This window comes from Neomonachus schauinslandi, chromosome 8, assembly GCF_002201575.2.
Source record: "Neomonachus schauinslandi chromosome 8, ASM220157v2, whole genome shotgun sequence".
NCBI classification, from domain to species: domain Eukaryota; kingdom Metazoa; phylum Chordata; class Mammalia; order Carnivora; family Phocidae; genus Neomonachus; species Neomonachus schauinslandi.
The window spans coordinates 97,747,385-97,891,563 of NC_058410.1; the positions used below are offsets into that span (position 1 = coordinate 97,747,385).

The following is a 144,179-nucleotide window of genomic DNA, read 5'->3' on the forward strand; positions in this document are numbered from 1 at the left end:
TTCCAGTTATCTAATGAATAATTTACAGGGTGAAAGTATAGGGAATGTAATCGATGGTATCGTAATAGCATTGTTTGGTGACTGATAGTAGTACACTTGTGTGAGCAGAGCATAATGGATAGAGTTATCGAATATTCTATTGTATACCTGAAACTAATATAACATTGTATGTCAGTTACACTTCCATTAAAAAATTTCTTTAAAACATAAAAAAAAATTAAAAGCTGCTGTTCATCAAAAGATGCCATTAAGGGGCACCTGGGTGGCACATTTGGTGAAGCATCCAACTCTTGGTTTCAACTCAGGGTGTGATCTCAGAGTCATGAGATCAAGCCCTGAATTGGGCTCGCACTCAGTGCAGAGTCTGCTTAAGACTCTCCCTCTGCCCTTCCCCACTGCTCTCTCTCTCAAATAAATAAATCTTTAAAAAAAAAAAAAGTGCCATTAAGAAAATGAATAGACATGCCAAAGACTAGGAGCAAGTATTCATAGTAAATAAATCTGACAAAGGACTTTTAACAAGGATATATAAAGTACCCCTATAATGCATTAATAAGAAGATGAACAACCCAATTTTTTAAAGATTTTAAAGAGAGAGAGTGTGAGCAGGAGGCAGGGGGATGCAGAGGGAGAGGAAGAAGCAGACTCCCCGCAGAGCAGGGAACCTCACACCCCCAGCTGGATCCCAGGACCCTGAGATCATGACCTGAGCTGAAGGCAAATGGTTAACCAGTTAACCAGCTGAGCCACCAGGCACCCCAACAACCCAATTTTTTAAATGGCTACAAGACATGAACAGACACTTCACAAAAGAAGGCATATGAATGTCTAATAAACACATACAGAGGTACTCAAGAGGATTAGTTGTTAGGGAAGTGTAAATTCACTTTAATAAGATATTGCAAATTCACTAGAATGATTAAAATTTTGAAGAATGGAGACATCACATATTAGCAGGAGTGTGGAGCAAACAATTTTTTTTTTTTCCTCAAACAGCACTTTTATCATTGCTTGTGGGAATGTAAAATGGTACAACCACTTTGGAAAACTGTTTGGAAGTTTCTTAAATAGTTAAACATACATCTAATCCCATGACCCAACAATGCTAATGCTAGTGTTTATCCAAAGAAAATAAGACGTATGTCCACAAAAAGCCTTATATGAGAATGTTCATAACAGCTTTATTCAGAATAACCAAAAACTGGAAATAGCCCAGCTGTCCATCAATAGAATAAGCAAGCTGTGGTATAGTCATACAATGGGATACCATTCAATAATAAAAATCAACAGACTACTAACTACATGAATGAATCTCAAAAATGCTGTACCAAGTTTAAGAAGTCAGACACAAAAGAGTACAAAATGTATAATTCCAGGTACATGAAGTTCTGTAGCTGATCAATTCATGTGTTAGAATGGTGGTTACCTCTGTAAGTGGTGGGTGTTGACTGGGCAAGGGTGTGAGGGACCTTTCTGGTTGATGGAAATATATCTACACCTTGATTATCTTGATAGAGGTATGAGTTCTATGGGTATAAGCATTTGTTAAAACTGGTTTAACTGTATGCTTAAGATTGTGCATTTCACGGTCCTCTAAATTCTATCTCAATCAAAAAACAAGTCATTGGGTGCCTGGGTGGCTCAGTCGTTAAGCGTCTGCCTTCAGCTCAGGTCATGATCCCAGGGTCCCGGGATTGAGTCCCACATCGGGCTCCCAGCTTGGCAGGAAGCCTGCTTTTCCCTCTCCCACTCCCCCGGCTTGTGTTCCTGCTCTGGCTATCTCTCTCTCTCTGTCAAATAAATAAACAAAATCTTTAAAAAAAAAAAAACAAAACACAACACAACTCATTTCCTGCAAACAACTGCATTGTGCATTCTCTAGCACTTTAATACTTTCACTTTCAATAAAGAGTACATAAAGATTTGAAGTTTATTCCTATACATGCCCACCTTTATCTTGTTGCCTTTTGGACCACAATGAAAAGAGTTATCAGGAGCATCATGTGGAAAAATAAGGGTCACTATGTCACTAGCTATAAACCACAGCAGACCAGAATATCAGGTAACATAAATTGAATTACCAATTTCAAATAGAAAGAGGCATAAAATAAAAAGGAACATTGTATATTTACAAAATATACATAATAAAGACTAATGAACTAATGTTCACTTTTTTAAAAGAGATTTTACTTACTTGAGAGAGAGACAGAGAGAGCACAAGCAGGGGGAGCAGCAGAGGGAGAGGGAGAAGCAGGCTTCTCACTGAGTGGGGAGCCCAACGTGGGGCTCCATCCCAGGACCCTGGGATCATGACCTGAGCCCAAGGCATCCCCTTAACCGACTGAGCCACCCAGGTGCCCCTTAGCTACTTTTAAATGACCAAGCTAGATATTTGAAAGCAAAGGTCACTTTCCTTTAATTTTAAGGGAGCAATGTCTTAAATAACAAGTCCATCTGCACCACTATTTCTGTGCTTCATCAGGAACTAATAATGTGCAAGATATTTAAACTAAAATACAGCTCACAATATTAATTTTTATTTATTTTAGGAGACCAGAGATAGATGAACTAAACATTTATTTGTATTTTAACAGCACACAGTATGGACAATAAACCTAGTTTTTTGGTGATTCAAATTTAGCAGTCTTGGGTGCCTGGGTGGCTCAGTTGGTTAAGCGACTGCCTTCAGCTCAGGTCATGATCCTGGAGTCCCAGGATCGAGTCCCGCATCGGGCTCCCTGCTCGGCAGGGAGTCTGCTTCTCTCTCTGAACCTCCCTCCTCTCATGCTCTGTATCTCTTTCTCTCTCTCAAATAAATAAATAAATAAATAAAAATCTAAAAAAAAAAAAAAAATTAGCAGTCTTTTTGTGAGGCAGTGTAATTAAAGTTATCCCTTGTTTCCTTACAATATTCGTCTCCTGGTCTCAAGACTTTCTATTGTGATCAGAGTAGATATTTTCCCACTCATTCTTTATTTTCTTGACCTATTGACAAAGATTCTCTCCTTGACCCAAACTCTAGCCAGGTTTCGCTGAGCCCTCTTCCTTACTAGGCCCCAACCTTGGCCTATAATGACTTGAACAAACATTAACATAGTTTCTAACAGCTCAAAGCCAAAATCCCTAGGATGACCTTAGCCCCTCCTAAAGCATCTGCCTGAGAAAACCCAAGGCTGCCAAAAGAATTTATTGTTTATTTCAGCCAACACCTGAAGATAGAACAGGCTGCTGTCTCCCAGTTTCTATGGGAAGGTAGGAGCTTGACTTTAGTAACTGCCAGTTAGCAAACCCAGATGGGTTTCACATGGACACCCACCCACAGCCTCTGGCTTTTTGTAAGTTTTCACTTCCCTAATTCTACAGAGCCCTCACTCATTCTCCTCCCTATTCCTTCTTTCTTTCTTTAAGATGCCCAACCACCTCTGTACAAATCAAAGTTCACACTGGGCTCTTTTCCCTGTTGCAATAATATATTACTGTTTAAAATCTGCCCTTACCACTTTAATGTCTCTCTTTGATACTATTTAGCTGTCACCAAAACCAAGTTGAGCAGGGTAGAGCCTACAGGAGGCTCACAGTCAAGTAACAGAAATAAGGCACACACAAAATAAATATAAACGCAGCTACTACAGTATAAGGACAAAAGAGTGGCCCAGAGATTTTGGAGTAGAATGACAGAATTGGATCAAGAAAGCTTTTTGGAAACAATGAATTTTGAGAAAGCAATGAGAGTGTATACATAGTTTAAAAAAGAGCAGGGGCACCTGGGTGGCACAGTCCGTTAAGCAACCGACTCTTGGTTTCCGCTCAAGTCCTGATCTCAGGGTCGTGAGATTGAGCCCCACATCAGGCTCCACACTCAGTGGAGACTCTCTCTCTCTCTTCACTGCTTAAGACTCTCTCTCCCACCCTCCCTCTGTCCCTCCCCCTTCAAATAAATAAATAAATCTTTAAGAAATAAATAAAAAAGAGCAAAAGGTTACATCCAACCCAGTCCTGCCAGACATGGAAACCAATGATTTGCATGGATATTGTTTGAGCAACAGACAAGTTTAGCAAGAGTGGAGGGGTAAGCGTCCTAAAGGAACAAAAGAGTATTGGGAGTTAATCCTGGCTGATAGAAAGTCTGTAACCCAGGAGAACACCTGCTTTGGGTTTAGTCACAGAGCATCCCACAACAGTCGCCATCCTGAGCTGCAATGGGCTCTTTCCCAACATAGCCAAGGACAGGATCTACACAATGTAAAGGGGAGACAGTGTGCAAACCAGGAAAGGCTTTCCAGCCTCAGGTAGAGACCCTTGGGAGAATATTCTGAGAAGCAGCCCGGGATGCAGGCAAGAGGAGAAGCTGAATCCGACCCCCCGCGCGTTTCAACGTGCGGCTTCTGTGCTGCAGCTCACAACACAAAGGACCAGAGTCACTTGAAGCCAGTTACTTGAGGTCAGGATGCAGGTAGAGATTCAGTTTGTTTCCTCTCACTTTTCAGGGTTTGTTGTTGTGGTTTTGTTGTGTTGTTTTGTTTTGCTACTCCCCTAGTTCAGTTGGCTAAGGCCACAATCTGAAAACCTAGACTCTCCTGACCCAATAGCACAGCCTATGTTTATGTCACCTATAAACACTGACGACAGCGTTCGGAAGTCCCCAAGCCCTTCCAATCAATTGGCTTCCGAAGCATCTCTAAAACCATCTCCAGCGATTCCCTGGCTCAGATCTCCACTACACTGTAACCATCAACTGCAAGTTTCTTCATTGTTCCACTGTTTCCAGCTCTCCTCTCCACTCAATCCCAGTGTGTCAGAGATCCTATCCATCATCTAAGACACAGATCTGATTTTGTCACATCTCTACTGAGAAACCCTCAGTGTCTCGCCACACTACTTCACTGATAAAGTCCAAGCCTGCGGCACAGAGGCATGTGGCCCAAGAGCATTTTCTTTCTCACAGTCCATCACTCCTTCCCTCTCAGGCCAGCCCGGATCACCTAGATCCCTCTCCTCCTCTCTTCTAAGCGTGAGAGCGTTGCCATTTTTCAGTTATGCCAAGCATTTTCATTTCTCTGTGCCTTTGCTTGCATTGGGCATGCTGCCTCTGATGCCTTGCTCCCCACACCCCACCTCTGACCAGCACTCTTTACACAGCCTTCAACACCAGCTCAAGTCCTCCTTCCTCCCTCCACGAACCCGTCCCGACTTCTCCAGGCAAAAGGAATCCTTCCTTCCAGGCTGCCCCCAAAATGTCTCTCTCTATTGCCCTTCTTATTGCTTCACCCTTTATTTAACCCTGTAAATATACCATTTGTTTAAATGGTCTCTTACCAGATTATAAAATCCTGGAACGTAGAAATGGAATTACACCCACAATTTGACCCATAATGATTCTATTGCCGCAAAATGTTTACCATTTGCTCATAGGTCTTCATCTTCTTTCCATATAGACTGTAAATTTCTTGGAGAGTTAAATCATTTTGTTCCTTCCCTCTTTCACTTCAACCCTTACTATTGTGATGAACCTAGGTTATCCTTTTATCTGTGAAAGGTAAATTAGGGCTAACATTTGGTAATTCTAAGAGCAAACAGTGGCAACCCAAGAAATACACTTACTGACTTCACAAGGGCTGCTTAGGCAATATTTATACTCAGGACCTGAACAGTAAGTACCCTTTGTAAGTAGAAAAAAGAGAAACCGGAGCAATGAAGAGCCTCCTTCTGTATGCTCGAGTTTATTGACAACCTACCATGTCCCACACTGATCTAGGCATAGGGGGGCAGAGCAAAGAACAAAACCACACAAAGGCCCTGCCATGTGTGGAGTCTCCAGGCCAGATGGGGAAACAGACAATAAACAAAGGCCTGTATGACATGGCCAAGTGGCAGCGATGCTAAGAAAGAAAAACACTACCCACTACACTATTAACAACAACAGTATAAAGCTGGGTAAGGAGCCAGAAAGTGATGAAGGGCAATGATCATTTGCAAATGGCAATCAGGCAGGTAGCTCTCTCTAGGGGATGCTAACATGTGCCAGAAATGCTGCCAGGAGGTCCCAAGGCCATCCTCACCCCAGTCTGAGGAGCAAGTCACTGCAGTGCGCTTCGAGCCCAGAGCTTTGCCAATAACAGGCACATGGGATTGTTTAAGTGATAAAGGAAAAGAGCTTAAGATGTTAGTGAGGAAAGAGATGAATGGATAAACAAATTATAGTAGAGCCACAAAACAGAACATTTAATCCTAAATTGTGTTTTAGAGATTTTTTTTTAAATCTGGGAAAACAGGCTCAATAAAATGTGGCATAATAAACTATACATATGTATGCTCTCATCCAAAATATGATTATGTATGTATGTCGAAGTACACTAGAAGGAATATCACAAAATATCAAGTGGTTGTCTCTAGTTGATAGACTTGTAGGTGAACTCCATTTTTCTTATACTTTTTGATATTTTTAAGTTTTTACCTTAAGCATGTCTCACACTTTATTTTGTTGTGATAGGAACACATGAGATCTACCCTTTTGAATTTTTAAGTGTATGATACGATATTGTTAACTATAGATACAATGTTTCATCTCCTTTTTCATTTTCATTTTAAAAATAGTATGTATTAAAAATAATTCAAGGGCGCCTGGGTGGCTCAGTTGGTTAAGCGACTGCCTTCAGCTCAGGTCATGATCCTGGAGTCCCGGGATCGAGTTCCACATCGGGCTCCCTGCTCAGTGGGGAGTCTGCTTCTCCCTCTGACCCTCCTCCCTCTCATGCTCTCGGTCTCTCATTCTCTCTCTCACAAATAAAATCTTAAAAAAAAATTAAAAAAATAATTCAAGTTGTACAGATGTGCATAAGGTAAAAAGTAAAAATCTCTGCGGCCCTTGCCTGCCCCCACTTCTCTCCTTAGAGCTTTCATACCTATTATCTGTCAACAGGTTTTCTGTGCCCTTAGAGGATTTGTATATGCAGGAAGAGGCATATATAGTATTACTCTTCACACACCCCTCCCGCCCCCGCATGGAATCATGATGTATATGCCTTTATGTAATCTAGTCTTTTTCATTTATTTAAAAAACACCTTAAATACATTCCTGTGGGGGTGCCTGGGTGGCTCAGTCATTAAGCGTCTGCCTTCAGCTCAGGTCATGGTCCCAGGGTCCTGGGATTGAGCCCCACATCGGGCTCCCTGCTCGGCGGGAAGCCTGCTTCTCCCTCTCCCCCTCCCTCTGCTTGTGTTCCCTCTCTCGCTGTGTCTCTGTCAAATGAATAAATAAAAAAATCTTTAAAAAAAAAATACATTCCTGTGTCAGAACATAAAGAGATGCCTCATTTTTTTCAGCAACTGGGTGGAATTCTCATTTGTTCTCTTGTTCTCTAATTTATCTCAGTGGACTGTTTCCAACTTTCTGCCATCGCAAAGGCTGCAAACCACAGCTGCCTGTAGTTCAAGGGTTTCTCGGGCCAGCAGTTGCGTGATTGATGTTCACGGCATCAGAGAAGACCAGCTCAGCACCTGCATGCTGCCCTGACTTCACGGAGGCTGCATACCCTTGGACTGATGGTGTCTTCACACACCTGGCTTCACCACTGATTTCTCGGGTAAGACGATTTCTCTGAGCCCTTCAGCTATAGAGCCATTTCTGCGGTTGGCCAGAGTGTCTGCTGTTGTCAGGGCAACATGTACACACCTGTGCTGTGTTCTCTTCTAGTTCGCACCGGGTACAATATTGGAGAATACTGGTATTTGTGATGCTCTGTTACAGCATCTTTCTCTGTCAGGACATGAAGCACTTTTGAGCCAATGCTACCCAGAAAAACAAAAGTGATTGAAACAAGAAATTTTGAAAACATAAGCTTTTTTGTCTCAATTAACCATAAAAGTACATAATGCTTACAACTGGCAATTGAGTGGACATGGGGCATGGATTTGGCAATGGCGGCAGCGGACATTATAGCCAGTTTCGTTCGGCTAAGCAGGATGCTCCTCAAGGGAGTAAGGCAAAAATGGATTTTTTTGAATTTTTGAACTTTTCTGAATTTTCAGATACTTGTCTTTATCGACCTGCCTTGCTTAGAAAATTCCAGGCATCAACAAAGCTCAGAAATGTTATTTCCCTCTTTCCAGCTGAACCTGATGAGAACCGATCACAGTGACCACTTCCCTATGGTTTCTAGAAACACAGTCTCACAACTGAAGTTCTAGGTCTGGGCTTTGCTGAAGTCACCACGAGCAAAGTTTCAAAAAAGAAAAAAATGTGGAGGAGATGGTAGGTGATTCCCTTAATTTCATACTCCCCGAATGCACTAGTCTCCACCCCTAGCCAATACCGTGGGTTTAAATAAATAGGACTACAGCAACTGGGGATTCAGAGCATCTGACCAAATGATGACAAATTCTCTGAGTCATTTTTAAAGCCTGCATTTTTAAAGCCCATGTTTAATAGGATAGCCTCTGGTCAGGTCAAAGTCTTATGAAATTCACAGCTCCTGGCATGACCTATCCTGCAGAAGAGTAATCAAATTATACATTAGGCTATTAAAGTGAAAGCTTATGCAGTGGGATACTTTAATCAGAACTGGAAAAGTGGTGTGATTCCCTCCTTCTGGGCATTTGCCTTATTAATGAAATGTGGCCAAAGGTCCCATGCTGACCAGACACAAACGTCCAGATGTTGAGTAAATGTGTAACAGGAGGGAAACAAAGACAACTCCAAAGGTGACTGGGGCACAAAGGATTGGTTGTTTAAATGTAAAACACACAAAATCTGCTAAGCAAAATTAGAATGAAAAGCTAGGAATATGTATATGTATTTCTAGCTAAGATATATATGCATAAATTGTGTTTTTATAAACAAAAATAACAGGAAGGAAATAAAGCATCACTAGTGAGTTATGATGGGTAGTTTTGGTCATTTTCTTCAAACTTTAGCATTCTATAATTCAACTTTTCTACAATGAATCTATATTAGTTTTATATACCGAAACACATGCAAAAAGGAAGTAGTTTTTTTTTTTTTTTAACTAAACAGACGCTCAACCCAAACAGCTGGAATCAGTGTATATTTAAAAGCAAAAATAAATAAATTTTAAAGATTAAAACATAAATAAAAGCAGAATTCAACACTCCCTGCTATAGAGACCCTATCATGATTCTTAGCCAAAGCTTATTGGGATGGGGCAGAGGCTTTGGCCGAGAGATTGTGGAAGACTGGTTTGGCTCATGTTTCCAATAACCCTCCCTGTTCTGAGACCAGTAAAGGCAGGCGAAGACAGGTGCTCCTGCTTGATGGTTAAATGATGATCAAATTGAAATCAGTGACTCAGCAGTTCTATTAGGAGGACACAGAATCACACCTCCTGATCTCAGTCTGCAAATGATGATCAATATGTCATTAGAAGCCCGCTTCACAATTATTAAATAAAGCAAAGATGCTGAAAATAAAACAGTTTTTCTTCTCCAACAAAGAAAAAGAGCCAAGAGAACCATGGACAAGACTCTTAATTCTTCTGATCCTAGAGATGTGAAAAAATATTGCCAAGCTGGAAGACAAGAAGCATCTGGTTATTTTGCAAAGAGAAAAGTCGACTACAAAAAAACAAGGAAAGGACATAAAGGTACATGGATTGAAGCATTCTTGGTCAGAAAGAGCAGGAGCTGATGTAGTGCTTGACACTTGCTGGAGTGTGTGTCTACTCTGAGGCAATGGTTGAATATTTTAAGGAAAAGTTAAAAATACACTATCTGTATCAGGCTCTACCAGGCATGAACTTATAGAGACATCTATGTAAGTGGAAGGAAATAACAGCCAGTTTACCACACAACCTGGCTATCACATACCACTTACTGAAGAACCTACCGCTGATAGGAAGAAAACACATCTTTGTTTTTATCAAATAAACTCAGGAAAATAGTACTAAAAAAACCTATGAGTTTCAAAAGAGGTTTGTCCCAGTGCTTACGATGTCCACTGCAATGGGTTTTTTTTTTTTTTTAATATTATTTATTTATTTGAGAGAGAGAGCACCTGAGCATGAGGGCTGGTGGGGGGAGGGAGGAGGGGGAGAAGGGTAGAGGGAGAGGGAGAAGCAGACTCCCCACTAGGCAGGGATCCTGACACGGAGCAGGATCCCAGGACCCTGAGATCATGACCTGAGCTGAAGGCAGACATCTAACCCACTAGGCCACCCAGGTGCCCCAACTGCAGTATTTAAAAAGGCTGCCCTCATCAGCCAAGTTGCCTTGGGACTGACCAGCCTAAAGAAAGCCTAACCTATGGTGTTTCCATCAGAGTGTTCAGGAGCAGAAGAGACTGCCTAAGTATGTACACCTCCAGTCTGCAAGTGTAGACTACAGTCAGTTGAAATCTGCCAAATCATCTTTGCCCATCTTTTTCTTAGCTGTTTATAGCCATGGATTTTCACTCATGCATCTGTTGGGGAATGTCATCAAAAAGATATGATTGCCTATTGACCTGTGAGCCAGACCCAGACACTCAGGGGTTTCCCCACTTACCCTGTCCTTGGGATGTGGGTTCTGCTTGCCTCTCCTGCTCCCAGAGGCAGTTCCAAGGACACAGCCTTGAGATGGTGATGTGGTTATTGAGAATATTGACACTGTATACATGACTGCCCAGTTAAGGCCACCTTATAAACTTTTAAGATTTGGCTGGTGGGTGTGAGCCACAACCGTGTGGTATGATGACTGTTGTATTATTAGATTACCAATTTTTCTTTTCTGAAAATACATTTGAGCATCACATCTGGAGAAACTACAACTTTAAGGGAGCCAATCTCATTTATTTTCCAAAGATGGAAGCAAAAACTGAATTACCCTCATTATGCCAAGTGGTCATTATTGGTTGGGTTTGTTGTTTAAATTTTGTCAAGAAAATAATCCCATTTCACTCATTGTGACTTTTGGGTCATTAGGGAAGTAGGGATGACTCCTGGTTCTGATAACCTGTGTGCCTCTCTAACTTAAAGCCATGTGAGAGGCTCCATTCCCAATTTCTGAGTCAAGCTGAATTAACCCAAAGCCAGGGCACAGGAAACTGTTATTTGCAAAGATTACTATTACCATTTAGAAATAGGTACACTACCTAAATTTCCTTTAGAGAAAAACTATCCACTTACAAAAAACTGCCTTGGCAAATCAGTCCTGGTTTGACTAATCATTTTGGCTTTTTAAATGATGAGTGTTATGCAAGGTGGACGCGCGATGAGCCAACACTGCACTGTGGATACATATATGTGTTTATAAGCTATTAGAACAGACCGTGCTGTGTACAGAAATGTTGCTTTGAAGCAATATTTGCAAAACATGCAAACTTCTGTAACTGTATTTGGAAAAAAATAAAACCGGTTTTTGTTACTCAAGAAAATTTTTTTTTTCCTCATCTTGCTGCAATCCAAGATAAGCCTTGTATGCAACTTCCCTTTGCGTATTAAACCTGCCACCTACAAACCTGCAGTGGCCCCCAGTTTCCTCCATCTCTCCCTGCCCTCTGAGTACAGAGGCTGGTTTCAGATTTCACCAGGGAAACTCCAGGATGGTGAACCAACAGCAACCCAAGCCATCCTCCCGGAAGGAATTCACCAAGATTTTCATAGTCTAGTCACTACACTTGAGTGCACAGAGTCAACATTTATTAGATACTTCTGAACTTGATCATTTCAATGAATATTTTTGACATTTAAGGGGGGAAAATGCCCAATTTCCTCCCCTGAGCTGTTCTAGCAGCTGCAGGTAGGTATTACACAGACCTGTGCTATCAAAGTCTCTTGGGGTTGCTCTCCAGTGCAGTTGAAGATCCCATGGCCATAGCCAAACAGCCCTTGGAAACATGCTGAAAAATGCTTTTTAATTAAAAAAAAAAAAAATGTATCGTAACCATCACAGCTTGCCCTTAAAGGACTATAATCTTTTTCTTCTTTAGGTCTTGATGGCTCCTATACCTCTCTTATGAAATATTGTATTTTACCTTTTATTGTTTTTGTATTTCCATCATCAAGCTGAAAGCTCTTTGAGGCAAGATTTGTCTTATTCGTCTTTTTTTTCTTGTCTTCCTCATCTTTGTATGATCTCTAACATTTAGCAAGTGGTAGAAACTCTGGAAATATGTGTTGAGATGAATTAAATATAATAATTTGGCATCAACCATATGAATGATACTGTCCTACGTAATTGGTACAAAATATCCAAAATTGCATTCATTATATCATTCACATCTAGCCATCAAAAGCCTGTTCTTTGCCCTGCATTTTTAATGGCTAATGTCACTAACATCCTCTCAGATACCTGTGTATCACCCTCACAGATTCTCTCCAGCAGCCACTTAGTTGTATTGTTTCTCCTTGTGCAGCTTCTCTTCCCTCTTCTCATTTCTTCTGTCCTGCTATAGGTCTAGTATTTCCTAACAGGCTCTGTGGAAGACCCTACTAATTTGTCTTGGTCCTCCCTGGTGAACCCTTCTCACCGCCACCAGGGAAACCTCACTCATACAGATAACTCCTTATTTTTCTTCTGCAAAAACTTCAAAACATTCTCAGTTACCCAAAACCTAAATGGCTTCTCCAAGGCCCTCTACTCCTATCTCAACCAGGCCTAATTTCCAGCTCATCAGTTCACCAGCCCCACCCTCAAGCAGGCCCTTTGCCATTCTAGGTCTTCGCCCAGACAGTTCCCTAAAATTTCTATTGAAATTCAGATTTATGTAGTGTCAAGTTTAACAGAAAGAGTGACAGGGAGGTACCTGGAACTTCTTCAGCTATCAGCAGTCATGCATTTCTTTAGCTGTAAGAGTACAGAAGAACTAAAGCTGGAGGTACTGAACATCTCTCCTATGCTATATACCATGTGGGGATCAAACTCCTCGAGAGTAAAACAATGAATGTACATTTTGACTCTGCAAGGGCAGGGATTTTTATCTGTTTTGTTCCCTGATTTCCCAAGTTCTTAGAACAGTGCCTATCACATGGCATAAACTAAATAAATACCCATTAAATGGGGGGAAAGCATCATCAGGCATATTGTATATGGGAGAAATTGGAGTCAAGATGCTTTTCATGTGTGCCCGCTCGGTACCTGACAGTGCATGAACCCTGGGGACACAATAGGCATCAGGAAACCATGTCCCACTCTTGAGGAGCTTAGAGCTCATGAAAGGAGACCAGCATCGAGGGGTTATTTGGAATAATTCAAGTGGGGAATCTTTGCTGTTAGGCCTCTGATTCCTCAACTGTCAAGGAAGAAATCAGCTAAATCTTCTATGGTCCCTGCCCCCTTCTTGTCTTAAACATACTGTGTATATTTTCCAGACGAAAGCCCCTAGAGGCCTGGGCTGTGCCCTCTCATCTTTGTACTCCCCATAGTACCTGGTACAGTACCTTGCAACTCATTGTTACTATTACTTACTTTTGTCATCAAACTGACTGGGCTTCGATTGTCTAATTTTTAAAACAGAAATAAAGGTAGAGGTAAAGAAGAAAAGTTCTCCAAACATTCTATTAAGAAAAGGATACCCCCAATAAATAAATCCTATGATGTGAGGCAACACAGAAAAGAACAGGCAGGAAGGCTTCCACACATTCAGACAATGACCATGCTTTGGGCAATTTCTTAACAACATTAAGCCTTGGCTTCCTTATATACATACTGTATGAATAATCATAACTACCTTACAAGATAAAGATAATTTAATCAGATAATGAATATGAAATTATGGGGCACTTTCGTGGCTCAACTGGTTAAGCGTCTGCCTTTGGCTCAGGTTGGGATCTCAGGGTCCTGGGACCAAGTCCCACACGGGGCTCCCAGCTCAGCGGGAGTCTGCTTCTCCCTCTGCCCCTCACCCCCGCTCATGCTCTCTCTCAAATAAACAAAATCTTAAAAAAAAAGTATGTGAAATTACTCCCTAAGTATGAAGAACATTCACTACCATTAGTTAAGACTATTCCCATATGTGTGGTTACAAACCCACTTTGCACCTCCACCGCCTTCTTTCCTAACCTAGTCCACCAAGTAAGAGTGTAGAAAGATTTTGCCTTTTGTCTCATAACTTCCCTAGATTTAAACTATTGCCTGTCTCACATGTAGAATTTAAAATGTAGGTAAAAATCGAGTCTATTATTGTTGGAAATATTTGTTGATTAACATGGGGAAAAAATATAAGAAAGTTAGAATAGATTAAACATTATATGTACTTTTAGTTCATCGCATTTAGGGGAAAAAATGACATACCAAAAAATAAGGAAATTATTCAAAGAAGGAAAACAAAAGTTCACAAAGACATTTACTGCAAAATTATTTACAACTATGGAGAATCATGGCTTTTACCCAGCTCTAGTAAAGCAGAATTTATGTAACAGATTCTTGAGTTCACCCCAAGTTTTTTGGATTCAGTAGATTTGGTCCAACACCTACAAATTTGCAGTGGTTTAAGCAATGGATTTAAGCAATGATTTAAACAATGGCTATGGTGCTATTATTAAATGGACATTTCAAAAAAGATAATGTAGGGGCAGCTGGGTGGCTCAGTTGGTTAAGTGACTGACTCTTGATTTGGGCTCAGATCATGATCTCAGGGTCCTGGGATGGAGCCCTGCATCAGGGCGGGCTCTGCACTCAGCCAGGAGTCTGCTTGTTCCTCTTGCTCTCCCTCTGCCCCATCCCCCCCATGGAGGATGTAGCAACATGGAAACAACATGTAGCAACATGGAAAAACATTGTAATTGCTTAAAGGATGTAAAAATCTATGTTCATTCAGAACCAAGCAATACGTGGGTTTGAGATTTTATGAATTCTTCAGAAAAAACAAACAGCTGATAGCAGTGGTTTCTGCCCTTCCCGTAAAGGCTTCTAATTAGCGGAGTAAAGTTACTGGATTTTAGCAAAATAGCTTAATTTGTCAGGAGACAAGAGGACAAGACACAATACAGAACCATGCCATTAATCTATCATAAAAACACAGAGACGACAGCAACTACTACCAGAAATCGAGAATGCAGAAATGTTGGCATCATGACAATTTAGTGTGCAGATATTATAGTCACACACATATAAGACCATGTGGCTCTCCCAGAACCATCAAAAAAATTAAAGAACTTTGACTTTACCGTTCATTGGTGTTGCTAGATTAAAAGGTTTAGGTATCCTTTTTAATCCCTAAGCACCTTTAGCTGAACTACATTCTCTGGCACTACAGATAAGATGAATCAAGAAGTTTGCTAATTTAAAAAAAAAAATCTCAGAGCAGGGAGGAGCAGAGGGAGAGAGAGAATCTCAAGCAGACTCCACGCCCAGCATGAGCCTGACATGGGGCTCGATCCCACAACCCTGAGATCGTGACCTGAGCTGAAACCAAGAGTCGGACGCCTAACTAACTGAGCCACCCAGGCACCCCAAGAAGTTTGCTAATTTATAAAATAGTGATTTTTTAGTAGTATCCTGTTTGGAGCCCAATCTTAATAGTTAATCTCGGATAATTCAAGCATTTAATAGATGAGTACCTTTTCCCCGTGCCTCGCCTTTTTCCTGGGAATCTGTGTAACACTCCTATGTCCCATTGAAGTGGGAAGCGGTGAATGCTAGAATCGTTACCAGGTTGAGTTAAACCAGCTGTGACTTAAAGATTCAAGCCAAAGTAGATCTTCTCTGTTTTCAGATAACTACCCCTAGTTCCTACTTTGTGGAGAGTAAACCTAGCCATGAAACCCGGAGCACAGAAATAGCTTTCTTTTCAGAACTGACAAAAAGAAATAATTTACTCTAGTAACTCAATGACTTGTGATATCTAGAAACATAATGCAAACTCTTAGCCATGATCTGGCCAACACAGTCAGGGCTAAGGGTAAACTCCCACCGAAAGCACTATTTACACCTGAGCTAGGCTGTAGGAATTTAGATGATATTAAAAACCTACTCCTTCATCCCATACCAGCACAATGCTATACACAGTTGGTCCAGGAACTGACTTTCGAGCAATATTGGACTGGTTAGACCAGGACATAACCCTAGGCCTTTTAGGGCTCTTTTAAAAGAACAAAGCCACACTAAACCTAAAAAGAGCAATAAATATAAATATACAGAGAGATAAAAAGCTTCTTTGGTGCAAATTTTATAGCAGCTCTACCATGCTTCTGGTTTCTTTTGGGCAGAGAATGCCCCTGCATTGTTTTGTAGAGTATTAAACTCATATTCTGAGTATACGGAATTTTCTTCCGGGAACAAGGCTTTCTCCCCCATATAGTTCCAGCGTCAGAGCCATTTTCAGCTCAACTCAGGTGAAATTTTAATTCTAGAGAGGCCCACATCCTTCTGACCTGGGTGGACCTGGTGGTGTGGCCCCAGCAATGGCCATTCTTAATCTGGGGCAAGCCCAAAGAACTGGACTGTTTCCTAAACGGGTGGAGGGCTGTAAGGATGTGCTGGAGTCAGGTCCAGGGGACCAGTGTAGCTCAAACTCCTGAGAACCCACAAGATCAGCGCTCAAGCAGTTCTGGATCTTCTATCTCCCCCTGGCTTCCCTGAGCCTCAGACCAAGTTGAACAAATTTGTCTCCCATTGTTGTCCTCTCACCTTCTCCTATACGACTAGTCCTTGAGCCCAGGACACATTCCTGAGTTGGGGTCAGCACTTACCTGGCTTCTGGGTGACTGAAAACTTCACGAGTAACAGGACAATGTCAAACGTGTGAAGATGATCATTCTCCAAGAGCAATATTCTGAAAATAGTGATGGTGCAATTTTGGAGGAGTGGGTTTCTATCACCGAGGGAGTCAAGATGGATGATCCTTCTCACAGTTATATACAAAAGATCCTGTAGCACTAGGAGAAAACCTCCCAAGCCAGCACTTCTTTACAGAAGCGGAGCAGATGAAAAGCATCACCATAAACACACTGAAGAAATCCCATTGTTGTGATTAACCTCACCTGCACTTCACCCCGTCTCTCACCTCACCTGTACCTCTCACCTCAGATTAAAAAGCTCTTTCACACATGGTATTCATTTGATCCCATGACAATTAAGAAACATCATGCTGGGATAAATGCCAGGTTATCCTGTTACTGCAGAGAAAACACTATCTCTAGAAGGTTCCCACTTTAGCCACAAAGAAAGCCCTTTCTGGATTAAGTCCTATTGTGCATCCCCTCTCCCTGCCCATCCAGGCTTTTCCATATGCATCTTTTTATACATAACCTATTCGGCCAAATCTTAAATTCTTGGATTAATCATAATGTGCTAGGCTCTTGCCCTCCTTGCAAGCAGCCTTCGTGGTGCCACAGACATTAGTGAACCCTTCACCACAGAAATTTATTCATCCTCTCCCAGGGTCCTCCATTGTCTAACCCAGTGCTATCCGATAGAACATAAATGAGGAAGCCTTGTTTGTAATTTAAAAGTTTCCAGTAGCCACATTTTTTACGAGTAAAAAGGAATAAGTGAAATTAATTTTTAAGGTGGTTAAAACGTACATAAAATTCACATTTTAACCATTTTTAAGTGTACAATTCAGAGGCATTTAGTGTCTTCACGATGCTGTGCAAACATCACCACTATCCATTTCCAGAACATTTTCATTATCCCAAACAGAAATTCTATAACCATTAAATAGTAACTCCCCAATTCCTCTGGCCCCAGGTAATCTTTATTCTTCTTTCTGTCTCTATGAATTCTAGGTGCCTCATATAAGTGGACTCAAACAATGTTTGTCCTTTTGCCACTGGCTTTTTTCATTTATTTCACTTTTGAGGTTCATCTATGTTGTAGCATGTGTCAAATTTTCATTCCTTTTTTTTTTTTTTAAGATTTTATTTATTTATTTGAGACAGAGAGAATGAGAGGGAGGAGGGTCAGAGGGAGAAGCAGACTCCCCGCTGAGCAGGGAGCCCGATGCGGGACTCGATCCCGGGACTCCAGGATCATGACCTGAGCCGAAGGCAGTTGCTTAACCGACTGAGCCACCCAGGCGCCCCATTTTCATTCCTTTTTAAGAGGCGGTCTTGCTGCGGCCATAGCTCTTCTAGCCGCCTGACAATGTCGTCTCATTTAGTAGAGCAGCCGCCGCCCCCGCACGACAACAACAACAACAACTGCGAGGAAGGTGAACAGCCTTTGCCCCCGCCAGCTGGCCTCAACAGTTCCTGGGTGGAGCTACCCATGAACAGCAGCAGTGGCAATGATAATGGCAATGGGAAAAATGGGGGGCTAGAACATGCACCTTCCTCATCCTCTATCCACAATGGAGACATGGAGAAGATTCTTTTGGATGCACAACATGAATCAGGACAGAGTAGTTCAAGAGCCAGCTCTCACTGTGACAGCCCTTCCCCACAAGAAGATGGGCAGATTATGTTTGATGTGGAGATGCACACCAGCAAGGACCATAGCTCTCAGTCAGAAGAAGAAGTTCCAGGGCGCCTGGGTGGTTCAGTTGGTTAAGCGACTGCCTTCGGCTCAGGTCATGATCCTGGAGTCCCGGGATCGAGTCCCGCATCGGGCTCCCTGCTCGGCAGGGAGTCTGCTTCTCCCTCTGACCCTCCCCTCTCTCCTGCTCTCTCTCTCTCTCATTCTCTGTCTCAAATAAATAAATAAAATCTTTAAAAAAAAAAAAAAAAGAAGAAGAAGAAGAAGTTCCAGAAGGAGAGAAAGAAGTCGATGCTTCAGAGAAAAGCGTCAACTGGGTGTCCGACTGGTCCAGTAGACCTGAAAACATTCCACCTAAGGAGTTCCACTTCAGACACCCCAAACGCTCCGTCTCTTTAAGCATGAGGAAAAGTGGGGCCATGAAGAAAGGGGGTATTTTCTCCGCAGAATTCCTTAAGGTGTTCATTCCGTCTCTCTTCCTCTCTCATGTTTTGGCTTTGGGCCTAGGCATCTACATTGGGAAGCGACTGAGCACACCTTCTGCCAGCACCTATTGAAGGGAAGAACAGCCCCGGAGAAGCGGAGAAGCGTGTGACCTGTGAAGTGGTGTATTGTCACAGTAGTTTATTTGAACTTGAGACCATTGTAAGCGTGACCCAGCCTACCACCCTATTTTTACATATCCAAGTTCCAGTAACTCTCAAACCCAGTATTTTATTCAAACTCTGTTGAGGCATTTTACTAACCTCATTCCCTTTTTGGCCTGTAAGACACTTTAGAATTTCCTGACAGAGTTTACTGTTATTTAGAAATTTGCAAGGGCTTCTTTTCCGCAAATGCCACCAGCAGATTATAATTTTGTCAACAATGCTCTCGTCTCCTTTTAGTGCCACCAGACTTAGACCTCCATCATTCATGGTATAAATTTTACTCTTGCAAGATAACTACCATCTCTCTTGTCAAATGAGATCGGGTTAGCAAATGATAAAACAGTTTTTTTGTTTTGTTTTTTATTTTGTTTTTTCAAGGCAAAGCAAACTCCCCTAAGCTTGAATTTATAGTTATTTAAAAAGAAAACAAGCAAAAAAAAAAAAAACAAGACACAAGAAAAAAAATATCCTGGGCAATAAAAAATTATTTTAAACAAAAAAACAAAAAATTTTCATTCCTTTTTAAGGCTGAATAATATTCAAATATATATCCCATTTTGCTTATGAACTCATCTGTTGGTGGACATTTGGGTGTGACCATCTTTCAGTTATTTGCTGCTATGAACATTGGTGTACAAGTAAGCTTCTGAGTCCCTGCTTTCAATTCTTTGGGTATATACCTAGAATTACTCTAAAAATATTTTTTACTTGACCCAATATATCCAAAATAGCACCACTTCAACATGTAATCCTTAGAGAAAAATGAGATCTTTTATAATCTTCTTTTGTATGCGGTCAAAATCCAGTTGAGATGATAAATTGTCACCAAAATTCATCTGTATTCGGATTTCACAAAATTTATAAAAAAGTAGAATCATATAGCCACGTTGTCCCACATGTACTTTAGGACATGTAAATTAATTAAAATTAAACAGAATTTAAAATTCAGTTCCTCAGTCATATTGCAAATGCTCAATCCCCCTATGTGGCCAGTGGCTTCCATACTGAACAGTGAGGATCTAACTGACAGGGTAGAAATGCTTCTCTCTGCCCCCTGCATCTGAGCTGCCTACCTTCTTAGCCCGCTTCCCACTATTCCCCAACATGGATTCTAGAGGGACAGATTCGGAGCATTAATTCAAGAAATATTTATTGAGCACTGACAATGGGCCAACCATTGCTAACTGCTGAATATGATAGGAAACAAAACCATGTTTGCACGGAGCCTAAAACAGATGGGGCCAGCAGACATAAAAACAAGTAATTTCAGAAATAACTATATCTTATAAATTGTTATAAGCCCTATGAGAAAAAAATGGTACAAGGCCGGCACAGGCAGATGTGAAAGAGATCATCACCCAAATAACAATATCTTAGAAAATTTTGAAAAGTGCACGGGGAAACAAAAGGATCTGATGAGAGTTATAACAGTTGGTTTTATTTAGAAGGGGAGCTGCTCAAAGGAAACAACTCAAAGCTGAGATAGAAGAACAGATGAGCTAGGAAAAGGGGTACAAAAAGGGGACAGGGTAGTGAAGTGACCAGGCAGAGGGGACGGCCTGGGATGAGAAAAATTTTCATCTCTGAGAAACAAAGAGATGAAGAGTACAGTGCAAGTAGAGACAGTGGTGCCCTGGGAGGATGGGCAGGTAAGCAGGACATGCTTCATGCAGGGCTTCACATCATAGGAAGGATTTGGGATTTAGGACCAAGTGCAATGGGATGTTAAAGGATGTTGAGGGATATTGGGTTGGATTTTTTTTTTTTTTTAAGGCCATTCTGGCTGCGTGGTGAAGAAAAGTCCTGAGTCTTCAGCTTGGGCCTAAAGGGGCCTTCCTTTCCTTCTTCTGCATTTGACCTACATTGCTTGGTGAGAGCTCATCCATAATTCTTACCTTGTATTTACCTATTGTCACTTTATGCGCTGTCTTCCTTTACTGTTATTCATACACTAACTCACTAATGCGCCTTAACCCAATTGTGATCTTTTCCAGCAGGCGGGAAAAGCTTCTCGCTCATCTTTGTATACCCACAGCATGGAGCATGGAGGAGATATACTCAGCCAATCTGTTAAATCGGATTGAGTTAAAAGTCTGATCATAGCTTGCTACTTTCTACCCGCAAAAAGCGTTCTGTGACCTAATTTACTCTGTCTTTAATCCAACTTTTCTGTACTCTGTTTGCCACAAAGACTAAAGTCCCTGAACAAGACCCGGGCAGCCTTCCAGCGTCCCTCCTGGCAACACTTAATTACGAAAAGGGGTTTTGTTTCAGGTCAAGTAAGGGTTGCAAAAGGCATCAGCCCGACACGTGACCCCGCATTTCAGAACTTCAAGGAACTCTCCTTCCAGAACCCTTCAAAGTTTTGGCATGAAAAGTATGCACTTAACAGAGTTCTCAAGAAACACAAACCCATCTCCAAGAGGTGCTTGCACTTCGCTATGTCTTTAGCTAAGGACTCCAAAAGCGTTAGATTTCTTTCCACCTTCCACATACCGTGGATTGAAATTTCATGATCTCAGGGAAAGAAATGTGGAAAGGGCCCAAACTTTATAACTTACAAACCTGTGACCTTGGCCAAATTAATCTGGAGCCTGTTTTGACATCTGAAAGAAGTGATAATACCTATTCCTACAGACTGGTTAGGAGAATTAAATGAGAAGTGAAAACATCTAGCAGCGGTTTGTAATCAAATTGCTTTCTGTGCCTTTAAGTGTTTTGGGGGCGGGGTGAGGGGGTGAGGGAGACTTTTGCCACCGCTAGAAAAGCCACTAGGTATCCTCTTATCTTTCCTGGTGAATAAGATATTATGAAAGATAAATCAGACGGGGGGGGGGGGGAGCCCATTTATGAAATATTCCAAAAGAAATATTTTCAATTTCACAATTTATGAGGATACAAGTAAATATAATTTTAACCTCAACAGGAGCAACCTTTTGTTATACCTCACTCTAGGCAGTGGACACACGTTAACAAAGTCTACACAACAAGCCGAATTCACGGATTATTAAAAAAAAAACGACTAAAATGTGAGTAACGATTTAAAGCTTCTCTCCAGAGGCTTTTCCCCAGCACCAGACTTGGGCTGAGGTGCTCACAGACTACATTTTCTTGCTGCCTCATCTCTGCCTCATCTCCCCCTTTTCTCCCACCCCACACAGTTGCACCCAGTCGCGCGTCTCGGGACGGGGAACGTAACACACGCCCATCTGGATGTGAGGGGCTGGATATGAGGGGCGTGGGGACCCCCGGCGTCAAGGCCATTTTCCGTTCTTCCCCCAAGGCCCCCGGTCATCCTCCGATCCCAAGACTCCGCAGTCCGGACGGCACAACCGTCCGCTCCCTGGTTCAGCGCTTCCCCCAACCCAAGTCCCCGGCCGGGTCTGCACCGGGAAGAGAACGGTCAATGCCCGGGAATGACCCGGCCTGGGGGCGAGCTCGGGGCGGGGAAGGAGCGAGCGCGCGCCTCGCGAGGCCCCGCCCCATCGCCAGATGCGGCGCTGTTGGTGCGCGGTGATTGGCGGGTGCGGCCGCAGGATGAATGGGGTGACCGGGGCGGGGGAGCTGGGCGGGGACGCCGAGGGCGCCTGGCGGGGGGAGAGCGGCAGAGGGACGCTGGGCGGCGGCGGCACCGCCCTGTGCGGCGGGCGGCCAACGGTCCCCACACCCAGAGGGTGGAGGAGGGGGGGCCGGTGGGCGGGCTCTGGTTCCACGGGAGGGGCGCGCGTGTGGGGGCCCGGAAGTGATAGGGGCCCCAGAGGGCTGCGATCCAGACGAGGGGGTGGGGGTGGGGAAGGGAGAAGCTGCGCCTGCCCCTCAGGCCACCGGCAAAGGGCGTCCCCACCTCCTGAGAATCCCTTCTAGGTGCTCTGAGCGTGTGGTGCAAACAGGGTCTTGCTCTTCCGAGTAAGAGCTGTTATTGGAATTCTTGTCTGGACATCCCTGTGTGGACACGCAGCTTTTTTCCATTCCTACACCAGTACCCTTTTTTAAACTTCGTATTTCACGTTCGGTCATTCAACAAATATCTATTGTGTGCCTACTTTATGCCTGACACACCCCAGTGGGCAAGGCAGATTTGTTTCTAACAAATTTTAAAGTTCAAAGGCTCATTAGGCAGGTAGGAATAAAAAAGGCTAATTAGGCATGTAGAAATAAGCAACCAAAACAATTACAGATTGTGCAAAGTGCTGTGAACTAAGTATTAACTAGTGACTGAGGAAGGGGAAATGCAAAGAGAGACTGATTTTACCCAGGATAATAGGAAGGACCTATCTGAAAGGGTGACTTCCTAGTTGAAACCTGGAAAAGGGGGAGGTGAGCAGTTTTAAGGAGAGAGTATAGCCTTTGCAAAGGCCCTGATGCTTCAATCCCCTTTTCTCATCCTCTGCAACATCTGAATTTTCATAGCACTTTTTTTGCATTTCTTAAGGCATGTCATTTTTTACCAAGTATTGTAGTTTTATTATCTCAATTCCTGGCACATACTAGGTGCCCAGGATAATTTAAAAAGTGAATTGAGCATTCATGAGTGTTTCCTGAATATGAATTTTGTATTTTTATGTTTGTCCTGTACATCCACTGTGGCACCATTTATCCCTGGTCTTTGGGAATTTTTCTTGACCACAAGGAAACTTTTCAGGCTTTCATGCTTTCAGAGCTTAATTGATCTAATAAACTAATTGGGCCTACCTATTAGTAAATGAAAGTACAGTGTGTTATTCTTCTTACATAATGTTTGTGTCTGTTTTTCTGCTTGTGTTTTATTAGTTACTAACCTGCAATGCCTTAATTCAAAGCAATAAATGAAATGAAAATTTGAAGGACTTGACTAGCCCTCTGAGTTGAAAAATATTTATTGATGTTGGGCTGAGAATGTTGGTCCCTTCTAAGTAAGCTCTCATTCATAGAGCAGTACCTTGCTTTGTTTACCAAGTGGCCTGCCTTGATCTCTACCTCCTCCTTTTGAAATTTGGCAACCTACTCCCACATATGTAAATGTTTTCCTGTGATATGAGAAAAGCACATTGGGAAAGGCAACTTCTTATAATTAAAATATTGACATAGTTATCAAAATACTAGCCATACATTGATTGTTCCGACAAGTAAATAAACTTTATTTCGATTATTCTCTGATTCTGTTTTAAAAAGTAAAACTATTGATTTATCTGTATTAGTTGTCTATTGCTTTGTAACAAATGATCCCCAAACAGTGGCTTCAAATGATATTTTTTTCTGTCAAAGTTTCTATAGGTGAAGAATTGGGGCATTGCACTTAACTGGGTTTTATGTTTCAGGGTTTTTCACAGTCTACAAGATATTGACTGGACCTGGAGTCATCTTAAGGCTTTGCTAAGGAAGGAGGCATTTCCAAGTTCACTCATGTGGTCATTGGCAAGATTCAGTTCCTTGTGGGCTATCATACTGAGGACCTCAGCTCCTAGATGTCAATTGGCCAGAGGCCATACTTAGTTTCTTGTTTTGTGAGCATGTCCAACATGGCACATTTGCTTCATCAAAGTATGCAATCCAAAAAGCTGGACAAAGAGTGCCAGTAAGATAGTAGTCAGTTTTTTCCTAAACTAATCTTTGAAAGGCATTCCATTATTTTTGCCATGTTCTTTCCATCTGTTAGGAGCAAGTTACTAGGTCCAGCCCTTGGGCATGAAGATCAGGTGCCAGAGATCACTGGAAGCACTTTCAGAAGTTGCCAATCACAGGACACCTGGGTGGCTCAGTAGGTTAAGCGTCTGCCTTTGACTCAGGTCATGATCCCAGGGTCCTGGGATCGAGTCCTGCATTGGGCCCCTTGCTCAGCTGGGAGCCTGCTTCTTTCTCTACCTGCAGCTCCCCCTGCTTGTGATCTCTCTCTCTCTGACAAATAAATAAAATCTTTAAAAAAAAAAAAAAGAAGAAGTTCCAGTCATATTATCAGAGCACATTAAGCTGATGAAATGAATTTGGGACTCTAAAAGTCTTCCTTGCATACCGTGAAACAGCTTCTTATGTCTTATTTGCTGTCTTTATCATGAAGAAAGTAAATGGTCTTTTGAGAGTCTAGTTCAGTAAACTTTTATGTCTACTAAATATCTGGCATAGCACAAAGCTAGAGGAACAAAGATGATACATGACACATTTTCTGGCCTTGAGTTGGGGCAGAGAGATACAAGCAAATAATTATAATATTAATATTATAAGTGATAATAAAAAAAAAAAGACCTGCACAGAGTGCTCCGATTATGGGGAGAATAGGAAAGAAACATTCTGTTCTAGGTCACATTTAAGGAAGCAAAAAGGGTAGGAGGGGTAGAGACAAAAAAATCAAGAAAAGACTACAGTTTAAGACTATGTAGAAGTTAATCTTATTGATCAGCAAAATGCAAAAGTAATGACATACTATTATACCTTTTATTTCTAGACCTTAAATAGCCTAAAATTGCCTCAGTTTTATGCATCTAGGGTATCTAACAGCTTTTTAAATTTTATACCTGAGTTCATTTTATTGAGATACATCTGACAGAGTGCAGTGTGTCATTTAATCATTCCGATTAGAAGACAATCTTGTAATGCTCTTTAGTTGAAAGAGAATTGACTTAGTGAAACTAACCTTAGGGAATACACTTAAATTTGAAAAAAAAAAATGTGCTTCACAGCCAGATGCCAAGAAATAGTTTGCAAAAATAATTGAACTGCCACACACACTTGTAGATTTTCAGGTGAGTCTCATGATTCATTCACTCCCGGCAAACAGTGAACTTGAGATTGTGAAAAGAAATTGTATGACCAGTTTTTGCCATATAAGGGCATGTCTGATATTGCAAGTGCACAAAAGCAAGGCCTTTTGTAATACATATAACTAAAATATCACATGATCTTTAGCATGACTAAATCATATATGATATGATAACCTTCTGATATGGAGAACCTGTTTTGTGAATGACAGAATAAGGGCAAAGCATATTCTGTAGTATATCACCAGTACCAAAATCATAAGGAGCACTTGCAGAACACACTGCTTAACCAGAACATATTCCTCAACAATAGACACCACATGGCTGCTCTTGGCCAGTTGCACATGATTTTTGGCTAGAAGTTTGGTTATTGTCTGCTTTTGTCTACTCCCTAGAAATCTTTAACTCTTTCATGTGTTAAAGAATTTTAAAAAATCAAGTTATGAACGTTATGAAATAACCAGCAAAGTAAAAGACACATTGAGAATCTGTACTGGTTTAAAATCTTATCTTTAACATAGCTAAGCATTTGAAGATGTTGAGAAATGAGATTTGAATTCCATCTTAATATTAAAAGTAAATATATAGTATGTCAGACAGTGATAAGTGCTAAGGAGAAAAATTAAGCAGTGTAAAAAGTTTCCAGAATTTGGGAGGCAGGGAGGGAGATGTTGCAAATTTAGAGAGTTTAAGGAGAACTCTCTAGGAAGATGATATTTAGAGAGATCAGAATGGAGCAAGAGTGTAAGTCTTGGAGATTTGGGGGTGAGATTATACTAGGCATGGTGGAAGAGTAAGGATAAAGGAGGTGATTGCGGGTAGAAGACAAAGTAGCTTTAGATGGTCAGAGAAATGGTACAGGTGCTAAGTCATGAAGCACCTTATAAGCTATTGTAAGAGTTTTGATTTTTACTCTTTTTTTTAGATTTTATTTATTTATTTGAGAAAGAGAATGAGATAGAGAGCATGAGAAGGGGGAGGGGCAGAGAGAGAAGCAGACTCCCTGCTGAGCAGGGAGCCCAACGTGGGACTCGATCCCGGGACTCCAGGATCATGACCTGAGCCGAAGGCAGTCGCTTAACTGACTGAGCCACCCAGGCGCCCTTGATTTTTACTCTTAAATGAGATGAGAGGTTGATCGATGGTTTAAGTACACAAGTGACACCATCTGGCTTTGGTTTTAAGAGGATCACTCAGGCTGCTGGGTTGAAAATAGACTGCAGGAGGCAAAAGCAGTAGAGGTCCAGGCTATTGGAAAATTCTGGGCAACAGTTTATGGTAACTTAAACCAGTGGTTGTGGTAAACTTGGTGAAAAGTAATAAGATTCTGGATAAATTTTGAAGATCGAGTAGACAGAATTTACCTGATGCATGCATGTAGGATGTCAGAGGAAGACAGAAGCTAAACATAACTCTAAGGTGTTTGGCTTGAGAAACTGAATGAATAGAGTGTCATTTACAAAGCTGGGGAAAACTATGGATTTGAGGGAGAATCAAGAGTTCATTTTTTATTATTTTCAGTTTGAGATGCCTTTTAGACATCTAAGAAAAGTCATTAATAGGCAGTTACGTATATAAGTCTAGACTTCAGGAGAATATACATTTGGGAGAAATACATTTGGGAGTCAGTAGAGATAGAACCCAAAGTCATGAAAGAGGATGATAATAATGCCTAGGAAGTAAATGTATATAGAGAGGATTGAGGACACAGACCCCTTTCATTGTCCAGTTGCTCCTGGATAGAGTACTAAAAAGTATATAAAAGGAAGTGGAGAAGAAAAACTAGAGAATCCAGAAATAGTTCAAATTGTTCATTCATTTAACAGATATTTATGAGCATCTGCTATTTGCCAGAGGTTCTACCAGCCATTGGGAAAACATGGTAGACCAGGCATGGGCAGTGCCTTCAAGTAGTTCACACCCATCAGGATGAACACTCAAGGACAAGAATAGAGATAAATCCCAGTACAATGAAGAGGAGTAGCAGCAGAGTAACAATGGAAGTGTAGAAAAGATTCCTTGTTCTGGGGAGGAAAGGAAACTGCCTTTAATCTATCTGCCTCTAACAAAGACAAGTCAGGCCAATGGGAACCCCTGGCAACAAGGTAACAGAAAATACAAATTAGCAGATAAGAAAAAAGTAAGATCATCGAGAAGGGGGGGGGGAGTAGGAGCCAACAGAGACTTCATAGTGACATCCTTAGCATAAACTAGCTTATGCTTGTCCTATATTTTAGTCAACTTTCAAATGTCCAGAGGCAAACATAGACTTATGCCTTGTCTTAAAAGACAGGTTTCATTATGTTACACAAATACCTCCTAAGCACATAAAGTATTTCATCCTGAAATGAAACAAGTCTCATTAATAAGAATTGTATTCTAATGAAACTTTCAATTGTATTTCTTTTTTTTTAAGATTATATTTTTAAGTAACCTCCACACCCAACGTGGGGTTCAAACTCACAACCCTGAGATCAAGAGTCGCATGCTCTACTGACTGAGCCAGCCAGGCACCCCTCAATTATATTTCTTAATTCAACTACAGATGCTATAAAAATGGAACATATTTCCCAGGATGTTAAATACTTTCTTTCTCAAGAGCAATATTGATATTGCAAGAGAGGGAACACAAGCAGGGGGAGTGGGAGTGGGAGAGGGAGAGGCAGGCTTCCTGCGGAGCAGGGAGCCCGATGTGGGGCTCGATGCGGGGCTCGATGCAGGGCTCGATCCAGGACCCTGGGATCATGACCTGAGCCAAAGGCAGATGCTTAACGACTGAGTCACCCAGGCGCCCCTGAAGTAACTTTCCAATATGCTTGGAAGTGTGTGGTTGGAGGAGATTTCAAACCATCAATGAAAACTAAGAGCAGAAGGAAAAATGCTACCAGAATTTAAAAATAAAGAAAAGTAGGAGGAGGAAGACAAAAAGGAATAAAATAGTTAACTATTTAATGAAAACAATTCAACAATCACTTCTTGGGGACTATCGTATGGTTGTTGTAAAGAAAAAGGCAAGAGTTACAGGGTTTTTTACTGCACCCTACCTGGGTTTACTCTTGATAGGTTATAAGGACTGGGATGGCTCCAGCACAGTGTCTAGAACCTGGTTGGCCAAGAATCTGATTCTGACACTAATTAAAATACTTTTCTTTTCTTTTTTTTTTTTTTAAAGATTTTATTTATTTATTTGAGAGAGAGAGAATGAGAGACAGAGAGCATGAGAGGGAGGAGAGTCAGAGGGAGAAGCAGACTCCCTGCCGAGCCGGGAGCCCGATGCGGGACTCGATCCCGGGACTCCAGGATCATGACCTGAGCGAAGGCAGTCGCTTAACCAACTGAGCCACCCAGGTGCCCCTAAAATACTTTTCTTGAACGCTGATATTGAATTTTAGGCATTCTTTTGATTTATTTTGGAAAAAAAAACCCACATTCAAGTCAGGGAGTCATTTCAGTTCTATTGCTTTCCTTAAAGCTTTATCCATGAATGTGATAGTGCTGCAATCTACAATAATTCATACTGTGGTCATGGTAGTTTACACTGTATGGTGTAAGATGAGCTGCAGGCTGGGGGGAGAGGGGGAATTCTCCCTAAATCATATATGTATTCAGAAACTTAATTCTCCAGCTGGAGGAAGAAAGAGAACATGACTTTACTACCTTGGGTTTAAGAAGAATCAATAGTCCTGGGACACTATCTGACAGAGGGTTGGAAATATAGAACAGAAAATGGAAGCACCAGAGGGATGATGGTGATAGTGAGTAAGAATTCACTCATTCACTCACTCAAAACATATTTACTAGGCTCTTATTATATATCAGGGACTGTACTGAGATCTGTGGATAAACAGTGAGCAAAATTCAACATGTTTCCCCTTCAAATGGAGTTTAAACCTGAAGCGGTGGTCTTTAAAGTGGGGGTACAAGCTTGAGCCAGATGGTACAGTCGGGAAACAACATGCATAAAATATTAGAACTTGGTAGTTACTTTTGCCTTAACATAAGAAAAAATATTAAATGTATGATTTGACGGTTATATAAGTCCATAATTAAAAATAAACACAAATATTTTGGCAGTACAGGCTTAAAACATTTTACTGATACGTGAGCACAATAAAAACAATTGAGTGTATTGTAAAACTTGAGATTTTTGGAATACCAAGTTAAATTTGAAACTTTTAAAACTAGGAAAGAACTTGGATAGGGTAACAGAGAGCTGAACCAACTCTGGCCTTGGGTTGCTAGCAGAAGAGTGAAGAATAAATAAAATATCTTTGCCGGGGCGCCTGGGTGGCTCAGTCGTTAAGCGTCTGCCTTCGGCTCAGGTCATGATCCCAGGGTCCTGGGATCGAGCCCCGCATCGGGCTCCCTGCTCAGCGGGAAGCCTGCTTCTCCCTCTCCCACTCCCCCTGCTTGTGTTCCCTCTCTCGCTGTATCTCTCACTGTCAAATAAATAAAATCTTTAAAAAAATAAATAAATAAAATATCTTTGCCAAACTCTTCTATGCTTCTAGCACATGCTTTTCACATGTCCCTTATCAGAAATCTTAGTTAATCTGTGTATCTCGGTTTCCCTTGTAGCATTTACCACTGCATGGTGGTTGTTTCCTGACTGTATCACTTTACAGGCAGAGCGGTTCCTTCAAGTTTTTTTATTCCTAACACCTAGCATCTTATTTGACAAACTGAAGCCACTCAGTGTTTGTGGAATTGAATGACAATTGACTATCAAAAGTCTCAATTATTTGTGTATGTTTAAATAACCTAATCTGTATACAGTTTGTACACCTATGTTCGCACTGCAATGGCCCAGTGCCGGGACCACAGCTGGTACCTGATAAACACTAAATTGTGATTATGTAGAAGAATTTGCTTACATTAAATGGTTGACCACGCTGCGTCAATGGACATGTCGTAAGAGGGCGCAAGGAGAAAGGCTTAATTTCTGGGGTTTGATATAGGGGAAGTGTGGAATACTAGGATGACAAAGGCCTGAAGTTACTCAACGCCAGTGAAAAACAGCGAGGATCCATTTGTGCCTTGAGCACAAAGCACTCTGCCTTAAGCGCTTACAAATGTCTAGCTGAAAAGGCGTCACTTACTTCACCACCTCTCCTCCTTCTAAAAGCCTCAGGAATAATTCCTAGAGTAGAAATGAAGTTGGTAGTGACCTCTGAGGAAAAATAAGAATCCCCAAGAAAAATCACAGTAAACCTACCACAAGGGAGCTAAGCTATAACATCAATTTTGAGCGCTTTTCGCTGTCGCCTGGTTCAACTGCAGACCTTCGCTCCGGTGGTCTCCGTAGGTATTTAACCCTTTCAGCTAAAACCAAGGAAAACTGGATCCCTTTCAGAATCAAAAAGGAGATGGCTCCGAAAGTGGGCTTCTTGTCGTCCACATGCGGCCACACAACCTTGCCCAGCCTGGCTTTCAGAGATTCAGAGTTCAGGGCATCAGGAACTTCACCGCTGCTATTGCGCAGGCTCTGCGCTCCACGCAGGCTTATTAGGAAGAAAGGGGGGGAAAAAATTGCCCGGAGACACGTGAACCCGAGGGCACCAACCCGGGCTTTGGCTCCCCACTGCTTCGGATTCTGGAATTTACAATCACGAAAGTTCTATTGTCTCGCTATTGGCTCCAGGGCCGCATGACATCATAGCGCTTGATTCAGCCTTCGGGCCCCGATTGGTTGGCCGCGCCATTGTGACGTCACGGTCAGCCCACGTTCTGATTGTAGATACCCGGCGCCTTCCTCTTCCCATCGCGGCGGTTCCTCGCTACCGGTGCCTCCCTCTAACATCCTCCTCGTCTCCGCTGGCCACGGGCGCTCCTGCAGCCGCCGCGCTGCTTCTCAAAGCTGCTGCTGCCCCTCGGACTACGAGGTAAGCCGTCAGCTCCTGGAAACTTCTGCCGGGGGCCGCCGCTCGGCCATGACACCCGTGCGAGCGCGCGGCCCGGACGCGAGGGCTGCGAACCGCGGTTAGGACCGGACCCAGGGCAGAGTTACGGCTGCCGGCGCGGCCCGGCGCTCGATCCGCGTGGAGGAGAAGCCCGGCCGCTCCGGCGGGCCCCAGCCCGGCTCCCCGGGCACCGACGGCGGGCGCGGGAGCGCGGTACCCGCCGCCAGGGTGAGGCTGGGCGCCTCGGGAGTTCCCACCGTGCTGCAGTCTCACCTGTTCGGCGAGGGGAAGCATCCGGCGGGCATGTTTGCACGCTGACAGGCGCCTCGGGGACCCACGCTGTGCCCAGACCGCAGGCGGGAGGGATGGCTCTCAGAGCTCGAGTCCGCCCTCCCTGTCGGGATGAACTCGCGGATGGGAAGTCCAGGGAAGCGCCCTCCGGAAGAGCGAGTGCGCTCTCGGGGCAGAACGAAACCTCACTGAGTTCGGAGAACCTCTGTCGGGTCGCGGGTCGGTTCGGCACCGAGAGCCAGGGCGCGCCCTCCCTCGCCCGGCGCGGAGCTCGAGGAGCCGGAGGTGAGGGGACTCTCGGCCTTTCCTTTTTCCCCTTCCTCTCCTCGCGTCTGCCTGCCGGAGGGAAGCCCGCCAGGTCAGGGCCACTCGGGTTTTATTAAAACCAGAGAACAGCAGCCCGGCGGTACTCGGAGAGGGATGAGGCCGGCAGGGAAGCGGGGGGGGGGAGGGGACCCGAGGGCGACCTGGGCGGCCCTTTGGGGAGTCCCAGCGCGGGAGCGGCGGGCCGGGAGGGAGGCGCGCGGCGCGGGAGCGGCTCTGGGGCGGCGAAGCCCTAGGGTTGTGGCTGTTAAGACTTGTAAGGAAAAGTGCCCTTTTACAGTTACACGCTTGTAAGATTCCCTCCTCTCTGCCGCGTCTGTCCCCGCGTCCGGGTGTGGGGGCGGGGGGAGTCGTGCCTGGAGGAAGAGTTGTTCTTTTAAAACCGTCTCTTGCAACCGTTCCGTGCTCTTGCACTTTAAGGGTGATGGTTTCCCCTTCTCACGACTATAGTTAAGCTCATCTCCCCGTTTCTTGATTGCAAATTTGTAGAATGCATTATGCCAACTTTGGTGCTCCGGGAATACGATTCTTCCATACCTGGGGATCCGGTATGGAAGAATCCGGTGCCTGACTTATTAGCTGGGCTGGGGAACCGAGAGGTGCCAGCGGTGGGCGGGGGGATTGTGGCCAGGAAGCAACCTTAATTATCAAATAACGGACCCGTGGCAGGAAGTGCTTTTTAGGGTTGTACGGAAGAGCTAATGTTGCTTGTTAGATTTGGTAACTTGTTCACCTAACTGCTTGGTAGATAACCTGTTGGTTTGCACTTGTTTTGCTTGCACATCTCAGCCAACAGCATTTGGTGCAGAATCTGCAGATACCGACGTAGCCGGTTTTGCATTCGATGGCTGTGGACGAACACTAACTTTACATCTTCGGTTAGGACACGAGTGAATCACTTTTGTAGTCAGCTCAGATGCTGCCTGGGATTCTCCCGGAAAGCTCCGCAATTGAAGGAGAAATGTCGCTCATGGCCCTTTTAGGTTCTTACCCCAGATTATAACTTCTCATTGCCGGGAGCTTTTCTTGTACCGTTTCTCTTTTTGCATTTTCATTTCTCTTCCATTTCTAACTGAAGACAAAAAGGAAAATGTTATTGATGGCTACAGATGGCTAATTTTACAGAATATGGAACTTCGCTGAAAAGTGAAAGTAGAAAGCATATTAAAATGTGACAGATTTTTCAAGAAAAGTGCCTTATGACTTCAAATACTGTCCTCATTCCCTTAACCCAATTTTCTTATGTATAAATGGGTGTTTCCTGTTGCAGAATTTTTACAGATTTCAGGAGCTACAAATGAAAGCTCGGCTTGGGGTCCACCAAAGAGTGGTTTAATAAATGCTTCCTTATTTTTCTTCCTGGGGAAGGGGCAGTGAGATTTAGAGGATGTAGCCAAGAATAAATCTCAAGAATCTCAAGTAACTGGGAAAATATTCAAAACTTTAGGTTTTCACAGGTACAAATTCCGGTATCCCTATGAAGTCACTAGGATTTGTTCAGTCGGCTGTGTGCCATCTATGTAACTCTTATACTTTAACTTAAAAATCTAACCTAGTCAACCTAACAGCTTGTCATCTTTCAGATCTACCTAAAATCTATTCCCTTCCCTTTTTTTCTAGATGCCTTTTTTATTCATTGACTTATCAGTTATGTGTACTTTGTGTATGTTAGGAGAGGTTATATACAAAGTTGAATGACACAGTTCTGACTCCAAACGTCTGCCTGAATTAGTTGATGTGTTAATTCTTTCATACCCATACTAAATCTATGCCTTGGACTAAAAAGGGGTCAAACACAGATTTCTGGAGGACTTTCGTGAGGATGTCTGGGAAAGCTTTATGTGGCAGAGCTATCTATGTTAGACATATCAGTGCTTACCACTATAAGATTGGTTAGGATGCTTTCAGTACAGGAAACAGAAAACCTGACTCAAATGGGCTTAAATGACTACCTGACTTGAAAAATCCTCAGGGCAAAACTTTCTATCCATAGTCCATAGGCTGGTTTTGCAAGATGACTGCCAGCAACGATCTGGACCCCCATTAACATACTCTCATGTAGGCACTTCACTTCCCACCACCTTTCAAAGAGGGTCCTTGGCTTTGAGGTGATTAACTTAAACCTGGTTACTTGAAGTAATAACTAAAACAGTGGAAATCTGATAACCTGGGAGACCCATCCCAGAACTGAGGAAGTGGATTTAAATCTCACCTCACCTATTGGGCTGCTACCATACCTTCAGTGAGGGCCAGTGTGAACATGGGGTAAGTCAGCCACATTGTGAACTGTAAGGGCCTCCAAGATGTCAGTACTAGAGAGATGATTGGATTAAAGTAAAGTAGGTAGAATTGAGTCTACATTTGAATGTAGCCTTAAATGTCATAGAGGAATCTTACTGATTTGAAGAGATAGGACAGGCATTCCAGGAGAGAAGGAGTTTGGAGAGCAAACATCTGTGGAATCACTGGGCAAAAAGCAAGTAGCCCAGTTGGCTGAAGCTGATAGTACAGAAGTGGAAGAAAAGGTTAGAAAGGCAAGTTCTTGATGATAATAGTGGCTGTTTATTACTGAGCTCTTATTATGTGTCAAACCCAATTGCTATTCCAATTGCTATTAATTGGTACCGTGAGCCTTCCCACTTTACAGATGAAGAATTGGAGGCTTAGCGAAGTTTAGACACTTGGCCAGGGTCACAGAACATTCGAGTCCAGGTCATCTTGAGCCCCTAGCCTGCCCTCTGTCCTGAGGTTACAGAGTAGCACTGAAGCTTTTGAACTAGGAGTACATTATGAATGCAGTGCTCCAGGAGTATGACTCTTACCAGAATGTGTAGGATGGATTGGCTTGGACAGATGGACTGTGGAGATGGTTTGGGAGGCTGTTAGAGGTGGCCAGGGCAGTGAGAATGCCCCAGGTGGCGCTACAGCCATGAGCACAGGCTGGAGAGAGCTAATTAATTGTATTAGATTATTTCTAGGATAAGATCTATGAGACCTGGAGACCAATGGATTTGAGGGCCAACAAGACGAAGAGCACTCATAAGACTGAGTGGTCAAAGAAACGTGGTGTTATAGAGGAAGAAAAAGGAAGCTTTGCAATCAGGTGGAATATGCAAACGGCCCAGATACATATCTGGACAAGCTGCTTCGCGTGCGCGCGCACACACACACATACACACACACACACACCTCTGTTGGCCACTTTCTTTTTGTTGCCCTTCTACAACTACGTGTTTCCCCATTTTATCCATTTTCAGAGTTGTTCATATTTTAACATATCTTGGTAGAGATGCAGGTTATAATCCGTGACCTCTTAAAATCACTGCAGGCACTTCACATATTAATATTACTGAAATCGGGATGCTTCTCAACTTTTAATGAAGTATCATTGGTGAGAGTAGGAAAATCCAGTATTGATAAAGCTCATGCAGCTGGAGCCAGAAGTAAGAACCAAGGCTTCTGGGCTCTATCCATCAGCTGACTTACCCAGCTTGCGTAACAGATAGGAAAATCAGTGATGCCTCATGATACAGGATTATAGTAAAGCACATACATAATTCTTTATTACAACTGAAGTAATTTGAGAAGATGGGAAGGCATAGTTGTTTAAGTAGGGGGGCCTCACCCTTGTATAGAACCTGGCTGCCATGGCTTCCTATCCTAACTTGCCACCAACCAAGAGAAAATCAACTCTGGGTATTGGTCTTTTTTTCTTTAAAAGATTAAGGCGACTTCCAAGAACTAAAATTTTTTATTTTCACTTTTGCCAAAAGCAAATCCCTTGTTTCTGTTTGACTAGGGGTAGAGAGTGGAAGTTGAAAGCATTTAGGTCTTAGAAAAGCAATGTCAAAATCAGTGATGGAAGTTACAATTTTCTCCTTAAGGGGTTAAGTTTAACTGCTGGACGTGTTCTGGCCTAGCAAAGTAAATTGTTTAGGAAGGTAACCTGACCTAATTTTGAGTATTTGTAATAGAATCTCCCCCCCACTCACCCACACATATCCCCGATGATCCCCCTTTGAACCCATAAATGTTATCATTAGCAAACTGTTTGGTTCCCACTGGGCTCCTGCTGGCATATTTCCTCAATGGGAATTTTTTTTTTTTTTTGACTCGTGTGTATTTCCTTTTAGATTTGTGTGGTTCAGAAAGACTAAATTCCCACCCTTCCTCCTCCCCAGGCCCCTGCCATTTGTGTTTGAAGTACAGTGATGTGTAACCATCTTTCTTAAATTAGACATTTGTACTTTTGTTTGATGTCTTTGCTGACAGGGATTTAGGAAATCATTTCTTTTTAAAAAATGTTTTTAGTGCTGGTACTGTCATGCTTTCTCTCGTTAGGAGAATAACCATTTTCTTGAAACACCTGCAATTTCTAAGTATAATCCTTCTACTACGTTAGCACCCTCCTGCTAGCACATGCTGGTTACAGTTTCCATCTCTATGAAGTTGCCCTTTCCTGTCCCCATTGTCAACAATTTCACCCTGTCAGGACAATCTTTATAAGCCCATACTAAAAAGACCTAATTAGGACGCCTGGGTGGCTCAGCCATTAAGCGTCAGCCTCCGGCTCGGGTCATGATCATCTCAGGGTCCTGGGATCGAACCCCGCACCGGGCTCCCTGCTTGGCGGGAAGCCTGCTTCTCCCTCTCCCACTCCCCCTGCTTGTGTTCCCTCTCTTGCTGTGTCTCTCTCTGTCAAGTAAATAAATAAAATCTTAAAAAAAAAAAAAGACCTAATTAAAGCCATGCTGGAGAATTGGCCATTCAGGTCTTTATTGTATCTGTTATGCTGAACCCCAGAGTACCTGTTCTCCTCTTGTCTTGGCATAGCAAATGCTACTACAGAGTAATTGTTATGAATTTCTCTTTCCCCAAAGAATAGTTCTCATGATACCAAATTCGATAATTATTCATTTACTTCTCTGGGAGTGTGGCAGGGTGGTGTATGTCCCCAGGCGGTAGTGTTCGGGGTACTTCTGCTTCAGTCTTTGGCAGAAGAAATAAATTACTTTTATATTTACAGAAGTTGTTACCTCCATCTGCCGTTTTTGTGAGCAGATATGAACCTCTGTGAAAATTTGAGTTTTCTTTCTTACAGAACTTCTAAATATTTACTGTGGATCTGAGGTACATTTATAAGAGCGTCTAGTATGTTTTGTTTTGTTTTAAGTAAGCAAAGTTGTGGGAAGTGAATTAAAGCAGCTGCCTTTCAGGTTAGCAGCCACACATCTGGATGGAGTTCCAACTCTGCCCCTTATGACTGGGTAGAACTTGGAGGTGGTAATACCTGTGCCTACTTTGGAAGGGTGTTCAAACCGTCAGTATTAAACATGAAAGTTAAGTAGGGGACTGCATTTGATGATCATGGTAAAAAGATCTCTCTGTTGTATAGGATGTCCATTGAAGCACTGTTTGTAATAACGAAAGATTGTAAGATACAATTGTAAGATACAATAACAAAAGATTGTAAGATACAATTGTAAGATACAAATGTCCTTCAGAAGAATAAATTACAGCTGGGCAATGGAGTACTTTGCAACTTATAAAAAGAATGAGCCTATTCTGTGGGTGCTGAATATAGCTGTTCAATAGCACATGCTAGGCACTTTTCTAAAGTGCTCTACCGATACTTATTTTGGCCTCACAAAACCCCAGAAGGTAGGTACCCCAATTTTACAGATGTGGAAACTAAGAAAGGTGAAGTGACCTGTGCAAGGCTGCACAGCCACTAGCTGGCAGAACCAGGTTTCGAATCCAGGCAGTCTGGCTATAGTCCGCTCTCAGCCATCCTGCCACAGGAAGCCTCTGAGACCAGGCAGGCATCTTTGCATTTGCAGCTCTAGACAGAGAGCTAGAGGAAACAAAGTTGAGTTTCTTTTTTTTTTTTTTTTTAAAGATTTTATTTATTTATTTGACAGAGAGAGAGAGAGAGGGAACACAAGCAGGGGGAACAGCAGAGGGAGAGGGAGAAGCAGGCTTCCCGTAGAGCAAGGAGCCCGATGCGGGGCTCGATCCCAGGACCCCAGGATCATGACCTGAGCCGAAGGCAGACGCTTAACCGACTGAGCCACCCAGGCGCCCCCAAAGTTGAGTTTCTTATTCATCATTACATTCTGAGAGGTTGACAGTATAACCAATATAGAACTTTTGACAATAACTAAACAAAGGTTTAGACAAAGAAAGCTAATTCTTAACATTTATCATCAGTCTTGAAAGGGTAACCTTTTGTTTCTTCTCCGAGTCCTTTTTTCAGAATTCTGCAATCAGGTAATCAGAAGCACAGGTACTGTGTAGCTCTGGAAGAGCTCTAGAATCATTGGTGTAAAAAATCCATGCTCAAAAGCTCAGGTGCCAGTAGGCTGGACTGGTGTGACTGGCCATGGGCATCCAGCATCAGTTTCCTTACCTGGCCTCAGCTGCAGCTGGTTTGATTTACAAGGTGTATAAGACCTGAGAGGTGTGGGCTGGGAGGGAAGGGCACCCAAATCCTCTAGGGAGCCTCTGTCTCCAGCTTGTCTGATTTCCCTTGGACTGAGGTGTAAGTCATGTGCAGTTTGAAAACATCTAGTAGGTCATTCTGACACAGGGCCCGTTAAGGGCCACCTGTTCAGGCTCAAGATAGACACGTTTATCACCACCCTTAGTTCTCTTGGGATTATTAGACTCTCTTAGAACTTTTCATTTTCTTTCTGGGTGTGGGTCAGTAGATCTAACAACATTATGATGGTTATGGGTACCACAATTCCTAAAACAAGAGAATCACAAAATTCAGAGTGGCCTACATATTAACATGGACTGTGACCAGGTGGTAACTCTTGGCTTTGGACACACTCTGTAGAAGAGATGAATAAATGATTACTACATTGTGTTTGCTTTTAAAAGTGCCACATTGTGACAAACTTTTCTTTTTTTAGATTTTTTTTTTTTTTTTTTTTTAATTAGAGTGAGCACAAGCAGGGGGAGGAGCAGAAGGAGAGGGACAAGCCGACTCTTCATTGAGCAGGGAGCTCACACGGGGCTCGGTCTCAGAATCCTGAGATCATGACCTGAGCCGAAGGCAGACGCTTAACCCACTGAGCCACCCAGGCGCCCCAAACTGTGTGTGTGTGTGTGTGTGTGTGTGTGTGTTTTAACACATTTGAACTCTGCCTCTCCCTCTCCTCATTCACCTCCATACCCAAGTAACATTTGTAAAATGTGGGTGTTTGGATTCAGTTTAAACAAAGAAATGTGTTTTCATGTCACGTGCCTTACTTATGTTACACAGGCTCGAATTTAAATCCTTCAAGACTTCTCCTGGGGGTTGCATAACCTATCTTTGTAAATTATATTTTTCCACCCTCTTTTAATTTCAACCAAGGCTATGATGCTGCTTTTGTGTATTCATATGAATTAGCTTGAAGAACATGATAATTTATTTTGAATATTCAAGTAATCACATCAGTTAAGAGACTGCAATCAGATAAGAATTATAAGTAGCTGCCTGTAGCAGAAAAGCTTAAAAGCCCCTTAAATGTTTATCTCCCAGCTATTTGCAATTGGCAGTCTGACTTAGATGTTTAGGAATATGAAGCATTTCGTAGACGCTTTAAGCTTAGTCTTTAAGACAGCCATTGGAGGCATGCAAAAGATCTGGATGTCCATGATGGACTTTGGCCATTGATTTTCTTGAAGCATGCTTGCAGAGGAGACAGTGGTTGCCCTGTGAAACAGGTCAGAGCTTCTCCAAAGAGCCCCTTAAACACAGTATCTCAGGACTTCCATGTCCCAAGGAGAATGCTATAAATACTATGCTTGCTTCCTCTTCAGGGCAGCTCCTTTTTGTTTACTTGGCAAGGAGTGGTAGGTTTGCAATAGGCTCAGTGACCCCAAAGGATAACGGCTATGAATGCAGTACACAGTGAGAGGGGTGCTTTTCACTGAGCCTTCGTACAGAGCTTCATGCTTGAGTTTATCATCATTTTGAGAAATGGGACTGGCATATTTTAAAGGGCTTCCCAAAATTCAAGATTTAGGTGAGTAATTGCAAAGTATTGTTGGAAGACCAATCTCAGTGGGTGATATACGTGGCCATAGGTTTGACTGTCCACCCAATTTCCATCTCATTTCTTTCTAATCCACCTCTTCTGAGCTTCAGACTCCACTTCTCATCAGCTAGGTTCACCTGGATGCCCTCCAAACCTCTCTGCCCTGTTAGCCAGCTTGGTCAGGAGCACCACCATCCACCAGTTTGCCCAAGCCTTCGAGCTGGCAGTGGTGTCTGGGTCCTTCTCTCTCATCAGCCATGTCCTTCCTTCCCCCACTCTAGCTGTCAGTCACCAAGTATTGTCCTTTCAGGCTCCTCTCTGTCCCTCTCTGCGGCCCCTTCCCCTCCCATCGTCCAAACCTTGCAGCACTTCGGTTCCTAACTGGACAACTGTAGTTTCTCCCTGTCTCCTTCCTGTCTCCCCTGTGGTCTGGTCCCTACTCTCTTGTCACAGTGTTATCCTGACATGTTAACAGGATCTTTCACTCCATCCTAAAAGCTTCATTTTCTCTCTCTCCGGGGCCGTTCTTGATCCAGCTTCATTTCCTGCCACTTTCCTGTGTGCACTCCTCACTCAACGCACCACAGACTTCCATTTCTCCAAATGTGCCCGTCTGTCCCCATCTCTACTCTGCACAGGCTGTATTTGAATGCCTCCTCACCAGGTGCTCCCCAGCAAAAACAATAAACACAAAAGTAAAGTGAATTTAGTAGCAGAAAAAGCCCTGTTCTTCGTGAGTCAAATCCTCACACCCTAGAGCCTGTGATCCTTTTGATTGAATCAGATGTTCCCACCCCTTCCTGCTTGTTTAACCTTAGTTCTAATACCTAACCTTTGTGTGCCTCAGTTTCCTCATTCTTAATGTAAGAATGGCTTTTCCTTTTCTCTTTGCTCAGTGCCTGGCACGTTTATCTCTGTGTCCTCGGTACGTATAGACCATCAGGCAGGTGGTAGCTGTCTAGCAATTATTTGCATGACTGTGTCTCTAAAGATGTAGCTTTCCAGTATCAGTTCAGTAATCTGTGCTAATGGCTGTGTGGAGATGAGTGTACCTTGATAGCCTGAGAATGCATAATATTTCAGGAATGAGGAGCCCACCTAGCAGGGGACTGTGGAGAGCTGGCTTCCCTGCCTGTAGGGTTACCATTTCCTACTCCTAGCTGAGGGAGAAGAGCAGCAGTAACCCTCAGACCGTACAAATTGCCGGACCTCCCACTTAGCCAGGAGCAAAGGTGACACGTGCGATTATTTGCAATTGGCAGTCTGTGTTTCATGTGTTCCAAGCGTTCATGTAGAATATGCCAGTGAGAGACCACACCTGTGGCACTGTGCCCAGGGAAGGAATAGAGTAAACTCTGGTATCTTGACATACAGCTATTTCATGATAAAATAGTGATGGAAGCTGACACACTTTTTTAACCTTATTTTGGTTGGCCACAACGTTGATTCCAGGTTGAAGTAGACTGTATAGGTTGGACAAAGCCTGTCTGTGTCAGTAGCCACACGATCATTAATTCATTGTCATTCACACTCCCTCACCATTGAGGAATTTTGTGTGCTACCCTCTGCTAAGGAGTATAGATCCTGCCGTGACACATGACCGTACACCCACTGGCAAAGAGATTATAATCCAGCGGAAGAGGTGAGGTGTGTACTTGAGTCAACATAATTTTTGGTACTGTGAAATGGCCATGTCTTTTACAGTAAGGTTTGGCTGTAAGTGATGGAGATTTTAAAACAATAGTGGCTTCCGCAGGGGGATCTCAAAATAAGGTAGAAGTTTATATCTCCCATAAAAGGTTGCAGAGGTGGTCCAGGACTGGTTTAACCATCCATAGGCTCACTGCTAGTTCACTGTGCAGCAGGCTTAGAGTGTGATAGCCCCATCTTCCAGCCAGCAGGCTGAAGGGACAAAGAAGGGGCAGAAGGGTCATCCATGCCTTCTCTTAGGGTAGGTTCCCAGAAACTGCCCCTAGATAATTTTGCTTGTCTCCTTGGCCAGAACTTAAACATGTGACTACATTAGCTGCAAGAGAAGCTGGAAAAGTCTCAGTTGATTCTGGCCATAAGCAGCTAGAAGTCCTGCTACTCTATACAGAAGTTAGGCAATAACCCCCAATCTATACCACAGGTGGTAGATGAGTTTGACAGTCCTGCCCACGTGGAATTTAGATTCAGGGGGAGGATACTGACAAGTGAATAGGTGTCAATACTACAGTGATGGGAATTATAAGTTGAGTGCAGGGTGCCATGAGAACAGGAAGGACACCTAATTCATATGGGGAGGATCAGGAAAGGTTGCCTGGAGAATAAGCAGGAATCTGTCTGGTGGAAAGAGGAAATAGGCAGAGTATTCTAGCAGAGGCTCTGAGAGAGGGGCTGGGGGATGGAGGAGCATGTGAGGAACTGAAAAAGTCAGTGAGGAAAACCAGATGAGGACGCAGAGGCCTGATCACGTGGGCCCTGGGGGGGCCACACTGAGGAGTTTGGACATTTTCCTGCAAGCTTTTAACTGGTTGTGAGGAGGTGAGTAACCAGAAAGATGCTTTTGGGGGGTGAGGAGCAGTACCAGACTGGAGGCAGAGATGATCCATCGGGAGGGAGTGCATTCATCCAGTCTAGATGACCAGAACAGTGGCTTTGGGGATGGGGAGAAGTGGGTACAAGTCCTGTCAATTTCATGGAGCTTAAGAACTGGGAAAGAGGGGCACCTGAGTGGCTCATTTGGATGAGCATCCGGCTCCCAGTTTCAGTTCAGGTCATGATCTCATGAGTCATGGGATCGAGCCCCGGGGCAGGCTCCAAGCATAGCCGGAGTCTGCTCAAAAGATTCTGCCCCTCCCCACACATTCTCTCTCTCTCTCTCCCCCTCTCTAAATAAATAAATCTTAAAAAAAAAAAAAAAAAAGGGAAAGAATTTAGAAATAACTTGGCCTGCCTTTTCACTTGACGAATGTTGAAAGTGAGGTTGAAAATTGAAATAGCTTGCCCAAAGTCACCCAGCTAGCTGTAGAACAGCACCCAAGACTACCTCTGCCTAAACTTGTTCTCCTTTGTCACTGATGGATCTGCCAATTTGGCAGAACAGGGCTTGTGGGCTTCTGAGAAGGCAGAGATAAAGAGAAGCTAAGAGGCTTTGGATCTGGGTCTTAAGAAATGAGAATAATTTGCACAGGAGAATGGAGAGGGCCTCTGGATAGAGCAAATTACATGAGACTGTGGAGAATCCCAGGTGTGTTTGGTGCTCCTGAGTTCTGTAGTTTGAGTCCAGTGTAGGGTACTACAAGGAAGTAGTAGAAGATAATGCTGCAGAAGTATTTTGAAATCATGGAAGCCTTTAATGTAAGACTAAGTGGATTAGACTTAATTCTTTAAACAACAGGGAGCCAATTAACACTTGGTATCAAAGGACTTAGTGTGATTTTCTTGACAGCAAATTCTGCATTTTTTTTTTTTAACTTTTGCCTCTTGGTGCATTGTATCAGGTGGTTGTGGTCAGCAGAATAGCAGCACCCCAAAGATGGCTGTGTCCTAATTCCCAGCACCTGTGAAGATGTTAGGTTACAGGGAAAGGGGAATTAAGGTTGCAGATGGAATTAAGGTTGTTGATCAGCTAACTGAAATAGGAGAGTATCCCAAATTATCCAGGTGAAATCAGTGTAATTACAGGTGTCCTAAATTGTGGAAGAGCGAGGAGAAGAGAACTAGAACAGTGGTGGTACAAGGAGACTTGGTCCAGTGTTGCTTGCTTTGAAGATGGTTGAAGGGACCTTGAAACAAATGAAAGCAGGAAGGATGATTCTCCTGTAGAGCCTCCGGAAAGTAGCGCAGTCCTGCTGCCATCTTTGATTTTAGTCTGAGACTCATCTGAGACTCCTGATCTCCTGAAATGTAAGAGAAGTTTGTTTTGTTTTAAGCTCTTTAGTTTGTGGCTGTTTGTTACAGTAGCCATGGAAAACTAAAACAATGGTATTTGTTTGCCTAGTGAAGGAGAGCTGTGCTTTAAGAGGGATCAGTGGGACAGATCCATTTGTTACAGGGATTGGCTAGGAGGAAGTTCTGCAGGTAGAGAAGTGATGGGGTGAGCCTGGAGGGGGAGGGGGTTGGGGGAGGGGAGGCTGAAATTGCAGAACTTATACAAGACCAGAGGCCTGGGTGGCCAGGTATCCAGGATGGGTGAGGGATGGAGTGTACTTTCTCGGGGCTGGACTCCAGGGAAGGTTATAGAGCTGGTAACAGAAATATGGGGATCAGAAGGAAGAGAAGATTGTAAGAGAAGTATGATGAATTCAGTTTCTGGCTTACTGAGTTTGAGGTTCAGGAGCTTCACATGTGTGGAGGTGGAGAGAGAGCAGATGCAAACTGGCCCTCGATGTCTAGGATTGGGATGCAGGATTGGGTGTCACTGGTCATGATTTTTATCTGTACTGTTTCTTTAAATTTCTCCAGCGTAGAGACTCAGCAACCCTTGTAAAAAATCCAGTTACGTTATATTCCTTAAAATTAAGTTTTTCCTAGTGCTTTACCAAAATTATTTCTGCTGCCATTCGGATTCTATATACCCTTAAACTTTTTAATAAATACAATTAATACTAAATAAATAACCAATACATTTAAGTAAAATAAAAATAACATACTTCTGTGACCCTGTCTTGCATATTTGATGTTCTGTGCTGCAGGTCACCTTCCCAGAAGCCTCTCTGGTTCAGGTTGGTCTGTCACCGTGCTGGTCACTTGGGGTCCTATTTCCAGGTCCTGAAACTGTGAGATCTCCCTTACTGAGTCAGGTAGGATGGAGCCCTAAGCAAAGCTTGGCTTGTGCTGGACAAAGAGACGTGGATGCTCCTTGCTGTATCACTTCCATAGCTGTTTTAGAAGTATCAATTTGCTGTTGAACTATGTATACACCTATTTTAGGCGTGGTTACATCCTGAAAGTTCTTGGTTTCCAAATTCCTTTGTTCTTCGTAATGAGCTTGGTTGTAGTGATTGAAATTACAGCCTGTTTCCTGAGAAATGAGAGAGAAACCATTTCAGGGCAACTGTGTAGAACGTATTGAGATGACAGATTTTTTTTCTGTGCACCACATTGCCTTCCCTTCCCATCAACTGCCTGTTGATGCTGTTTTATTTGTTTGATCACTGCCCTTTACTTGGTGGCATTTGCACCATGTAATTGGAGCTTAAAAGAAGAAAAGGAAGATGTTTCAGTAAAGACTGTACTAAATATAATTAAATTTTTTTAAAGCCTCTGAAGATAGGAGGTATGACTAATAATGACTTCCATAAACCACACATGAAATCACTTTGATTTCATTGAATTACTTATATTTAATTCTTCAGAAAAGGAAATACAGGGTGCCTCGGTTGCCAGTCGGTTAGGGGTCTGCCTTTGGCTCAGGTCATGATCCAGGGGTCCTGGGATGGGCCCTGTGTTGGGCTCCCTGCTCAGCAGGGAGTCCGCTTCTCCCTGCCTCAGTTGTTCGCCCTGCTTGTGCTCTCTCTCTCTGTGTGTCAAATAAATAGATAAAATCTAAAAAAGAAAAAAAAAGTTTCAAAAAAGGACATAAGAGTGAAACAAATCTCATTCATTCTGGCTAGACCAACTAAACTTTCTGTTCTCCCTTCCCTTTGCCCTTTGATTAAGATTTATGTGTCCTAAATTGTAGGTTGTCATTTACATTAATCGGTATCCCTATAAGACAAAGCCCCCCCAAACATCCAGAAAGCGGAAACCGAGTGCAAGATGGTTTGAAGCCCTGTTGAAAAGGAGAGGAAGGAGAAAGTGTTGGTCTCGTTCGGTGCCCATTAACAAGTCAACTTTTTCTTTGAATTGAATTCTTGTTTCCCTTAGTGAAACAAGTCTGCTTGGCTTATAGGCATCTCTGTAACATTGTCCAAACTAAGAAAGCAAATAGAGGAAACATTTTGTGGAGAGAAACTTACAAAAATACCTGCTCTGTGGCTATGACCTAAAGGTGAATGCTCTGAGCTCTGGATGAAAAGTATGGAGTTTCTTCCTAACAGATGGGAGTAGGTAATATACCTTTGAGCAAGTAAGTGTTAAGCTTCACACAAGATTTGTTCTCTCATTGACACTGCTCTGTTCCAAACAAATACGCTTCAAACAGTGAAAGAAGTCATGCTTGGAGAGGTGAAATGTCACTCTTAGATTCTTATTTTGGAGGAGAAGGGAGTGTCATGCAGTTTTCTCCCTCTTTTGTTTGTATCCATTCTTTATCTCTCTCTGCTGACCTGCTTTTTCTTCCTTAAGCTGGGACTCTGCTTTCCTTCTGGTAATTAGAATATTTCTGTACAATGTCAGGGCCATACCTGCACCTGACACCTCATTTAGAGGAAGAAAGGAGGTGAGCACACAGCCCAGCTGGTGATGCTGGGAGTAGATAGTGACCATGCTGCAGCCTGTCGGGGGGGAAGCTTTCTGTCTGAGGAGGCTGCATTTTGAAGTTTTGAAAAACCTGCATGATGCTAACTTGAACTGAATTGCAAAATGAGTCTAACGAGGACCTGGTGAAAATTGACAACTGAAGTGACAGCAGACAAATGGAAAGTGTGGTTTTTTACAAGGTGTTTTGTTGTGGCAAATTGAAGTCAGGAAAATGAATTTTTGACTTTCATTCTAAGCTAGCCTTTTCTCTTCCTATAAAAAGAATATATAAGTACTTCAGCTTTTGTGTCGTGGTTGATGAATGGACATATTCTCCTTGCAGAGCTGCCTAATGTGATTGAGCCACAGGAAACTTGCAGCTCTTGTTATTTGTGACTTTAAATTTTAATTTTTGGTGAGTTAGAGTGTCCACGAGGAGTAGCCTCATTTGGAGGGGGAGTCAGTATCATTCTTTGACTAAAGAAACTTTCAGAGTTTTTATGCCCACATAGTAATGTGAAAATCAGCTCATCCTGTCTGATTGGTGTTGAGTTTCTCATCATACCATACTATATATAACTTGATGAGCTGGTGAGGAATCAGTAAGAACTTAATTATCTCATGGGGTACTTTATTTTTTTTTTAATTTAAATTTAATTAATTAACATATAGCGTATTATTGGTTTCAGAGGTAGAGGTCAGTGATTCATCAGCCTTATATAACACCCAGTGCTCACTACATGATGTGCCCTCCTTAATGTCCATCTCCCAGTTACCCAACCCCCTCCAACCTCCCCTCCAGCAACCCTTAGTTTGTTTCCTATAGTTAAGAGCCTCTAATCTCATGGGGTACTTTAAAATATATTTATTATGTTTCATTCATTATCGTTAGCTTGCTTTCAGAATGACTACATTTAAACGAGCTTCAAGTATTTGAGGGTGCAGTTTTTAAACTCTGTACTCCAAGTGAAATTTAACTCCCACTAAAGTATAAAGACATTCTCTTTGAAGTATATTTGGGATATTCACTGTTAAATTGGGAAGCTAAATTTATAATATCTTTTTAGTAGTAAAACCTTGTAGAGAGGGAAAGATTCTATACACAATTGTTAATACATCAGTTCTCAAAACTTTTGGTCTTAGGACCTACAACTTTTAAAAATTAAGAACTTTCATTTATGTGGGTTATATCTTGGTATTTACTCTATTAGAAATTATTTTTAAATTATTTTTAAATAATTTAAATGGTAATACATCTAAAAATAATAATGAGTCCATTACATGATAACATAAATAACCTATATTTTCCAAAACAAAAAAATTAGTGCAAGTAGGCATTATTTTGACATTTTTACCAACATATTATGCATCTGGGTTCTTTAATCTGCTTCTGCATTCAATGTTTTGGTATATCACACATCATGCAGTCTCTAAGACACTTTACAATGATGAGAGAGATGAGATTAAACACATAATCTCTTAATAATATAGCACAAATAGTTTGGGTCCTGTGGAACCCCTGAAAAAGGGCCCAAGGACCCTCAGGGGTGTCTGGCCTATACTTTGAGAAACCTGTTCTAATCAGATCCTATTTATTTAATTTTAAAATAAGGACTGCCTTTCTACTTAGCTACGAAAACATCTTTTTTTTTTTTTTCTTTTCTTATTTCAGCAGCTATTACCTCCTGAATATCACCTTCATATTTGAACATCATTAGGTAGGCTTGTTTAGGTCATTTTATCAAATAAATGTGTGGGGTACCCTATTTAGGATAATATTTAAAAGTAAATCCATGCCCTCTAACAATACTGGTTGCTTGTGTGGATGCTCATGGAAGACTGTAGTGGTCAGTTTTTTTAAAATCCAAAGCAGAAAGGACTAAATTAAGAGACTAAGGTCTCAATAGCATAAATAGCTTTTTAGATGTTCATTTTATTTTTTTATTTGTCCCATTCTGTTTGCTATTTATACATTAATATTTGGGCCTTTAAATTGACTGTTTTTTGGAATAGTTTTTAAAATAGCCGATTTATTTTTTTGTTCATGCCTATTTGATATTATTTGCCTATTTGACTTTTTCTTTAACTGTTGATTTTGGACAATGCTTTTGCTTTAATAAAAATTTGTTGCATCCTGTCCCACTTCTCCATCTTGTTCTGTTTACTCCATTTAACCTTTGTAATTTCATGTGTTAAAGAAAGGTTCTTCTGACCTTTTTTTTTGTAATGTCTGATGACGTAGAACTCTAGTTGGGGTTTAGCAAGCACTGCATGCACCTCTCCTTGATTTTACTCTAGAGGATTCTTTCACAACGTTCATAGCCTCTGGTTCTGTGATCTCTACATCAGGTACATAGTGAACAGCACTATTTCTACATACCAAGATTTTTCCAGGAGGTATATTTTGCACTGTCCAATATAATAGTCAGTAGCAGCCACAGGCAGTTATTCAGCACTTGAAATATCACTAGTGCAACTGAGGAGCTGAGTTTTTAGTTTAATTAATTTACTTTTAAATAGCTACATGGGGCTCATGTCCCTCTTATTGGGCAGTGCAGCTCCAAGGGTGTCTGGCAGCATCTTTTTAATGACTCATGCCTGGCTCTTTCTTGACCTCCGTTTCTTGCAGTCTCTTCCATTCATTTTTAGAAGTTTTTGGGTGTATTTTGTCAGTTTTAGAAGTGTTGTAGCAGGTAGATTTCACTGTCTGTAGACTGCCTTATCACTGGGGAGGGAACTCTAGAGGGAATGCTGGAGCTGAAGAAATGGAGGCTGTTGATACTGGCTGCTTTTTATGAGATTTTGAGTTGCTTCTAGATGAGATTTAAGAGGAAAACAAGGTTAAGGGAAGGATTTTTAGGTTGGGGAGACTTGAACAGATTTGTCAGCAGAAAAAAGAATCTTATAGACAGAGGAAATTGAAGGTAAAAGGAAATCGGAGTTAAATAAATTCTTGAAAGAGGCAGGAAAGGATCCAGAGTGCAGGTGGGAAGATGGAAAGCCACTTTTTATGAATTTGAAGGGAAAAGAATGATTTTTTTTTTTTTTTTAAGCATTTGAATTTTTTTTTGAAGTGAAAACCACATAGTATTACCCATTTTAAAGTGGACAATTCGGTGGCGTTTAGTTCAACCACAATGTTGTGCTCCCATCACTTCTAATTCCAGAACATTGTTGTCGCCCCCTAAGGAGACCCTGGGCCCATTAGCGGTCACTCTTTTCTCCCTGCCCCCACAGCCTCTAGGCCACCACTAATCTTTCTATCTTGATGCATTTGCCTGTTCTGCATATTTCATATAAGTAGAATTATACAACATATGTAACCTTTTGTATCTGGCCTGTTTCATTTAGCATAATATTTTCGAGGTTCATCCAGGTAGTAGCATGTAAAAAGTGACATGACTTAAGGAGAGGGAGTTTTTAGGAATTCATCTTGACATTTCGAGTCTCAGCAAAATCAACGGTTCCTCCAGTTGGAGTTCCCTAGGATTAAGGTTCCACAGAGGTGGACACAGCATCAAGAGTATTTATGGAATGGCTGACTGTGACGTCCATTCTGAGCAGGGAAGTGCACTCCCAGGGGCCAGAGCTGGGGGCGGGGGGTGCGGATCAGAGGTCTGAATCTGGTGGTGGTCATCACCAGAAGCAAAATGACTGCCATGGGGGGAATGGGGAGGGGGAGTGGATGGGAAGGAACTTGCTTTTAAGAGGGGGAGGAATGTCCTCTTTCAAAGTGGGGTAAATTTGAGGTCCCAAGTTAGAGAATAGATGTGGAAACAGGAGCCCATCTAAAGTGGGGGTAATCTCTTATGGTCATAAGTCAGTGTCACCCAGAACTGCTCACTGCCTTGAGCAGGTGGGCAGACCCAAGTTTCTAAGGAGGCAGGTGAGGTGGAAGGCTCTGTAATTGTGGCCTGCTGGGTAATGATGCAGCACTGCTGCTCTGAGGACTGCTCACTCAGGTGGATGCAGGGGGAGGTGGGAAGCAGATGTGGAGTTTCTTTCTGCTTCTTTGAAGTTGAGTCAGCCATTCTGGTTGGTGCTGAGATTAGTGATGGAGTCCAGCGGTGTTGACAAGCAAGGCCACCGCAGGGCTCAGCTGTCTTCTCCTGATTGTCTCCAGAATAAAGTTCTAAGGATTTACTGGCTTCCAAAGTTTTCCCCATTTTGTCCCCAGTCTGCTGTCCAACCTCACAACCCAGCAGACCACCTGTTCCACACACACCTCCTGTGCGCACACTGAGCTGATGGTACCTGGTGTACCAGACTAGGCACAGCCCTCAAGCACTTACATACTAACTGTTAAATGGTATTTGGGGTGTGATTGGAAAGTAAACTGAAAGTCCTAACCTAGACTTGGGCTTTGAGGGGAGGAGTCAGGGGAGATTTCTCTGGAGTGACCAATCTGTTCTAGGAGGGTTGCGGCATAAATAAAGAGAAGCAGGAAGTGGGACAGGTGAACGAGGGTGCTTCCATGCATAGGATCTGCCAGAGTAAAGGTTGCAGTGGGGAAGGGGGAAGGAAGCGGGTGTGGTTGGGGGGTGGAGCACTGGAGGGGAAGGCAGAAGCTGAGCTAGAAGCTGGTGTGAGCTAGTGCATGAAGAGGGCACTAAGCAAAGTGAGGGACTGTAGATTGTATCCAAGATCAAAGGGCACAGTTGAGATGCTTCAGGCAGGAGTGGCCTGATCAAATTTGGTGGCTTACAAATACTCTGGTGCAGTGTGGGGATGGATGGGAGGGGACAGGAGTGGATGCCTGGAAGTCCTCGGTCTGGATTTGTCGTACAGATGGGAAGAGGATGTTGATAAGGAACGCGGGGGATGGTATCAACAGGTGAGGAGGTGACTGAAGTGCTCTGGTACCCTGAGCCTTCTTCCTAGTCTGTCCTTTCATGCCTCCGTGCCTCGTTCTGTGCTTTGCCTTCAGTGCGAAATACCCATCCACACTCCGCCTCCTGGACCTACCTACCGCCTTGAAAAATCCTTAATAACCTGGTCATATGCCACTTGTGTGAAGGCTTCCCCGGCATCCTGCTCAGAAGCAATCCACTTAACAAATATTTATGGGGCTCTCACATGTTTTAAAGTGCTTTAACTCATTGCTGACATGATTTTCTAGTGAAGGTGGTGTTATCACCTGCAGGTCAGCTATGGGGCTGCCTGATATAGTAGAGGTAAAATTAGAGATGTTCCTCAGGCTCACCCAGTATCGTAGTTCTTCCAGAGTATGGCACCCCACTTCTCTGTGCCTTCATATTTGGAATACCCTTCCCTCATTCCTTGGCCTATGCACACCTACTAATCTTATGTCAGGCCAAGGCAGTGCTCTGGGGAAGCCTCCCAGCCCCAGATCTCTGCTTCCTCACCGTAGCCCTCACCCCTTTAGCTCTCCTCCTACCTGGTGCTTTTGTGGTGTTAACTTTCCACGTGTATGTGATTCCAGTTACATTAGACAATTATAGACTCTTAAGGTCCACTCCATCCAAGAGAGTGCCTGGAAATAGATGGCATGCATAAGTATCTACACGTGGCTTATGATCTTTGTAAATTTCCACGAGTGATAGATAAGGTATGGGCACTTTAAAAGGGAAAAAAAACAGCATTTGGATATAAATATCATACATTTGGCTTATGACAGTGTAAGGGGTAGCAGCCTAGAATTTGTTTCAGATTGAAGAATAATGCGCAGATGATTCTACTTTGCTGTATCTTTCCATTAATTGTTTTGTGCTTGGGTAGGATATCTAAACATGTGAAAAGTTGGGCAGTAGTAAATTGAATGGGAAACAAAGGGCATTTTGGAAGAGAAGTTGTACACTGACCTTCCTGAAAGAACTTAACCATGGGATGAGATTTTCATGCTACAAAGTAGGCCTGTAGGGTGGGGAAAAGTCGGGAGACTTAGGTGATCTTTAGCACAGTGTTTTCCTACCTTTTCTCAGTCTGTGTGGAGTTGGGTTATCGGTGTCTGAAAAAAGTCCTTGGCCTCAGGTTAATTTGTACCCCCAGAGGGGTGGGGGTTATTTATGCAGGTTAATTTGTACCCCCAGGGAGGTGGGGGTTTATTCATGCAGGCCTTTTCTAATGTTTGCACATATCTGGAAGTTCTTCCATATGTCAAACCTCAAGCTAATACTTCTTTTTTTTTTTTTTTAAAGATTTTATTTATTTATTTGAGAGAGAGAGAGAATGAGAGAGCACGAGAGGGGGAGGGTCAGAGGGAGAAGCAGACTCCCCGCCGCCGAACAGGGAGCCCGATGTGGGACTCGATCCCAGGACTCCAGGATCATGACCTGAGCTGAAGGCAGTCGCTTAACCAACTGAGCCACCCAGGCACCCAAGCTAATACTTCTTTTTTATTTTCTTTGGAGATAAATTTTGATGTTTTGTTTGTTTTTATGATAGCTCATCCCTCAACTTTTTGTCTTGCCAAAACCTAGTTATTTCAAACTCACTGCCGTAGGCCTGGTTTTTCTTTTTTTTTTTAAATCTTTTAACTGTACATATCCATGTGTTTTTTTTTATATCCATGTTTTTTAATATGTATTTTAATAACAAATTTATGTAATTACTATCTAGAGATGAGATATATCTATAATCTTTTTATATGCCTGCACATCCATATTTTAAAGGGATATGGGAAAAGCTCATTATTCATCCTGGCTCTAGAAACTGACAAGTGCTAAACATGATGGACACATTCCTCATTCCCTATCATGTTATCCTCCAGAACACCCTTCCCAGGAGTTTTCACTTTATTCACTTCATTATTACTTGCTTTTATGTCATTTTTAAGCAGGCCTGCTACCTGAGGTTAATATGACATCATTTATGCTGTCTATAGGACACCAAAGTCTTTATGATGATTCATTTATATGGGAAAGAAAACCCAAATCAAATGTGTGTCACAGAAGCATTGCCATCAGTAATAACCATCTGCTCACTGACATTATTGTACACCATTGTCTTGGTGTTAGGTTGCCTTGGGTATAAATTGTTCCTCACAATACATTATTACTTAGGACCCAGCAGTGTGTTACAGGTATTTGTGGGTTGCTATTTTAATGCACTTGCTTAATTTCCTAGCAAAGTTAAACTTTGTCACTTACAAGAGGCAGTTAAGAGCTCAAGTTGTGGAAACAGAGGGCCACGGTTTGACGGCCCTAAAGCAGGCACAGGCTCAGGGATAGTGTGCAGAGCACGTCTGGTATGTGAGCCTCCATTTCCTTTCCTGTGACGTGAGAAAAATAACCCTTTACAAGGTTAATTAGAAGATTAAATGGTGCATGTGAAGTGCATGGTATCCTGCTTAGCGGTACTAAGTGTTCAGTGTTAGTTACAATTATGATTATCATTGTCCTGTTTTCTGTTTTTAATGTTACCATCCTGAAACCAGGGACTCTCTAAAGGAAGAATACTGTGGTTTCATAATGAAATCCTCTTAACTCATTACTGAGGCATTAAAATCTATAATGATGGGAGATTTGTTTGATGCTGGGAAAAATTAGGCCAGAGTTAATGCCATTTCATCCTGTTAGACCTTGGATAGCTTATCCTAGTGCCTGCCCAACATTTTGCTGATCAAGTTTTCCTTTCACTGTGACTTAATTCTTGGATAGTGTGCACTTGTCATCATGAGGATTTTTGTGACCCAAGTAGGAGCTGATTCCTTCTCAATTGAAGCTGTTGGGTCCTATGCCACTTATTTATTCTGGATGTGGTGATTGAGCTGAAAAGTGCAAGCAAGAAGACTCTTTGGGGTTTCTCACTTGTGTCCCATGAAATGCATATGAAATTTCTCTGTGAGCAAGTCCAAATATTTTTCTGAGTGCTCACTCAGTGCCTCCATATGGGATTAGAAAAATCAGGCTGTTTTATGATACTTTATTGACAAAACTAGTAATGACATAAACTGAATTTGGCTCACTCTGCTACTGATTAGCAAAAATGGCCTATCTTCTGCAAAATGTTGTGTACACAGGTAAAAAAAACCCAACTGAGAGTCTTCATACCTCAAGTTGTTAAATACATAAACATTTGGGGTGTTTTGGGGCTTTGGTTTTTTTAAACATTTAGTTATTTTAAAGCTAGTTTTATGAGCCTATCTTACTAGAATCAAATTTACTATTTTACAAGGGTTCCCTTGTGGTTGGGTTAGGAGATTGAGTTTCTTAAAAAAAAAAAACCGTCCAAAAATGACAAGATGGAAAAAATCAACCTCAAAAAAAAGAACAAGAGGGCGCCTGGGTGCCTCAGTCATTGAGCGTCTGCCTTCGGCTTGGGTCGTGATCCCAGGGTCCTGGGATATATCGCATCAGGCTCCCTGCTCGGCGGGAAGCCTGCTTCTCCCTCCCCCACTCCCACTGCTTGTGTTCCTGCTCTCACTATCTCTCTCTCTGTCAAATAAATAAATAAAATCTTAAAAAAAAAAAAAAAAGAACAAGAGGCAGTACCGACTGCCAGGGACCTAATCAATATGGACATTAGTAAGATGTCGAAACTAGAGTTCAGAATGACGATTTTAAAGATACTAGCTGGGCTTGAAAAAAGCATGGAAGATATTAGAGAAACCCTTTCTGGAGAAATAAAAGAACTAAAATCTAACCAAGTCGAAATCAAAAAAGGCTATTAGTGAGGTGCAATCAAAAATGGAGGCTCTAACTGCTAGGATAAATGAGGCAGAAGAGAGAATTAATGATATAGAAGACCAAATGATGGAAAATAAAGAAGCTGAGAAAAAGAGATAAACAACTACTGGATCACAAGGGCAGAATTCGAGAGATAAGTGATACCATAAGATGAAACAATATTAGAATAATTGGGATCCCAGAAGAAGAAAGAGAGAGAGGGGCAAAAGGTATATTGGAGCAAATTATAGCAGAGAACTTCCCTAATTTGGGGAAGGAAACAGGCATCAAAATCCAGGAGGCACAGAGAACCCCTCTCAAGATCAATAAAAATAGGTCAACACCCCAATATCTAATAGTAAAACTTACGAGTCTCAGAGACAAAGAGAAAATCCTGAAAGCAGCTTGGGACAAGAGATCTGTAACCTACAATGGTAGAAGCATTAGCTTGGCAGCAGACCTATCCACAGAGACCTGGCAGGCCAGAAAGGACTGGCAGGATATATTCAGAGCACTAAATGAGAAAAGTATGCAGCCAAGAATACTATATCCAGCTAGGCTGTCTTTGAAAATAGAAGGAGAGATAAAAAGCTCCCAGGACAAACAAAAACTAAAGGAATTTGCAAACACAAAACCAGCCCTACAAGGAATATTGACAGGGGTCCTCTAAGCAAAGAGAGAGCCTAAAAGTAACATGGACCAGAAAGGAACACAGACAATATACAGTAACAGTCACCTTACAGGCAATACAGTGGCACTAAATTCATATCTTTCAGTAGTTACCCTGAATGTAAATAGGCTAAATGCCCCAATCAAAAGACGCAGGGTATCAGATTGGATAAAAAAACAAGACCCATCAATATGCTGTCTGCAAGAGACTCATTTTAGACCCAAAGACACCCCCAGATCGAAAGTGAGGTGGTGGAAATCCATTTACCATGCTAATGGACACCAAAAGAAAGCTGGGGTGGCAATCCTTATATCAGACAAATTAGATTTTAAACCGAAGACTGTGATAAGAGATGAGGAAGGACACTATATCATACTTAAAGGATCTGTCCAACAAGAAGATCTAACAGTTGTAAATATCTATGCCCCTAACATGGGAGCAGCCAATTATATAAGCCAATTAATAACAAAAGCAAACACATCGACAACAATACAATAATAGTAGGGGACTTTAACACCTCCCTCACTGAAATGGACAGACCATCTAAGCAAAAGATCAACAAGGAAATAAAGACTTTAAATGACACACTGGACCGAATGGACTTCACAGATATATTTAGAACATTCCATCCCAAAGCAACAGAATACACCTTCTTCTCTAGTGCCCATGGAACATTCTCCAGAATAGATCACATCCTAGGTCACAAATCAGGTCTCAGCTGGTACCAAAAGATTGGGATCATTCCCTGCATATTTTCAGACCACAATGCTTTGAAACTAGAACTCAGTCACAAGAGGAAAGTCGGAAAGAACTCAAATACCTGGAGGCTAAAGAGCATCCTAGTAAAGAATGAATGGGTCAACCAGGAAGTTAAAGAAGAATTTAAAAAATTCATGGAAACAAATGAAAATGAAAATACAACTGTTCAAAATCTTTGGGATGCAGCAAAGGCAGTGCTAAGAGGAAAGTATATAGCAATACCAGCCTTTCTCAAGAAACAAGGTCTCAAATACACAACCTAACCCTACACCTAAAGGAGCTGGAGAAAGAACAGCAAATAAAGCCTAAACCCAGGAGAAGATCAGAGCAGAAATCAATGAAATAGAAACCAAAAGAACAATAAAACAGATCAACAAAACTAGGAGCTGGTTCTTTGAAAGAATTAATAAGATTGATAAACCCCTGGCCAGACTTATCAAAAGGAAAAGAGAAAGGACTCAAATAAATAAAATCATGAATGAAAAAGGAGAAATCACAACCAACACCAAAGAAATACAAACAATTATAAGAACAAATTATGAGCAACTCTGTGCCAGCAAATTAGATAACCTGGAAGAAATGGATGTATTCCTAGAGATGTATGAACTACCAAAACTGAACAGACCTATAACCACTAAGGAAAATTGAAGCAGTAATCAAAAATCTCCCAAGAAACAAAAGCCCAGGGCCAGATGGCTTCCCAGGGGAATTCTACCAAACATTTAAAGAGGAATTAATACCTATTCTTCTGAAACTGTTCCAAAAAATAGAAATGGAAGGAAAACTTCCAGGCTTGTTTTATGAGGCCACCATTACCTTGATCCCAAAACCAGACAAAGACCCCATCAAAAAGGAGAATTACAGACCAATATCCCTGATGAACATGGATGCAAAAATTCTCACCAAAATACTAGCCAATAGGATCCAACAGTACATTAAAAGGATTATTCACCACGACCAAGTGGGATTTATTCCTGGGCTGCAAGGTTAGTTCAACATCCACAAATCAATCAATGTGATACAGTACATTAATAAAAGAACAAGAATCATATGATCCTCTCAGTAGATGCAGGAAAAGCATTTGACAAAGTACAGCATCCTTTCTTGATCAAAACTCTTCAGAGTATAGGGATAGAGGGTACATGCCTCAATATCATAAAAGCCATGTATGAAAAACCCAGAGCGAATATCATTCTCAATGGGGAAAAACTGAGAGCTTCTCCCCTAAGGTCAGGAACACGGCAGGGATGTCCACTATCACCACTGCTATTCAACATAGTATTAGAAGTCCTAGCCACAGCAATCAGACAACAAAAAGAAATAAAAGGCATCTAGATCGGCAAAGAAGTCAAACTCTCACTCTTTGCAGGTGATATGATACTTTATGTGGAAAACCCAAAAGACTCCATCCCAAAACTGCTAGAACTCATAACAGGAATTCAGTAAAGTGGCAGGATATAAAATCAATGCACAGAAATCAGTGACATTCCTATACACCAACAAGAAGTCAGAAGAAAGAGAAATTAAGGAGTCGATCCCATTTACAATTGCACCCAAAACCATAAGATACCTAGGAATAAATCTAACCAAAGTAGTAAAGAATCTGTACTCAGAAAACTATAAAATACTCATAAAAGAAATTGAGAAAGACACAAAGAAATGGAAAAACGTTCCATGCTCATGGATTGGAAGAACAAATATTGTGAAGATGTCAATGCTACCTAGAGCAATCTACACATTCAATGCAATCCCTATCAAAATACCATCCACTTTTTTCAAAGAAATGGAACAAATAATCCTAAAATTTGTATGGAACCAGAAGAGACCCCAAATAGCCAGAGGAATGTTGAAAAAGAAAAGCAAACCTGGTGGCATCACAATTCAGGGCTTCAAGCTCTATTACAAAGCTGTCATCATCAAGACAGTCTGGTACTGGCACAAAAACAGACACAGATGAATGGAACAGAATAGAGAGCCCAGAAATGGACCCTCAACTCTATGGTCAACTAATCTTCAACAAAGCAGGAAAGAATGTCCAATGGAAAAGAGAGTCTCTTCAACAAATGGTGTTGGGAATATTGGACAGCCACATGCAGAAGAATGAAACTGGACCATTTCCTTACCACACACAAAAACAGACTCAAAATGGTTGAAAGACCTAACTGTGAGGCAGGAGTCCATCAAAATCCTAAAGGAGAACACAGGCAGCAACCTCTTCGACCTCAGGTGCAGTAACTTCTTCCTAGAAACATCGCCAAAGGCAAGGGAAGCAAGGGCAAAGATGAACTATTGGGACTTCATCAAGATAAAAAGCTTTTGCACAGCAAAAGAAACAGTCAATGAAACCAAAAGACACCTGACAGAATGGGAGAAGGTATTTGCAAATGACATACCAGATAAAGGGCTAGTATCCAAAATCTATAAAGAACTTATCAAACTCAACACCCAAAGAACAAATGATCCAATCAAGAAATGGGCAGAAGACATGAACAGACATTTTTTCAAAGAAGACATCCAAATGGCCAACAGACACATGAAAAGGTGCTCAACATCGCTCGGCATCAGGGAAATCCAAATCAAAATCTCAGTGAGATACCACCTCACACCAGTCAGAATGGCTAAAATTAACAAGTCAGGAAACAACAGATGTTGGCAGGGATGCGGAGAAAGGGGTACCCTCCTACACTGTTGGTGGGAATACAAGCTGGTGCAGCCACTCTGGAAAACCGTATGGAGGTTCCTCAAAAAGCTGAAAATAGAGCTACCCTATGACCCAGCAATTGCATTACTGGGTATTTACCCCAAAGATGCAAATGTAGTGATCCGAAGGGGCACCTGCACCCCAGTGTTTATAGCAGCGATGTCCACAATAGCCAAACTGTGTAAAGAGCCAAGATGTCCATCGACAGATGAATGGATAAAGGAGATGTGGTATATATATACAATGGAATATTATGCAGCCATCAAAAAATTGAAATCTTGCCATTTGCAACAACGTGATGGAACTAGAGGGTATTATGCTAAGCGAAATAAGTCAATCAGAGAAAGACGTGTATCATATGATCTCACTGATTTGAGGAATTCTTAATCTCAGGAAACAAACTGAGGGTTGCTGGAGTGGTGGGGGGTGGGAGGGATGGGGTGGCTGGGTGATAGACACTGGGGAGGGTATGTGCTATGGTGAGCGCTGTGAATTGTGTAAGACTGTTGATCACAGACCTGTACCTCTGAAACAAATAATACATTATATGTTAAAAAAAAAAAAAAAGAAGAAGAAGAAGAAGATAGTAGGAAGGGGAGAATAAAGGGGGGGGAATCGGAGGGGGAGACGAACCATGAGAGACTATGGACTCTGAGAAACAAACAGGGTTCTAGAGGGGAGGGGGCTTGGGGGATGGGTTAGTCTGGTGATGGGTATGAAAGAGGGCACATACTGAATGGAGCACTGGGTGTTATACACAAACAATGAATCATGGAACACTACATCAAAAACTAATTATGTAGTGTATAGTGATTAACATAACATAATAAAATAAAAAATAATAATAAAATAATAAAAAAATGGCCCATGTCCCTAGACAAAATAGACACTTAACAAATGCTTTAACTATGCTTTTTAAAATCCACGCTTGTTCTTGAGGATCACTGTTGTTTATGTAAGATATAATGCTTCTCCTAGAGGTTTTACAAATTGGTAATTAGACTTAGTTCCTTGGTAAAAATGTTTTGGAAAGAAATTTTGCAATATATTGACCAATTTCTGGGGATCTCACCCAAGGAAATAACATACAGCTAAAGTTTTATGTGCAAAGATGTTCATTGCAATATTATTTAAGAATAGTAAAAATTGGAAACATTAAATGACTGATAATAGGGGGAATAATTAAAGCATTTATATAAATATTGGAGAACTCAGATTTCTGATGGAAATTATTGCTAAAGTGTAAAAATGCAGGATTGCAAGATGTGCTTTTTTAAAGCATAGAAAAAGAAGTAGATTCATATTTTATTTTACTTTATTTTTTTAAAGATTTTATTTATTTGACAGAGACACAGCGAGAGAGGGAACACAAGCAGGGGGAGTGGGAGAGGGAGAAGCAGGCTTCCCTCCGAGCAGGGAGCCCTGTGCGGGGCTCGATCCCAGGACCCTGAGATCATGACCTGAGCCAAAGGCAGACGCTTAACAACTGAGCCACCCAGGCGCCCCATAGATTCATATTTTAAATATTTATATGTTTATTATAGAATTTTAGCATAGCTCCATGCTAAATGCTCTACATGAACCATCTCATCTGAAGGTATTATTTTTAGTCCCATTTGAAGGGAATATGCCAGGTGAGGAGACTGAGGCTGTCAGAGGTCAACTTGCCCACCATCACTCTGCTAATAAATGGTACAAGGGGAACATGGATTCTGCCACATTCTTGGTTGCTTTTTGTTTTTACTTTAAAATGATACAGAAAAACCTTACAGATTTCCTGCAGTAAACATCCTTTTTATTTTTCCTGTAACACTGGGGAGGGAGTAGGTGTGGTTCTTAAAAGAGCAGGCTCTGGAGTCCCTCTGTCTGCTATTGGTGTGAGCTTGGATAAATGACTCAACTGCCCTCTGCCTCAGTGTACTCTGTGCAGAGGGGATGTGTGAAAAATGATAGAATTGAGTTTATCCTTGTAAATTTATAGCAGAAAAACTACTGGCACATAGTAGGGACTGAGTGTTGCTATTGTTATAATCATTATGATCTTCAAAAAAGTGGCCTTGAAAATAAGAAAAAAATCATTTGAAATGGTGGGCTGGTTAGGTTCTCCATGGTTGTTAGCTTCTCTTGGATGTTGATGTGATGGGAAAGTGACTTGAGAAACTCCCTTGGAGCAGTCGTTAGCAAACCATTTAGTAAAGGGAACTAGCAGTTTGCTAAATAAATCAGCCTCAAGAAGTGTGTTGTAATTCATCTTAGAGCATAACTGGCTTTTTTTTTTTTTTAGGACACGAGTATGTAAATCCCTAAACAAATGTGTAGCATAGGTCTCAGTGTAAGCGTCAACCTTCTTATGCTTAACGTCTTGAACTCAATGCACAGCTCACCTTCCAAATGGTGCCCTTTTAAGAGAACATATCAGTTCAGTGAATTTTCACTAATTTGCACTCCAGGCATTCAGATTGTATGGTGAGCCTCCTAACTCAGCAGGCACATATGAAACTGTATAATCGATCTGTGATTAATGAGATTAGTGGACCAGTACATTTCTAGATGGTCAGAACTTTCCATGTTCCTTTCTCATGGCCTGCTTGCCCCTGTGCTCCCTGACTCCTTGAGTAGTCCAGGGTGCAGAGTGGGAAGCCAGAAGCTTGGACTCCTGCCTCTCCTCACCAGGCCCACCTCTGGACATCTCTTCTCTCTGGCCCCTGCAGTCCCTCCCCAACTTGGCCCGACGATGTCCTCCGCCTCTGATGTGGGCTACAGCAGTGGTCTTCTAAGGTGACGTGACCTTCACCGCACCACCTTTCCAGCCTCCTGCACACCCCCACTCTCACTCCACCTCCCCAGTTTAAAATAAACACTAGAGCCCTTCTCTGCTTCTCCAGCATCATCTTTCATTTTTCTCTCTCCTCCCCTCCCCTCGATCCCATCCTCCACTGGCAAGCCTTAACCCAGACATGACACTGAAGCCTCACCTGACCCACTTGTCCCTATGTAAAATTGACTGTTCTTTTCTTATCCTCCCATTTCCCCCATACATCCTTTGTCAGGCACCTCTATCACTATTACAGTTATTTATCACTTCTCTCTCCCTTTGCTAGACTCTGACATCTCTGGAGGCAGGTTTATTGTCTTGTGGATTTCTCTGTCACAATGCATTAAATGTATGTTTGATGGATGTTTGCTGCTGATCGTAAAAATAGCTGCCAGGAATGAAGGTGCTGATGCACTGTGCGGGTGTTTTAGATAACCTCACTTAATCCTCACAACAACCCCATGAGTATTGGGCATTACTTTGCACAATGTTTACAGATCGGGAAACTGAGGTCTGTACAGGCGAGCAGCTTTTCAAGCATAAGTTACAGTGTTGTGTCAGAGCACAGGATTGTAACTCAAATTATACATATTACAGATTTTATATTCTCCTAGAAATAGTGAGAATCTAGAGTCCTATAGGGGCCACTTCATTGTGAGTTAAGTGGCATAGTGCCCATATGGAGATCTATCAACCACTTACATGTAGCGTTCCTAATTTGGGGACTGGGATCTCGAGGATTTGGAAGACTCTAAATGTCTGTTTTATCATTTGTGGATAGAGAAAAGGTCTCTTTTGCTTTAATCAGATTTTTACAGTTGTTATGGGATCTACAAAAGGTTAATAACTACTAATATAACGTTATTTCTATAGAAAATAGATTTTCCGAAGACCAGAAGATGAGTTTATAAATTAACATCTGGAACACAGCCCTTTTGTCAAGTAGAGATTATGTGTTTTGATAACTTGAATGAATGAAAAAGATTCACCTTAGAGACTAGGTTTTTAAAAAGTAGCAGTTTTCTTTAGACACTGTAATAAAATCATTCCTGTTAGGTCTTAAATGGAAAATTGCCTCTTTGTTACAGACTGAGTGTTTGTGTATGCCCCCCACCAACAAATTGTTATAGACTGAGTGTTTGTGTATGCCCCCCACCAACAAATTCATATATTGAAGTTCTAACACACACACACACACACACACACACGCCCGCCCACCCACCTTTGGGAGGTAATTAGGTCTAGATGAGGTCATGAGTATGCCCATTATGGGATTAGTACCGTTGTGAGAAGAGAAGAGACCAAGGAGCACTGGACTATCTTGTGAGGATACAGTTCGAAGGAGGCTGTCGGCAAGCTAGAATGAGTGCCCTCACCAGGAACTTAATCTGCTGGCATCTCATTTTGGATGTCTCAGCCTCCAGAACTGTGAGAAATAAATGTCTGTTATTTAAACCACCTGCCTGTGGTATTTTGTTATAGCAGCCTGGCCTGGGACCCTCTCCCTTCCCTTCTCCTCCCTGGTGGCATATATTAAATTGTTCATGTCTGTGAAAAAAATCAGTGGAAAAAACCATAGTACATTTTAAACATGTCACTGCTTCTGTAATCACATTTTCTTTTAGTTGTTTTCATTTGGTTCCTTGTAGGAGAATGTGATAGCTTTTCCAGATCAAAGTGGGATATTTTATATCATTTTATATGTGTTCCCCTCCCCACCAATTAAATATTCTTGCCTTTCAGAGGTGGAGGGGGGAGGGTGTTGAGTTGTTGTTGATTTGTGCTAAATTTGTGTTTTGAAATAAACTAAAAGATGTGGATTCCAACTGGATGACAGCTAGATCTCTGAACTTCAGGGAAAGGACCATGTTCTCTCTACCAGCTACCACAAGGCCATAAACACATTTGGTGCTCTGTAAAGGCATGTTGTTAAACAATGATACAAGGCATTTTGCAACCTAAATTCTTTTCCTAAAATTTTCACCTGACAGGCTTCTCCAGGAAAGAATTTTTACAAGTTCTATACACAAGTAGGTGTTTGTTTTTTCCTCCTTAACTATGTTCTTAGTTTTCATTTTGGGACTTGTTAGCATTTGTCCCTTGGTGTTCTGGCTGTAGGTGGGCACCTAATTGACTTCATGTTAATTTGATCGCTGGCTTCCCTTTTTTCATTTTGTTACAGCAATATGGCTTTTATGACAGCTCAGAGTTGAATATTGGTACTTGGGGAGAATTGAAATGAAGGGGGAAATCTTGTTATTAGCCAGTCAGAATATTCAGTTACATTAATATGACTTGCTAAAATACTTGTAGTTCGACAAAAGTGTAATCACTGTAGGGCCTGATTCTCAGCATTTCACCTTTAATGGTTGTCGAGGGGGTTTTAAACACAGTGGTGCATTTGTTGAAAGTAGCACTTCGTAAAAAGAAGAAAAGCATTGCTAGGAAGTGATCTAATCTTGCCGGGGAATTTCCAGAGAGGGTTACAGGAGAAGTCATCTCAGCCTTTTCTGGAGTGTCCATGTCCTCTGGAGAGCTGTGGGAGTTGAACAACTCCCTCCTGTCAGCAGCAAGAAGGGCCACTGCTGAGCACACGTGTGACGGATGCACAGCGCTCACCCCAGTGAACCGCAAAAGCACAATGATGGGACTCGTCCACGTTATAAAAGTGCTTCTGAACCACCTTGTTTCTCAGTGGATTGACAAGAAAATGATCCAAAAAATAGAAGAAAGCACAGTTTTTATTTTTCATAGTGCAGTAAGCTTTTCTTAATATCTAACATCTAGAATCTGACATCTCTCAACGATTGCTATCTAAAGTTTTCTACATTCCATTTATGAGAATGGAAAGTGGCAAGGAAATGACTGATTGAAGGAACTTATTTAAACCATAGAGGCATAGTGTATTTACAGGTTTATCCAAATTATCTATGCCTTCTCATCTGCAGGCCTGAAAAATGGGATTTGGCATTCATAATTCTGACTCTGAAACACTCAAACAGCACAGAATGCCTCTGAATCATCATAAATTTTATTAAATAAAATCATAAAATCGTGTTATTTAGGAAGATTTTATTAGTGTTTGGGTTTTTTTGTTGTTGTTGTTTTTAAGTAAGCTCTATACCCAGTGTGGGGCTTGAACTCACAACCCTGAGATCAAGAGTCACATGCCCTACCGACTCAGCCAGCCAGGTGCCCCAAGGAAGATTTTATTTGATATATTTAGTGATTTTCTTATTCTATGAAAACTGGTCCATGTGAGCTCTGTGATCCCTTAAAGTGAGTCAGAACATGACACTAATCAAAACAGTATTCCCCATAGCCTGAGTAGTCTGGATATAAATAAGCATTTACCAAGAAGCTACATTAGACTGAAAATTAAACTTAGTTAAAATACCAGCACTTTGGTCAGGGGTTAAGCTTTCACGAATGGAGTCCTAGTTCAGAGAGTTCCTTTCCAGCACAAACCTTCCTTTACGGTTACACGTGCCAGAAAGTCACAGCCATGTGTCATTGGATTGGAGTGGGGGTGTAGGGGATGGTATTTGAATTTTTTAAAAGTCAAATGCTTAACAGCAAAGGAAACAGTCAACAAAACCAAAAGACAACCGACAGAATGGGAGAAGATAATTGCAAATGACATATCAGATAAAGGGCTAGTATCCAAAATCTGTAAAGAACTTTTCAAACTCAACATCCAAAGAACAAATAATCCAATCAAGAAATGGGCAGATAAAGGGCTAGTATCCAAAATCTGTAAAGAACTTTTCAACCTCAACATCCAAAGAACAAATAATCCAATCAAGAAATGGGCAGAAGACATGAACAGACATTTTTCCAAAGAAGACATCCAAATGGCCAACAAACACATGAAAAAGTGCTCAATATCCCTCGGCATCAGGGAAATCCAAATCAAAACCTCAATGAGAGTGCTCGCTTCGACAGCACATATACTAAAACCTCAATGAGATACCACCTCACACCAGTCAGAATGGCTAAAATTAACAAGTCAGGAAACGACAGATGTTGGTGAGGATGCGGAGAAAAGGGAACCCTCCTACACTGTTGGTGGGAATGCAAGCTGGTGCAGCCACTCTGGAAAACCGTATGGAGGTTCCTCAAAAAGTTGAAAATAGAGCTACCCTATGACCCAGCAATTGCACTACTGGGTATTTACTCCAAAGATGCAAATGTGGTGATCCAAAGGGGCACCTGCACCCCAATGTTTATAGCAGCAATGTCCACAATAGCCAAACTATGGAAAGAGCCAGATATCCATCAACAGATGAATGGATAAAGAAGATGTGGTATATATATATACACAATGGAATATTATGCAGCTATCAAAAAATTGAAATCTTGCCATTTGCAACGACGTGGATGGAACTAGAGGGTATTATACTAAGCGAAATAAGTCCATCAGAGAAAGACAAGTATCAAATGATCTCACTGGGGGCCCCTGGGTGGCTCAGATGGTTAAGCGTCTGCCTTCGGCTCGGGTCATGATCCCAGAGTCCTGGGATCAAGCCCCACGTCTGGCTCCTGGCTCAGTGGGGAGCCTGCTTCTCCCTCTGCCTCTCCCCCACTCGTGCTCTCTCTCTCTCTCTATCTCTGTGTCTCAAATGAATAAATAAAATATTTTTTAAAAAAATGATCTCACTGATAGAGGAATTTGAGAAACAAGACAGAGAATCATAGGGGAAGGGAGGAAAAATGAAACAAGACAAAACCAGAGAGGGAGACAAACCGTAAGAGACTCTTAATCTCAGGAAACAAACTGAGGGTTGCTGGAGTGGGGGGGGTGGGAGGGATGGGGTGGCTGGGTGATAGACACTGGGGAGGGTATGTGCTATGGTGAGCGCTGTGAACTGTGTAAGACTGATGAATCACAGACCGGTACCCCTGAAACAAATAATACATTATTTGTTAATATAAAAAAAATCAAATGCTTAATCTTTCTTATTGGTTTGTTTTCCTCACTTCTGTGGATTTTTTTAAAAAGATTTTATTTATTTGAGAGAGTGAGCATGAGTAGTGGGGTGGGGGAGGAGCAGAGGGAGAAGTAGACACCCCTCTGAACAGGGAACCCAACACGGGGCTCCATCCCAGGACCCTGGGATCATGACCTGAGCTGAAGGCAGAAGCTTAACCAACTGAGCTACCCAGGCGCCCCATATGGATCTTTTTTTTAATTAAACTCTTTATTTTGAGATTAATAAATAGAGATCCCAGTTTCCCCCTGCAGAACTGTAGTTCTGTGTCACAGCAGGATACTTACATTGTTACCGTCAAGCTACAGACCTTTCTAGCCACATCTCTTCCCTCCTGCCTTCGCACCATCTCTAACCGCAGGCAGCCACTCCTCTCTTCTTCTCCTCTGTAAGTTTGTCATTTCAAAATTGCTATATAAATGGATTGGGCTTTTTCACTCAGCATAATTCTCTGGAACTTCCAGGTTGTTAATGTCTATCAATAGAGTGCTCTTTTTTATTGCTGAGTAATGTTTCATGGTATGATTGTTTCCAGTTTTTGGCTATTACAGATAAAGCTGCTGTGAACCAGGTACAGGTTTTTGTGTAAACATAGGTTTTCATTTCTCTAAATAACCAATAATTTTGTTTTAATGGTAGCTTAATATTACATATTTGTACCACAGTTTATTTAGCTGGTACTTCTAGATGGATATTTAAACCACCCCCACCCCTCATTTTTCTTCTGTTACATATGTCACTAATGACAGTCCTATAGGTAAATTGTAATGCACTTCAACTTTTATTTCCTTCGTATAAGGATTTCTAGAAGTAGGCTTGAGTATGCAAAATTTTTAAGCTTTTTTTTAAAAGTAGTTCTACTTTTTTAAAGTTTTTATTTGAAGTACATCTAATTCCAAAGGATTTTTATTACCTCAAAAACACCACATTGGTCAGCACTTTACACTCCCCCCACCCGCATCCTTCCCCCAGCTCCAGGCAACCACTAACTAGTGTTCTTTGTATGGATTTGCCCATTGTGGACATTTCATGTAAGTGGAGTCATACAATATGTGACCTTTTGTGTCTGGATTCTTTTACTTAGCATAATGTTTTCAAGGTTCATTCAGGTTGTGGCATGTGTGTATCAATACTTCCTTCCTTTAATGGCTGAAGAACATTCCATTGTGTGGATGTGTTTTGTTCATCAGTGGATGGATTTTTGGATTGTTCCCATTTTTTAGCTGTTGTAAATGATGCCACTGTGAATATTTGTGTGCAGGTTTTTATGTGGACATATATTTTCATTTCTCTTGGGTATCTACCTAGAGGTAGAATTGCTGATGTTAAGGTAGCTCTGTGTTTCACTTTTTGAGGAATCAGGTCACAGTCCTACCAGCAATGTCTGCGTGTTCCAGTTTCTCCCTATTCTCACCAGCATTTGCAGTTGTCTATGTTTATAGCCATCCTAGTGAGTGTTACGTGGATCTTGTCAAGAGACAGGGCCAGAGCTATTTGAGCAATGCTGACTTGCTGCTAGGTGGTCCTCCTGACATATGAAAACCCTTTGCGAACTACTTCTCAGTGGTGCCAACTGGTTGTCTCTGGGCTTCTATACAAAAGGAGGAAGTTGTGAAATTGTGAAACTGCCTTCCCTTCCGGCCAGAGCACCTGACCTGGTGTGCAGCTCTGGGAGGAGCCCATCCCAGCTGGCTGGCAGCCCTTTGAGCTGTGCCAATGGGCTCGAGGGCGTGCAGAGAGGCCCAGGGGTCAGTACCTACCCATTCCTGGACTCGACTGCTATTTTGAAACAAAAGTTTGCAGAAATTCTTATGTAGAAAAATTTCCATGCTATATTGTATCATAAAAGCAGTTTTACTTTTTTTACAGGAAAAAAAACAGTCTTGGGTACTGTGAGATATAGAAAGGTTTGTGGTTTTCATTTTCATAGGTGGCATTTTGAAATACATAAACTGACAAAATGATAGCCTGAAGATGTACTTTAAAAAAAATCAGCTGCATGGTGAATTGCAAAGAGTCCAAGATGTGGACAGAGTAGAGTAAGCAGCTCTTCTCAGTGTGCCTGGGGTTTTCCTGGGGTTGCTTTGTTTTTGTTTCCCCCCCCCCCTACTTATTTTGTAACCTGGGAAACCCTTAAGTTCCAATAAACCAGGACAGTTGGCCACCCCAAGTCTGTAACCTGTGGAATAAGTAAATGGCCCTTTTTGTTGTTTGACCAAGTTATCTGAACTCTCCGAACTTTTGTTTCCTCATCTAAAAATGAGGATAATTCCTTACTGAGTCTTTGAAAAGCTGGATTTGCAGTAATCAATAAGTTTTAGCTTCCTTGTTCGTTAAGCCTCACTCTGGTAATAAAAGTGTCATATTTTTTTCATAACCAAATTTCATAACCAAAACAGACCTTTTCATTTCCTTCCCAGTTCCAATTTAATCGGGGTAGAGGGAGCATTTATGCTTTAGGGCCGAGCTCCACTTGGTGCCTTGGTCACGTGTCAGAACCAAATGGAAAGCCAGCACGAGAAGGGAGAGTTGACTTTGAAGAACCTCCCCTCTGAGTGTCACTGACCTGTGAGTTTCTAAGCCTTGCCTCTGTTGCTGAGGAACAAATTACTGCAAGATTTAACAGCTTCAGAGAGCAGTCGTGGTGGAGTTAGAGCAAACAGGGAATTGTAACAAAATTTGTTAGAAGGAAAAATAGTTTGTCCTTGAGACCATAGTCCTTGTCTAGACTCTGTCAGTGTAATGCAATATATGGATACCGTCTGGGCAACAGAACTTCAAGAACTGCAGGGGATTTATTAGCATCCAAAAGCCCAATTTATTAATCTATATGTACATACACACACACATATATACATATATACCACATATATACGTATATACACACATATATGTATATATATAGCAGTGGTTCCCAGAGAAGGCTGTTCATCTAAATTAACCAAGTAACGTTTCAAAAAGATGAATTTCTCAGCCTCTAGACTATTGAATCGGAATTTCTAGGGGTGGGATCACAGTGTCTGTTTTTTAAAGCTTCTAGGTGATTCTCGATGCAGACAAAATTGAGAACTCTTTGATAGGAAACTCTGAAAGGCATGGAGGCATGCATTCATTCCCTCATTCATTCGTAGTTTCAACCAGTAATCAGCCACCTGTCAGGCATCGATCCAGGCTCTCTGGAGCTGCAAATGGGAACATCAGAGGTTTGCCCTTGAAGAGCTTAGAGCTTAATTGGGATTGTGAACAAATGAACAGATAATTACAGTATAACTGATAATCACATCATTTAAACAATAAGCCTGTAATTTTAATCACTGATTGAGATACAGTGGAAGTGGTGACAGGCATATGAAAAGGCGGCAAGGAGGATTTTGCTGCCCCTTTTTCCATCATCTTCCCCTCTAGGGAAGGTTTCTTTGGCTTCTGTTACTGAGCAGCATAGGTGGATACAACTGGTTTTTGGTTTTTTAACTTGATAATGTTATTTTTTGATAATGTTATTTAACATAAAATTAATTATCTTACTCTCATGGATGTTGATACATACATATTGTCACCATCCTTTTAATAAGTATATGAAGATGCTTCTGTGAAAGTTTACATGGGCTGTTTTGTTTTTGTTTTAAAGATTTATTTATTTTAGAGAGAGAGCACTCACACGAGTAGGTGGAGGGACAGAAGGAGAGAATCTTCCAGCAGACTCCCCACTGAGCGTTGAGCCTGACGTGAGGCTCGGTCTCACGACCCATGAGATCATGACCTGAGCTGAAAGCAAGAGTTGGATGCTTAACTGTCTCGGGCGCCTGGGTGGCTCAGTTGGTTAAGCGACTGCCTTCGGCTCAGGTCATGATCCTGGAGTCCCGGGATCGAGTCCCGCATCGGGCTCCCTGCTCGGCAGGGAGTCTGCTTCTCCCTCTGACCCTCCTCCCTCTCATGCTCTCTGTCTCTCATTCTCTCTCTCTCAAATAAATAAATAAAATCTTTAAAAAAAAAAAAAAACTGTCTCAGCCACACAGGTGCCCCTACATGGGCTGTTTTAAGAGCAGTAGATCATAGGGTAGGAGACTTGGCCTCACATTTTGTCTCTACCCAAGTCCTGTGGCCTTTGTCAACTCAGCCACCTCCCCAGTTGTAGTAAATGAATAAATTTATTGGGCATCTTCTACGTGTTAGTTGCTAGGAGGACAAAAAAAGCATCTCAGGTACAGACCTCCTTCCACTGTGCTAAAGATGGTATGAACCATACTGATTTTCTCTTCCATCCACAGAGGAGTCAATGACAACATCCCCTTAACATTCCAGAGGAATTTATCTAGAGACTCAAAAATCTCCATATTCACAGGAATCATTATGGCATGTGATTCATCCAAAATAGAGAATATCAGAGCTGTGAGTGGTGGATGTGGGCACATTTCATTGCCCATGGCCTTTCCAGGGAACTCTGATTCGTGGCTTAGCAAAACTTTTTCGTAACTATTGAATGTGAATTTGGTAATGGCAAAGGTCTTTGTAAGATGATAATAATACAAACATGTTTGCAACCTATATTGTGTGCCAGGCATTCACCATCCTGAGTATTTGGTATGTATTTATTTAATAACATGAGGGAAGGTATTACTTTAAAAAAATTACTTTAAAATTACTTTAAAAAAAAAAATTTTTTTTAAGTAACCTCTACCCCCAACATGGGCTCGAACTCACAATCCCAAGATCAAAAGTCATATGCTCTACTGACTGAGCCAGCCAGATACCCCTGTAATTACATTTATTTTATTAAAAAACCAGGGCATTAAAGGGTGAGTCACTTGCCCAAGATCACATGGCTAGTAAGTGGTGGAGCAGGGATTGGAACACAAGCTGTACAGCTCCAGGGTGTGTGCTCCTAACCACTGCTACCCAGAAGTGACAGACTCAACAGGTGTCTTTGCACACTGTATACTGCTACACCTTTCAAGAAGGGGGGGGTCAGTAGTAGATCTGTAGTGTCTGTATCTGTATCTGTATCTGTTGATCTCCCAATCAAGGAGTATGCTGGTTGGCATTATGGTAGGCACTTGTTAAGTATTTGTTAATTCAGTGAGTCAGCCACCTTTCAGATGACTGGTAGAGAGAAGGGCAGTCATTCTCTGAGAATTATTGGGAGCACAGAAATAAAAGCAGTCCCAGGGATGACCCAGTCCCAGGGCTTCATCTTTTGCCTTGTTTCGCACTGCAGCCTTGTGGTGATTAACTAGTTCTTGTCATCAGAACTCTGTGAGAGCGGAGTTCCAAGTCCATCTGCAGCAATCTGGCCTTCATCCACTGGCAAGGGGAGTTCTGTGTGTAGATTAGCATTGTCTTTTTCCACATGACAGTGTGCTTTACCTAAGCAGAAGTCATTACCCCTTCTTGTTCTTCTGTAACCAAGTTGTCCTACAAGAGTAACTTCGTTCAGTGAACCCCTCTCCAAATGTTTGTTGGGTAAGTGGGATGGTGTGTGGGGCTCTTTTCTCCCCCTCCTGGAACTGCGGGAAGAGCTTTGAATTTGATGGCATGTGCTGTTCTTTAGCTGTGAATAAGGATTCCCCTAGAAAAAAGTTTGAAGGTTTTGTTACTCTCCCTCTTCCCACTGCTGAAAAAAATCATGTACACCTGAATTTCTCAGATTGAGTATATTTATGTATTGCCTTCCAAAATTAGAAAAATACATCTCTCCCGAGTGGGGAAGAAATTCCCTCGACTGTTTAAGAGGGGAGCGTGTGTGTTAATCATTTTTGGTGTTTTGTTATAGTTTCTTTCACACCTTATGAGGAGAACAACTCCTTTAGAGCTCTTCTCTGGGGAACACCTCTGTAAGTAGGACTTAGTCTGTGTTTTAGGAAGCTGCTGTTGGGGGCTCCTGTGTATCACTGCATGATGCTGTTTTCCCTCTTTTATTTCATAATAGGTTTATCTCCTCATTTATAGTATCACCAATAGGTAATTGTTGCGTGCATAGAACAAATTGGAGTACTTGCCCTTTGAGGGATTTGGGCTTACCTAAGGAGGTACAGAGTGTGTTCCCATAATACCTGAAAACATAAGTATCCAAGCCCTATCAAAGTTGAAGTTGATATATGCTAAATGAGTTGTCAAGACCTGCAAAGCTACAAGAGGCCAACGGGGAGTCTTTGTAACATCTAATCTGGGCCTGGGAGAAGGGGTTGGAAGTGAAGACTAAGGGAGAGCATGGAGGAAAGACCCACAGATAATTCACTTGAAAACAAAGCCACAGGGGGTGACTCCACTGGTTTAGAAGACTGTCCTTCTCCAGCAGTGGTTAAAATAGTACTTCTTGGGGCACCTGGGTGGCTCGGTTGGTTAAGCGACTGCCTTCGCTCGGGTCATGATCCTGGAGTCCCGGGATCGAGTCCCGCATCGGGCTCCCTGCTCAGCGGGGGGTCTGCTTCTCCCTCTGACCCTCTTCCCTCTCGTGCTCTCTGTCTCTCATTCTCTCTCTCTCAAATAAATAAATAAAATCTTAAAAAAAAAATAGTACTTCTTAATTAACTGGTGGCAACCAAGGAGTGAGAGATAGGCACTTCTCTTTTAACCTATCTAATCTTTGTAGTAAGGAAAATTGATTATTGCAAAATTTAGAATCCACCCCACCCCCACATTGGACACTATACCAGAGTGAGGCTGTTGAGCTTCCTTTAACCGTAGAGCTAACCTGAAGCTATCCTTTGTAGTGCGTATTAGTGCCCTAATTTTGCAGTTACTTATCCAAAGCCCTGAATAGGACTGCGTTCTCTCCCTACATGTGTGGTGTATGGTAAGCAACATGATTGTATCAGAGTATTAACAAGAGTTTGTTACGCCCTTAGAATGGAAGTTAGAAAGTATGGGAATTCTACAGGAAAAAAGAATAAGCATAGATTCGTGGGTTGGCACAGTGAGAGTACCGCTGTTGATGTGGCAGATAAGTTCTCTTGAGCCGAGATTTAATCTGGAGTTATCATTTATTTAAATTCGAGAATTCTAAAGGAATTCTCTTGTCAGTTTTTTTTTTTTTAAAGATTTTATTTATTTATTTGAGAGAGAGAATGAGAGAGAGAGCAGGAGAGGGGGGAGGGTCAGAGGGAGAAGCAGACTCCCTGCCGAGCAGGGAGCCTGATGCGGGACTCGATCCCGGGACTCCAGGATCATGACCTGAGCCGAAGGCAGTCGCTTAACCAACTGAGCCACCCAGGCGCCCTCTCTTGTCAGTTTACTTTCATATTTGGAAGCTTGCTACTACTTAGACGTACTTCCCCTTATGGTCTTTATGACAGTGTTTTTATATTTTATATTTTAACATTTCTGAGCAAGGTATGGTTTATGTTCCTTCTCTCATTGTGGGGCTGATTTTTTTTCCAACCTTAGAAAAACCTTTCTAAATGCAGGAAAGAGTGTTGTGACTACCAGATTAAAGCACTATTTAATTTTTCGTGTTATTGGCAGTCAGCTTGAAGAAAGTTCCCATGCCTGCCTAACACAAGTTGACTGTTAAAGAGATGAATGGGTAGAAGAGAAAGTGAAGGGAGATTTCATCCTGACCCCTTGTAGCTCGTCAGTTCAATTGGCTCGGTTTTAGGTGAACTGTGACAATTCAAAGAATAAATAAAACCGGGTATGATGAGGAAGTTATGCTGAACAGTAGTTAAATGTCTGCAGTAAACACATCTGTAAGCCAAAAGCCATGTCTGACTCGACTGATTTTGTAGGAAAGGGAGTTTTCACAGCAAACTGACTGCTGCCTACTACCATCACCTTAGCAGCAAGAAGAGCCAAGACTTGACCCTAGAGATCTTTACTACTTACCTGTGAGTTTAGGAAATTAACATTCTTTACTATAGTAAATTTAAAAAAAAATCTTGATGTCTTTTAAAACAGATTTGCCCTAAGATCTTAATACTTTTCAGTTGCTGAGCAGCCTTCCAGCTTTCTCCTGCTGCAGATATAAACAGCCAAGATGATGGTGTTTGCATTCTTAGTGAGACCGAAAACTCATCTTGAGAGCTATGATGGAAGAACTTTCAACGCCATCTCTCATTAACCCCAGCACCCTCTGTTGTCACCACCCCCACCCCGCCATTCTCTCACATTTTGTGGTCCCTCTTGGGAGCCAAATGGAAAGGAGGGGGGTGCAACTGATTTGCTTAAAGCTTAGTGTGGTATCTTTTTTCAGACAAGCCTCCAGTAAACTCTTTTTGTAATAGATCAAAGAGCACACTAATGCTTATTTAACCTCACGCAGATGATTCACCTGGGCATACTGCTCCTGGAGGGAGCTGACAGATGGGTTTTCCACATGAGCAGGGCTCTCTTTGGAGGATGCTGTTTTTGCCCTTTTGTGTTCTGCTTGCATCAGTATGTTCAGGTTTCTGCATTTCGTGCTGTGGTAGTGCCGATGTTTTCTTGCGTTCAGGCCTGAGGTGCACCTCACTCCTGTAACTGTTAGTATGTGTGGCAGGAACTTGCTCCAGGACACAGAATTAATACTTGATTCAGGGGCGCCTGGGTAGCTCAGTCGGTTAAGCGTGTGCCTTCAGCTCGGTCATGATCTCAGGGTCCTGGGATCGAGTCCCACATCATCGGGGCTCTCTGCTCAGTGGAGAGTCTGCTTCTCTCTCTCCATCTGCCCTTCCCTCCGCTTGTGTGTGTGCTCTCTCTCTCTCTCTCTTTCAAAGTGAGTAAATAAAATCTTTTAAAAAAATAATTGATAGGGGAGGCGGGGAGGGGGATGGGTTAGCCTGGTGATGGGTATTAAAGAGGGCACATATTGAATGGAGCACCGGGTGTTATACACAAACCATGAATCATGGAACACTACATCAAAAACTAATGATGTAATGTATGGTGATTAACACAACATAATAAAATAAAATTAAAATAATTGATTCAGGTACAGGTATGCTGAACTGTCTCACACCTTCTTATAATCTAGGGTAATTTATAGGAGTGACCAGCCCCCATTAATTAATTTTTTTAGTGAGATACTTACAATGAGGCACAATTATAATACAGTCGCATGGTTACCACACCCCAGAACTTGATAATGGGAAGTGGCTTGCAACTAAGAGGATCTTTTGGAAAATGTGCATAAAAGAGGAATTCTTTAAAATCTATTCTTTTTCTTTTTTGGGGGAGATGGAGGGGCAGAGGGAGAGAGAGAATCTTAAGCAGACTCCACGCTCAGCGTGGAGCCCAACACAGGGTTCGATGTCGCAACCCTGAGATCATGACCTGAGCAGAAATCAAGAGCGGGACACTGAACCGACTGAGCCATCCAGGTGCCCCTATAAAATCTATTCTAATTTACTTGCCTCTGATTTCTACCCTTATCCCATTTTTATTGTCATTATTTTTTCTGTGTGGCCTATGAATGAACTAATGAATACTTTGAATACTGTTACGGTTAGAATTTTTTTTTTAACAGACCCTGTTGCTTTCCATCATGACCTGTAATTCTGAGAAACCCTGTAGGTTGAGTGGGCATCAGAGATTTGGGGTTACAGAGGATGGGGAAGCGATGCTTGGCCTGATGTCAGTGTGGCCTGGCTCCTGGGAGGTGCTGACCACCCCTTTTCCTGTCTGTGTGGGGAACCAGCCAGATCAAAGAATGGCTTATTCTTTTGCTTCATTTCGGACCAAAGCTCCTCTACCATGGGCCCTGTGCCTGGGCTTGGTCCCTGCTAGTACAATTGTACGGAGCAGCTGTGTTCCCACTTGGCCCAGCTTGCCCAAGCTGCCCGTAGGGTGACTCGGATTACCGAGGAGGGATGTCTCTGGCCCCTGGGCAGCCTGGGAGAAGGGGGACTGCAACCGTCAGGCAGTGCGCAGACCTGGCAGCATAGTTGAGTGTCTTCTGCAGAGTGTCAGGGGTTTGTCCAGGGCCCTTTGTCTCTCCTATTCCTTGAGAAAAACACCAAAGAGTAGAGTTGGGCCCACCGTCCACTCGGCAAGTGCCCAATTCACCCAGCAGGGCGGCCTGCCCTGCCTGGCCGTGGAGAATTCATTTGCTGAGACCTTTTGTACTGTTCCTGTGGCTCAGCAAGGGAGATGAGGAGGAAAAGGGCATGGTGCTGGCAAGCAGCCTGCAGCCAGGAGGATGAGGGGACGGTGGTGGTGAGAGCAATTAAGGTTTGGCATCTTCTGCTCCCAGCCTTTTTGGCCACGTGCTCTCGCAAGCTGTGCCATGTGGTTGCTGTCTGTGGACCGCCACTGAGCGAGCTCCGGGTGCCAGGCAGGGAGTGGAGGACAGGAGGCCTCCTGCATTGCTGTCATCCACTAGCCTGTGGTCTTTGAACATGCCACACACACCCTGGCCTTGGGGCGCTTGCATTCACCTGTCCCTCTAACTGGAATGCCCTTTGCCTTGGTGCTCTGTCCATTCAGGTGTCTGCTGTCTTGTCCCCTCCTCGGGGCGGCCTTCTCTAAGTACATCTTCCGAAGTAGATCCTGCCCCATGATCCCACCCCCTTTCCCCTGCTGTATTACTTTCTTGCTAACAGTCCCTTTACATAACAGATTCTATACGTGTGTGTTTCTCTGCCAGCCTGGGATTTCGTCTTGTTCCCTGCGGCATCCGTCAGGGCCCGTGTGCCTGGCACGTAGTAGGCACTTGGTAAGCGTACGGCATGAATGACAAAGTGAATACATGGTATGGAGGGATGCCGGATAACGTGGCTGGTCAGACAGAAATGTGAGCTGATGCTGAGTAAACGATGAAAGTAAACCTTTGGCGACAGTCCCTTCGTAACCTGTGTAAAAACAAAACACCCGCATCTGACAGGGTTACCATCCACGTCCAGCTGTGAGCGTGGGAGAGGGGGAGTTTGGGGGAATCATTGCACAAGGCCAGGTCCAGCCCAGAAGCAGGCCTTGTGGTTCACAGACAGGACTCCACTGAGTAAGGACCTGCGTGCCAGGGGCCACCTCTGCCCATCCTTTCTCCCCCATCCCCGTGGACCTTTCAGGAGTAAGCCGCCTCTCTCTTGTTATTCTCCATGTATGTTCTTGCAGAGAATGTTTTGCTCGCTGTTTCACGTGTTCCTAAGTTTGACTGTGAGAAGTTCTACCAACCCAAGCTAAGAATTCTCACGTGAAGAAATGCAGTCCAAGAAGAGAAGTGCTGTGACTGAGAAAATCACGTGTTGTGTGCGCTTTTGTAGAGCTGTCCCATCTTAGAGTCACAGGGGTACTCTCGCCTGCCAGCTTGCTCAGGGCCTCTGTCCAAGATGGGGTTAGGCGGGGATTGCGCCGGACAGATGGCTTGTAACAGAGTTCTTTAATATCTCCAAATACTAAATTTCACGGTTGCTTCTGGTAACCTGCTGCTGACTTCAGGATGCTTGGGCTGAAATTTTACCTTACGTTTAATCAAGCTGCTCTTTGTTGCTATGATGTTAGCCTAGATTCCCAAATTGAACGATGTCCTAGGCATTGTTCTTACACTGATAGGTCGTTATACCAGTTCCTGGGCCTCATTTTTTCCAAGACCACTCATGTTCTCCCCACCTCCCAACTCTCTCCCACAGGTCTGTTCCCTGTCATAGTTGACTTTTTTTTTTTTTTTTTTTTTTACTTGTGTCCACCTTTTCTATATCCTCCTTACATTTACAAAACACAGCGCAACTGGTTACAGCCCCTCTGGGAGGCCTCTTGGTTAAAATTTAGAATGATTGCCTTATGGCTTTGTCAGGTATTTTCCTAATGATCCCAGAATACTGTTATTTGAAGGGTATCTTGACAGCATAGTATTAAGTATACAGCTTGTTGTAGTATGCATCATTCTAACATCTGCTCATTCGCGGGATGAGTTTCATTTTGTTTTTGGTTTATAACCTCTGGCTTCTTTCCGTGCTATGAATGTCTAGTTTGTTCTAGGTGTCTAGGTATGCTCCTTTGTGTTTAGCCCTACTCAGCCATCCTTTGTACACAGTAGGTGCTTGATATTTGTGTATCTAATCACTGTGTTTATTTTAGCCTTATCTTCCATGTTTAATGCCTCATATTAACTGCTCCTCTCTCATGTGATGCTATCAACTCACCCACCTTCGGGTGTTAGCACTTGAAGGGGACATTGTGGGTGGGTTGTCATGATGACTGGGGGCTCACTGATGGCATTAGGGATACATAGGGGCCGGGGACAGAAGGCCAGCAGTGCCCCTGCTGAGAAGCACGAGTGGACACTGATGGTTGGCAGTATTCCTCATGGAGTTGAACCTGTTGCAGACATACAGTAGGAAACCTTTATCAAGGGCTTACTGCATGCCTGCCACTGCTCTAGGGATCTTATGTGTATTAAATCATTTGAGCTTCTTAACCTCTGAGGCAATTACTTTACATTTGCCACCATATTACAGATAAGAGGTTAAATAAGTTGTCCAAAGTCACATTGCTAGTAGTGGACAAAAAGGATTTCAAACCCAGGTGGTCTTGCAGCACCTGGGTGGCTCAGTCGGGTAAGCATCTGCCTTCAGCTCAGCTCATGATCCCGGGGTCCTGGGATTGAGCCCCGTGTCTGGCTTTCTGCTCAGCAGGGAGTCTGCTTCTCTCTCTCCCTCTGCCACTCCCCCGGCTCATGCATGAGCACGTACTCCCTCTCTCTCTCAAATAAATAAATAAATAAAATCTTTAAAAAAAATAAAAACCCAAGTGGTCTGATAAAGAGCCCAGCACTTAGCCACCTAATCACCTGCCAGCCTGTTAGGCCTGTATACCTGCTCTCAGCCTTAATACCTGATTTTTGTATGTGTAATATGATCCATTAGTAAGCTCTATATTCATTAAGTAAAAGCAGGACTTAGATTTAAAATGTTTTGGAAGAAGGTGGATTTGTCCCTGGTGGGCAGCTTGTCCATCAGTAATTCAGTCCAGTAGTCAAGGTATTCACAACCTTGTTCCTCCTGGTGCCTGTTTGCTTTTGATTGGGGGTAAAGGGAACCCCGTGACCTCCATATACATGGCCTACCATCCCTCACAGATAAAGTTAAATTGTATTAGAATGATTTCGATTTCACAAAAACATGATGTTTGTCTTCTAAAACTTACGTGTTCTAGATGATTTTCGGTAGATGACGAAAAAATAGATACAATAAAATTATTTCCCAACTGCAGGACTTTGAATAGATAAAGCATCCTGAAATGGATGGCATTCTTTTTAAGAGGAATTCTGCTTAGGAAATGTAAAGCTTAACCAATTCTCAAGATTTTCTAGAATTTCTGTCCCCTGAAGAGGTTCAGTCTGGGGCAGGAAAATGGATCAGGACCAGAATGGTCTTAGGAGTACAGTATGTTAAAAAAAACTGTTTAATTTCAGAATTTCAGAGGTGACCTAGTACTGTGATTGTGTATAATTGTTGGCACTTGGATGTGTGGAAGTTGGTGGCTTCCTGGTTTCCAGCCATGGGTTGAGGGAGTCAGTACCTTCCCTGCGCACTCCACTCCCCGCCCCGGAGGGCTGGGGCAGATGTCAGAACAGAACCCTGGTAACTACTTCTTTCTAAGTGTTCTTGGTGGCTCCACCTGTCTCTGTCTCACTGCCGGCTGGATTGACACAGATGTAACTAGTCCATGGATGAAGGAAAGTTTATCCATGAAATTAGCCAAAGAATACATAATACTTCAGTGTGGTAAGCCAAGGAAGAAAAATATCATTAAATGATTAACAGCTTACTTAATAAAACCAATTTTGCCTTTGCCCTGGGAAAGTAAAATATTTGTGGTTATTTCTGTGAAGAGTAAATGTATGCCTTCTAACTTTAATATAGAAAATCTAGTTGATATTGCATATGAAAAGATGCTTAGCTATACTGTAAATGTAAATCTTAAATGGGGGAGTTGTGGGGAGCTATAAAATCTTAGAAGATGAAGGTAAATCTGTAACTACTGATAGGAGACTATATTTCCAAGATGTTTTAAGTGAAAGCAAGTAATATGTACTCTTCTTGATACAACATTGTTTTCTATTTGTTTGTTCACTGTAACCTCCACAGTAAGAATATATTTTATATCTCAGCACAGCACATGGTACTTAGGTATATATCATCATACTTATGTGATACAGTAACACTAAAGATTTATGAAAATATTCATTCTCACTAGGGGCAAAGCACTCTGATTAATATTATTGTAACTACTTTTTAATGCTAAGTTGACCTAATCATCTATTAATGGGTTGAAATCCACAATTATAAAAAAACACCCGTTGGCATGACCCCTTTTGTGCTCAGAAGAGAAGAGTCTCGAGGTATGTCCCAGAAATGTTACCATAGGCTCCTTCTGACAGTGAGGCTTTAGGATTGTGGTTGGAGTGAAGTGATGAGATTATTTGGGGGGGGGGGGGCCCCCCTTTTCATTTTTAATATTTAAATATTTTTTTTACCACGGACATGAAATATTTTTAAATAATAATTAATGAAAATAGCAAGCAGAGGAAACCATCTATTCACTGGGGCCTTCCTTTCTCCAACATGGCTCTTCCTATCTTGGCTACAGGCTTACCTCAAGCTTTGGTTCTTGCCCAGATGGAATCTTCTCCCGTCTGCCACCTTTTTCCATCCAGTTCCACTCTTCTCCCCACTGAGATTCCAGCTTCACAGAAAGCATTTTTATGGAACTGCGAAAAGAAGTTCAGAAAACTGGCACTTCATTTATAAAGTGAATTCACGGGATTCTGTCTTTCCTTTTGATTTTCAAATTAGACCTAGCACACAAGTTACTTTGGGAATTAAAAAAAAGTTTCAACATAACCTTGTCCGTAGCATATTCTTTGAAAAGGATTTGTTCTTGTTCTTTTATGAAAAAGCACTGTATAAAAGCATTTTGAGTAGAGATTAATCAATGTCTGTTTTTCTTAATAGGTTTTAAAATGGAAAATTTTGATGCATCACTTAGTACCTATTTCAAGGCATTGCTAGGCCCCCGAGGTAAGGTGGTTTTGGTTTTGCTCCCCTCCCCTTATAGACACTTATAAATATTGCATGAAGAGATTCTAGAAAACATTAGCGTCTTCTATGATAAGACTAACACTTTGTCCTGGATAACAAGGGGCTTGGAAAAGTCCTGTGACAATGGTCTTGAGGTGGTGCAGTGTCCCTGGCTATCGGCACAGAGATACAGCTGCTGTGACCCTCTGCTGGCTGTAGCTGGGGTTCAGATTATGCTGGAAAGCTTGCAGCCTGAGAATGCTGCGCCTTTCACCTCGTGGTATGTTTTCCTCAGTTGTTGCGAGTCTGCAGCTGAGACCGGTTTCCAAAATGCACTGCTGGAGTAGTTTAAAACTTTTCCCCTCTTACAGTTTTAACGGCTTGTTAATGACCTTTCGTGTTGTGTCACATCAGTGGGTAAATATATACACCTGACCTCACTTTTTTATACTTCATCATTTGTTTCCTTGTAGGAAGTAAATCAGCTCCATATTGCTGTCTTTGAATATCGTCTGTAATGTCTCCCGATGTATCTATAAAAAAGGAACTTTATAGGTTCACAGAGTCATTAAAAAATTGCAAGAAGCTTTTAGACAGATGAAAAGATTTTCAGTTTCACTTATGATTTTTAAAGTACAAAAGAAAATAGCAAAAGGAATTCATCTCTTAGTGTGGTAGAAATGAAATGTGTTTGAGAACAGTAATGATGTGGGGAAAGAGTCTAATTGGTATGACCTCTTTGGAGGGTAATTGTGTCTTCCATTGAAATCAAAAAGCACATGCCCTTTGATTCGGCTGTTTGACTCCTGAGGCTTTATCCTAGAGCTTATCTTGATCATTTATGCAAAGATAGGAATAAGGGTGTTCCCTACAGCATTGCTTGTCAAGACTGGGAATAATCTAGGTGCCCATCAAGAGGCGAAAGGTTAAGTAAATTAGCGTACAGCCAAATGAGAAAAACAAGTTAGATCATCTTGTATTTACTTGTGTTGAGATGATGCCTTATTTCAACCTTATGGGACAAAAGAATCCAATTTTGAATGGCTGAAACAATAATGATCAGTTTACATTACCAAGATTGAGCAACCCCTGAGTTATTTCAGGGACCAAGGACACTTGTTCTTGTCATTTTCTACTTTGTATTCTCAGTATATCAGCAGTTCTGTCCTCAGAAAAGTCCCTCCACCTTTCATGACTGCAGAAGCTCCAGACATCACCTGCGGAAGAGGAGGAAAAAAATCTGTTCATTTGCATGGATTTAAGAACAAGGAAACTCTTCCCCAGCGCCTTTTTGCCCCACTGTCATTTCCTCAGAGCTCCACGGCCACAGTTGTTTCATTAAGTGAAAGGAAATGGGAGGTTTCTGTGTGTGCAGTTACTGCGTTTGTGATCTATGTGTGCACACAAACGTATGTAACCGCCTAATGTTAGTTGCTAAATGGGAACTTGTTTTCTCACAGTTGATAGCCAGGGCCCAGAGTTGAGAACACAAGGCATTAAGAACCTCCCCCTTAAGTCCACTGGAGCCACCTTAGCATAAGTAGTGGGGAGAGGGTGGAGGGCATCTCCCTCTGAAGCCAGGGGAGGAGCACTACAGAGAAACACCAGGAGAATTTAGAATGTCTGCAAGAAAGGAGACGGACAACCTGTTCCCCAAGTGGATGGGTGCTTTTCCTGCAAGATCAAGAGAAAAAGCATTGGAGAAAGTAGCAGCGTGGCCCAGTCGGGAGGTTGAAGAGGGGACAGAGCCTGTCCCTGCTCGCTGCTGCCTCTCTGAAGATGGCAGAGGCAAAACCTGCATGTGCCTCTGAGCTCCAGAGTAGGTGACCTTGGACGGTAGAGAAGATTGAGGAGCGATAGGTTTTGGGGGTTCATCAAAGCAGCATGCTGAGGGGAACATGCTGCAGAGGTGGCTTCCTGGGAGTCGGCCACAGGATGAAGTTGACTTGCAGGGGACAGGTTAACACCTAGGGGGGGTTGGCTGCCAGGGTGTTTACCCCCTTTCAAGGAGAGGCTGGCAGATTGCTCCCAGCAGCTACTTGGAGCTAATTCTCCTCATCCCTGCAGGGGAAAGAGGATGGGAGCACAGGGGAGAGCTCTCCTCCCTCTGTAGCTCCCTTGAATCTGTGCAGGTCTACTCTCTCAAGCCGCTGCTGCTCCCATGGTTCCTTAAATAATCACTTCCCTGGTCATTACTACCTCACCCCTTCTTATTTGTCCCCTCTGCTGTTGACCATTGCACTCAGAGCAGATGCCTCCTCTCTCATCAGTGACTGTCGTTAAGCTGGATGAATAGCCCATTTTCTCTGAGTCTGCACATGCCGGGCAGGCTGGCAGGCACTTGACATCAGGTGAGAACTCTGGAGTTCAAAAAGCCTGTCATTTCTGGAGTTTTATTATCCTGTGCAGCATTCAGCACATCTGGTCAGTAAATATAGTTAGTGGAAAATTTAGCTTTCTCCTTGCTTATTTAAGATTCTTTGGGAAAAAAAAATATATATATATATATTTTTTTACTTAGCAAGAACCATGTATGATATACATGTTATTCAGAACATGTAATAAGGAGCTTCACCTTGTATGACAAGTATTGAAAACTCCTGCTTCCTCTTCCAGTTGGCCTTGTTGGGATTAGGAACTTGAGTATTAGATGACTGTTAAAAAATTATGGGGAGGGAAGATTTTTAGTGTTTGAAAAAAAAAAAAAAGTTGTGGTTGTTTTTTTATCAGCCTTATTAATCACTAAATATTTTTCTTTTATTATTTTCCAGATACCAGAGTAAAAGGATGGTTTCTTCTGGACAATTATATACCTACTTTTATCTGCTCTGTCATATACTTACTAATTGTATGGCTGGGACCAAAATACATGAAGAATAGGCAGCCGTTCTCTTGCCGGGGAATTTTAGTGGTGTATAACCTTGGCCTCACATTGCTGTCTCTCTATATGTTCTGTGAGGTAGGTCTGTCCCTTGAATGTGCTCTGATCACCGTCCTCAATGGTGTTCCTAAATAAGGGCAGCTGCATTGCGGGGTGGGATGGGGGGACTGGGAGAGCAAATACATTAATCCATTTTGAGTATGTTTTAAAATTGATTTGCCAAAATGCCAGAGTTGTTTGTATAAATATGCCTTCTAGAATATCTAAAATAGAAGCCTTTGCTATTGATTTGTGATGTTTCATATCATTTTCTAGAAATACTTTTATGCAAGCAGAACACAGGGTGGAAAAAACAAAATGTGAAAAACAGATCTGTGAACATTTTATTATTAAGCATTTAATAAATGCAGGATTCTGGTTTGGAGGTGGGGGAGGAAGGAAGTGGGTAGCAGTTGTGTTTGGGTGTGTTTTTTGGCAAGCCTCTCACCTGATCTAATAGCTGTAAATAGCTTTGAGATTTGACAAGTTCATTTTTAAAAGCTAAGAAGAGTGGATGGTGAGATCTGTGTTTAAGATCTGAATGGTCTGTAAGTTTGGGCCAAATTATTTTATCTGTATAACTGGGAGGTTGGAAACCATATTTGATGATCTCAAAGGCAAACGTTGTAGCTGAAATAAAAATGAAAGAAATGGAAATCAAAACTTACATCCTCCCTATTTTTTGCTGTTACGTAATATAGGCTTTAAAGCTAAACAGGGAAGGAAAGCTGCCCTCCAAGGGTAGGCACAGTTTGTATACGTTTTTAGGGGAGGGACCACCTTTCAGGCTTACAGTACAAATGTCTCGCAGCACTAAACTATTGTTAAATCTCTGGGTGGAGAATTAAGCCATGTATAAACATTTGCAAGCACTCCCGTTTAGATTTGTAACCTTTTATTGTGGCTTTAATTCCCCAAGGAGTAGTAAAGACGATAAGGGGAGGAGGGGAGAAATCAAAATGAATCTTAAAATTGGTGTTTAGGGGAAAGAATGAATTCTCCGTCAGCCTCAGGCCTCTCCATCCTGCCTCCCTGTCTGCGTGTGGTTGTGTGCGAGAGGGTGTCTGGGTGGTCACACCGGTGCAAAACACTGATCGTGGGAGGTATTGATTGCACCTGTGGGAGGTCTGTGGCTTGTTCTGCGCGTATGTTGCATAAGCCAGCTCAAGAGTTTATGATTAGAGTAGTAGATTTTTATGCTTGATACTCTGTGAAATGCTTACAACCCCTTTTTTCGCTTTTTTCTGTCCTATTCTAGAATGAAGGCAGTTTAATTAGCCTCCCAGATGGATATTGCAGGACTGGAGGCAGGGGCAGAGCACAGGAGTGACTCCTGGGCCCAGCACTGTGCACATCTCTGTGTTCAAGGGACAAACTGCAGCAAGGTGTCAGGTTTTTCAGAGTGAACGGTTTATTTTCCCATAATTGATAGATGATACAGCCCTTTCCTTAAGAAAGCTTTTATAGGGGTGCCTGGGTGGCTGAGTCGTTAAGCGTCTGCCTTCGGCTCAGGTCATGATCCCAGGGTCCTGGGATCGAGCCCCGCGTCGTGCTCCCTGCTCCACAGAGAGCCTGCTTCTCCCTCTCCCTCCGCCTGCCGCTCTGCCTACTTGTGCTCTCTCTCTATCTCTGTCAAATAAATAAATAAAATCTTAAAAAAAAAAAAAGGAAAGAAAGCTTTTATAGAGTTTATTGTTATGCGTAGCACTATTCTAGAGAAAAAATATTTAAATTATTAAGTCTTCTAGAACTTAAGGATCTGCCTTACAGGTTTCTCAAGCCCTGGAGATAGAGCTAGAACGTCAGAATTTAACCTCTCTCAAACAGGTCATTCTTGGGTAAAGAGGGGAAGAACAGTGCTGTATAAATTGCTGCTGTGTACATAGGACTGAATTGGGAGGGTTCCAGAAGCACTGTAGTAGGAAATACAGATTTTCCTCTGACAGCTTAGTGAGAACTAGAGGTGAGGTTGAGCCGTCTGAGCACTAGATGAAGAGACTCAAGAAATATACAGTGGAGGAAAACATTTTTAACTGATGATTTAGAGTACATACAGCAGTAATTCCTTAAATTAAATCCACTTTCTAAAAATATGCCCAGGGCGCCTGGGTGGCTCAGTTGGTTAAGCGACTGCCTTCGGCTCAGGTCATGATCCTGGAGTCCCGGGATCGAGTCCCGCATCGGGCTCCCTGCTCGGCGGGGAGCCTGCTTCTCCCTCTGACCCTCCTCCCTCTCATGCTCTCTGTCTCTCATTCTCTCTCTCTCAAATAAATAAATAAAATCTTTAAAAAAAAAAAAAAATAAATAAAAATATGCCCAGATCAGGTGTTCCAGAGTTGAAAATAAGCCCTACATTTTACTACTTGTTAAGTGGTATTTACATTAGATTTTTGTGACTTTTTTTCCTGTATTTACGTAAACCCATCAGTAATACCATTATAACCTATCCTTTGTCAAGCTTTTCATTTCATCTTAGCTACTGTTTTTTTCTTTTAATTAGCATTTATATTCCGTTGACGAGTAAAACCTAGGACAGCAATCATGGAGTTTTGTGACAGAACAAACTGAGGAGGTCATGGATCCCAGTTGGGCCTCTCATTTCAGCCAAATGTCCCAAGACCTGGAGCTGTTTGCCTTTGGTCACACAGTTGGCAGAGTCTTGATTATTAGTCTTTATTTACCCTTCTGCTTATCTACATATTTGGGTCTGTAAGGAATTTAAAAAATAAATAAGTAGTCATGGATAGTTGTGTTTATTTTATCCTGTGTGAATTCACAGCTGCCTTGGCAAGTTCTAGGCTAATACAAATAAAATTAACTGTCACTTAAAGGAGACAAAGAGAAGTCTTGAAAGAAGGGAGATAACAAGGAAGTGAAAGGGGGAGAGTCACTATAACTTTAAAATTACCAGAAGAAGGAAAATAAATAAATGACGGTTTGAAAACTGTGAAACAGAGTTTAAAATCTAGAAAAAGTTTAGACTTGTTCATAGTTATTACATTTATAGCTGAAATGGAAATCAAAACTTACATCCTCCCTATTTTTTGCTGTTACGTAATATAGGCTTTAAAGCTAAACAGGGAAGGAAAGCTGCCCTCCAAGGGTAGGCACAGTTTGTATACGTTTTTAGGGGAGGGACCACCTTTCAGGCTTACAGTACAAATGTCTCGCAGCACTAAACTATTGTTAAATCTCTGGGTGGAGAATTAAGCCATGTATAAACATTTGCAAGCACTCCCGTTTAGATTTGTAACCTTTTATTGTGGCTTTAATTCCCCAAGGGGAGACTTAGCATTACTTGTAGTTATCTCAAAAAAAAACGTAGTGTTTATTTTCGGGAAAATGATTGTAGATCCCTGATTAGAAGTGTCTTTGAACAGTGGTGTGTTTTAGATTGAAAGTACAGGACTTTGGGACACCTGGGTGGCTCAGTCGTTAGGCGTCTGCCTTCGGCTCGGGTCATGATCCCAGGGTCCTGGGATCGAACCCCGCATCGGGCTCCCTGCTCCGCGGGGAGCCTGCTTCTCCCGCTCCCGCTCCCCCTGCTCGTGTTCCCTCTTCGCTGTGTCTCTCTCTGTCAAATAAATAAAAATGAAATCTTAAAAAAAAAAAAAAGTACAGGACTTTATGGCAAGCCTTTTGGCTTTTACTTAGTAAATGAGGTGTTATCTAAAATCACAGTCAGGGGGACGCCTGGGTGGCTCAGTCGGTTAAGCGTCTGCCTTCCACTCAGGTCACGATCCCAGGGTCCTGGGATCAAGGCCGGCATCAGGCTCCTTGCTCAAAAGGGTGTCTGCTTCTCCTTTTGCCTGCCGCTCCCCCTGCTTGTGCTCTCGCTCTGTCAAATAAATAAATGCAATCTTTAAAAAAAATAAAATCACAATCAGTGGTGAAGGCTCAAATAAAATTTCAGTTAGTAGAAGAGAAACAGCTTTGGGGCGTCTGGATGGCTCAGTCATTAAGGGTCTGCCTTCGGCTCAGGTCATGATCCCAGGGTCCTGAGACTGACTCCCGCATCAGGCTCCCTGCTTGGCAGGGAGTCTGCTTCTCCCTCTCCCACTCCCCCTGCTCGTGTTCCCTCTTTTGCTGTGTTTCTCTCTGTCAAATAAATAAATTCTTTAAAAATAAAAATAAAAAAGATTTAAAAAAATTTTTTTTAAAAAGCTTAGTTTGTGTTAGTTACTCAGCATTGTAAATCTGTGCCCTTCGTAGCAAATGTAAAATTCTTGGGTGCCTTTCTACCCTCTGAGATGGAAGGCATATTTCGTCTTTATTGAAGCCCCCGTTTCCCCAAGCTACCTTAAGTCCCTGAGCTCCAGCTTGAGAATCCCCAACCACACAATGCCCGATGTGGCTTTTCCTCGTGATGCTGTAGATGTCCAAGCTGGACTCGTTTCCACTGCCCCCCGCCCCCCAGCAAGCTGTCTGAGACACTTCTAACTCCTTTGTTAACATGTCAGACGTGGGAGTCGCACGCAGGCACCTGCTGTCTCCCGACGTGTAACCGTTTTGGTGTGTCTGCTCTCCTCCTGCTTCTGGCTTCTTGTGCCCCCTCAGCTGAGAGGATCGAATTGCTTGGTTTGTTACAGTCCAAAAGGGAGCATCCCTGTTGATCGGCCTGGGTGTTGTGCACTGATCTCAGTGGTAGCTGCGGGGAAAACAGGGTCAGTATTGTACAGGACATGAGGCTTTGAACTTTAAGAACTGCTGGCCCCTTTCCTCAGGAGGAGGCACTTTGAGCTGTCAGCCTGCATGTTATGCATAGTTCTACTCAAACCCCCCAACACCAGTGTATTTCGTTCCTCTGGTCTCTACCCCCAAGAAACTCCCTCTTCTTTTAGACCTAAGGCCACCTCCGTTTGACAGTCTCCATTTCCTTCTTAAGGACTCTACGCAAGAATCAATTCTCCTATGAAGCCAGAAGCACACGGAGTCAGGACCCAAGCTCTACGGAGCAGTGATGATTTCTTAAAAACAATGAAGCGTGGATCACTACATCAAAAACTAATGATGTATGGTGACTGGCATAACATAATAAAATAAAATTTAAAAAAGTTTTATTTATTGACAGATACAGTGAGAGCAGGAACACAAGCAGGGGGAGTGGGAGAGGGAGAAGCAGGCTTCCTGCAGAGCAGGGAGCCCGATGCGGGGCTTGATCCCAGGACCCTGAGATCATGACCCAAGCCGAAGGCAGACGCTTAATGACTGAGCCACCCAGGTGCCCCTACGGAGAAGTGCTTCTTAAGCCTCTTTTGCCTTCCCACTATTCCCAAGGAACATGACACATTGCTTTCCACTCAGGTGTTCCGCTGGGTGTGGCCTCAGCATCCTGTCCCTCGCACACACATCACTGACATAGAAGACCACTGTGATTTCAGTGTTTCTTCCCTCTGTTAATATGGCTCCACCACATGTATCGTGAGCACTAGGGTAGAAAAAAGCAAATGCCAAAAGAAAAAGAGAAAGCAAATGCCTGGCCCATGGTTTTACTTTAAACAAAATCACAGATTACAAATAAGATTGTTTTTTTGAGTACTTGTTTATGTTTATTACGTTGCAGTTAGAACTGTCTTTTGTGAATAGAGTGAGAGAACAGTCTCATTCAGAACATTTAAAATGCAATTTTAAAACCATGATTGCTATCTGACTGGATAGATGGATCTGGATTGGCATAGATCCAAAACTCCCTCTTTCTTCCCCTTTGCATTTCTTATTTTAAATTGTAATTTCAGAACTACTTCAAAATATAGAAAGTAAAATCACATAAATAATATCTATGTACCTCACAAATATTGACCTTTTATTATTGGTCTGAATTATTTGTTTAAAAAAGAAAATACTAGGGGTGCCTACGTGGTTCATTCTGTTAAACCCCCACATCAAGCCCCCTGCTCAGTGGGGAGTCTGCTTCTCCCTCTGCCCCTCTCCCCACACTTTCTCTCTCTCATAAATAAATAAAATCTTAAAAAAAGGAAATATTATAAAAATGCATGTGATGAGTACTGGGTGTTATATGCAACTGGTAAATTATTGAACACTAAATCAGAAATTGATGATGTACTATATGTTGGCTAATTGAATTTAATTTAAAAAAATATAAAAATGCATCTGAAGTACAGTCCCTTCCCAGATACAACTTTCTTCTGAAGTTCATGTGTTTCTTCTCTGGATGTGTTTTTATACTTTCAATACATGTGTATGTATACATGACAATATATAGTATATTCTGAGAAATTTTTTAAATTTATGTTAATGGTTTACTGTTTATACTCTTTCGATAGCTTTCTTTTAGTCAGTATTATATTTTGAGATGAATCCATGTTGAATCATAGAGATTTAGTTAATTTAATTTCTGTATTACTTCAGTGTTAGAATTTATTATACCATTTTATGCAGCTTTCTTTGCATGAACATACAGGTTTCCCGTTCATAGTGTTGTATGGAGTACTCTTGGTCTCCTTGTGCAAATGTGATTTCTTTTTTTTAAACTAGATATACATCTAGGACTCTAACGACTGAATCTCATAGTCTCTTGTCTTTTAGTGGGGAAATGTAACCCGTAGGACTTATTCAGGCCTTGCTCTTTGCTGTGCTCACTCTTGATCTGTGAAATCCGTTTTTCCCTTTGAGGCCTGAATAAAGATTTGCTAACGTCCTACACTGTCATCATCTTTATTATTTGAGGCTCCGTTTCCTTCTCTTGGAGTAGTTCGCTGTGAAGGCTCAACTCTTTTTTTTTTTAAAGATTTTATTTATTTATTTGACAGAGAGAGACACTGCGAGAGAGGGAACACAAGTAGGGGGAGTGGGAGAGGGAGAAGCAGGCTCCCCGCCGAGCAGGGAGCCCGATGCGGGGCTCAATCCCAGGACCCTGGGATCATGACCTGAGCCGAAGGCAGACGCTTAACCGACTGAGCCACCCAGGCGCCCCTGAAGGCTCAACTCTTGAGCATCATTTTGTTGGTCTTTAAGCTTGAATAGTATTTAGGTGGGGCAAAGAATTCTGGATTATTTTTCTTCAGCACTTTGAAGATTCATTCCAGAGAAGTCACTGCATTCCTGTTTTTGCTCATTCGTAGGCAATCGTTTTTGTTCCGGATAATTTTTAAGTTGCGTTTGAAAATAAAACAGTTGTGTGCCTGGGTAGCCATCTATTTTTATTGATCTCATTCAGGACTTTGGAGCCTTTGGTCTAACAGACTTCATTAGTTCAGGAAAGTACTGGGCCATCCTCTGCTCAACTCTGGCCTCTCCTCCCCCCTCTACTATTAGACCCGTCTTAGACAGTCCCTGACTCCACATAGCCTCTCTTTCATATATGTGCCCCTTTATCTCTCTCCTCTGCATTCATCTGATTCACTCACACTTTCATTTGTGTCTACTCTGCTGTTCCATCCATCTATTGAGTTTTTACTGTGAATGACTATATGTCATTTATTTCTGAAGGTTTACTTCTTTTCTTTTCTTTTTTTTTCCTCATTACATAACATAGGAACATCATGGGGGTTTTTTTGTGTTTTTTTTTTTTTTTTCCCCTCTGTGATCTAGATATGACAGTTATCTCCAAACTTAACCATTTGCTTTCAGCCACATTATTCCTCTGGGAATAATTATTAAATCTACACTAAATCTCTCCTTTAAAAACAAAATGGTTTGTCTGGTGTCCTGGATAAGCATCCCGAGCTAGTATTGCTGGGTGGGGTCATCTCAGGTAAGGTGTCTTCCTCAAATAAAAGAAAGATTCTAAAAGGACTTAAATGTAAGCTAACGTCCTCCTTTCTGCATAATGTTTTGGGGAGGGGGCCTCACCGTATAGTTAGGCATCAGTGATGATGGACTTGGTATGTTTCATGTAGCATTTCTGTGTGTCTTTATAGTGGGGGAGTTGGTTCTGCTTTTGGTCAGTTTGCTGCATTGCCAGAACCAGACATCAGTACTTTTTTTCTTTGAGTCTTCTTTTGAAGATTTCTGATCGTGCTTTATTGGAAAGATGAAAGACATTTGCTGGCATGGGTGTTTTGCTTGTGCCTTCTAACCCTCCTCTGTAACTGTGGGGTTAATACAGTTGAAGCATCTCCCCAGGCACCTGACAGCCTGTTCCTCCCTGGGCTCTGGCTTTGAAGGTCCTGATAGAACCACAGAGCAGTTGATTTGGAAACATTATATTCTAAACTGTCTTGTTGTTTTTCTTTCCCTTCAGGCTTTCCTAAAATAGAAATGTTATTGTGGGGAAATAGGATTTGGAAAAACACTTAAAAGACCTGGTAGTTGAATATTGAATTTCATTAAAAAAAAAAAAAAAGATTATGTTTACCAAAGTACTTCCAAAAAAAAAATATTTACTATTCTGCTTTTTCTCATGTAAAGAGGTATAGAGAAATTGAAACATCTGGTGAGATTAATACTTCTCAGAAAGGCCTGATCATTGCCTTAAAATACTTCTTGCTCTTCGTTCCCTTGCCACTGAAATTCCTTGCTCAGAAGGAAACTTTTGCCAGGGAGTGGAAGCACCCATTCAGTTATGTTCGTCTCAGTTTATCTGGCACTGCCCTGAGAGAATGCCTTATATTGGGCAAATGGAGAAAGGGTACAACCCAGACAGCCATCCCCTCACTCCTCACACCCAGCAGAAGAGGGAGGATTACCTTCCATTAGAGTGCAAGCTTCGGAGTTGGTCCAAAGCCAGGCCTGACTTCTCTAAACTGACTCTGCAAACCTTTGGTAACTGGGCCACTGGCAGCTGGTGTAACAAGGAACATGTCACTGGACAAATCCTCAACCAAAGCAGACTTAATCTGCAAAACAAGAGTCAGTAGGTGGGCTGGAGAAGTCTCTTTAAATTATGCAAAGGATGCCCTGGCCGGGGCCTCAGTACACAATAGGAGCAACACCACTTCAGACCTAGTCATGGGCCTTCATTAGTGGGCAGCAGAAATAGCAAACATCTGGCTAAAATCATAGCAAAGACTTACATAGTGCCTCCTATGCCAGATACTGGGCTAACTCCTTTACTGTTCCTTGGACTGTCACTGCCCTTTCTGCTGAGGGAGAGTTCCTGGGTAGGCCAGGAATTCAGGTCTGTGCCTCAAACCATTGTACAGTACTATCTCGAGATGCTGAGTCTTGGCTTGAGGTTTTCCTCTCCTTAACCACTAACACCCCATGAACTGAAAAATGAGCATTTCTTGCTGGATGCATGGCAGCTACTTAGCAGAAGCCACTCCTCAGGAGGCCTGAGAGATGAGAGAATAGGACCGCCAGCATAAGAGGACAGGGTCTAGGGTTCAGGGGAAAATGCCAGACATCCCTGTTTCAGCTTGGGCTGAGGACAAGCTGGTCCTTTGTGCTTTGTTCTAAAGACTTCTCTAGTGTACAGAGCCTGTCCTTATGACTTAACTGAAAGTATCCCATTCAGCAGTAACCCAAGGGTATTCCTGGTCATAAGGAAAACAAAACAAAACACTTTTGGAGGTTATGAGTGTGCAGTTATTTTAATGGGCATCCTTATGGTCTGGACATGAAAGATTTGAAATGCAAAGCCACGTGCTTTGACCTGACCCTGTTCCATAATAGCACAGCCAAGAGCAGCTAGCTAAACCCTGGAAGAACTAGATACTTTCAGTTTTGGAGCAGCTGGTGGTTAATTTTAAACCAAACATCTGCTGAAGTAAAGATGCAGGTAAAAGTCTACTTTTCCTCAGATTGCTTCATTGGTAGAGTACCCCCATTGTGCTCTTGAATTATTAAGGATTCAAAAACAAGCAAGGAAGGTCAGAGGAACATGGAACTCCTGTTTGAGATTGCAGTTAAACTGAGAGCCAGAATTCCTGGTTGCTGGTCCCAGTGGTTCCACCAAAAAGCTATGTGAGTCTGGGGCATCTGTATCATTTCTCATCTCCGTTTCCTTATTAAAAACGTGGCTTGTACCAACTCTAAAAAATACACACTTGAGCATCCACATAGAAACAATAAGGGCTGTGCAAATGTCAACCCCCACACACTCGGTGTTATGTGGAAATGTCCCTGGGTCCTCTTCTAGATACAGTTTGAATTCCAGTATAGATGGTCTCTTCTCATCTTTTATTGGATGGAGGTCTGCTTGGGGGTACTAACCACACAGCTCACCAGGCCCTTAGCACTAAAAGCAGCCAGCCCTTTTCAAAAAGGGTTATTTTGTGGCTCTGACATCTTGAGATATTGGGGTGAAAAGCTGATAATGGCCACCCAAGATGACATTCTTCTGCTTATTCTTTAAATGCTAAAGGACCTTATTTCTTGAGATGCTTTGGTAGAATTCCAGAAGGTGCCCTGGAAATGGTTGTCATGCTAAAGGTTATACCACATTTGTGGCTAAATGTGGTGTTAGATGAGAAGTCACCTCTCACCATTAGAAATGATTGACTTCAGAGTCCTGGGAAAAGATGGCGGAGGAGTAGGGGACCCCATTCCAACCAGTCCCCAGAATTGAGCTGGATATCTACCAGAGCACTCTGAACACGCACGAAATTAGCCTGAGGTGTAAGAAGATCTGGATCTCTACAAACAGAATATTGCAGGCGGTTGGTTTCAAGGTACAAAGCAGGGAGCCGTGATTCCGCGGGCAGATATTGGACGATAAATGGCAGCGGGAGGGAGCCTGGCCATGGAGATCCTACACTGCCGGTGAGTGATAGCCTGCCATGCTGGGGACCAGGCACAGGCTCGCAGACTGGTAGCGGCAGGGAAAGGACTTTAGGGCAGCCCCCCGGATGGAAACCCGGAGCAGCGGGGCCGCGCATGCTAACTGGGGGCAGCTGGCGGCTTTAGAAGCACAAAGGGCAGACATGTGCCCCAACCTGGAGGCAGGACTGGGAGCGCTGCTGAGGGGCGCACAGCCCAGGACGCTGCAGTTTATAGCAGCACAGACAAAAACAGAGACAGTGTGGCCTGGAGAGCTCACTGAAGAACAGACTGCGATCTCTCTGCTCTGAGGCAGAGGGTTGGAAACGGTCTCTTCTGCTCTGACTCTCGGAAGAGATGCGGAAAGCCACCAGGGAAAGCTGCCAGAGAACAAAAGCCCCCAAAAACTGGTTTCCACTGAGCCCATCCCCCACCACAGGGGGCAGGGCAACTCTGCCCAAACAGGGTTTCCTGAGTAACGACACGGCAGGCCCCTCCCCCAGAAGATAGGCTGGGAAAACAAGAGGCCAGCAACCCTAAGGTCCCTAGAAAACAGGTGCATCTTGCTTGGGTGGTGGTCAGTAATTTGGACCTATGCTCCCTCAACCACCCCTCAACAGAATGGGAGGAGGAACCCCCAAAACAGAAAAGACTCAGAGATTATGACTTATGCTGCAGATTTACAAATGGATGCAGATATAACAAAGATGTTGGAGATGGAATTCAGGCTAGCAATTGTGAAGACAGTAGCTAGAATGGAGAAATCGATTAATGGCAACATAGAGTCTCTAAGGGCAGAAATGAAAGCTGAATTGGCAGAACTTAAAAATGCTATCAGTGAGATCCAGCCTAATCTAGATAATGTAACAGCTAGGGTAAGCGAGGCAGAAGAACAAATTAGTGACCTGGCAGACGATTTAATAGATAAAAAGGGAAAAGAGGAGGCCAGGGAAAAACAACTCAGAATCCGTGAAAATAGAATCAGAGAAATAAGTGACACCATGAAACGTTCCAATGTCAGAATTATTGGAATCCCTGAGTGGGTGGAGAGAGAGAGAGGACTAGAAGATATGTTGGAGCACATCATAGCTGAGATTCCCCCAATCTGGGGAATGAAACAAACATTCGTGTCCCAGAGGCAGAGAGGACCCCTCCCAAGATCAAGGAAAACAGGCCAACACCCCGGCATGTAATAGTAAAACTCGCAAATCTTAGAACCAAGGAAACCATCTTAAGGAGGTTAGGGGGAAGAGATTCCTTACATACAGAGGGAGGAACATCAGAATAACGTCAGACCTATCCACAGAGACCTGGCAAGCCAGAAAGGCCTGGCAAGACATATTCAGAGTACTAAATGAGAAGAACATGCATCCAAAAATACTTTATCCAGCAAGGCTTTCATTTAGAATGGATGGAGAGATGCAGAGCTTCCACGACCGGCAGAAACTGAAAGAATATGTGACCACTAAGCCGGCCCTGCAAGAAATATTAAGGGGACTTCTATAAAAGGAGAAAGACCCCAAGAGTGATATACAACAGAAATTTATAGGGACAATCTATAAAACAAGGTCTTCACAGGCAACATGATGACAATTAATTCATATCTTTCAATAATCACTCTCAACGTGAATGGCCTAAATGCTCCCATAAAACAGCACAGGGTTGCAGATTGAATAAAAAGACAGGACCCATCTATATGCTGTCTACAAGAGACTCATTTTGAACCTAAAGATACATCTAGACTGAAAGTGAAGGGATGGAGATCCATCTTCCATGCCAGCGGACCTCGAAAGAAAACTGGGGTAGCAATTCTTATATCAGACAAATTAGATTTTAAACTAAAGACTGTAGTTAGAGACATAGAAGGACACACTATCATTCTTAAAAGATCTATACAACAAGAAGATCTAACAATTGTAAATATCTATGCCCCCAACATGGGAGCAGCCATCTACATAAGCCAACTGTTAACCAAAATAAAGAGTCATATTGACAACAATACGTTAATTGTAGGAGACCTCAATACTCCACTCTCAGCAATAGACAGATCATCTAAGCCCAAAATCAACAAAGAAACAAGAGCTTCGAATGACACACTGAACCAGATGAGCCTCATAGATACATACAGAACATTCCACCCTAAAACAACAGAATACTCATTCTTCTCGAGTGCACATGGAACTTTCTCCAGAATAGACCACATACTGGGTCACAAATCAGGTCTCAACCGATACCAAAAGACTGAGATTATTCCCTGCATATTCTCAGACCATAGTGTGTTAAAACTGGAACTCAATCACGAGAAAAATATTGGCAGAAATTCAAACACTTGGAAGCTAAAGACCACTCTGCTCAAGAATGTTTGGATCAACCAGGAAATCAAGGAAGAACTTAAACAATTCATGGAAACCAATGAGAACAAAAACACATCAGTCCAAAATCTATGGGATACTGCAAAGGCGGTCCTAAGGGGGAAATACATAGCCATCCAAGCTTCACTCAAAAAAATAGAAAAATCCTAAATTCACCAACTAACTCTACACCTTAAAGAACTAGAGAAAAAGCAACAAACGATGCCTAAGCCACGCATTAGAAGAGAAATAAAGATTAGAGCAGAGATCAATGAATTAGAAACCAGAAACATAGTAGATCAGATCAACAAAACTAGAAGTTGGTTCTTTGAAAAATTAATAAGATCAATAAACCACTGGCCAGACTTATCCAAAAGAAGAGAAAGGACCCAAATTAATAAAATTACGGATGAAAGGGGAGAAATCACGACTAACAACAAGGAAATAGAAACAATTATTAGAAATTATTATCAACAACTATATGCCAATAAACTGAGCGATCTGGATGAAATGGAGGCCTTCCTAGAAACCTATAAGCTGCCCAGACTGAAACAGGAAGAAATTGACAACCTGAACAGGCCAATAACCAGTAACGAGATTGAAGCAGTGATCAAAAACCTCCCAAAAAACTAGTCCAGGGCCTGATGGATTCCCTGGAGAATTCTACCAAACATTCAAAGAAGAAATAATACCTATTCTCCTAAAGCTGTTTCAAAAAATAGAAACAGAAGGAAAGCTTCCAGACTCATTCTGTGAGGCCAGCATTACCTTAATCCCCAAACCAGGCAAAGACCCCATCAAAAAGGAGAATTTCAGACTGATATCCCTGATGAATATGGATTTCAAAATCCTCAACAAAATCCTAGCTAATAGGATCCAACAATACATTAAAAGGATCATCCACGGGGTGCCTGGGAGGCTCAGTTGTTAAGCGTCTGCCTTCGACCGAGCCCTGCGTCGGGCTCCCTGCTGTCCAGGAAGCCTGCTTCTCCCTCTCACACTCCCCCTGCTTGTGTTCCCTCTCTTGCTGTGTCTCTCTCTGTCAAATAAATAAAATCTTTAAAAAAAAAAAAAGGATCATCCACCACGACTAAGTGGGATTTATCCCCAGGATGCAAGGGTGGTTCAACATTCGCAAATCAATCAATGTGATAGAACACAATAGTAAGAGGAGAGAGAAGAACCATATGGTCCTCTCAATAGATGCAGAAAAAGCATTTGACAAAACACAGCATCCTTTCCTGATTAAAACTCTTCAGAGTACAGGGATAGAGGGAACCTATATGTTATGAACCTCAAGTTCATAAAATCCACCTATGAAAAACCCACAGTGAGGGTGCCTGGGTGGCTCAGTTGGTTAAGCGACTGCCTTCAGCTCCGGTCATGATCCTGGAGTCCCAGGATCGAGTCCCACATCGGGCTTCCTGCTCAGCAGGGAGTCTGCTTCTCCCTCTGACTCTCCTCCCTCTCATGCTCTCTGTCTCTCATTCTCTCTGTCTCAAATAAATAAATAAAATCTTAAAAAAAAAAAAAAAGAAAAACCCACAGCGAATATCCTCCTCAATGGGGAAAAGCTGAGAGCCTTTCCCCTAAGATCAGGAACATGTCAAGGATGCCCACTCTCACCACTATTGTTCAACATAGTACTAGAAATCCTAGCTACAGGAGTCAGACAACAAAAAGAAACGGTATTCAAATTGGCAAAGAAGAAGTCAAACTCTTTTCACAGACGACATGATACTTTATGAGGAAAACCCAAAAGACTCCACCCCCAAATTACTAGAACTTCTACAGCAATTCAGTAATGTGGCAGGATACAAAATCAGTGCACAGAAATCTGTTGCTTTCTTATACACTAACAATGCAACTAGAAGAGAAATTAGAGAAATGGTTCCATTTACAATAGCACCAAAAACCATAAGATACCTCAGAATAAACCTAACCAAAGAGGTAAAGGATCTATACTCTAGGAACTACAAAACACTCATGAAAGAAATTGAAGAAGACAAAAAGATGAAAAAACATTCCATGCTCATGGATCGGAAGGATAAACATTGTTAAAATGTCTATGCTACCCAGAGTAATCTATACCTTCAGTGCCATCCTGATCAAAATTCCAATGACATTTTTTGAAGTGCTGGAATAAAACAATCCTAAAATTTGTATGGAATGAGAAAAGACCCCGAATTGCCAAGGAAATGTTGAAAAAGAAAAAACAAAGCTGGGGGCATCACATTGCCCGATTTCAAGCTATATTACAGAGCAGTGATCACCAAGACAGCATGGTACTGACACAAAAACAGACATATAGACCAATGGAACAGAAAGGAGAGCCCAGATATGGACCCTCAACTCTATGGTCAAATAATCTTCGACAAAGCTGGGAAAAATATGCAATGAAAAAAAGACAGTCTCTTCAATAAATGTGTTGGGAAAATTGAACAGCTATATACAGAAGAATGAAACTCAACCATTCTCTAACACCATACACAAAGATAAACTCAAAATGGATGAAAACCTCCATGTGAGACAGGAATCCACCAAAATCCTAGAGGAGAACATAGGCAGTAACCACTTTGACACTGGCCACAGCAACTTCTTTCAAGATACATCTCCAAAGGCTAGTGAAACAAAAGCAAAAATGAACTTTTGGGACTTCATCAAGATAAAAAGCTTCTGCACAGCAAAGGAAACAGTCAACAAAACAAAGAGACAACCCACAGAATGGGAGAAGATATTTGCAAATGACACCAGATAAAGGGCAGGTATCCAAGATATATAAAGAACTTCTCAAATTTAACACCCAAAAAACAAATAAGTCAAAAAAAGAGCAGAAGACATGAAAGACACTTCTCCAAAGAAGACATACAAATGGCTAACAGACACATGAAAAAATGTTCATCATCATTAGATCAGGGAAATTCAAACCAAAACTGCATTGAGATACCACCTTACACAAGTTAGAATGGCAAAAATGGACAAGGCAAGAGACCACAAACGGAGAGGTTGTGGAGAAAGGGGAACCCTCTTACACCGTTGGTGGGAATGCAAGTTGGTACAGCCACTTTGGAAAACAGTGTGGAGGTGCCTCAAAAAATTACAAATAGAGCTACCCTATGACCCAGCAATTGCACTCCTGGGTATTTACCCCAAAGACACAAATGTAGTGAAAAGAAAGGCCATATGCACCCCAATGTTCATAGCAGCAATGTCTGCAATAGCCAAACTGTGGAAAGAGCCGAGATGCCCTTCAACAGATGAAAAAATAAAGAAGATGTGGTTCATATATACAATGGAATATTACCCAGCCATCAGAAAGGATGAATACCCAACTTTTACATCAACATGGATGGGACTGGAGGAGATTATGCTAAGTGAAATAAGTCAAGCAGAGAAAGTCAATTATCATATGGTTTCACTTATTTGTGGAACATAAAGAATAGCATGGAGAAGGAAGGGAAAAATGAAGGGGGGGAATTGGAGGGAGAGATGAACCATGAGAGACTATGGACTCCGAGAAACAAACTGAGGGTTCTAGAGGGGAGGGGGGTAGGGGATGGGTATTAAGGAGGGCATGTACTCCATGGAGCACTGGGTGTTACACAAAAATGACTAGTGGAACACTACATCAAAACTAATGATGTATGGTGACTAATATAAGATAAAATAAAATTTAAAAAAAAAAATGATTCACTCCATGAGCTGCATCATCCAGACCTAGCTGTGATACTCGCCTAACTTCTCTTCTTTAAATGAAAAGATGCATGAAACAAAATTTGGTTATTGAATTTGTCCCATAAGAAGAGAAAGCTTCTAGCTCGGCTTTAATTCTAGCTCTTTCCATGCTCCTTGCCTAATTAAAGTTTGCTTTACTCCAGGAAGGAGAAAGCACATATGGTTTGCAGTGGTGCTGTTTATATTTTGATTACTTGGGAAAAGCCAGGTAGAGTAAATAATGCACACTTGGTTGCTCTTGGAGTAGCTGGTGGTGTACGGAACTGTGCAGATGGTGGCAAGCTGTTCGTCATGGCCCCCGTTTTCATTGAGGTATAATTTCTGTGCGCTCTTGAGCTGACTCCCAGGAGCCCAAGGTAGAGAGACGTATCCCTACTCTCAGTTCCTCACCTTTGTCCAGCCTCCTGGGCCCTCTCACTTTGCAGTGTCTGCAGCAGTGTGTTGAATTTCTGGGGAACTGACCAGAGCAGCTCTCTGAAAGGAAGCCAGGCCCAAGCCCTGAAGGGAAACGGTAGCCAAGGTGACTTTGACTAGAGGATTGTGTCCACTGATGTGTTCCTAGAGGGGCACTGGAACAGCAGGGCCCATGCTGTTTCCCTCTTATGGGGGATGGAGGGAGTAGAATTTTCTGATAGAGGCCCATTTTATAGAGAATTGATGAGAGTCTTAGATGAATAAACTTTAACTCAGGGGCTTGGTCCTCGTGTGTGAAATTATTCTATCCCTTCTGAAGCCAAGGATATTTGAGAATTCAACTTCCCATATTCCCACATTATGACATTTGATGGGGACGGGTTCTTCCGTCTTGTGAACAGAATTCAGATGAATATTGTCAAGTCCAAGTTTCACTAAAATACTTTCTTGTGTTTCAGTTTCTCCATTTGCAAAGCAGAAATGACATCTTTTTGGTTTGGGGCTGTTTTTTTGGCTATGAATAATATATTCGGCCTTGATTTTGGAGGGGGGAGGTGAAAAGTAGGGCCTCAAACTTTGTCATCAGTTTAGCAACTATTCAGCACATCTTGTGTGCAGGTCCCCGTGCTGGGTTCTGTGGATGCAGGAGCCACAGTCCCCACCCGTGTGAGCTTCCCAAAGAGCTTAAAACAGACCCTTTAACAAAGGGTTGAAAGGGAGCATATGAGCAGGTAACTATAAGCCATGGCAGGGTGAGCTTAGGGGAAGGACAGACTTCAGACTGGAGGCCCAAGTGAGCAATCATGAAGAAAAGAGGATTTTAGGGGCTCTTGGGTTGTCCATTTGGTGAAGCATCTGACTCTTGATTTTGGCCCAAGTCATGATCTCAGGGTTGTGAGAGCATGCCCCATGTCAGGCTCTGTGCTCATCCAGGAGTCTGCTTGAGGATTCTCTCTCCCTCTTCCCACTCTCTCTCTTATGTCTGTATCTAAAATAATAAATATTTAAAAAACAAAAAATAACTAAGCAAACTTCGAAGGCTGGTTAGGATTTTAAGAGCTAGAGATGGAAGTACCTGGGTGTAGACAGCATTCCAATTGAAAAGAATAAGCGAATGGTCACTGCTAACATTTGTTGTGTTTATCCTATGTACCAGGTTGGGTAGGGTAAGCATTTGTACACTCCATCCATCTCATTTACTTTTCATGGCAGCCTGAAGAGGCGGGGTTGCTATTTTTATCCTATTTGGGGAGTGAAGAAACTGAGGTGTATAGAGAGGTGTACAGACCTTTGTCTAAGGTCACCTAGCTAAATGTGGGATGCTAGGAATTAAAGTCCTCCTGACTAGTGCCCAAACCTGTGCACTTTGCACTTGGCCACTGTACAGTGGGCAAGGAACGAAAGGGGGCCCATCTGACTGTAGGTCCGAGAGCAGTGGAAGACTGAATGCTGCACCTAGGGTTTGGGATTTGGTTCTAAAGGCACTGGGAGTCACTGAAGGGTCTTAAACACAGAATTCAGTGGTTGGCCCCAGTGGAAGTGCAGAGTGGCAGTGATGAGGGAGGGCGAGCTGCCCTGGGGGCTGTAGTCAGCCCCTCCTGGGAGAAGGGGACGGTGGGTTCAGGGCCCTGAAGCTGGATGAAAGCTTCTGGTTTGTGTACCTGTTCTAATGCTTCAGTTTGGGGGAAGTTCACCCCCCAAGACCTGGAGTTCTTTAGTCTCCAGAGATGCTGGGTGTTTTAGATACACATGTCTTTTTTTTTTTCCCTATTATAGGAAGAGGGACAAATGGAATTTTAAAGTAATTAGCTTAAGGAGCAAAGCAATCCAACCTGGATGCCTTCTGAAAGACATTTTAAAAGAAAGGGATGTGTTCGTCCACTCTGCTAGAGTTAACAGGTCCTTCCTCAGTCTGTGCCTACCCTTGAGGTCAAGGTGCCTACAGGAATACAAGGAAGGATTAGCTCTATTCTTCCTCAGCTCCCTTGCCTGTCCCCTCCCCTACCAAGGTAGGCATTCATGAATGCAGTGATCTGTACCTCTGCACACACAACCAGCCATCCTGTTCTAAAATTGGCAAAAGCAAACCAACCCAGAGTATCTCAGGACACAATAGACCAAAATAGCTGTAAAACAGTGATGGTAGGTTCTAGAATTTTAAATGGACAAGATGTTAATATTTCAAAAAGCATGTCTAGTGAGGACAATCATGGTTAATAAGTTTTTAATTTTGCCAAGTAAGGCTATCGTTTTAAATAAAGGCATCTTTTAAATTGCATAAATTTATCTTCATGGAGCACTTTGCTGTGTTATCCTTTTTATCATTTGCAGTAGTCGTGTGAAAATTTTCTCAAGAACCGTTCGTTCCCTTTCTGTAACCTCCAGCCACAGAAGATAATTCACTGGTTCCCTCATGGGGTAGAAGGAAGGGCGGGGAGACTCCAGTCTCTTCTCTCCACCTCAAGTCTTCTGAGGGCACACAAGCCTGCACCCCCAACTCCCAATCCCACTTGAGGTTCAGGCTTTTTATCTCGATCCTTGGAACTCGAGTTCCAAGGATCTGCATGTGGGTCTGCATGTGGGGTGCTTAACCTGCCGTGACTTGAGAACACAATATTGTCCAAAAGGACGACATACCTTCTAGTAAATTACCCTGCGGATGTTGGTCTTTCACAGATAGTGAAGTATAGCATAGTTTGTGTGTGGTCTGTTTTTTAAAAGTCCTAACATAGGAATTGTAGAAAATTAGAACCTTTAGAGATCATTTGGTCCAACCTCACCTTTTTACATAAAAACACCCAGGGCCCGAGGAACTTAGCGGGCTCGCTTCAGATCTTGGGCCTCGGTGGACAGCAGCCTAACTTGTCCCGGCTCCCTGGCCTTCTGCTTCCTAATGTGAACTCTTCATCGAAAAACAATGCCTCCCCCATGTGTACTCCAAACGCCTATGTTGGTCTTTGGCCTTGAAAACCATGTTAACGCCGGGCGCCTGAGTGGCTCAGATGGTTAAGCGTCTGCCTTCGACTCAGGTCATGATCCCAGGGTCCTGGGATCGAGTCCCGCATCGGGCTCCCTGCTCCTTGGGAGCCTGCTTCTCCCTCTGCCTCTCTCTCTCTCTCTCTGTCTGTCATGAATAAATAAATAAAATCTTAAAAAAAAAAAAAAAAAAGAAAAGCATGTTAACGCTTAATACTTTTTTATGTATAGAAGATGACAAAGCCAGAAGGCAAACCCCAGAAAGGAAGTTAGTAGAAGAAAAAGCAGTTTCTAAGAAGGGCATTCAGAGTGCAATTGCCATGCCCACTCTGGCATTTCTGAGGTCAGACTGGGTTCAAGTTTAACCGTTTGTCTTCAGGCCCTTGTAATCCCTTTGCTGCTTACCCAGCATGAAACCCGTGATTCCCATTCCTAGTTGCAGGTTGGAAGTACCTTAAGAGCTTTGTGAAGGCCCCTCAAGATTCTGGTTTCATGATCTGGGGCGAGGCCAGGCATTAGCAGGTTTTAGAAGCTCCCAAGTGGTCCTGTTATGTAACTAGAGTGGGAACCAAGGCTTTCAGCCGGTGGTTTGCAAACTTTAGCTGCGTCAAAGTCCCCTGTGAAACAGCCTGTTGCCACGCCTCTGGGCTTCGCGCTCAGAAATTTCTGATTCAGAAGGTCTAGGGTAGGGCTTGAGATTTTGTGTTTCTGACAAAGTCCTGGGTGATTCTGATGCTGCTGGGTTGGGAACCACACTTTGGAAACCACAGTATTCAGTTTTCAAAAGCTCTGTGATCATGACTCTAAGGCCCTACCTTGATGGTCTACCCCTAGAGTTTTGATTCTGGGGTGGGCTCAAGAATTTCCATGTCTTAGAAGTTCCTATGTGGTGTTAATGGAGCTGGACTGGGGAACACACTTTGAGACCCAGGGCCAGTTTTTTATGTTGGATACCAGATGAGATCAGGCACAAGTCAGGCCACCTCAGAATTCTCCCCATTTATAGAGTGCCAATTGGCCCCCAGAGAGAAGGTCAACAGGAAAAATCAAGATCACCAGAGGCTTTGGGAAGCAGGAAGCTACAGTTCACATGAACAAGGAATAGCACCTTGTCCTAGGTGTTTGTTTAGAAAATAGTGTGGACGTGCACAAGTGTTCAAAGTAAACCTTCCCTCTGGACTGTTACAATGGGTCCTTAAATCTCATCTAGGCCAGTTGTCCTCGCTATGGATAAATGAGGAAACCATAGAGAACTGGTGATACTGCAAGCCTGTAACCTAGAGCTTGCATACCCCCTGATTCTGGGGTCCTTTCTGTGACACTGCAGAGTTCTGCTTCCTGGGCCCAGCGGATGACACGGCAACAGGAGATAACGAAGGCGAGGCTGACTAAATCATCCTAGGTTTTACAGCAGTGATTCTTGGAGTGTGGTCTCTGGACCAGCAGCATCAGGATCATCTGGAAACTTGTTAGAAATATGAATTCTTGGACCCCACCTCAGGCCTACTGGATCAGAAACACTCCCCGGTGATCCTGTTTTTACATGCCCCTGAGGGGATTCTGGTGGTACACCATGCTCAAAGTTTGAGAATTGCTGGTTTAGGGAAGGGCTGAATTTGTGAAGGTGTGATCTTCCTGGAGACTGCGTGTGGGACCGGAGCCTGCCATCAGGTTGGTCCGGGTCTTGGGACAGCCTAGGGAATGGAGAACTATGGAGACCGCCAGCTTGGTAAGGCGGCACCCTGGAGTGACTGACTTCCAGGCCACCCCTCGTGAAATGGAGACTTCCTGGTGTTCACACTCCCCATCGTCATGCTTTTTGCTGAGGAGCAAAGACCAGACTTGCCTCAGCCAGCCCGAGGTCAATTGTCATAGATTCTGAAACAGATGAAGTTTAATTGAATAGGGCTTTCCATATTTCTGATCTTGTTGGTGATGGGCTTTTTCCTTTTTTATCCTTTTTTTTTTAGTTAGTGAAAGGAGTATGGGAAGGCAGGTACAACTTCTTCTGTCAAGGCACTCGCAGCGCGGGAGAAGCAGATATGAAGGTATGATCTCTCTTTTTTAAGTAGGTTTTTTTTTTTTAATAAATTGTACAAAAGACAAAATGGTTCATATCCTCACTGCCCAAGATAATTACTGTTGACATTTTTAAAAAAAATTTTAAAAAACCTATGTCCACATGGTATGAAAAGTTGAACAACATGAGAGATATAAGATGAAAACTAAAGTTTCATTTAGTAAAAGTTAAGTCCTGTTAACAGTTTCTAGGAAAAGGCGCCTGGCTGGCTCAGTTGGTGGAGCATGCAACTCTTAATCTCGGGATTGTGAGTTGGAGCCCCACATCGGGTGTAGAGATTACTTAAACATAAAATCTTGAAAAAAAAATTTTTTTTAGGTTTCCAGAAAAAAAAAAAAAAACTACATGCATTTGTCAGCATTCATATAAACAGGATCATAAGAATAACGTCTTAAATGCTGTAATCATTCCTTAAAGTGCTAAGGGTGGTCTTGAGATTCCGACTTCCACTCTGAGTGTTTTGTTCTAAATAAAAAGCTGCTGCTTTAAGTTCAGATGGGCAGTTGTTTCCTTAGAACTGTGTGACGTATTTAACTGGGCAGGGACCTGACACAGAAAGTTCTGATTCCTTTTCTTCTTCGCCTTGTATCCTGGCACCTGCCCCCACGCCAGCCCCTGAAATCAGAAGCGCCTCTCGGGAGGGTTTTTTATACCGATGGCTTCACAGGTCCTTCCAAAGGGACTAGGCAGGCTTCAGGGGTTTTTTGAACTTTGATCCTCCTGTTTTTGTTAGTCTTGAAAGATGGCCGTGCTGCTTTTAAAATTTTCCCTGTCATTATTCCACACCTCCCCCTCCCCCCCCAGTATCCTTTGGTTAGAGACACTCTCAGAATGACCAGAGCTCCCAGCTGCTGAAGGACTTTAGGAGCCAGTGGGGTGCTCAGGCTTCAAGTGAACCTGGGATTCTGGGATGTTAGTAAAACACGTCCGGGGTGATGGTCCAGAGAAACATTGATGATCTCTTCCTCTTAGATTATCCGTGTCCTCTGGTGGTACTATTTCTCCAAGCTCATTGAATTCATGGACACCTTCTTCTTCATCTTACGGAAGAACAACCACCAGATCACAGTCCTGCACGTCTACCACCACGCCTCCATGCTGAACATATGGTGGTTTGTGATGAACTGGGTCCCCTGCGGCCACTGTAAGTCTTACATGGGGGGGGGGGTTTGCTGGGGACAGGTGTGAGCAGAGAGGCTGAATTGAAACCAAGGCTTTTAGAGGAGGTGCTCTTTCTGTGGATTTCTAGGTCAAACACTGGAACTTTGTGTCCGAGTTGCTTTAATGATCGTTTGTGTGGCCTGTGCACTCAGTAAGCTGACGAAACCTATTTCTGGCTGACTTGGCAAGGTGAGGGAGATACCAAATCCCCAGCCTAGGGCTTATAGGGAAATAGGGACAGTGTCCTCTGTCATAGAGGGTAGGTGTTCTAGGTTATTTCTAGTCCTCGTTTCTCTACAATTTGGAAGATATTTGACTGAGAGGGGCAGGCCAGATAGATAGAACCACACCACTGAGGGAGTCCCAGGGAACAAGACTAATGATGAAACACAGCTTTAGCTGAAGAGCACAGGAGGAAGTCTGCACATATGAGCCTGCCATGTTCCATGAAGCACAGTTAGCAGGGCATCTTCAATGGCAAGCACCGAAATTTGAAGTAAATTCCCAAAGACGGATGTGTGTCATTTTTAGAAAGCTTATGGTCTGAGGTCTCTCATAATTTTCAGAGATTAAGTTGTCTCCTCTAGGTTTAGCTTGGGGGTTCTAACAAATGTCCTGATCAAAATTTCTGCCATCTAGCACTGACGAATATGAGAACCTCTGGGTCTGCTCATGTGGGTTTTTTACCTAGGATTTTGCCCTGGCTTAACCCGGCCCACCAAGATTCACACAGTCATAGAATTTTAGAACCAGAAAGGTGACTCACCAAACTCAGCTCCCTGTGGTTTGGGAGGAAACTTGAGATAGTAAAAGGTTTGGTAGAGCTCAGGTTCCAGGCCCCGGCCCTCTCATGTTTTCTTCCCACCGTCACACCTCATGGCTCTGGATTATCTGACTTAACTTTCTAATAGAAACAGTGTCTCTTTACATTTTCAAAGAACTCACAGGATGGCAGATTTTAACTCGCCGCACTGGGCCCAAGAGAAACAACCAGGACCTGGATGTGACTTGTCCAAGGTCACACAGTCAGTTACTGTGATAGCCAGAGGTAGAACCTCCCTCCCTGACCCCAGCTGTATGCATCTCCGACTGTGTGTGGGAGAACTGGCGAGCTCTGTTGGGTTGCCCGCTGTGGGGGAGGAGGACAGAGAGGCTAAAAAAAGAACTGGTGGTTCTACTGGAAATTCAAAGCATGCGATAAAAGAGGAGTCTTTTATCTCCAAGGAACTGGACTCTGGATTGTATTATTGAAAAAATATGTGGTCTCAGCCCTGCAGTCCTGGGGAATAATAAGGAGGCCGAGGCCTCCAAGACCTCTTCCAACTTGAGCAGGTGTGTTAGACAGGCAGCTTTGAACTTCCTGCCCATCAGCTATCTTCCCCAGGCCTGAAGCACTCGGCATGTAAAGAAAAGCACCTTGCGCTGGGAGTTGATGGGGGGTCTGGCAACAAAGCCGTGAGGTGGTCTCCTGACTCTTATGTTAGATGCCTGCCTGGCAGCTCCAGCTGACCCTGGCCTTAAAGCATCCCAGTCTGCCTGCCCCAGTGGAAACGGAATTCCAAGTACTGGTTCACGCAGTGCTTGCCAGCCCCTGTTTGAATGCATCTGTTTTTCGGATTTGAACAGAATCTTGTTATGTGTAAAACACTGATGCATTCTCCTTCCCAAATCCCCTCTGTTCTTCAGCTTACTTCGGTGCCACACTGAACAGCTTCATCCATGTCCTCATGTACTCGTACTACGGTCTGTCATCCGTCCCTTCCGTGCGCCCATACCTCTGGTGGAAGAAGTATATCACTCAGGGGCAACTGGTAAGTGACTCAGCCTCTTTGTCCAGGACTTGCTGCCTGGCAGACCCCTCTTCCTGGCTTTGTTCTTTAATAGTATCTAATATGTGCCTTTCCCACCCTTTCTCTTTTGATCCAATTAAACTACTTGCAACAGGCTGAGCAGAGAATTTTCTTTCAATTGAGGAGGAAACTATGCCTGTGAGCATACAGCTAGTTGGGCTGTAGAATGAGGACAAGAAGCTGATTTCCTGACTTCAAGTTCAGTCCTTCGTCCTTAGTTTGTGCACAAAGTATGTGTTGCCTGTGTGTTTCCTAATTATAATCCAGAATCCAGAGTGACCACTGTGACCCGTGTGCCCGGGAGTTTTAGAAGGAGCTGTGGGGTAGCAGGAGTCCCGGATGCTTGTAGCCATTAGGCAGCGAGGATGTCAGTAAGATAGGTGCCCGGCGACCTCTCAGCCCCCTGCAGCAAAGCATCTGTTGGCTAGGATGGCACCTGCTGTGCTTCCCGAGGTTGGCCGTGCCAGGGCCACCCAGCAGCTGTTGGCACCCAGTGATCATGTCCTACCGTCCTTTCGGAAGCTTCCCTGAGTTGTCAGGATATGACGGACGCCTGTTTCTCAACCCTTGTGAATTCTTTCGTGAACTAATTACTGTTACTATGGATGTGAAACACTGACCTTGGTTGAGTGTACTCTGTGTCAGGCACTCATGCTAAGAAAGCAGGTTTACGTGGACTATTCCAGTAGCCGCATCTCATGTTGTTATCCCCACTCTATGGATGAGGACACTGAGGCAGTAGTCCAAAGCCAGCTGACTGAGGGGTTTAGGCAGTAAAGCCTTAGCCCTAGCCTTGCCTTATCAGCGTATTTCTCTAAAGAAACCAAGCTGATTCCAGTCTTTCCAAGTCAACTGTGATTTTTCAATATTTAAAAATAACAGTCTGGGAATAAAAATCTGAGAAGATCCTCTGAGCTACTTACGTGTTTGACATTTCATTATCACCTCTTTGCCAGCTGCTCTCTAGTCCTTGTTAATTTTTTTCCACCCACCTGTGAGGCAGGAAAATTGTTCTCTAACCTTCTTGTTACACTTGAGAAGTGATGTGGAGATTGATTTATACCACACGGCTGTGGGCCTGCAAAAGCAGAATTTACAAGAACAGACTGGGGAAGTTGGTTTCCCATTAAGCTCTGCCCTTTGAGGTAGAAGATTGCACCCAGTTTGCCTAGATTTATTTTAAGCACCACTCCTAGTTATTCCTTAGCTTAGAATACTTACCTTAAAAAAGAGAAGAAGGGGGGAGAAAAACAGTTCTACGGAGAAACCCTGGGGGCTGGGCCAGAAATCCAGTGGGCAGAACCCTTCCCCCCTAGTATTGTTATTCCTCTTGAAGACTCACCCTTCAGTAGCCACACCTCATTTTAACACTTTTCCCCTGTTTCTCCAAGCAGTTGTTCTGTGATCTGTCATCCAAAAAAAAAAAAGATTTATTCATCAGAAATAATCTGGATTTAGCATTATATCTTGATAGAAGTTTAAATCTGTTGACCAGCCTTCTTCAAACCAAAAGGGTATATGGATAAGAAATAGGAAAAGTTGGGGCACCTGGGGGCTCAGTCAGTTAAGCGTACGGCTCTTGGTTTCAGCTCAGGTCATGATCTCAGGGTTGTGGGGTCCAGCCCTGCGTTGGGCTCCATGCTCAGCGGGGGTTCTGTTTGAGAACTCTCTCCTGCTTCCTCTGCACCCCTCTCCCTGCTCACACTCTCTCTCAAATAAATAAATCTTTAAAAAAAAAAAAGGGAGAAATAGGAATTGCACATCCCACAGCGACATCACTGGTTCTCTTTAAACATATACTCCAGGGACCCCTGGGTGGCTCAGTCGTTAAGCGTCTGCCTTCGGCTCAGGTCATGATCCCAGGGTCCTGGGATCAAGCCCTGCATCGGGCTCCCTGCTCGGCGGGAAGCCTGCTTCTCCCTCTCCCACTCCCCCTGCTTGTGTTCCCTCTCTCGCTGTGTCTCTCTCTGTCAAATAAATAAATAAAATTTAAAAAATAAAATAAAATAAACATATACTCCACACCCTTCCTTTCTCCCTTAAAAATATAAAGCATACAAAAAAATACTTTGCATCTCTATACAGGGTCCCTAAAGTTTGTGTGTTTGGGGAGGGTTAGATAAGTTTTCCTTTGTCCCCCAGCTTCCCTGAGCTGTACTAGCCCTGTAACATTCTGTGAAGTGTATGGTGTACTGCTCAGGCGTGTATAGGGATTGTGACAGTAAGCTCAGGTCACAGCCACAGTCGCTCTACCTAGCTATAGGGTTTTTTCTTACAATGAGAACTTTTAAGATCTACTCTTTGCAACTTTCATGTATACCATGTAGTATTGTTAACTCTTCTCGGAATTTTAGAGAAGGTGGTTTAAGTAGTAGGAAGCGGAGAAGAATGTATATGACAAAGGCACATATATAGTTTAGGAGAACTTTATGCATAAATGTCTGCTTAGTGTTTATGAAGGGACTTCGCCTCCAGAAGGGCCCGTGAGTGTTCGTTCACGGACTCGTCGTGCTGGATGGAGAGCCCATCTGGCGTGGCGCCCTGTCCGTGGGCTGTGGCCGTGCTGCTCAGCTGTGGCCCTCTCTCCCACCAGCTGCAGTTTGTGCTGACAATCATCCAGACCAGCTGCGGGGTCCTCTGGCCGTGCACGTTCCCTCTTGGGTGGCTCTACTTCCAGATCGGATACATGATCTCTCTGATCACTCTCTTCACAAACTTCTACGTTCAGGTAAGTCTCACTCTTCCGGGCCTTTCCAGCAAAGGCCCTCCTCTGTTCGTTTAAGGGGGACGACCTGTAGAACCCCTGCTGCGTGCCGGGCAGCGGGCTCTAATTTAGTCACAGTGACAGGTCAGCCCCTACCTTTGGGAGGGGGACTACTGCCAACATAGGAGATGCTGAAGTCTGTCCCAAACTTCCGGGGTTCTAGACCTTTGGCAGGGGAGCTTGGGATTCATGTGGGAAAGCAGAGCTGTTCGGCAAGCTCCGTGGTGCTTTGCTCACAGCCTAGTGCAGACATGTGATGGGTGAGTTCCGCCAGCAGGCCCACAGCCCTGCTGCCCTGAACTCTGGGGCTACATTAAATGTCCAAAGACATGTCCATCACAGCCCGCAGCTGTAGTTCCGTCACACCTCCACTGTTCAGGTTTGGGGGCTCCGTTCATTCCCAAGTGCATGATGTAAGGTCAGTTTTACTCACAGAAGGGTCCAAGTGGGCAGATTATTTCCATGGGTCGCTTTGCAGTTCCCCATTACCCCTGGATGAGGTGTGTTCCTGCTCCCGTGGGCAGCGCCTGGTTCTGGGCAGGCACCAGAGGTCAGGAGCCCGGGCAGAGGCCAGGGACGTGGCGGCAGTGAAGTCCAGTTGGTTGAGCAGCCACTTGGGGGCGTCACCACATTGCCGTACTTGTGCCCACCTGCACCTTAGGCCCCACACCCCTGGGTGTGGTGGCACGGTCGAGGGAGCTCCTGGACTGCCGCGCGGACGGTGTGTGCCCTACTTTGGGACATTCATCAGGCGTGAGGGAGGATGCGGGATGGGACCCGACAAAACTGAAATCATACTATTTTAACTGCTTTGGCAGCGTAGCACTTTGTACATATGGGCCAAAGCAGTTGCTGAACTCACGAGCAAATTCTGAAGGGGAGAGATGTGAGTGATGGGGAGAGGTACCACAGAGGGGGGGACCTGGTGTGGCCATGTAGCCCCGATCCTCTGCCATCCAGATACAGAGAGGGCACAGCCAAGTGAAGTATAATTTGAATTTTCTACTTCGTTTGTAGAATAGCCCTTACATTGCAGCCCATTCCCCTGTGAACTTACCTCAGGCTACGCCTCAAAAAAGGAGTGATTGAAACCAGCGGCACAAAATGTTCCCAGGGTTGCTTGATGGCGGACCTTACATCTCGGTGGCAGGAGTCTAGGCTTAGAGTTAGGGAAGCGGGGTGCCCCCCAACCCCCAGCAGAGCACCCAGTCACACGGCCCATCTGCCCTGATGCATTTCAGACTTACAACAAGAAGGGGGCCTCTCGGAGGAAAGAGCACCTGAAGGACCACCAGAACGGGTCCGTAGCTGCTGTGAACGGACACACCAACAGCTTTTCTTCCCTGGAAAACAACGTGAAGCCGAGGAAGCAACGGAAGGATTGACGCCGGAGAGTTGAAAAACCTCCAAAACCCATCGTCTGATTGTAAGCACAGTATGAGTTGTGCCCGATGCTTGTTAACAGCTGCTGTAACTAGTCCGGCCTACAATAGCGCGATTCATGTAGGACCTCTTTCATCAGTTCAAAACCCCTAGAAAATGTATACAGATTAGACACGTAGGCATAAGATTTTTAACATTTCTGGGCTCTCACCGACCACTGCGCTAAACTGTGGAGGGCGTATTATTGTAGTATACAACACTGCTGTTGCCTTATTAGTTATAACATGATAGGTGCTGAATTGTGATTCACAATTTAAAAACACTGTAATCCACACTTTTTTTTTTTTTACTGTAGATCATGCATGTGATTGTAAATTTGTACAATGTTGTTACAGTAGACAAACACACATGCCTTAAAATTTAAAAAGCAGGGCCCAAAGCTTATTAATTTAAATTAGGTATGTTTCAAGTTTTTATTCGTTTTTAATAGCTCTGTTCAGAAAAAAATCAAAGACCGTGATTTATGAAACTAGCGTGTGACACATAATTTCAAGTGACTTGTACGTGTGAAATCAGAAACGGCACCTTCAGTTTTATAATATTGGCTTTAAATCAGGCAGGCTCAAATCTAGTGGAAGGTCAGTTTAACTTTTTAACAGATCTTATTTTTTTATTTTGAGTGCCACTATTGATAATGTAAAGGGGGGGGGCTCTAAAGCAGTCTTGATGAAACCTAAATATATATTCTTTGTCTTCAAGATTTTGGAAAGTATGTAGGATGAGTAGGACATTTAAAATTTCTGAAGTGCTAAGTGTTTTTATACAGCAAACAATGCCCACTTTGCTTTCCACTCGTGAAAGAGAGGATGTATACTTTTCAAAAGAGATAATTGAATATTTACCATTTGACAGAATTCCATAGATGAGCAATGGGTCCAAATTTGGATTGGTTTCTGTACTGCTCTCTGTTTTGACACAAACTTCTTTTAAAATGTGCCTAGCTTATAAAAATGAATGAAGGGGGAAAAAGGGACCTTAAAAAAAATTTAAGGTAAAATTAAACAGATAGCTACAATGTAAGAGAACTGGGAAATTGCATAGAGATAATTTGTTTAGTGTAAATCTAATAGTACCTGTAATTTTCTTTTTCTGCTTAGGATCTAAAGACCTGTGTAGAACTGCTTATTTAAAAATGAGACTGCTTATCATAAAATCATGTCTCTCACCCTGGAGGCAGTGGTCAAACAGATAAGGACTATTGTGCGTGTCATTTTAAAGTGTTGGAATTTAGTCTCTGAATACCTTCTCCACTGGGAGAAAAAACAGTCATTGAACCACTCGTGACACATCTTAGAAGGTCATTGACAATGTATAAACTAATTGTTGGTTTGATATTTATGTAAATATCAGTTTACCATGCTTTAATTTTGCACATTCATATTACAGGGAGCTGATTGGTTCTCTTATTAGTTTTGCGGGTTTTCTGTTTGGAGGGAGTCACAGCATCTGTTTACATTTACCTTATCAAATCTAGAATGTGTATATTTGTAAATGTATGTCTTCCTAGGTACTAGTTTGCAAATGTCTTTACATATTTCAATACAGAAACTATAACATTCAGTAGTGTGCTGTCAAAGTGTGCTTTAGCTCATCTGAATATACCCACACTGTTAAATAATGTCTAAACATTAATCATTAAAACGTTTTTGATTACCTGTGCTCATGTGTTTATATGTTACTGTTTATATGCTGCCAATTCGGACAGGCAGGAGAAAAATCCACTCTCTCCACCTTCTAGGAACTCCCCCCAGTGCTCGCTTCGGCAGCACGTATACTAAAATTGGAACTCACCCCAATAGACGTAGGTAATTCAGTTGGAAAGGGTATTCTGTAGCTCAGCTCACATGAGGAGGGACCCCCACATAGTAAAACATGGTGGTGGTTCCACCCTAATTGTTTCCTCTCTGCCTTTTTCTGGCACCCCAGCCAAAGGTCCCAGCTTTCCAAACATACCCCTTCTTCCTCTTTTCTCCCCCCCGCCCCTCCCCACACACACACAGCTTCAGGCTGTTAGTTGCTTTCCTTTCCTAGGTCTAGACCAGAGGTCTGTAAAAAGCCAGATAGTACGTGTTTTAGGCTTTGCAGTCCCTACAGTCTCTACCCCACTTTCGACTGTGCCATTGTCAAGTGCAAATCAGCCATAGACCATATGTGTGTGGATGGGCATGGCTGGGTTCCAATAAAGCTTTACTCGCAAAACAGAAGGGCTGTAGCCATAATTTGCTGACCCTTCTCTAGAGTAACGGGAGCCCACCTTATTCCCAAAGCTCTACCACTTTCTTTGCCAAAGATTGTTTTCTGCCCCTCCCCCCATCCCCCAGCCTGCCACAGTCCAACTTACAGGTCCAACCACGTATGCATGAGCCATGACCTGAATGGCCCCTGTCTTTCCATCTCCTGCATAACACGTGGTCCCCAGTGTAGGCTGGATCTTACCTTTTGAGTGCCTTCTAATTTGTCAGTATCACCTTAAAAATGTCATGTGAAACTGCATTTAATTTTGGGGATACTGTCTGAAAAGTACAGAGGACTCCTGGGGTTTTGGTGGTGATAGTTAGTCATATACTTGCCCTTCCCCTCTAAGTCCAGCACATACTGAAAAAACAGGACCTAAAAAAAAGAAAGAAAAAACAGGACCTAGAAATCAGATAAATGAAAATCAAAATAGTTCATCTCTTACTGGAAAGACTGGATTGGTGATGCTAATACCACAACGGGGTTTATTACCCTGGCCAATAACCCTATTGACGCAAACTGACCAGGGCTGGCCCTCGCACACCAGTGGTTTGTGGCGTTTGTTGGTCTGGTGATGAACTGGTTATTAAAATATTTTGATTATCAGCCCAGTAATGGACCCACCATAAACTACAAGGTCCCCTTGCAGTGTCGTATTCTGTCCTGATGACGTTGCCATGCCAAGAAAATATACTCACTGTATCTCCCCATCTGGGCAACCAGAAGGTCGCCCTCCTCCTCTCAGAGAAGTAAGTGGGTCAGAGGGCAGAGCAAGGCCAGATGCATTCCCATCCTTCTCGCTCTCTTACAGGGAAGCGGAAGGGCAGGTTTGCCCACCTGTATGGGAAGGGCAGGATTCACATCTCCCCTCTTTTTAGCAGCCTTGCCATGCATGCGGAAAGGCACTGTAGCCTAATGTGAAAAGCACAACCTGGGGGCCTGGTTGCCTGGTTGGACTTCTACCTGTGTAACTTGCGGGCAAATACGGTACAGAAGCCCTTGGAGCCACATCAAGCACAGACTAAAGTCTCAGTGTTAGCTATCGCCTTCAAGATTATGTTCTGTTCAATCCACCCCACTGGTCTCTTAAAACTGTCAGCTATTGTTTTGTTATTTCCTGGGTTGGCTGCTGTAGTAACCCTATCAAGAAAAACAAAAAAGGAGGTTACTTTGGTGTGACACTACGTTGAATCAAGAGCTGGAAAGAAACCAGCAATTGTTAGGAGTCAGAATGTTTATCGTCTGTATCATTCCAGATTTTGCCAGCGTTTTACATAAAGTTCACCATTCTGGAGTTTCTAGAAGCTACTTTATTTCCCCCTTGGGAAGTTAGGGCAGTGCTTCTCAGGATCTGGTCCTCTGTTGTTCATGGTTTCTCCCGAGTCCTGACAGCAGTCCTGCCATGTGATCTCCTTTGAAACAGGTGTCTCCCACTATCCCCACATCAGTCTTAGACTTCAAGTACTAAGCAGATGTTTCTCTGCACTCTCAATTTGGAAGATCCTGCCCTCATTGGAGAAAACAGGACCAAGATAGTGGTTACCTTAGTCGTTTGCTCTCTGCTTTCATAGCACTAGTTCTCATTCTAGACACCAACTTAAAGCGCATTTTTTGTCATCTTTGACATTTTTATGAGCTTCATTTTCTCTTTTCCAGCATAGGGATGGCACTCACCCAAAGGGAGAAATTTCCCCGGGACCGATTTTTGCTGTCGTTTTCGAATGATGTCTGGCCCCGGCCTGTGGTCTAAGGTTGTGGCAGATGGCTCAGACTCTGCGGTGGACGTTGTAGGGACAAGCAGGGTGGAGCCCTGTGCCTGATGAGGTAGTGATGGCAGAGAACCAATCACACGGTCGTCAGGGGTTGTCCCCTTTTTCAGATCGTCCGGACTCTCGTGAATGGTGCTTACTGCCCCCTCTGTTGCCCGTTCGTGTTCTTGTGTTGACCAGACCTCTGAAGAATGTTACCTGGCTCACCGGGAGAGTGCTTGGTATGCAGGGATCTGTGAGATAAGGCTTCCGTTCCTAAAGGAGCCTCTGTTAGCTTGGGATCAGACACCCACACAGATGATTTCACAGGGGGCTCTGTGGTGAGTTCCGTGAGGTGGATGTACCCAACTACTGTGATAGTCCACGGAGAGAGAACTCTTCTAGCAGGGTGACCGAGAAGCGCTCTGGGAGGGTGGGGGCTCCATCCGAGCCTTCGCGGACCATCGAGATTTCAGGAGGTGGTGACAGGGTCGTCTGGGAGACAGCGTTGCGTCTGTAGGAAAGTACAGGAGTCCATGGCTGATGCGGCTAAGGGGCACTGCTGATGGAACCAGTGGCTGGGTGAGAGAAAGTGCTTATTCTTCCAGTGAGGTCAAGGGCGAAGAGGGTGGAATTTGGGTGTTCCCATGGATGAAATGTGTAGCATGTGGCTAAGAGCTCCCAGGGGGAGGTAGTAACTAGGCCTTCTAAGGATTATCCCTCACTATGCCTCCTGCCCACCCTCCCTCCTGCTCTCCCTTACCAGCACTGAGGAGGAGCCCGAAGTGCTTGTAAGGAGCCTTGGGACTCACCTGTTAGTTAGAAACCTATGGGAGGGCGCCTGGGTGGCTCAGTTGGTTAAGCAACTGCCTTCGGCTCAGGTCATGATCCTGGAGTCCCTGGATCGAGTCCCGCATCGGGCTCCCTGCTCGGCGGGGAGTCTGCTTCTCCCTCTGACCCTCCCCTCTCTCATGTGCTCTCTCTCTCTCTCTCATTCTCTCTCTTTCAAATAAATAAATAAAATAAAATCTTTAAAAAAAAAAAAAGAAACCTATGGGAGTCTGTTGAGCAGATTCAAAGGGGGCCTCCGCACGTGTGAAAAGTCCTTCTAGCCAAAGAACTGGCATTTGAAGTCTGAAAACTTGGGATACCTAAAGGAATGGACCACAGGCGGGATTCCATGTTGGCTTGGAAACAAATTCTTAAGTGATTATGTCAGCACATATCACGACTGGCATTCTATGTTCAAATAACAAGCACAGATGAGGGTTTCCTGTGACTGATGAACGTGACGATGTTTCAGCCAAGCTAGCACTTTCCAGCAATTTGTATGCCCTCCCCTTGACAGTGTTCCCAGTGAAACAGGTACCTATTGGGAACAAACCATCAAAACCAGGTTCCCACAACCTCATGCCCTCCTGCACACCTCATGAAGTGCTCCGGCTGGTGGTCCTTTGTAAGCCTATGTGACCAGGCGTGTCAGAGCCCCTCCTGCCTGCCCAGGGGTGCCCTCTGCTCTCGGGGCGCTGGGTAAAACGGATGAGAAGACCAAGGCCAGAAGTCATGTGATGCCCTTACAAGAGAGCAGTCAGATCCAAATCTTCAGCTTTCCTAAGGGATTGGGAAGAGGGAATTGTGGTGGCCCCAAGCTACACCCTAAATCCCACCCTTATTTTAGAACTGGGTGCAGTAGGACACATGTCTTAGAGCACAGAAGGCACTCTTGCCTGTGCTGGAAGGGGTCCGTGTGTCTTTGGAAGCGGCACGGCGGATGTATGGGAATCCAGGCTTTGCCATTTAGTGTGGGATTGTAAGCAAGTGACCTCACTCTCCTGAACTTCCGTTTCCTGCACTGTAAAGAGAGAGAGAGATGCTTAGCACAGATGGCTGAGGTGAAATGCAGAGATGAAATATGAGGTTCTAGCACAGAGCTTTACAGTAATAGTCACTTATTATCAAGGATGAAAGACCACACAGGTAAGTAAACCAGAAGAAGGTGCACGCCGATCAATTTTGTATCAGATTTTAAATCTATTCAACACAAATTATTTGCACTAAGTTATCCTTGGTTGAAGCTCAGTTAATAATAGCTTTTGGTAAGGGAACTCAAATTTCTTTAAAAAGTAGATGAATTGGACATTTAAATTTAGTGGCGTCACAAAATGATATTAAATAGGAAAATTGTCTTTTACAGCATGTTTTAAATTTCCCACAATACTGAAAGTAATTCATGATTTAAATGTGGCTTTTTATGAAATGAGATGAAGGAATTTGGCAAACTCTCTGGCCCCAGACCCAAGTGGGCGCCGACTGTGTCCCTGGACCTGCGGTGGGATTTGCCGTGAGGTTTCTGAAGAAGCAGAGGCAGGGAAAGATTAGGAGAAAGCACAAAGTTCAGATAATAGGATTAAAAGTGAACCATGGGGGCGCCTGCGTGGCTGTCGTTAAGCGTCTGTCTTCGGCTCAGGTCATGATCTTGGGGTCCTGGGATCGAGCCCCGCATCGGGCTTGGGGTCCTGGGATTGAGCCCCGCATCAGGCTCCCTGCTCAGCAGGAAGCCTGCTTCTCCCTCTCCCTCTCCCCCTGCTTGTGTTCCCTCTCTCGCTCTATCTCTGTCAAATAAATAAAATCTTTAAAATAGGGGGGTGGGGGGATGGGTTAGCCTGGTGATGGGTATTAAAGAGGGCACGTACTGAATGGAGCACTGGGTGTTATACGCAAACAATGAATCATGGCACACTTCATCAAAAACTAATGATGTAATGTATGGTGATTAACATAACAATAAATTTTTAAAAATCTTTAAAACAAACAAACAAGTAAATAAATAAATAAAAGTGAACCATGGGTACAAGGAAAGCACCAGAGAAGGAGCACTGTTCTGGAGACAGCAGTTTTTCTTCTGATCAGAGTGAAGTAGAAGTGGTGCTCTCACCAGCCTTCCAAATCCCTGAGGGCATTCCCTGCTGGTTCAGGTGTCCTGGAAGGGAGTCAGGTGGGGACAGGGCCATGGTCTGAATGTGTGTGTCCCCTCTCCCTGCCCCTACCCCCGTCCCTGCCAAATTCCTACGTTGAAGCCTAATGCCCAATGTGATGGTACCAGGAAGTCAGGCCTTTTGGAGGTGATGTTGTCAGGAGAGACAGCTCCTGGGATTGGGATGACTGCCTTGTGCAAGAGACCCCGAGGAGCTAGCATCTCCCTTCTGCCACGTGGACAGCGAGAAAATGACCATCCGTGAGGAAGTAGACCCTCCCCGGACACCACATCTGCTGGTGCCTTGGTTGTGGACTCCCCAGCCTCCAAAACTGTGAGCAATACATGTTTATTGTTTAAAAGCCACCCAGCCTGCTGTGTTCTGTTAACCCCAGCCTGAACGACCTAGGTCACGTGCCGAGCACCAAGCAGTGACTGAGTGAGGCCAGAGGCGCTTTCCTCCCTCTGTCGAGGTATTGACAGCCATCATTCTCCAGATGAAGCAGAGTCCCAGAGAGGATAGGCCCGGCTTCCCTCCATAGGAATGGGCTCTCCCATTCCCAAACGGATGCTGGCCCTTAGAGCTCACTATGCAGGGAGAGGCCCCTGCCCGACAGCAGCCCCTCGGACCAGCTCTTCTCAGCCGCGATTAACGGCTGCATGTATTCAAATCGTGCTGGCTACTTCCTTTCCAACCAGGTGAGAATTTGCCCACAAGTTATACCCATGTGGTTTATATTATTTGGAAAATACCCATTGTCTAGTGAGGGTTTTCAGTTAATGGATTAGAACGTTGGGAGAGTCACTCAGAAAGATCCCCAAATACTAAAATGTCTCATTTAAAGCTTTGGAATAGTTAAAGGGCTTTTACTTATTTATACCATTTCCTTCATTCTGGGATGCCATTGAATAAAAGAAACCACCAAGTCATAAAAGTTAACACCAAGTAACATCTGTAAATTTAATAAATTCTTTCCAAAAAAAAATATGTTCATAAAGCCTTTTTTAAGATTTTATTTATTTATTTGAGAGAGAGAGAGAGCAGGGGGGAGGGGAAAGGGGAGGAAGAGGGACAAGTTGACTCCTCCCTGAGCGTGGAGCCCAATGTGGGGCTCGATCCCACAACCCTGAGATCATGACTTGAGCTGAAATCAAGAGTCAGCCGCTTAACCGACTGCAGCACCTAGGCGTGCCCTGTTCATAAAACCTTTTTTAAAAAACTAACAGTAACATATATTTCCTTAGGCAACTACATAGCATTTATCTTTTTCAGCATCACAGTAAAACTTTTGAGTCTAAGCTTCTCCCAGACACTGAAGAAAGACAGTTCCAAATCATTCTGGCCACAGGTAGGTATACAGCATCTTGGCCATGGACTCCTGCTTCCTCCAACCCCTCCAGATTCTTCCTCTGCACGTGCCCACTCTGCTCTAGGCATTTTGCCCATTGCTGGGGAAACAACAATGAAAAGATCACCTCATTCTGGAAGAAAGACAAAGAGAAAATAATTACAAATTGTGGTGACTCTTCTGAAGGAAACAACCAAGGTACTGTCGTTGAGAATAATCTCTGTTACAACTGAGATCATTTTGAGGCATATGGAAGAATATTGGCATATTTACCTATGTGTTTAAATCGGTGACTCGTATTTTCCTGAGCTGAATAAGCTATCACTGGAAGTTTCACTCCTTCTCTAGAAAGTCATCTGGAAGCTTCTGATAGCACTATGTGTTCCCCTGAGCGGTAGTCCTTCCCCACACATGCGTGAGTCCGACGCCGGGCTCTGATGATTCTGTAAGCACTCACTCCAAGACTGGCCAATTCCTGCTGCCCTCAGTTGCGTTGCCGCTGAGTGACCGGTGGGCTTCTACATTGACAACGTGTCATTTTAGCCCTGCATCCCAGGCTGATCTCTCTGAAGATTTTTTTTTTAAGATTTATTTCTTTATTTCAGTGGCGGGGAGAAGCAGAGGGAGAGGGAGAGAGAATCTCAAGCAGACTGCCGGCTGAGTGCAGAGCCCAATGCGGGGCTTGATCGCACAACCCTGAGATCATGACCTGAGCCGAAACCAAGAGCCAGATGCTTATCCGACTGAGCCACCCAGTCGCCCTCCCCCTGAAGACTTTTTAAAGTGACAATTTAGGTGGGCGCCTGGGTGGCTTAGTCATTAAGTGTCTGCCTTCGGCTCAGGTCGTGATCCCAGGGTCCTGGGGTCGAGCCCCACATCGGGCTCCCTGCTCAGTGGGAAGCCTGCTTCTCCCTCTCCCACTCCCCCTGCTTGTGTTCCTTCTCTCGCTGTGTCTCTCTCTGTCAAATAAATAAAATCTTTAAAATAATAATAATAATAATAATAAAGTGACAGTTTAGGATCCAAATTAAAGTGAAATCCAATGTGAACAGGTAGTGCCAATGTGAGCCAATGATAAATGGGTCAACAGGTGCTATTCGTGCACGGCATAACCTGCTTGGCCACTGGCAGGTTTCTTTAATGAGAAGAATAAGACAAATCTCCATGTCAGAAAGTCCAGAACGGTGTGTGTATTTGCAGTGGCAGTGCCTGTGTGATCTCCATTCTGGGAGACGCAGTATAGATTCCAGACAGCCCACTCGTTTCTAAGACACTTGAGGGCAGGAACTGCCTCTTATCTATGTCTACATCCCCAGTACGGCTCCAAACACAGGAGATGTTTGATAAATGTTGTGATGAATGAAAGTATTCAGGAAGGATTAGCCAGTGCGATAGATAATAAAAACAGGCTTTCCAGCCAGCTGGATCTGAATTTAAATCCCACCACCACTCAATAATCTTGTGTCATGGATTGAATGTTTGGGGCCCCCCAAATTCATGTTGAAACCCTGCCCCCCAATATGATGGTATTAAGAGATGGGCTTTGGGAGGTAATTAGGAGTAGAGGAGGTCACGGGTGGAGCCCTCATGAATGGGATTAGTGTCCTTAGAAGAGTCATGTCTCTCTGCTGACTGCCACATGAGGATACACCAAGAAGTTGTGCAACCCAGAAGAGGGTCTGCAACGAGAAGCTGACCATGCTGGCACTCTGGTCCCAGACTTCCAGCCTCCAGAACTATAAGAAAGAAATGGCTGTCTGTAAGCCACCTAGTGTATGGTACCTTGGTACAGCAGCCTGAATTAAGACACAATGTGACCTTGTCAAATTATCTAACCTCCTCTAAAACTCAGCATGGTTCTCTGGGGTTGGAGAAAATACATATTGTTCACATGGTCTATAGGGGGGACTCAGAAGGAATTATCCCCACAAAATAGTTGATGGTTATGTGAATGGCAATGTAGCAGAAATAAAGTCTGCTTTCCTTAAAAATCTCATCTGTTTCCACAGTCTACAAAGCCAAAAGGCAACCGACGGAATGGGAGAAGATATTTGCAAATGTCTTCTCAGATAAAGAGCTAGTACCCAAAATCTATAAAGAACTTTTCAAAGTCAACACCCAAATTATCCAATCAAGAAATGGGCAGAAGACATGAACAAACATTTCTCCAAAGAAGACATCCAAATGGCCAACAGGCACATGAAAAGATGTTCCACATCACTCGGCATCAGGGAAATCCAAATCAAAACCTCAATGAGATACTACCTCACACCAGTCAGAATGGCTAAAATTAACAAGTCAGGAAACGACAGATGTTGGCGGGGATGGGGAGAAAGGGGAACCCTCCTACACTGTTGGTGGGAATGCAAGCTGGTGCAGCCACTCTGGAAAACTGTATGGAGGTTTCTCAAAAAGTTGAAAATAGAGCTACCGTATGATCCAGTAATTGCACTACTGGGTATTTATTCCAAAGATGCAAATGTAGTGATCCGAAGGGGCACCTGCACCCCAATGTTTATAGCAGCGATGTCCACAATCGCCAAACTATGGAAAGAGCCCAGATGTCCATCGTCAGATGAATGGATAAAGAAGATGTGGTATATATAAACATATATATATATATATACACATATATACACAATGGAATATTACTCAGCCATCAAAAAAATGAAATCTTGCCATTTACAACAACGTGGATGGAACTAGAGGGTATAATGCTAAGTGAAATAAGTCAATCAGAGAAAGACAATTATCATATGATCTCACTCATACGTGGAATTTAAGAAACAAAACAGAGGATCATAGGGGAAGAGAGGAAAAAATAAAACAAGATGAAATCAGGGAGGGAGACAAACCATAAGAGACTCTTTTTTTTTTTCGACACAGACAAAGAGACAGTGAGAGAGGGAACGCAAGCAGGGGGAGTGGGGGAGGGAGAAGCAGGCTTCCCGCCGAGCAGGGAGCCCGATGTGGGACTTGATCCCAGGACCCTAGGATCATGACCTGAGACGAAGGCAGACGCTTAACGACTGAGCCACCCAGGTGCCCCCATAAGAGACTCTTTTTTTTTTTTTTTTAAAGATTTTATTTATTTATCTGACAGAGAGAGAGATAGCGAGAGCAGGAACACAAGCAGGGGGAGTGGGAGAGGGAGAAGCAGGCTTCCCGCCGAGCAGGGAGCCCCATGCGGGACTCGATCCCAGGACCCTGGAATCATGACCTGAGCCGAAGGCAGACGCTTAACCTCTGAGCCACCCAAGCGCCCCGAGACTCTTAATCATAGGAAACAAACTGAGGATTGCTGGAGAGGAGGTGAGTGGGGGGATAGGGAACTGGGTGATGGACATTAAGGAGGTCACATGATATAATGAGCACTGGGTGTTATATAAGACTGGTGAATCACTGACCTACCTCTGAAACTAATAATACATTACACGTTAATTGATTGAATTTATTTTTTTTTAAGATTTTATTTGTTTGTTTCTCAGAGAGAGAGCACAAGCAGGGGGAGCGGCAGGCAGAGGGAGAGGAAGAAACAGGTTCCCCGCTAAGCAAGGGGAACAAAATAGGGCTTGATCCCAGGACCCTGGGACCATGACCTGAGCCCAAGGCAGACGTTTAACCGCCTGAGCCACCCAGGAGTCCCGAATCTGTTTCCAATAGACCTAGGATGCCAGAGCAGCTCATCTGAATTATAAAACCACCAAGACAGTGGACCTGACAGCCGTAGTGACCAGGACACAGAGACTCTCCCCAGAATCCCTCAACGCTTCCAGCCTGCTGGGACCTGAAGTAGTCTGCTGGGCTCAGGGACCAGGAGAGTCTGAAGTGAATCAGCACGTGGGAAAGAGCACAGAAGAGCAGACTAAGGGTCACTAACTTCCCCCTGCCTTCGGGCCACCTCTGGACAATAGCTTCACAGTGAATAAAATGCTAAGTCTTCCCAGTGACCTATAGGCCCTCCCTGAGCTGGCCCCCAGCCTCCTCGGATCTTCCCCCACCCTCCAACAATGCATTCAGCCACCCTGGAGTCTTTGCTAGCTCTCTGATGGATCCTCTTCCATCTTGAGGTCTTTGTCCTTGCTGCTCATCCCCACATAGTTCTTTCCATGACTGGTTCCTGCACTTAAATACCACCTCCCCAAAGAGGCCTTCTCTAACTACCAGGTCTAAAATATCACTGCCCCCCACTCCTCCCCTCTGACACACAAACTCCATTCTCTTACTTGGCTTTATTTTGCTTTGTAACATTTTCATTTATATTAAATATTTATTTGTCTCCCCCCTGGAAGGCACTTTTTCTCTTGCCGGACACCTAGGAAAGTCTCACATGTTTGAATAAATGAACTTGTGAACGAATGAACCTGAGATGATTAGTGTCGTTGTCAACCACACCCTCCCGTGGGGGGGGCTATAACCTTGTCTCACACAGGAAGGGCACTGTGTTGTTGATAGCCCTCAGGTTATCAATACGACATCTTAATCATCTCAGAAAAGCGGGCCAGATAGATTTTGGAACGAAGCATATGACAGCGAATAGTCAAATACCACCAATGTTAAGAATTAATGAGCTGACTGTTCCCTTATGAACTTAATGTACAAATTCTGCTGCTCTGTGCCATTCAGGTTTAGAACAGAAGACTAAAATAATTGTGAAGGTGAAGGGCAGCATTGGGAACTATTTTTGGAATCCTGCAACAAAGGTGTTTTGTTTTGTTTTTAAAGCACTCAGTTGAGCATGATTTGATTTTATGACCTTTCTCATCTGCTTCTCAAATTCTAGCTTGGGAATTATGATCATCCCGATTTTTCTGGTTATTAGAACTCACGCACACTTAGTGCCTGATGAGAAAGGAATGGAGGGATGGTGGGTTTGTCCAGCAAAGAAACTAAAGAAATCCAGAGGTCACGCTATCGTTAATTTTCTTTGAGCTTCTTACCACTTCCCCGGTCAGGCAGAGCCAGGCGGTGGGGTGCACCCACAGGCAAAGCAAGTGCAAACCGAAGAGTTTTATAGGCACGACTTCAGATATTCGAACGCTGATCCTTCATTCGCTGCTCCTAGAAAGAACTTTTCAGACACTGAGTCAAGACGCAGCAAACACTCAGCTGCAGCCAGAGGGACCAGGGAGGGTCTTTTGAGTCCAGTTCTGGGGTGGCAGGGCAGAGAGAAGGCCGAGGAGCTACAGAGACGGGGAGGTGATAAGTTGGGGGAACAGAATTAAGAGCGCAGGGGAGGGAAACAGCCTTTACGGTGGGACTCTGGAAATCCTGGCTTCACTTCTTTCCCTTCTCCGGCAGACGGAGGCAAATCAAGCTAAAGCCTATCAACGTCCTCTGTTTCTTTCCCTGTTTTCAATCTTTTCTCAAACCAAGGCCCAGACAGACCACAGGGTGGAAACATCACTGTATTTTTATAAGACCAAGCATACCCATTGTGATGGTGTTTATAATTTTAAAAAAAGGTGACAACCTAAAAGTCCTAATGAGTAGACTGAGGGACCCCTAGGATGATGAAAACATTTTATGATGTGAGAAAATAATCACGGAAATAGGATTAAATGAAAAAACAAGTTAAAAAAAAATAAGTTATCAATCAGCTTATACCACATTTTCTTCCAATTTGTTAAAATACAGTCATCTGTATACGGAAAAAGACAGGAAGGAAACATCAAAATGTCAACAGCAATTATATCTCAGTGGGAGGATTACAGGCGATATTTATGGTCCCCTTCGTGTTTTTCTAACTTTTCCAAAGTTCCTGCAGTAAACATTTATCATTCGTATAATGGGGGAGTCATTACATTTTTGGGGAAGAATCGACCAGCCCACCAGCAAGTGATTCAACCTGTCTGAAAGAAATGCTGTTGCAACAATGGGAGAAACTCCCTTCCCTCTTGAAGATACTGTCTTGTTTTCTAAACCATGGTTTTCTAGAAAAAGAACATGTTTGTTTTAAAGTTTTATTTATTTAAGTAATCTCGACGCCCAACGTGGGGCTCGAACTCATGACTTTGAGATCAAGAGCCACACACTCTTCCAACTGAGCCAGGCACCCCTAACATTTTTGTTTTAGAGGGCAGCAAGCAGCTATGAGATCTTGCACAAGTCATTAAATCATTTTCAAATGAATTAACGGTCCGTCATACGTGAGAAAAGATACAAGACAGAAGTCCACACTCTGTCACTTGGACCTGAGGCTGCTTTTCTGTTTACCTCACAAGATTATTTTTGGGTCCCCAAACCCTGCATTCCATGGAAAGTTAGGTAGGGCTCTTCTGTTCTCACAGAAATACAGCCAAGCCTCCTTCTTCAGCATAGGGCCTCTTTTACTAGAAGGCCAGAGAAGAGGCTGGTTGGGAGAGAGAAATCTCCGCAAGGAACGAACTGCTGGAGATGAGCCATGAGTCACTCAGTGAGTCGCTGGGGAAAATGGCAGAGGCGGCAGGAAACGTTCTCAGACCGGAGCCCACCGAGGTCTGCTGCAGGAATGTAAGTTCAGCCTTTACCCAAACACAGTGTGGGCGTCACAGCACAATATTTTGACTGCTCTGCCATCTGGCAGTATTGGTTTGCCGCCAGCCTGGCTCTGAGTATCTCTTCCACGAGAGATTCTTGGCCATCTAGATACAGAGAAGGGGTGACAGTTTGGTTCCAATACTACTCGGCCGGCACTCAGGGTCAGAGCTAGGCAAGCTACTCACCCTGCCGGTGCTTGACGTGAGCACCCTCACATTCCCCCTGTTCATATTCTTGCCGTCCTCCCCTGACTCCTGCTACATGCTCTCCCGTTCGTCACTTTCCAAACACTTCCTGGTAGTCATTTACAGACTAGTCAGAATTTGAGTCCCTAAATCCCTTCCCTCGGTAGTGTTTCAGCTCATTCCTTATGGTAGGATGAAAGACTTTGTCCTGTGCTAGGAAAACTGAAGGCAGTAGTGAATGAGGAAGAAGGGTGAGGTCAAGCAAATTTAGGGGAAACATTGCTCACTTTCCCCCAGGGCAGAAGCACCGACTCTCCTGTTCACCTACTCTCCTACTCTCCTAGTCTGGTCTTAGCAATGCCAGTGGTGTTTGCTTTGGGAAACACAAAACTCAACTGAAATATTCATGGAAACGAGTAATTGCGGTGCTGAGGGCTTTCCTTGAAATTCCACAGGTGAGGGGCTCCTGGGTGGCTCAGTTGGTTAAGCATCTGACTCTTGGTTTCGGCTCAGGTCCTGATCTCAGGGTCCTGGGATGGAGCCCCAGGTCGGGTGCTCAGTGGGGAGTCTGCGCTCCCTCTCCCACACGTGCACGCATGCTCTCTCTCTCTCTCAAATAAATAAATAAATCTTTTTAAAAATCCCACAGGTGAGAATAAAATGCAAACTTTTCACATGTGCCTGTGGCTCCACATGATCTGGCCCCTGCCCACCTCCCTGGGGTCCCCCCTATTCCAACCACATGGGCCTCCCTGAACAAAGCAAGCTCATTTCTGCCTGGAAATCTTTGCCCTTCCTGTTTTCTCTCCTGGAACTCTCCCTCACCTCATTCATGGGGGTCTCATGGGCTAGAGTTACAAGACAAAATGCAGGACACCCAGTTAAATGTGAACTCCAGATAAATGATGCATAATTTTTTAGTACTTGTATGTCCCAAATATTGCATGGGACACACTTAGGCTGAAAAAGTTGTCATCGCTTCTCTCAAACTCAAATGCAATTGGGTGTCCTATATTTTTTTTTAAAGATTTTATTTTATTTATTTGAGAGGGAGTGGGAAAGAGAGAGAGAGCATGAGAACGGGAAGGGTCAGAGGGAGAAGCAGGCTCCCCACCGAGCAGGGAGTCCTATGTGGGACTCGATCCTGGGATTCCAGGATCATGCATGACCTGACCTGAGCCGAAGGCAGTCGCTCAACCGAGCCACCCAGGCGCCCTGGGTGTCCTGTATTTTTATTTGCGAAATCTGGAAACCCGACCTAGGAAGCCTGACCTGCCTCCTCATCTAAACACCCCCGCCCCATGCACCCTCCTTGCCGCTCTCTTATCTCCTTACCCTGTTTTGTCTTTTCAAAGCACTTCGAACCACGTGAAATTATATGTTATTAGCCTCACCCTGCTAGTTGGAGAGAAAGTTCCATTGTTGCAGGTAGAGAGAGGCCTTCTGTATCTCGTTCATGGCTCTCTCTACTGCCTCTCTGATAGCAAATACCATTTCATTTGAATGAATGAATGAATGAATGAAAGTATAAATAAATGAGTGAGTTTTACCTCTATTTTCTGTAGGAAAAAGCAGATAACTTCCAGCACAGAGTTTTGAGCTCAAGGTTTTCTACTCTTTGCCTCCTTAGCTCCCATGGCCGCCTCCACCTGCCCCCGGAGCCCTGTCTTACGGTAGGATGAAAGACTTCGTCTCTGGAAATGCCTGTCCTGCTCGCACCCTGACCTTCCTGCACATCTGCACCATTGCCTGCCCCCCAGAGCGGGCCGCGCCCCTCTTACCTGACTTCCCTGACCTCAGAAATTGCACAGAGACTCATTAGTTTTGCTTTAGGTCCTCAAAATGCATATGCCCCTGGGAAGATAAGAGTTTGTCCCTTCTCCTTATGCGAAAGAATTGATCAAATCCTTCCCTGGGAGCACGTTTTGGTTTAGAGAAAGGAGAAAGGAGAGAAGCTCCGGGGGGAGACTGTGTGCAGGACACCTGGACAGAAGGCAGGGACTCAGAAAAGTGAGACCGGGAGTGACCTTCCGTTGGATGAGGCCAGCACCTTCTGTCCGCACTAGCGCCTCCTAGCGCCGGCCTGTCAGCTGCCCGGCTCTCCTGTCCTTCCACCGCCAGCCCCTCAAGAGAACAAGGGTTTCTAACCTCTTAGCTGTTGTTGCTTAGCCCAGTGCAAAGCCATCTCTGGGAGCGAGGTTAGATGAGCATCTCTTGCTGTTTGGAGAGAGCAGTGACCCCAAGTCGTCCCCGGGCCTGGCTCTGGACTCAGGTCCCCTTCCGCACAGTCTCGGGGGGGCGGGGGGCAGGGTCCTAAGTGAAACAGCGAGTGATTCCCAAGTGAGGAAGCATTGCAGTGGCTGAAAGATGAGGCGCACATTCCCTGAATCAACCAAAGTGCTCATGTAGGGCCTCCTTATTGATTTTGGTTTTCTTTGTGCGCAACTTTGAATCTCTGTCTCATATTTGGGTCAGAGCAACGGGAGAGACACATGACTTGCTTTAAAATTAGCCTCAGAACTCATTGTATAACAGCTCTGGTGTTCACTAAATGGAAGGGCTTCTTGAGAAGACAAGCAGAGCATTTGTAATTAAGTCTATCTGGTTGAATTATCTTGGAGAAAATCCTTTCGAGGCACCAAGACTCAACGTTTCCACCTGTAAAATGGGGTAGATTTTGTTTGAAAGAAAAGAAATAAAGGGTAACAAAATAAAAGTAACCACCTCAACCGGACCTTCTTCCCCCAACCACCACCATCACCACACACACACACACACACACACACACACACACACACACACACACAGTATTTGGGTTTGTCAGTAGATGAAGAAGTCCCTTCTAATCCCCAAAAGACAGGACAAAAGTAGAGAAGGAAAGAAATGCTTGTTTCCAAAATCACACCATCACCAGAGTCCAGTGTTGAAGTTCTGATAGCTAGCTTACATGAGCTCAGAGAATATATTTTAAGTCTCAAGAACACAAACTTTTCGTTCTGTTTTTCCTGGGACAGTGAGATAGTCTTAACACAAATGCAAAATCAGCAAAAAGAAAGTAACAAGAATCCATCCCTACTGCTGTCCTTCTCCAAGGACAAAGAGTTTCCCCAGATTTTTGATTCATCTTGGCAACATCTACAAATAAACCCGAATGACCCAGAGGCTAAATAGATGCAAAGAACTATGAGTGATTGTGTATGCCTAAAATGTTTCTTTATGACACAGAAACAGTGTTCCCATGATCCACTGAGTTAGAAGAGTGGCTCATTGTAATTTATATCTCATTTCTGAGGCGGTGGTAAAGAGCCCAGGGTTGGGGAGAGGGTGCTCAAAGAATCTTTTTAAGATTCTTTTTAAGATTTTATTTATTTATTTGTCAGAGAGAGAGAGAGAGAGAACAAGCAGGGGGAGTGGCAGGCAGAGGGAGAAGGAGGCTCTCCTCTGAGCAAGGAGCCTGATGCGGGACTCGATCCCAGGACCCTGGGATCGTGACCTGAGCTGAAGGAAAACGCTTAACTGACTGAGCCACCCAGGCACCCCAATCAGGCCCCTTTTTAAGAAGGGGGACAAAGACCACATTGCACAGACAAAACCACCAAGTGTAGGGTGTGTCTCCTTTACAGCTGGGTCCATGACACAGCAGGGAGGTTTCTGTGTGTGCTTAAAAGAGGTCTTTGGAATCAGAGAGACCTGGGTTCAAATCCCAACTTACCAGCCATGTGGCCTTGGGCAAGCTACTTGACCCCTTTGAACCTCAGTTTGCTCATCTATAAAATGGGGATGATAATAGCACCTATCTCTTGAGACTGTCGTGAGGTTTAAGTGAGATAATGCTTGTGAAAGGGGTTTAGTAAAGGGCCTGGCATGTAATCAGTCCTAATAAATGTTCAACATTATTAGTAATTGTTGTAATTAGCCTAAATTCCTAAGGCTGCCATAACTAATCACCATAAATTTGGTGGCTGAAAACAAGAGAAATGATCCTCTCAGAACTCTAGGGGCCAGAAGTCTGAAATCAAGTTTTCGGCAGGGCAGTGCTCCCTCTGAAGGCTCTAGGGGAGAAATCTTCCCTGCCTCCCCCAGCTTCTGGTGGCTGTCAGCTCTCCTTGGCTTGTGGCCACAGCACTCCCCTCTCCACCTCCATGTTCACATGACCTTCTCTTCTCCTTCTGACTTTCCTCTATTTGTCGCCTCCAAGGACACTTGTCATGGTACGGAGGGCCCACCTGGATCATCCAGAATGATTTATCTTGAGATCCCTAATTTAACACATCTGTTGAGACCCTTTTTCCAAAGAAGGCCACATTCACAGGTTCTAGGGATGAGGATATGAGCGTATCTGTTGGGGGCAACCATTCAACCCACTACAGTAATATCTGTACGGTGACTTAGCAAGTAACACAGTGCTGGCCACAGACCCATGCTGGGGGTTCCAGGGCCTGGCCCTTTAAAAGGCTCTCTGTCACGTGGCTCTGAGCACTGGCTCAGTCCCACCTGTAACCCTGAACGTCGGCAGTTGGCTAACACCATTCGGCTCCCTGCAAACCTCCATCGTTTGCCCTGTGTTCTCCAAACTACAGGTAAGCACACCCAAAGCTGCAGACGTCTGGAGGGGGTGTTACTGCTGACCTCAGACACAGGCACTGCCTTGGAGAGGGAGGACGATCGGGGCAGCAGAAGCTCCTGGGGCGGGTGGCGGGGAGGAAAGATAACTTAGCTCTCCAGACCTTTGTCGCCCATGGATTCTTGTTCTTCTTGTTCCAGTGTATGGTTCTACGGTTTCTCGTGAATTAGCACAATATTCACAAACGGCTCATGTTACTCTCAAATGTGTGTGCACACATAATGTGCATGAAACATGACATCAACCCTTTACAATATTATAGGAATCTAGATTTTTTAAAAGATACTGTTCTAAAGGATTTTTCAAATCATGACAAATGAATTTATAGGATGAAATTTAGATATTCATGTCTGCGATAATGGCAATATATCGCATGACCCCATTACAATGCTTGATATTTAAAAGTAAGAGTTTTATTGACAATTTCAGGGGCGCCTGGGTGGTTCAGTTGGTTAAGCGACCGACTCTTGATTTGGGCCCAGGTGGGAGTCTTGGGAAGATCAAGCTCTGCATTGGCTACGTGCTCTGCGTGGAGCCTGCTCAGGATTCTCTCTCCCTCTTCCTCTGCCCCTCCCCACCACATTCCCTCTCTCTCTCTCAAATAAATAAATCTTTAAAATAAAAAAAGAATTTTATTGACAATTTCAATTGCCACTGCCTCTGCAGAGCAAAATTTACCCAAAGTGAAATTTTTAAAAAACCTAAGATTCAAGAAAGTAAATCTAGTTGGGTTTTACTGTCAACAGCACACAAATTATGTGAAAATATTGATTATAAGAATATAATGATTTTGTTGAGATTAAAGCAAAAAATATTAATTTTATGGATAAACGTAATCATACATGAATTGTGTATGCCCTTAATGCTCATTAATTTAATTTATTTATTTGACAGAGAGAGCCAGAGAGCACAAGCAGGGCGTGGAGGCCAGAATGGCAGAGGGAGAGGGAGAAGCAGACTCCCCCACTGAGCAGGGAGCCCGATGCAGGGCTCCATCCCGGGACCCTGGGATCATGACCTGAGCCGAAGGCAGACGCTTAACCGACTGAGCCACCCAGGCGCCCCTTTAATGCTCATTTAAACGTGTCAGAACAGAATGCCCACAAGTGTGCAATAATCACAAAATTGTCATTTTTAAAATTTTTGCAAACTTTCAGTCATATAAAACCCATGGATTTCACTTTTTTCCCCCAATTTTGTTGCTATGAAGATATATTTGCCCAGGGGCAAGGATGGAACAAATTTTATTTAAATATCAGACCTGGGCTCTGCGCCTCCATGTGTGCTCCAGCCCCAGGTCCCTGCAAATGGTAACGGCTGGCCTGACTCTGTGTTTCAGGGTCTTCGTCTGTAACAGGGGAACATCTGCATTTAATGAAGGTTTTCTTGATTTAGAATCTCTCTGTCCTGGGGCACCTAGGTGGCGCAGTCGATTAAGCATCCAACTCTTGGTTTCGGCTCAGGTCCTGATCTCAGGGTCGTGAGATGGAACCCTGTGTCCGGCTCAATGGGGAGTCTGCTTGAGATTCTCCCTCCCCCTCCCTCTGCCCCACCCCACCCTACCTGCCCTCTCTCAAATAAAAAAAAAAAAAAAAAGAATCTCTCTGTCCCTTGGCAGAATGACACCTAGCCCATCCAGGAAGAGGGTTAACACTGCTGGTCTTCCCGGGTCCTTGAAGGAAGTTCACCAGAATGCAGGTAGTAGATCACGATTTGCTTTGCGGATGGCATCTCCTAAACTAGAGGCCTTGGGCCACCAGTGTTTAATAGTTAGGAGCGTTTTCAGAGGTCTGCCCTCACTCAAAAAGCACATCTCCCTTATTTGTCTCTGCATCCACCTCATCACTTAGGACCTAAATTTATAAATGAATAGTCCAGACACAAAAAGGCCAACAGGTACAGCTTCTAGCTATCCATTCTGCTTTTTTCTCCCTTAGAACATTCCTAAACCACTTCTCGCTCACTGCTTCATAATCTATTGCCTCTGTTTCTGACAATGAGTTGTAGGAAAATTCTAACTCTGATGGTAAGAAAGTTTAGGACCTGTCATAGCTAGGGGATCCCAATGTCCTGTCTGATTCCACGGCTAACGTATGTCTCCTGTGATACGTAAAATGCAGCATGTGACACAGAGCTTGACCTTGCAGCCCAGGGGCTCGGCAGGCGCTCACTGTGCAGGGTGCCATGCTGAGGGAGGCCAAGGCTGCAGATTAGGTGCACCTGTTCTCCTAGCCCTGCTCCTAACCCGCCCAAAGGGACACCTTTTTTTTTTTTAATTCATCCACCAGGGGTGCACCTTTTCTAAATTGCATAAGATCATTTGTATAGGTTTGAGGTGGCCCAGCTTGCAATCCAGAGTCCACAGTCCTTCTTTTCTCCCTCTTCTACAAATCAGAGGTCCTAGAGGACTGGCAATTACTCTAGATGAGTGAAACAAGATAATAGATCCCAGGCTGTTTATATTACAAACAAGCATATCACCTGCCCAGGTGAATTACCTTTTAAAGTCTGTGCTTGCATAACAAATAGACAATAGCCAGAGTGCAATACGTAAATAAATTATGCTTGAGCTTTTCTGACCTGGAGGCTGCCACAGCCAAGTTAGAGACCAATGTACAAACAAACTGGATGTTCCTGGTGGCTCCCTGCCCGTCCCCCAAGATCTGGCAAAAGGATCTGGAGAATGTTCCCTTGGTTCATGTCCTGAAAAATCTCTCCAGGCTCTAGGTTCCACCCACTGGCTCACTGCTTCCCCTCACCTGTTCTCAGTCTATACCAGCAGTTCTCAGGTGGGGCAATTTTGCCGCCTTAAGGGACACTTTTGGCTGTCGCAACCTGAGGAAGGGGCTCTCCTGGCATCAGATGGGTAGAATCTGGAGATGCTGCTAACCTTCCTACAATGCACAGGATAGTCACCCACATCAAAGAATGATCTGGTCCAAAATGCCAGTTGTGCCGAGGTTGAGAAAGCCATGGTGTACGCCCTTCACTTGGATACTTTTACTTGAATTTGGTTCTTACCATCTTATTGACCCTTGCATGATGCTTTAGCCACCTTTGGCCCCAAGCCCACTCTCACCTTGAATGTAAACGCTATGTTTCTTGCAGCCACTAAACGAAGACAAGGCTGTCCTCCCCTCACCAGTTCCTATCAATTCTTTCAAACACTATCTGGGGCTCTGTGATGACTATTCCACCATCTTCCACCCCTGAAAGTCAAGCAAAGCCATGCAGGACCAACTTCGTTAATGCTAATGAAGTTTTGCTTTTTAAATGGTGTAAGTTCTAGGTTTTTAGTTCTGTTTTGTGAAGGTATGCTATATAACAGTGAAAAGCAATCCCATGCTAAGCCTCGAGTCTTTGCTCTGGCTTTTTCACAAAGGATTAATGTGTATCCAACACAGTTAACTATTTTTGTTCATGTTGTAACTTATCAGCTTCCTTGGATTTTTTTTTTTTTCTGTATCAATCCTGTCTACTCCTTTTTACCCCATAAATTATGAAGCCTAATTTCAATTTTTCAGGAACATGCTTTAGTTTCTCAACACCTACACTTCTTTATTTTTTTTATTTTTTATTTTTTGGAAGTAAGAACAGTTTATTAAAGATATAGAGAAGTGTAGATACAGACAGAACTTCAGGGAGACTCAGAAAGGAAGGAGAGTGAGTCTTCTCAACACCTACACTTCTGGGGTGCCTGGGTAGCTCAGTCATTAAGCGTCTGCCTTGGGCTCAGGTCATGATCCCAGGATCCTGGGATCGAGTCCCACATCGGGCTCCCTGCTCAGCGGGAAGTCCGCTTCTCCCTCTCCCATTCCCCCTGCTTGTGTTCCCTCTCTCGCTGTGTCTCTCTCTGTCAAATAAATGAATAAAATCTTAAAAAAAAAAAAAAACACTTCTTTTAAAAAAAAAATACCTACACTTCATTAGACAAAACATTTCATCCATGTAGAAGGCAGAATAATGTCCCCCTAGCCCCCACAGAGCACCCTAATCCCCAGAACTTGTAAATACGTCACCTTACATGGCAAAGGGGACTCTACAGATGTTAAATTCAGAGGGGAGTAATCCTGAACTATCTGGGTGAGTTCAACCTAATCACAGGGTTCCTTAAAAGGGGAGAACCTTTCCCAGCTGTGGTCAGAGAGGCAAATGTGACAAGGGAGAACGGTCAGTGCAGTGTTGCTGGTTTTCAAGATGGAGGGTGGGAGCCATGAGCCAACGAATGTGCTCAGCCTTCAGAAACCAGAATATGCGGGGTACCTGGGTGGCTCAGTCGTTAAGCGTCTGCCTTCGGCTCAGGCCACGATCCCAGGATCCTGGGATCGAGCCCTGCATCGGGCTCCCTGTTCCGCAGGAAGCCTGCTTCTCCCTCTCCCACCCACCCCCCCCCCGCTTGTGTTCCTGCTCTCGCTGTGTCTCTCTCCGTCAAATAAATAAAAAATCTTAAAAAAAAAAAAAAAAAAAAGAAACCAGAATATGCATGGAGGTGGATTCTCTCCTAGGACATCCGGAGAAGAATGCAATCTTGCTGACACCTTGGTTGAGCCCAATGAGACCTCTGACCTCCAAAACTGATAAAAATTTGTTCTTTTGAAGCCATCAAGTTTGTGGTAACTGGTTAGAGAAATCATAGGAAATTAATGCATTCCCACATTCTCCATCCCTCATATTCATTAAGGTATTTTTTTCCCCATAAAACTATTCTATTTTTTTAAGACTTTATTTATTTGACAGAGAGACACAAGCAGGGGGAGTTGAAGCAGGGGAGAGGGAGAAACAGGCTCCTGGTTGAGCAGGGAGCCCGATGTGGGGCTTCATCCCAGGACCCCAGGATCATGACCTGAGCCGAAGGCAGATGCTTAACTGACAGAGCCACCCAGGTGCCCCCGCTCCTCATAAAACTATTCTTGGCTTCTAGGGACACCTGGCTGGCTCCATAGTAGAGCATGCAACTCCTAATGTAGGAGTTGTAAGTTCAAGCCCCATGTTGGGTGTAGAGATTGCTTAAAAATAAAATCTTAAAAAAAAAAACTGGGGCGCTGGGTGGCTCAGTCGGTTAAGCGACTGCCTTCGGCTCAGGTCATGATCCTGGAGTCCTGGGATCGAGTCCCGCATCGGGCTCCCTGCTCGGCAGGGAACCTGCTTCTCCCTCTGACCCTCCCCCATCTCGTGCTCTCTCTCTCTGTCTCATTCTCTCTCTCAAATAAATAAATGAAATCTTAAAAAAAAAAAAAACTATTCTTGACTTCTAAAAGAATTTTTCTTTTTTTTTTTTTTTTTTTTTTTTAAGATTTTATTTATTTATTTGACAGAGAGAGAGACAGCGAGAGCAGGAACACAAGCAGGGGGAGTGGGAGAGGGAGAAGCAGGCTTCCCACTGAGCAGGAAGCCCGATGTGGGACTTGATCCCAGGACCCTGGGATCACGACCTGAGCCGAAGGCAGACGCTTAACGACTGAGCCACCCAGGCACCCTAAAAGAATTTTTCTTATCTTAAACTATTCTCCTTACTTCCCATGTCTCCTATTAACAAAGATTATTCAGACATCCCTTCCGGACATTTCTAGGAGCTGTGAAGTAGCAAACATTTTAGTTTGTTGGGATGCAGCCTGATCTCCTACAGATCTTACTTTGCGAATAAGAACAGGACACCTCTGTGAGGGCGAGGGGCTTGGCAAGTTCACGGAGTTACCAGACAACAGACAGGCACCACACCCCATGTCCTGACTCACCAGCTGTTCCTTTTTTTTTTTTTAAGATTTTATTTATTTATTTGACAGAAAGAGACACAGTGAGAGAGGGAACACAAGCAGGGGGAGTGGGAGAGGGAGAAGCAGTCTCCCCGCTGAGCAGGGAGCCCAATGCGGGGCTCGATCCCAGGACCCTGGGACCATGACCTGAGGGGAAGGCAGACGCTTAACCACTGAGCCACCCAGGTGCCCCTCACCAGCTGTTCCTTAACCAATTTTTTTTAAAGATTTTATTTATTTATTTGAGAGAGAGAGAATGAGAGAGAGAGAACACATGAGAGGGGATAGGGTCAGAGGACGAAGCAGACCCCCTGCCGAGCAGGGAGCCCGATGCGGGACTCGATCCCGGGACTCCAGGATCATGACCTGAGCCGAAGGCAGTTGCTTAACCAACTGAGCCACCCAGGCGCCCCTCACCAGCTGTTCCTATATTCATTTCCTTCTACTTAAAAAAAGAGACGACTATCCCACTGATTCAAGAAGAGCCTATTTGCTTTTTCCATTTTGGGGGGATCTGATAGTTGATGCTGAATAGATCAAAGTTTCCTGGCAAAAGTCTGGTGGAACTTAATTCAGAGAGATACTCCGGGGAAATGTTTAAAAAGCTTCTGTGGTCAAATAAGCTTGGGAAATGCAGCATGTTTATCCCCATCTTGGAAAGTCATTACATGTACCTAAACATAGAAGACTCCTCAAAAGTCCTGTTAAAAAGAATCAAGTTCTTTTTTTTCTTTTAAGATTTTATTTATTTGACAGAGAGTGAGCACAAGCAGGGAGAGTGGCAGGCAGAGGGAGAGAGAGAAGCAGGCTCCCCGCAGAGCAAGGGAAGCCCAATCTGGGGCTCGATCCCAGGACCCCAGGACCACGACCCAAGCCAAAGGCAGTCGCTTAACCAACTGAACTACCCATGCGCCCAGAAAGAATTAAGTTCTAACCCAGACCTGACCCTTTTCATATAATATGCATGGGCATGAAACAAGAAATGCCAGTAGAGATAATCTCTCCATGTCCTTTGGCCCTTGACCTGTTGTGTGGTTGCTTTAGACCATATATGGACTTGGCCTGAGGACACTGTGTGGGATCCTTTGAGAATCAAGCAGGTGAATGCTGAGACAGAGCCTGCTCGTTTCCACCCATTCTCCCTTTCTTCCTCATTAACAGAAGCTCGTTTTATTTGGGTAAACAAGTGTTGAACTAGAACTATTTGATTTCGTAGGCTCCTTTGAGGCTGAGTGTGGCCATGGGACATAGTTCTGGCCAATGAGGATGGAACGTAAGTCTATAAAGGGACTTTCAGGAAAGCTCCCACATGTGTTTCCTATTTATTTAATTGAGAAAGAGAGAGAGCGCAGGGGAGGAGCAGAGGGAGAGGGACAAGGAGACCTCCTGCTGAGCACGAAACCAGACGCAGGGCTTGATCCCATGACCCTGAGATCATGACCTGAGCCGAAACCAAGAGCTGGTTGCTCGACCAGCTGAGCCACCCAGAAAGCCACCCCTGCATTTCCTCGTTATCTTCCCTCTTCTTCCTGCCCACAGTGGCAGAGGCAATACCTGAGGTGCAGCAACCATCTCGTGACCATGAGGTCCATTGCCATTCACCAAGGGTGGCAGAGAAGAAAGGAAGAGCCTGAGCCTCTGATCATGTGATGTCATCTCACTAGCCCTGGACAGCTTCTGGTCTTCCTGAGAATGTGAGAAAAATAATTAACTGCTATCTGGTCAAGTTCTGGTAGCCAACACTATTCCATGCATGTAAATATCTTTCTGATTGAAATCGTGTTTCAGCATTTATTTCTGAGTACCATGGAATCTGGCTCTATGAGTATTGTCTTGGCTTTCTTTATGAAAGGCAATTACTGGGAAGAGTATACGTTTACAGGGGCACCTGGGTGGCTCAGATGGTTGAGCGTCTGCCTTCGGCCCCAGTCATGATCCCAGGGTCCTGGGATCGAGTCCCACATTGGGCTCCTTGCTCAGCGGGGAGTCTGCTTCTCCCTCTCCTTCTGCCTTTCCTTCCCCACCCGTCATGCACGCGCGCTCTCACTCTCTCAAATAAATAAAAATTAAAAAAAAAAAAAAAAGAGTATACGTTTACAAAGCAGTCCAGCACCAGCCCCAAGTCACCAAGTCAGTGTAGTATTGGACCAACAGCCTCAGCACCACCTGATCTTACTAGAAATGCTCATCCTCAGGCCCCACCCCAGCCTTACTAAAACAGAGGATCTGGGGCTGAGGCCCAGCCATCTGTGTTTTAGCAAGCCTTCCTGGTGATCCTCAGGTACACTGGAATCTGAGAACCGCTGACAAGTTAAACGCATCAACCTCAGTGAGTTCAAACCCAACATGGGTGAAACCCTTTGAATGAAATAATTGAGTCTGAATAGTAAGACCCATGCCAACAGCTAACAAAGCACAAGCTCTCGGGGAAGAGGTGTCTTGCCATGCCTTGACAATTCAAACTGAGAGAAAAGTAAAGGTAATAAAGACACTAACAGGATCTGCCACCAGTTAGTGCGATTAATGGTGGTTCATATCAGGGTACCAAGAGGCCAGGGTTGAAATTTTCACAGGAGGCTTTTGCTTTTCTTTCCTTTTTTTTTTTTAAGATTTTATTTATTTATTTGATAGAGAGAGACACAGCGAGAGAGGGAACAGAAGCAGGGGGAGTGGGAGAGGGAGAAGCAGACTCCCCGCTGAGCCAGGAGCCCGATGCGGGGCTCGATCCCAGGACCCTGGGATCATGACCTGAGCCAAAGGCAGACACTTAACGACTGAGCCACCCAGGCACCCCTGCTTTTCTTAATTAGTCACATACTGTTCCCTTGCCTCCAACTCTGCTCACAGGACAACCAAATCAGAGTGGAGATAGGATTTGTATAAAACCCAGCAAATTAAGAATGTGTACATGTGCTCACTACAAAAAAAAAAAAAAAGATAATTATGTGAGGAGATAGTGGTGCTAACTAACCCTACCATGGCTAATAATTTTGCAGTATAGACATATATCAAATCATCACTTTGTACACCTTAAGCATACACAATTATATCTCAATAAAGCTGGAAACACACAGAATGTGTACATGTGTATAGGAGCGGGGGCTGGGTGAGGGCGTGATTAGAAGTGATCAGTGTGTCTGGACACATTATGAGAATGCTTCAGAGGCTAAGACAAGATCCCTCTCCACCTGAGGTCTCTGCACCCACTTGATGCCAATGCCACCCTGAGGTTTATTAGACAACCAGTTACTGATGACTCTCAGTTTTCCAAAGACTCATTTATTGTTCCGTCTTCATGAGCATCCCAAGAGGTGTGGATTTGCAATGGACATTTGTTGAATTTTTGGAAGCAGAAGGGGCCAGACCCTCCTATCCCCACTCTGCTAGTGCAGTGGAACCTTCAGGATGCAGAAGCAGTTGAGAGTGACCCACAGCAACAGCCATGGTGCTGGGAATTCAGCTCTGGCAGAAATATCCAGTGTCGAGGGGAGGTTTCTCCAGCAAACCATTGGCCTTGTATGGCATTTCCTGCTCCCAGGCCTCCTTCTATTGTGTGAGTTGCCCTAAATATATCCAATAAATTCCCCTTTTGTCTCAGTAGGCCAGGATCATTTTCTGTTGCTTGCTACCAAGAGGTATGACTACCATAACATTATTACCATCTTTTTCAGATGAAGAAACTGAGACGTGGAGGTTAAGTAATTTCTCAAATGTGTGGTAAACAGCCATTAAGATGAGCTCCAATGATCTTCACCTCTTAGGTGTTTACATGCTGGTGTCGTTTCCTCCCATGTTTAATCAGGACTAGTCTGTGTCAAGTCTGGCAAAGGTGATGGTTTGTGACTTCTGAGTCTAGATCACAAAGAGCATTGCAGCCTCTGCCTTGCTCTCTTGGACTACTTACTCAGGGCAAAGCCAGCCACCATGCTGTGAGGATGCATTAATCATGTCTTTTATTTTTGTATTTTCATGCTTTGACATCTAGGGCCTTAATGGCCTGGAGGGACTGCCCCTCCAAGGGCTAGCCAATTCATAGAGGTAACAAACGCCTTGTCTGTGAGCACACTTTCCAAATGCAAGCCAACCAGTCCAGGGCCCACATCCCCTCCTTTATCGAGCTCCCACACTCTGGGCCACTGTCCACTTGCCCTAATCACCCCATGGCCAGGTACTAGACAACTAGGGAATAGCCATTATGCCCCAGAGCCTGCTGAAATAATTCAAACTAGCCCATCCTAAGCCTACTTAGCCTATTTTACCCATTCCTTCACATGGAAAC

The 144,179-nt window shown here is 43.5% G+C and overlaps 2 protein-coding genes and 1 non-coding gene across 3 annotated transcripts; 2 read left to right on the forward strand and 1 right to left on the reverse strand.

The window, feature by feature from the left end:
- Positions 1-11,699: 11,699 nt before the first annotated feature.
- LOC123325636 lies at positions 11,700-11,833 on the reverse strand. Its single transcript, XR_006540567.1, has one exon. It is a non-coding gene; the product is annotated as a small nucleolar RNA SNORA44 (small nucleolar RNA).
- A 6,185-nt stretch (positions 11,834-18,018) lies between these two features.
- Positions 18,019-19,248, forward strand: LOC110582118 (BCL2/adenovirus E1B 19 kDa protein-interacting protein 3-like). The gene is made up of 2 exons (XM_044917506.1): positions 18,019-18,406; positions 18,622-19,248. The coding sequence occupies exons 1-2, from the start codon at positions 18,019-18,021 to the stop codon at positions 18,903-18,905; spliced, it is 672 nt and encodes a 223-aa protein (XP_044773441.1). The 3' UTR covers positions 18,906-19,248.
- A 12,212-nt stretch (positions 19,249-31,460) lies between these two features.
- ELOVL5 (ELOVL fatty acid elongase 5) lies at positions 31,461-116,172 on the forward strand. The gene is made up of 9 exons (XM_044917729.1): positions 31,461-31,611; positions 44,954-44,983; positions 82,092-82,157; positions 84,929-85,116; positions 107,186-107,263; positions 108,268-108,439; positions 110,143-110,267; positions 112,900-113,034; positions 114,312-116,172. Exons 3-9 carry the CDS (start codon positions 82,100-82,102, stop codon positions 114,453-114,455), a joined length of 900 nt encoding a protein of 299 aa, XP_044773664.1. The 5' UTR covers positions 31,461-31,611; positions 44,954-44,983; positions 82,092-82,099; the 3' UTR covers positions 114,456-116,172.
- Positions 116,173-144,179: the final 28,007 nt, after the last annotated feature.

Coding starts and splice junctions, on each gene's coding strand:
- LOC110582118 (XM_044917506.1), top strand. CDS start 18,019: ATGTCGTCTCATTTAGTAGAGCAGCCGCCGCCCCCGCACGACAACAAC. Junction 18,407..18,621: donor AGAAGTTCCAGGGCGCCTGG/GTGGTTCAGTTG, acceptor AAGAAGTTCCAG/AAGGAGAGAAAGAAGTCGAT.
- ELOVL5 (XM_044917729.1), top strand. CDS start 82,100: ATGGAAAATTTTGATGCATCACTTAGTACCTATTTCAAGGCATTGCTA. Junction 82,158..84,928: donor GGCATTGCTAGGCCCCCGAG/GTAAGGTGGTTT, acceptor ATTATTTTCCAG/ATACCAGAGTAAAAGGATGG. Junction 108,440..110,142: donor CTGGGTCCCCTGCGGCCACT/GTAAGTCTTACA, acceptor TCTGTTCTTCAG/CTTACTTCGGTGCCACACTG.